Genomic DNA, 144,179 nt, shown 5'->3' on the forward strand with positions numbered 1-144,179 from the left:
AAGTGAATTTTGATTATACTGGATTCTTTCTCTCGTTGATACCTTCTATAGAAAAGGCTTCCAGTTCAGAAGACTCAAAGCTCCATTCTAGGGAATAAGCCTGGCTGTTGCATGTAAACTTTGTCTTCTGGTCTTTGTATTACTGGCATTTTTAGTATTTGGAACTGTCATATGGAACTATAATGCTTTGTCCTTTAAGCAGAGATGACAGTATATTCACATTATTAATACTTTCTCTTCCTAATTTTATGTTATCGCTTCTTTCCATCTGGAAGCTTTTACTGTCCTTCTATTAAGGCAAAAGGCAAATGAGAGCTTGAAGTCTTTCCTGCCTCCTATTACCAGTCTAAGCATTTATAGAACTTGGATATTGCCTACTGTTAAACCAAGTTGCACGCAGATCAAGTACACTATTCTTTCCATCCCCAAAATAGAACCCCGTGCTAGTTTATTGCATCTGGCTCACAAATAGACATAGCCAATTGAAATGAGATATCTAGTTGTTAAATGCAGTGTTCTTAAAACAAGGAATAGTAATGGCCAAACCTGATGCTACCAAATATGCCCATACCTTGCATGATGCCGTGACATTATACAGATCTCTCATTCTCCTTTTCCTGTTTTTAAGCCAAGAGAAATAAACATTTTGTTTAAGTGAATTATATTTTCCAGAAATAGAATACATTTCTCAATTAAATTACTTGAATAGGAGAAGGGTTTATTCTAGGTCTTAAGGAGAGAGAGACTACATGAAGTTTTGGAACAGAAGAACCAAAGAGCCCTAACAATTGTATGTAGAGTGTTTAAGACATGACTGATGGATTTTGCCCTCACAAGGAATACTTTTTCCTTTGTAGTATGTAATGAGCTTAAGAACAGAGTAAGGCATCTTTCAGGTATTTAGTACCTTCGCTTACGTAGTTTGTAATGTTCTAGCATCTATCTTCCAATAGTCAATATTTAGCATCCCAGGAAACGATAGAAGAGAAATAATAAAATTAATCAATTCTTAGATAGATTTTTCTCTTCTATTATGTTTAACTTTGTAGATTAGCTTATAGTAGAAAGAAGAAATATTTTTATTTTTCTAATATTTAATTAGAGATAGTTTGTCTATGTAGATTTTTTGGGTCATTCCTGTTTTAGTCCCATTATCATTTTTGTTGCTTTAATAATCATATCTGAAAACAATGTAGGGAGCATAATACAACAACAGAATAAAAAGCACCATGATAATAGCAGAATGGTAAAGTCTGGCTACAGCAAATGAGAACAAACATAAACATAGCAACTATAGACACAGAAATGAAGGAAAAGAGCTACTTACCTTTGAAAGGCCTCATGTAGACAGGGATATCCAGTAAGAGATACCCTCACTTCCATTGCTAGCCCTTAAATGAGGTCTGGGAAGGCGTGGATCCTGGCTCCACCCCTTCTACTTACTTAGGTACATTGCTTGCACCTGAGCTCCCTAGGGTTGGCCCTGGACCTTGGTGGTCAAGAGGGCTAATGCCATCCTGGCCTGCATTTATAACGTGGTCAGCAGGAGCAGGGAGGCAATTATCTCTCCTGTACTCAGCTCTGATGAGGCCACACCTTAAGTATCATGTTCAGTTTTGGGTCCTTCTCACAAGAAGATATTGAGGTCCTGGAATGTGCCTAGAGAAGGGCAGCAAAATTGGCAAAGTATCTGGGCCATTAGTCTTATGAGGAGTAGCCGAGGGAGCTAGGATTGTTTAGTCTGGAGAAGAGGAGGCTCAAGGGAGACCTCATCACGCACTACAGCTTCCTGAAGAGAGGTTTTGCTGAGGAGGGGGTCAGTCTCTTTTCCCAGGCAACACACAGGACCTGAGGAAATAGCCGTAAGTTGTGCTAAGGGAGATTTAGATTACATATAAGGAAAAACTTTTTCTATTGAAGGGTGGTCAGAACATACAAGGAAAAACTTTTCTTTTGTGCTTGTCCTTTCGTTATGATGCCTTTGTTGTAATGCCTTTCCCGTTGTATTGATCTGTCCCATAGCTACACCAAGGAACTGTAGTTGTCATGTTGAGAACATACCATTAAATTCATAATATCTGGTAATATTCCTATTGCTGTCTTATTTAGCCTTTACTACTTTTTTTTTGTATTAAAACTAATTACATGAAAGATGACTTTATTCTTCCATAGAATCATAATTCAGAATGAAATGCCCATACTTTAGTAGGATGGAAGCTCAAAAATTCATATGCTTGTGAATGATTACTTTCCTCTAGTAATATTGGATCAAAAGAAGTTCATACAATTTTTAATTTGTTATATCTGCCTGTTGGTCTCTAGATCTATGCATGTAGGCGAGATGGTGCTGAAAGAACAGTCAAAATATTGAATTCAAAGTGTTCATGATGTGTTTAATATAGCCACTTTAAAAAGCAGGTTAACTAAGTTTACATTGCGTAGGCAGGAACTACTTATAGTGAAATCCTGCAAACGTGATGTGTAATGCTCAAACAATATATCCCAAATGCTTTGCTGTCACTTAATGAGTAGGAATAGATGATTACAGTTACAAAAAGTGGCTTTCAAGTTACAAAAAGTGGCTTTTTACTTACAAAAAGTGAAGTCTGCTTTCTCCTTGATGTAATGGGAGCGAGTTGGTGCCCTGAATTACTGCTTCATTATTCTGATACTATTCCAGGAAGTGTTTCCCCAAGCTGTTCACTAATGCTCCTGCGTTACAGATTTCTCCATTTTCTACTTTCTTGCTTTAATAAGCACTGCAGTACTTTTGCTATAATCAGCTGTTAAATGAAATAATCAAGTTGAAAAATGTTTTTCATGTTCCTAATGTCACAGTTTTTATGTATTTTTTCAGGGAGGTATGGGGGCAGCACTTCTATCTGACCCTGACAAAATAGAGTCTGTAAGTATTATCAGTGTTTATCATTTGTTTTACAAGCAGCATTGGGTCTTTTGTCTATCAGATAAAATGATAGACTCCATTAGTGATTGTGTTCCTTAAGTATGTAAGATTCTCTATAGAGATAAACCAAATGTTAAACTGTTCTAATTTAATTGCATCTTGAAGTAAAGAAAGTTTTGTTCAGGTCACTTCTGTAATCACATTTCTTGTCTTTTTCCATCTCCAGATACTGACTACTCTTGTTAAAGGAATTTGTAAGCCAGTAACCTGCAAAATCCGCATTTTGCCCTCAGTAAGAACATGAATTGTTATACTTGTTTATTTTAGTTTAATCCTGTGATTTAAAATCAGTTCTAGTACATGGAGTTCTTATAAATTGACATTTTAGACCTGCTTTTGTGAAATAGCATTTGGAATTGTAATTTGTTGGGAGTGCCGAACTCTTCTCCTTGTAATGCAAAAACTCAAAGTACTAAACATAAGATGTTTTCACATGGCCTTATTCTATTGAATTCTGAATGTGGATATTTCCATAATCATGGCTTGCAGTCTTGTTTATTGTAACCCGCTGAGTTAATCTTAAAGGCTTTGCTGATGGGTACACGCTGACTGAAAAATAAGAAGGGGCGGTTATTGTTGAAGGCTGCTGCATATGGAACTGATAGAGAGTAATGCGTGTGTGTAGGCACAGAGTGTTGGCCTTTGAATGCAGTGGCAGTCTGCATGAGACTTAAATGAAAGGCGAAGCTGAAGAGGTGGTGTTACTTCTCCATCTCCCAACATTTGTGTTAGCAGTGAAGATTTCACTACTGAAATTGTATTTACAGTTGTAATTGCTTGTGCTCTAGAAACTACTCATATTCTGTGCAGCAAGGAGCTTTGTGTTTCTCCTGATTAAATGTATGTACAAAGGCAGCAATAATTACAGATGATACAAAAGGCTGCAGAAATTGTTTGATAGATTGAACACTAAAATTGCTAGCTTATATGAGGAGATTCATAATCTTTTGCAGAAGCAGAACTTCTGTCACGTCTTTAGAATGACTTCTTATAGATAGATTCTTGGGTAAAGTCATTCATTTCAATGGAATTGTGACAGGAGTTATTTTGATAGAACTGCTGCATTTTATTTGTTAGTGTCTTTTCTAAAGTATAACTACTAAGAATATTGTGAAAATACATATTTTTAAATCTCCAGATGATGTGCCTGCTCCTCTAGTGAGTGATGTTGAAAATCTGTTTGATTACGTGTTTAGTTGCTGTGATTGCAAATAACTGGGTAGGCACTTCTGTAGGTGGTTGAATTGTAACTAAGCTAGCTGTTGTTCACATGTCATTTGCACGTGCACTTAAATGATTATACAAACAGATGAAGTCTCTGATAAGAATCACTACTCTGTTTCAGGAGTGCTATCTTATATTGTTTAACAATAACAAAAGCTGGCACTTCTGCTTTGATTTCTATGACTATCTTAGAGCCTCTTCCAATTTTTTCAAGCTGGTTTTACATAGCATGTCCACTGTCAGAGTAGCAGGTGGGCTTCTATCTCTGTGTTTGTGCTACCTGGTAGGTGTTGCATTTTTTGGAGACTGTGCTATTTAGTGACAAGCCATTGATTGCCTTCCAGCTTTCAAAAAGAAAACTGGCATGTAAAAAAAATCTCCTTGGCCCTGAAGCTGCAGAGCTGTATAAGGCAGGATAGCTAGCACCATACCAAATTTCTTTCTGCCTTTTAACAGCATCTTTCCTTTTTAAATAAATATTGGCAGCTTCTTGTTCTTCACTGCTTCTTTGATTCACTAGTCATGTGTGAATGCCATTTGTATTTTAGTTACTAGGTAACTCTGAGACATTTCTGATAGGAATATTTATGAACATGATTGCATTTTAGATTGATTTCAGAAGGCTTTCTCTTAATCATCCATCTAATGTGTGTTTTAGTTACAGCTCACAGAGTGAGCTATGGTTAAATAGGTTAAATGGTTAGAGAGAACTTGCTGTTTGGTATTTCAAATGAGCCCACAAAGTACTGATGGAAAATACTCTTCAGGAGGGCATTGTGTTATCTGGCTCAAGAAAGTTTGCAATCCATGGTTTTGAGGAACTATTGAAAATGGATTCTTGTTCTTTCAATGAAGTATATGTTAAGTAGGTACATGCTGTTGGATTATGGGCGTCATGTTTCTTATGTCTCTTACTGAAAGACAAGAGGTCTGGCATTTGTTTTGTATCTTTGAACTAAGGTTGTCATTCTCTCCTACCACTCAGGTTGAGGATACTGTGAATTTGGTAAAGAGAATAGAAAAAACTGGTATTGCTGCCATTGCAGTCCATGGAAGGTAAATCTGTTCCAGACAAGAGTTTTACATCCTTGCTACGCTTTGCTGGCAAATGTTGCACAGTAAGATATGATTAGAATATATTCTGCATATAATATGTAATTCTCATTTCAACTGCTAGCTAAATAAGTATTCTTAAAAATCAAGCTAGTCATTAGGGAATTTGGTCTTTTTAGTGCTAATGAAACATTTACTGCTATTTTTCTAGATTTAGGCTCAACAAAAACCAAATAAAACTATCTTGCATGTGGTGTCTAAAAATCCCTGCTAATCTGGATATGGAGTTATAGTAGCAACAACTTTAAATGTATTTGATTTTAAAGATTCACGCTTGAAAAAAATGAAGTATATAAACAAAATCAACAAAAACAAGTATTTAAAATTTATGAGGTTCTGCTGTGATCTAAGTATGTAAAAGTTTCTTAGGAATTTTGGTCTTTTTCCTTTGTTGGAAAGGAAGAAGGAGGAGAGGCCTCAGCACCCTGTCCACTGTGATGTGATCAAAGCCATATCTGAAGCAGTCTCCATTCCAGTAATAGCAAAGTAGGTTGGAGTAATCAGCTGGTTATTGTGATATACCTGTACCTAGCTTAAGATGTGCTAGTGCAGAAGAAAGGAGATTTTTCATGTGGGGGCAAATCTTATAAGACAGGATGGGCAATAATTACAAAGTATCATTTTCAAACAATGTCAGTGTGGTTTTTTGTGTGCCCTGTCCATTGAAGATTTTTGGAAGTATGCAGTTTGTTTAAAACAAACTGTCTTCATTCTGTTTAAAAAAAAAAAAAAAAGAAAATTAAAAGAAAATGTGCAGATAATGGAAAAAAGTGAAATGTAATCAACATTTCAATGGTCTATTGCTAACATAACTCAGACCCATTTTTCCTCTTAGTTTTGAGATAATATCCTGAACCCAGTATCATCATTAATAATGTAATAATATCACATTTGAAAATACAAGGCTGTATTAAAGCTTATAGAAGAGCAAATAAAACTTCCTGGATCATAACAGTGATGTTAATCTGTAGTGGAGGATCTCACGACTTCATCAAAGAGTATACAGACATTGAGACCTTCCAGAAAGCAACAGCTGCCTCATCTGTAATGATAGCTCGTGCTGCTATGTGGAACCCATCTATCTTCAGAAAAGAAGGTCCTTTCCCCTTGAAAGAAGTCATGCAAGATTACATCAAATATGTATGTATTTTTTGGAAGATTTTCCTTGTGATTAACATTATTTAGAATTTAGTCCAAATCTTAATACAGTGTCTTAGTTCCTGTTACTTTCAGAGACTTAAACTCTGGTGATATTTTAAAATACAGCATATTATGAGAGTCTTGTGAGTAAATCATCCCTGCTTCTGTTTTATATTGTGTGCAGTAAATAATTTGTAGAAATCATTCAGGAAATGACTTTTCTTCCGATGATTCTTTTCTTATATGCTGTTTCTTTAGTCCTGGTTTCTTGGCGACATTTGTGAGGCTTACAAGGCTATCCGAAAGGCTTTCCATCCAAGGCTATCCATCTAGGAATTTGGAAAGTCTGTGATGAGTAGGGCAATTCTCTTGATGTTGTTAGTGCAATTAATGTTGAACAGGTAAGTGAAGGAATATTGATTACTCGGTTGCTGTCAGCTTTGTTGTTAGAAGTTAACTGCCTATCACAAACACTGAGGTTTCTAGCAGCCAGGAAGCCAAGGTTAGGTGAGTAATCTTGAATATATTGAGAAAACTGTACACTGTATTTTGCATCTCAAAAATGATTCTGAAATTCATCAAGAGACATGCAGATTACCTAATAAAAACTGACATGATATGTTTTTATATGCTTTGTCTTTCTCAGGCAGTAAGATATGATAATCACTATACCAACACAAAATATTGTTTGTGTCAGATGTTAAGAGAGCAGTTGGAAACTGCTCAGGGTAAGAAGCTGCATGCAGCGCAGTCCACACAGGAGATCTGGTAAGTGTGAGCTTCAGAAACAGAAACTGTGTTCTGTATCAGACTTGCAAACCAGTTCTTTCTGTAGCACTGCCTGGCACTTCCAGCGTTCAGAAATTGGAAGAAAAAGAACGTGTACTTGCTGAGATATGCAATGCACTGACCTTTTTCAAGCTTCCTCCATGTTCATAAGTTAAAAGGGTTTAACCTTAAAGATATTTATATAGCCTTCAGCTAATTTGAGAGGTGCTCAGACAGGAGTTTATCCACTATTTGCATTAACTTATTCAATTAAAAAATACCTTTATTATTCTATGAAGGTAATCTAGATGCTTGTCTTTCAGAGCTGTGGGTTGTTGTGGGGCTTTTGTTTTTTTTTGTTTTTTAAAGGAAAGCTTTCCATGTGCCTGTGGGTTCTTCATGTTGCTGGGATTTTTATGACATAATGCTTGTTTTAAATGAGCATGTAGAGATGAACTCAAAACAATGTATGAAGATAGTCTGATACAAAAACAATGTATGAAGATAGTATGATACTTGCATGCACTTCTCTTGTGCCACTTTTCATATCTAAACATTTGTGACAACTTTTTTGAGGACATTGCAGGTTAGTACTTGAAGTGCTGCACTTAACAAACAAACAAACCAACAAGGAAGTTGCATAGGCAGATGATAGGTGAAGTATTTTAAAACTAAAAGATGGGAGATCTGGATTAGTTGTTTGGAGGGAGTTTTCTACTTAAAGGGTGGTGGGGCACTGGCACAGGTTGCCCAGAGAAGTTGTGGGTGCCCCATCCCTGAGGAAATTCAAGGCCAGACTGGATGGGGCTTTGGGCAGCCTGAGCGGGTGGGTTGAAACCCTGCCCACGGTTGGGTTGGAACTAGATGATCTTAAGGTGCCTTCCCACCCAAGGCATTGTATGGTTCATGAGCCATAGTAGCATTGCTGTCTCTTATTCCCAGACCTCTAAAATGAGGTAAGTTCTTGGAAGGAAAAACTTCAGTTTGCAATCTGAAACAGTTTGTTTATATGAAAATAAAAGAAATGTTAAACTTGAAATATTCTGCAAATGAAATTACTGCTTTCTGGCAGCACTTGATCAACATTCTGTTCATATTTGAAAACGAATGTAAGTGCCTGCAATTCTTTTATCTGTTCACTGTGACTTACCAACACTTTCTCTCTGTAAATACCACCACCCACTATTATGTTACAACAGCCAGAGAGGGGACTTGTATTTTATGTATAAAAGGAGCCAGACTCCATTAATCGTAGGGAGCAGTGGAACTTGTAAAATATATTTGCATTTTGCAAGTTAGTTTCATTTCTGCAGTGTTGAACAAATTTTTACTGTAGTAACTTGCTCTTTTTTTGTGTATAGTTTTCTAATTTGGTTAGAAGATCTGCAGTGTAGGCCAAAATTGAAACAGTCTTTTACAACTTCAAATAAATATAGCCAAGTGGATGGTGGTGTTCTCTAGTGAATTAATAGTAAGGTATATTATGCAAAGGAAAGGAACTGTTAAGTAAGGTTCAAGCCTTTAAAGAGGCCATTGGGGGGGTGCAGTGTATGCACATCTGTACTGGGTGAAGGTCTGGGGTAAAACTATGATACTTATGTGCTGTGTAGTGATTCTTTAGGGCCTTTTTGCATTGAACACCAGTGGGTTTTATGTTTGTGATGCAATAACAATTGCAAAATTAGCTTAAGCACTGTGCGTGCATAGGGGAGGTGCAGAGGAGAGAGCCTCTTAGAAATTCATTTTATCAGTTTTCATCAGCAAATGCAAAGCCTTCTAACCATTTTTCTGAACTGGCTGGTTAATATCCAGATGAAGAAATAACTTAGAGTTATGTAAGATGAGCCTATAGTCAGACAAAAATGTTAATGCTGCTGCCTTGTGGTGATGATGGTGTGTTGCAGCCCTGGGGGATTTTAGCCTCAGTACTGAGTGCAAGGCTGCTGCATTTCAGATGGAAGAATTTATGTAACAGCACATTCAGCTTCAACACTTTTTCACTTACTGCGTTGGAGATAATGTTGTGGCTAGAGTGCATTTTATTGTTGAACAGCCTGGTATCATTGAGTATTCTGATCTTATTCAGCAAGTAAGTTTTCCAGTGCTACAGGCTTTACTGTTACCTATAGAAAATTAGTAGTCTCAATATTTCAGAGCAGATGCAGTGGAAAGGTCTGGAATTTAAAATGATTTGAAGCACTTGACAGTGATCCAAATCTTAGTTTCCTCCTGTGTACTGGAGCTTGCAGATAATGCTCAAATTGAGCTAATAACTTGAATGAACACTGCAAGATGTGTATTTCTGATTCTGCCTGGAGTTTCATATTGCAATTTAAACATATAGTGATGGAAATAAGAACTTCTACTTGCATTTCAAGTGTGTCTGAGAAGTGAAGGCGAAACAATATAATGTCACCTATAGAATATAGCTGTACTTTCATGTGATTCTCTGCACATATATACTCTATCTCAAAACAATTGGTTACTATATTTATTTTATCATAATTGGTTACAAAAACCACAATCTGATCTCTAATCCAAAGAAATTCCATTTGAATAGTGAAGCTTTTGAAATGTCTGAGTTCTACAAAGAAACAACAGCTGTTTTTGAAGCTAAGAAAACATCTTTGGAAACTAAGCAGCAAGATGAAGATGACCAGATGGAAGATCCAGATATAATAAAAATGGCTGTTAGATTTGACAAGTAAGCATGCAAATTGATTTTATTTCAGTGGCTTGCATTTGTAAAATGAATTTAACAATATTTTATAGTTTTTAGAGTAATGATTTGCATAGCAGCATGTGCAGAGTGATTTTTCTTTCTATGAAGCAATTTGTGCATGTAATTAAGTAATCACTAGTGTCACTTTTCCTGTGCTGTTTAGATGTTATGGTATTTACATCTTCAGTTTCAGGCATTCGGAGACTCAGTAATCTATTAAAAGTGCTAAGCAATTAAAAAAATCAAGTATCTGTAGATAAACAAATACAAATATACAAAAGGTATTGAGTTTTTAGGTGTTAGTTGAATTGTCCAATAAGAAAGTGGCATTTTTCTCAATTTGAGCTGTAAAAGCCAACCACAAAGAGTAACAGGTAGCAGAGATCGAATGAGCAGCACTTATTTTATTGAGTTATTGACCTGATTTGAAGTAGTTCTGCTTATTAAGTAAACTCTAAGCACAGTTATTGACCACAAATGTTTTTGTCTAGGCGAGAATATCCACCACAGATTACTCCAAAAATGTATCTTCTGGAATGGTGTAGGAAAGAAAAGCATCCTCAGCCCGTTTATGAAACTGTGAGTCAATCAAAAAACCTTTTCAAACCTCTTCCTGTTGTAAAATTGCCATTCTGAGGCTTGGTGTAGTGAGTTCAGTTTCCCAGTGCAGTATTGCTCTGCAGTAACATGGTTCAGAAATTATTTTATATATATGTGCGTGTAAATATATAAAATGGCAGCTTATTTTATTATGTGAAAGTGAGGTCTTCAGTTTCTGTGAAGATGAAAGAAGTAGCTGCAATTACAGGTCATTACACAGAAGTCCATGACTGAGTGACTTCTGTGATGTTAGAGTTTGGTTTCAGAATGTTTTCTTCTGTTGCTGGACACTGTTGAAAGTATGAACTAAACTGGACAGGAGCAACTGCTTGTTTGGGTTGAGGTTGTTACTGTTGTGGGTTCATTCTTGTAATGCAGAAGTATTTGTAGTTTGGAGAAATCTTCTCTTCTAATCCTGATTATGCGACGTTAAAGCTTTAGAATTAATTACAGTAGTTTTAAGGGTATTATTTAATGGGGAGTAAAGACAAGAATAATAAGGAACCTTGACAGTCTTTGCTATTTTTGACCCGTCTACCTCTTTAATTCTTTTTTTTTCTCTCCAGATTCAAAGACCACTAGATAGACTATTCTGTTCAGTGGTAACAGTAGCTGACCAAAAATACAGATCAGCTCTGTGGTAAGTTAATGCTTTTGTAGATGTACTGTAGTTATTTCTGATGTGTTGCTTAAAAGTTGTGTGACTTTAATAAAAAGATACCTCCTAAAGCTACCTCTGGGAGAAAGAAAGGATTAAAACTTTCTGAGAATTGAATGTGACAAGAGATTAAGTACAAGTGGACTATTATTCTATATCTGAATTCACCTAATGTGATGGTCCACAATTTTAGTGGGAGGGGAGCACATAGGTGACCTGGTTCACTTGTGCCTGCAAAGAGTCCAGTAACAAACCAGGAGAGACAGAGGAGACATTTTGGAGGGGGTAATGTCTTCAGCCACTATAGCAGATCTCAGTACCAAGTTGGGATTAGGTGACAATAGTGAAGTAGAAGACACAGTTCAGTGGCTAGTCAGACTTCACAGTTGATCAACAGTTACATCTGGTGCTGCTGTACAGTTTCGTGACAGTTTTTTTTTTTATCATCTGTTAATACTGGGATTGGCTTCAGGCATTTGCACCTAAGTTGAGCCTGATATAACTGCAGAGTTAAACCTCAGTATTGGACACTTTAAAGTGGATAAACGCAGACAACAGTTACTGGTATTTCTGGGACTACTGCTCAGAGACTTCAGGAAGCAAAACTCAGCTGGTATGAAATTTTAAGAAAACATTTTCAAATATTGAATTTCACAAACATTTAATCTGAAATCCCCCTTGGAATTGACAGAATTTTTATTACTATGGAACAGCTCCTGCTTATGTCAGTGAACGTGTACACCTACAAGAGATCATATTTGGGCCTGAGGTATTTTTTCAGACAGTGATAATTTAAAACTCAATGTTGTTTAATGATCATATTTGCAAAAGTCAGCTTATATGAGGATTGCAGCTTCTTGTCCCAAACATACACTGACCTTTGAAATGAAGAGTTTGAGATGCAACTGTTCCTATCAGCGGAGGCAAATCCACATTGACGCCTAGTAAGATTCAAATCACTTTGGAACTGCTGTTTTCTACTGTGCAATGACTACTGATGCTGTTTATTTCACTGTGTTGCGTCAGAGACAGGAAAGTAATTGTTTTGGCAGTGTAGAGACCTCAGTTTCTACTTTTACCTATGCTCTGTCTGTTTGCTCTTCAGGGACAAGTCAAAGAAACTAGCAGAACAGGCTGCAGCTATTGTCTGTCTGAGAACACTGGGTGTCCCAGAGGGAAAGCTGTGTGAGGGAGAAAACCACCTGATTAACAAACGCAAGAGGGAAGACCAGGAGTGCTTGAACAACAGAGATCATGGAAAAGAACTTGCTGAGCCTTCCCATAAAAAAGCTAATTTTGCTGAAGAAAGTTCTGATGGGAATGTGCCTAAGATGCAACGGTAGCATGGAGGTCAGAGGCTTCATACAACTACACAGAAGCTAGAAATTAGCTCCTTTGGTATATCTTGCTGTTCACACTTTGGCTGGATTCTGAGATGGCTAAATTCCCTAGCTGTGGAAAAATGCCACTAAGATCTACTGTTTACCACTTGCTATCCCCATGGTGCCTTTCAGACAGGGTGAATTAGCAATCTGATTTTAGAAAACATCGAGAATATTATCTCAAAAAATAAATTCTTTTAATATCAGATTCTCTAGGCTACTTTGTCATTGACTTTATTGTTCCTTTTAAGGTATTTATGATATGCTGGTAAGAGATCTGAATAGTAGCAGTAAGCAGATGGAGTCATTATGGAACTAACGTACAAAAATTTTAGTTGCAAGTAGACATGGTTTTATCAAATGAGTTTCATGTATGACTTGAGGCTTTATTTCTTCCATCATATTGACAGAAAGGATTTTGCAGAGAGGAGAACTTGAAAATAATAATGCTAAGCATGAAAATAACACTTCTTGATTAACTTCTACATTCTACTCTCCAGAAACGTGACAACAGAATTAATCACGCTTTCCTGGTTTTATTGGAAATTATCTGGTGTAATACCTAAGGAATTGGAGCTGGGCTTGGTAGCTGTGTATAATTTGAACAAATTAAGCTTTGAGCTGTTTTGTACTTTTAAGCTTGGAAATACTAGTAAATGTCTACATGTATATTACTAGCAATGTGGGCATTAAAGTATGGCAGGCACATCCAACCTGCAGCCCATGGGCTGCATGCAGCCTGTCTCAGCTTGCAGTGCAGCTGCCCTCTGCCCCGTGCCATCGTGGTTCATTGTTCAGCATCAACCAAATATATCAGTGCACTGTTAACCCTACATGGGCTGAAGCCAGGACAAGGGAAGGGAACAGTGCAGTTTCAACACGAGTTAGGAACTTTGTTTTGCTGCATTGGATAAACAGTCCTCTGAACAGCAAAAAAAAATATACAGTTATTCTTTCAAATTCCTTAATCACAGTGGAGAAAAAGTTTCAGGTTTTTTTTGTGTATTTGCAACTCCATTTTCAGTCAGCATAAATACATGACCTGCACATTTCAAATGGAGCGGATAGAGTTATCAGACATTCAACTGAGAAATCTGATCGCGTCTCTTTACTGGACTCACAAGCCCTCTGTTAACAGAGAAATGTCCCTTACCTCACAGTCGTGCCTTATGTGATTGGTTTTGGTAGTATGTATATTTGTGAATAACTGTTTTCAAGGATGCAGTATGGGAAAAATGAAATTTCATCAGAAATCTGACCAACACCTTGAGACCTCACAAAGAGTTGAAACCGCTGCCATTGAACCAGATTGAGGCTTCACAAAAACAAGGTCAAATATCCCACCGGTTGTTTGGTTTTGTTGATATCCTTTGTTTTAACAAACTATTAAACATTAAAATGTTTTGTTATTCATGTTAACTATATTACATATTTTGTGAGGGCAGCTCCAAAAACTGTCTCATGAAGTCAGAGGTGAAGGTTGGTGGTGTGGTAGTAGAGGTTGAATCTTCCTGCCAGTATTCCCTTAATGTTTTGTTGCTGTCTGACAGATGGCAGCAGAGGGTCGGTTTGATGGAATGGCATCTGACATGGAAGTGTGTATGAAACAAAGGTGTGTTCTGAATTTTTCTGTGCAGAAAAAATGGCATCCATTCAGATTCATCAATGCTTGCTGAATATTTATGTAGACCAACAAGTGGGTGTGAGTGCAGTGAGGCAGTGAATGCGATGTTTCAGCAGTAGCAACAGTGGGTCACTTCTGCTGATATAGGCTTTTATGGGAATGGTGTGCAGGGTCCTGTTCTCACTGATGATAATGCAGAGCTAATAGTGGTGACTGTGTCGAAAAACTGTGTTTTGTAGCTGAGAATTTATTCTATCAAACAGTGTTACTTGCTCATTGTATCTGTTGTAGTTCCCATGGAAATCAACAGGTGGCATTATTTTTGGAGCAACCTGTATACATGCAGCCCCAGACAGTTGTTCTTCACCCAGAGTGACCCAGGTAAGTCAGAGGGTTGGACGCCCATGAAGTATGGCTGTGTGAGTTCTTGAAACTTGACTTGATTTGCCTCACTTGGCGGTGCTGCTGGTCTTAAAATCAACTTATCATCATCTTCAAATCATCAATTCTGGTCTGAAAGCAAAATTACAGGGATACCATGCCATGATTTCTGGAGTACTGCGTAAGCATGCAAAATACAGTGTGCTTGGATGTTCAGGATATTCATCAAGTCATCCTATTTAAAATTTACCATCTTTTTCTTAACTGATGGTGCCAGTATGAAGCCATTCTTCTGTAATGGAAGAACAATATCTCACCAGAGGTATTAAATATAGATATACATTCATTTTTAAAATGTCTGCTCTTCAGATCACAGAGTAATTCCTAGCAAATCTATCCAGTCATTCACTTTGTATGCTGCTCTAAACACAGTTCAGCATACTTGAAATTGATACAACTTTTGTATTAGAATTTTATTCCAAAGCTGCAAAATAATTTGCAATATTAAGCAGAAATAAAAGAAGTAGCCATTTTCCTACTGAATGTTGTCTGGTGGCCTGTGTTTATTTATAGTTTGGTGCCATCATAGAATAACTGAAGAAAAAGTAAATTCTTAGGTCGTGCTAGCACTGTGGTGGCTTGCAAGTTCTCAGTATCATAGATCAGATGTCCTTTCCAAGATCAAACGTTACATGATTCTAACTCCCCCCTGCTCAAAGCAGGGTCAATAGGAGCAGGTTGCTCAGGACTGTGCATAGCTGGGTTTTGAGCATCTCCAATGTCGGTGAGTCTGCAGCCTTTCTTGGCAACCTGTTCAATCAACCCTATAGTGGGGAAAAAGTCTTGTTTCTCATATTTTTCTTTTCTAATAAGAACATGTATTCAAATTGTTATTTAAATTATTACGTGGTCACCAAGGCTTACAATTTATTTGTCTTAATTTGTTGTAATACACTGATGAAATGGTCTGTGCTGTTGTTTTGGATGGGCACAACTAGGCCAAATGGTTGGAGCATGTGAAAACGAGAGTGAGAGTCACTCTGTTGGAATGAGTATTCAGTGCTAAATATAGAAGTGCTGTATATTCTGGCAAATGGTGAGAAAGCAGAACATATGTTGGATACCCTTGACCAGTGTCAAAAGGGGAAGCTGCAGTTGTTTGTGTGTACCTGCGTATGAAAGTATTTCTGCTTAATGTTTGTTTTCTGTCACATGCCTTCATTTCTCTTAATTATTTTACAGCTAATGTGTGGCTTCCTGCCCCACGTCCATCATTCATCTTAATCAGTTCCACAGTTAGGACAATTTGTATTTACTATAAATATTCCTTCCCAAATACTGGTTTTAAAGTAATTCTGTTAGCACGGTGCTTTCCTTCTAGGACTTGCTCTGTTCAAAGGCAAACTGCATTAGTGAGTTGTTTGTAGGACAGCTTCTGTTTTCTGCTGTACCTTTTATAAACAGAAGGTGGCAGATATTTCATTTTTGTTCTGGAAAATACGCTGACTTCTGCAGTGTTTAATGATTCAGCCATTGTGCTTTGGCATTCTTACATAGAATGGCAATGGAGACTGCAGTTGGGTTGGAGGGTATTTAGCCTTACTCTTCAGAATTTTTTTTCAATATTTAGTTTGAAAACAAAAACAAAAACAAAAACAAGCACCTCTTAATCATAAGGAATTCAGTCGGGCAGCCTTTCTTTCCCATCACAAGGCAAGTAAACAGGAAAGCAGTTGGGTTTGAGTCTTGGTACTGATGTTTCAGAAACTGTTCATGATACCTGCTGAGGTGTGATCCATGTGTACAGGGAGTACAGTATCTGCCCTCCCTGAGGCCTATATGTACACTGCTTATTAGAAGCATGAGTGGGAACGCAAAGACACTTTTACTAGCCTTTTAACATGGATGTGCTTGCTGGGCTACCTCTGGGGCCTTGCTGGTTGGAATGCTTTTTGGAATGTCCCAGGCTCCGAGCCCAACCCCGCCCTGGAATGTGAGGTTAAATGTTGGCGGTACAAATACAGAGTTTGAATATTGAAATCCTAGAGTTCTCCAGCGCTGCAATTTCAGAAAGCTGGCAAGTGAACCACATGTCAGCTCAGCTGCTCTCTGATTCAAAGAGTAGGCATGCCTTGGGTTGCTGGGGGAAGAGGAGGAGGTAGGATGTTTTTTGTTTTGGTTTGGTTTTTGCTTACCCGTTATGACCTGCACAAGAGCATGCTTTTCAGACGTTAACTGGCAAGGTTGCAGGAGGTCCCAAACAGGTGCAAAGTTGAAAGAAGCCTTTATTCACAAAAGTGTTTTATCAACACTTCTTTAAACCCGCGTACTGTAAGCTGTTGCCTTATTAAGAAGTCTGCCTGTATTTGAAATTGTTTCTGAGATGGCCTACAAGGCTGGATTCCATCTGTACAGCAGTGCAAGAGGCCAGTGTTCAGACTTTTTTTCTGAGACTATGATGGTGAAGCTGATGAGAAGCATTAAAAGCAACATGCGAGCCCTTTGGTGAGGAGGGAGTGCCTTGTGTATTGTTAAACAGCAGTTGCCTAGGTCAATTAAGGAGAAGAACTGATGAGCTCCAGAGGGAGCCTAGTCTAGTCATCCTTACTCAAAGGAGTATTAACTTCTGTTTTTATGAGAGGAGGCTTAAAAAATACACACATTTGTGGTGTTCACTTGGCTTCCAATTGAAATTCTGTTGCAGGAGTTAATGTGAATCTGCCCATTAAATATCCATTAGGTAAATAAATAAATGCTTTTCCCTTGCTCTGGTATGGTGGGAGAGTCTGTTTTCCTTTTTTAGAAAGCTGTTGTCTGACAGATATCCTCTTGCAGGAGGATGCAAAGCACTGGAGTTAGTCTGACATTTTACCCAAACTGACTTAATTTTCCTTGATGGTCTCCATGTATTTGTTAGTACTTCAGTTTGAAATTTTGTTTGATATGTACAAATCAATTTGTACAAATGTACAAATATGGGCTTCTTGCTTAAGTGTTTGGTCAGTGATTGTGACTGAAATAGTTTTAATTTATTTACAGTTGTAAAAATAGATTTTTCGATTAGTGTTTTGTGGGATTGAGCTCACAACTGAATTTGAGTGCAGGTCTTCAATCTATCCTGTTAAACTGTTTTAATATTATTTAAACACTTTACCTTTCCTATGAAGTTTTTTGTTGGTTTGTAAAGTTATCTCTGTGATGCTGGGACGCTGCATGTGCCGCACGTCTGTGTACTCACCGCTGTGTATGCTGTGCACAGCTGTTAGTGGGAGCTGTTAGCATATTGTCATAGGTCTGTAAGTGAAACTTCTTAAACTGATACAATGTCTTCCCTCAATGACGCTGGAGAAAAGCCAGAGTTACAAAGATATTAAACTGGAAGTTAATACCTCTTCATCTTTTTCACAGTTGGAAAATAGTCCTTTTTGGAGTTAGGGAACAAAAGGACTCTGATCAAGGTTCATTAAGAAGTTTCTCAGTGACTCGCATTACGTGATTCAATGTGTGCTTATCTCTTAAGAAATTAACTGTTGTGGTTTTCAAATTTCTCATGTAGCAAAGATTGGAATACCACTTAGTACTTTACTGTCTCAGTAGCTCTCTGAATAATTATAAAATTTAAAGCAAATATCTTGGCATCTGTGTATCTGCTCTAGTTACATATTTGTGTGAGTCCCAGGCAGCAAACAAAAGTTGAAACCATAATCGTTTTCTTCTTGCTGTGCTGAAATAGAGCAAATCTTGGACGCCAGACAGAACACAAGTAAACATGTCTGGGTAGATGTACCTATACGAACCACAAAACCCATGAGATCTTAAGGGTGTTAAAAACAATGTGGGACAGTTTCACTTCAGCAGTAGCGTACACTTCTCTCCCCTGCATGGCACACAATGCTTTTTTTTGTAATTTTTCAGGGGTTAATCAAACACTAAGCATTACAATCATTAGGTGGGAGGGAAATGCAGATCAAGTCTTTTGTACTGCCGTAAGAATTGTAGGATTTCAGAAAATTCTGGAGTAAGCAAGTAAATCACTGTTAGACTGCAATGCCTACCTGTCACATCAGTGACTTGTTTAGTGTGCCCTGTGACATTATCTTATTACAGCTAACACCAGCTTGCTTATTTTGCACTGCCTGAGCATGGAAAACAATTGTAGTAGTACTTGTTTATAGTTCTTAGGCTATATAAATACTGCATTGTGAATACTAAATCAATACAGATTTAATAAACTATCTTTTCTCTTGTTAATTTTTATGAGTAGGCCAAATGTTACAATACAGACTGTAAAATTTGTTGTGGTTTGTTCACCAGTATAGGTGATGTATGAAAACTGCAGTGTGATCTGAGATGTGTTCACATCCTATAATAGCAGTGATGCTACCAGAAGTTAAGAGATGAGTAGAGCAAGTAGAAAGGGAACTAGTCATAAGCATCTCACTGCACAGTTCGCACAGCTGAATGCATTTACCTGTAGATTCTGTCTTCAAAACCATTTTCCTGTGCTCATATTCAGTGGAATGGAGCCAGAGTATACTAACATTCTCTCCATTCTTTGTTAGAAACAAAGACTGACATTTCAGATTATGTCGCTGTTCTGTGGAAGCAAATGCAGCTCCAAGTAAGATGGAGGACAGCTTGCATCTTTTGCATCTTTTTTCTTCTTGTGGAGAGCCACACTGAAGGCACATGGATTTGCTGCACCCCTACTTGGTTCTTTTTTTCATACATCTTAATTTAAGGGGAAAAAAAAAAAAAAAAAGTAATTTAGATGAAGAGGAGATTTTCCACAAAGGGTTGATGTATTTCCATGAAAGGAAGAGCTAACCTCATCCTGTTAAAAAAAATATCTTGCATTTTCACCTATCGCTGCTAGATTGCCATTATGCTTACCATTTCTCTCTCAGCTCAGCTTATGTACTCACCAGATCACCTGGTCAGAGAAAACATTTCGCCCACACAGTTCACACTGTTCTCACTTCCCCTGTGTTTTAGAACACTACACGCAAGCCGTTGTTGTAGTGATACCCTATATGGCCCAGAGAACAGATGTTTCTGTGTGAATGCATGTACAAAAAGCAAACTCTCTCCTATACAAATTTCACTTTTTTGGGTGGAGTCAAACCTGATCTTCAAGCTGTGAAATCTCTAGAGAGGTAACATAGTAGCTGTCCTGTTCTAGGGTGTTCCAATCCTTTGCTTCCTTGCAGAGCAGATACTTTGGGGACAGTGGAAAATGCTTCTTTTCTGAAGCCAGAGGTCTGTAATTTATTACTCTTGGTTGAGATGTTCTTTAATGTTTATGTGGCCTACTCTTTTTCTTCTCTCTGCAATAGTTTTCCCCAGGGCAAGTTCATGACTAAGTGTACCTGTGATCAAATAGGAGGGATATCCTTCAGCTTAGTATGAGGTGATTCTGTGCTTTTGAGCAGCGCTGTTTAGAAGGACTGGAGGATCCTGGTAGATGAAAAACTTAACATGAGCCAGCAGTGTGCATTGTCAGCCCAGGACAAGAAGATTCGGGGCTGCCTCTAAGGAGGGGTGGCCAGCAGGGAGAGGGAAGTTATTGTCCCCCTCTGCTCTGCCCTTGTGAAGCTCTGTCTGGAGTACCACATCCAGGTCTTGGACCCCAGCTCAGGAAAGCAGCTCGCTATATTTCATATTCCATTGGTAAATTTGGTTGGCTTTTCTATAACTATGACTTAAAATGATTCTGTCTAAATACAGCTCAGCCTTTAGACAAAAAGCCTTTCATACATTTTAAACAGATTTTGGGATACTGACAAAAGCTGCTCTTGGCTTACTGAAGTTATTCTTCACTCCAGTTGGTGTGGGACTGGGAAAGGGTGTCCTGGAAGGGTAATTCAGAATAGTTTCTGGTCTCAGTTGTTTTCTTAGCTTCACTGAGGTGAAGTTAGCTTTTGTAAATACCATTCTTTTTTCCATTTCAGTATTTAGAGAAGGCATGTCAAGCTCAGCAATGCTTTTATCTGAACATAAATAGTTACCATGTTAATCCCCAAATTTCCATTGCAAGCCTTTCTTACATCCCTGGGTGAATGAAAATGAATAACGCGCTCGAGTTACCAGTGCAGTACTGTGCAGGTGTTGACTTCTGTTCAAGAAGGTTTGTAGCTGGGATGAACCAATTAATCTGTTTTCTTCCTATCTTTGCTTGGCAGTGATTGTTTCGGTACTATGTATCATGGAACAGTACAAGTATCTTTGATTTTTGTCTTGTACCACCTACTGCACTCAATTGATGTTGGTACTAGTTGTCACGATGCTGTTTCTATAACACCTCCATTTATACATATGCGGACAGTAAGGAGGCTTTAATTAAAGTGGAATAAGCTGCTGGTTACAGTCCAGTTCTTAGCATGAAACATCCTGTTGACAACCTCTGCACAAAGATCAGTGTCAGAAAACAAAAAAAGCAATTAAAATAATTTTTAGTCCTTTTAGGTACAATATCTCCAGGTCAGCACTCAGGATTAGGTGATATGGGGCCCTGTGGAGTTTGTGCTGTAGCTGATCTCCTAAAAGAATTCAATAATGTTCATACTTTGACAATTTTATGTGACTTAGCGCAGACACTAGTGAGATGAGAAGGTACAGACCAACTGGATGTGCAGTTGTTTGGTAAGGTTCTGCATGATTCTTGAAATGGAACTGGGGGATAGCTTATATTTCTGCCCAGTACGCTCGTCATCTATTTACTGCTCAGTATTTTGTAGTCAAGTTCCTAACTTTAGCACAGCTGAGAAAAGCTATCAAATTCATTCTGTTAATTTCTGTAGATTTCTCCATTAAACAGCAATACATAACATTGAGCTCTGTCAGCAACTTTTGTGTTATAAACACATCCACAGTTCATACTGAACTGCTGTAGTTTTACACAAAGCTAGCACCGAGAGGATCTTCCTTGATAAGTGAGGAAGTTGCATGATCTGTCATTAGCTTCCTCCTAACGAGAAACAACTATCTTCAACCACATCTTTTAACTCCCACACCATTGTGGATATTGAGATACTAAGCTCGGTTTATTTTAAAGGTCATCAAGTGAGATCTAACACAGTTTCTAAACTATAAACAAAACATAGTTCCACAGGAGGAAAATGCAGATTATCAAAAGTGAGTGAAACTTAATACCAGTATCTAAAAATAGCTTTTCTTTATGGCTTAAAAACTTTAGCAATTATGCACAGGGTTTGTTTTTTTGCTGTTGCGAGATAAAGTTTAGGTCTGTGTGAAAGACAGTTTTATTTTCTATATAATAGCAACATCCAAAATAGGCCAAGCGCTAAGAGCGTACGGAACGTTCACTGTGAAGAATTCACTGTCTAAGAGAATGAACATGAAAGGCAGAGCAGGCAGGATATACCATAGAGGGTAGAAAGTGGGGAGGAGCAGAAAGGTGCCTGATCCGTTTTTCAAAAGGGTAGAAGAGAAGATGGAGTTCATCTGTTTGTGTTTTTGCCTTCCCTGTGAAAACAGAGATTGGATAGGGTACTGGGCAAGGAAGCTGTGACACTCAAGAATGGATTCATATCGTGTTGGAAAAAGAAAAACCTGCATAAGGCTGCTTAAAGAATGTATTGTTGGATAAAGCAGTTAGAAGAAAGTTAAAATAGTCAGGGACCTGGAAATGGGGATACATGAAACAGTATCAGTGTAATGGAGTAATGATTTACTGTTGCTCTGAATGCTTGTACTGGTGATTTAAACGTAGTTCTGAGATGTTGGTAATGTTCTGAATTCAGTTCTACCCACTATGAAGATAGCAACATCATTGCTTTTATATGATTCCTGACAGTAGATGATTTAAAATGGAGGTCAGCATTGTCTCAGGCTTTTGCTAGCTGTAAAGCTTTAGACTGAATTATTTACAAAGTCTGAAAGGCTGTATAATTAGTTGGATTAAAGTAAGATATTTTGAGGGTTGGACTCAGTGATCTCTGGAGGTCCCTTCAAACCCCTACAGTTCTGTAATTTTGGATCTAAGCTCTTACAAACTTAAGAGCTACTTAGCTTGGAATTTTGCCTTAAGCATTTATTCTGCTAGAAGTTTTAGAATTCTGTGCTTAAAAGAAAGGAACTGGTTTCCAGTACTTCGTGGAGACTGCATAGGACTGTTTATGAAACATACTTTACTGAGATTAGGGGTGGATTGAGGGATGCCAAAAAGGGCTAATGAATGACCATCATTTAAGGAAGTTGCCTTCTGTCCTCCAATCTCCTGTGTACTAGAATGACACTGTGTCTGAACTACACTGCCAGTATATTCCTAGGACTAATTATTCCAGAAAAAAACAACACACACTTTTCAAAGAAGCTTAAAGCTACAGGTGACTGTAGCATTTAATTAAAAAACACTTTTTTAGAAAGAGAAAAATGTGGAGCTATAACTAAGTCAAGGGATTGCAAAAGCTGACTTGACATCTGTTCTGAGCTCTTTCATTGAGCTATTCAGACTCACCAACTGTTTCATCCTTTTACAGTTCCATTCCTTGGTGCCAGATACACACAGTATATTTTCAATGCTCACGTGCTAGGTTATGGTTCAAGCCAAGCTATCTTATCCTTGCCTCTAATTTCTTAGTGCAACTTCTTATGGTCTTCACCACCTCCACTGTGCCAGCACAGATGCTTGCTAATAGTTGCTTTTATTTTTCAGGTGAGCCTGTCAGTCCTGTGGTCTGATTCACTTTGGGACCACACAAGTGGTGCAACAGCAAGGGTGACACTTAGGCAAGAAAGGCTGTGCAGTGGCAGACAGTCCTTTACGAGGGGAAAGAGGACTGCTGGAGTCAATAGTCATCACCTAGGAAAGGACAGGACAACCACAGCCTCATTACTTCCAGGCCGAGAAGTGTCTATCATTGGCCTAACGTTTGCATTTGTGCATCCTAGCTATGTGCAGTGTTGTGATTATTCAAACCAGAGTTATAATTTTTTGCATTGAATTATTGCTACAAATAGTGAGAATCGTGTCAACAAAAGCCCTCCCAAACAAGAACGCTGTCCATTGGGAAACAGTTTGCTCTGCAAATTCCTGAGAACAGTTATGATGAATGTTATTTCCATGTAATTGAAGTTGCATTGTTAAAATAACAGCCAGAATGATTGGCTACTGTCAGATGAGCTAGGCCAAAAGAGACTTCGGAGCCAGACTAACTTCTCAAGTTCTTTCTTCAGTTTTGTAGAACATCGTGCGCCAGTGTGGTGAAATATGTACTACAGGGATTTTGCCAGCAGCAGCTAATACAGCTGCCTTGTAGCCAGCATGGCTATGCCTGCACGAACTATAGCTCTTGAAAATGCCAGCAGTGTGTGTATGTTGTCATAGTGGAAGAAACTGGTGGGTCAGTATCTGCATTACCTAATAGCAAAATAGCTGTAATTCTGACAGAGTATCCATTTGCTTTGATGGATGTCAGTCTAAGTTTGATGGAAAACTCCATTTCTGAGGATAGATTGTGATTTTGGGGAAGACTGTGTCATTTAAAGCATTTTATTACTTCTTGTTAGCCAACAATAGGAATTACAGCAGCTGAAAAACTATCTATCTAGACAAATGTAGAATGTAAAAACAAATTATTTGTTGGATTCTTTTCCTTTCCCCATCATTTCCTGAGAAGAATATTTTGAAATTGTTATTGAATCCACAACACATTTTATGAATTTATTTAGGGATTAAGTGCTTTTGGAAAGGTTTGCATCAGTGCTTCTACAGGCTGAAGTCCTCTGTCTGTGACTGAGATACAGCACAGTCAGTTTTACTGTTGTCTTGCAGAGTCAGTTCTAGATAGGTAAGCCTGGGCACCTCTTCCGGCCTCCACATTACCCTCTCAGTTCTGCAAGTGCATCTGTGCACAGCTGTTTGACTGCCTAGACTGGGGGGCTGCTGCAGGCTGAAAACAAACCAGCAACGTAGAGTGTTCTTGTTGGGTGGATTTTTGTGATAACCAAGGGCCACTGCTGCCAGAAGTGCTCTTACTCTCATCCAGGGTGACTTTGAGTCAGGCTGTCTAGTTCCAGGGCTATCCAGGGCCCCACAGTTCACATTACCAGATACTTTGGACAGTGTCTCACTCCCAAATGAAAAGATGAAAATAGATACTTTTTCAACACAGAAGTGGCAGCTGTAAGTATTTAAAGGGTAGATATTGGCAACTATAAATGAGCTGTAATGGGAGCTAAGTGGATACTTGCATGGCTAAGAGACAAATAGCATTCTTGCATAAAGTGAGTTTTCTTTCCCGGTAGTAAGGCAGTCAGAGTTGCTTCTTGACTGTAACAGATGCTGTGCTATTCTACATACACATGAGGTAGCAGCATATAATATTGTTGCAGGGTTAGTCTGTAACAAACAAAATCTGTAGCAATTCAAAATTTGGATAGGAGATGAGGTTTGTTTCTTCTTGCAGCAGTTTCTGAGTTAACTGGTTTTAATTGTAAAAGATTATTTTAAAAACAGAATTGCCGGAGGCAGAACTTTACAGATCATTAAAATATGAAGTCTTTTTTTCCAAATGGTCATCAGTTTTTCTCTTTAAAGAGACTGCTATACAGTTGCTTACACCTATGGTATTCCTTGGGTTTCCTAAGTGAGATTCTGATCCTTTCTCCTTTAGCTAAACCGTGGCATTCATTCACTCTGTTTTGGGGAATTAATAGCCATGGTAACTGTCAGTGAGCACTCTGTCCAGTCTCTGGAGTAACAGGAGCCAACGAAAAGGAACACTTCTCTTTCATTCCTTTCCAATGGTTCTCTGATCATTTGCCATGAAAAGCAGATTATTTTGACAGAACCAGGTTAGGGAGTGGCTGCATGTGTAGTCAGACTAGCAGATCTGAGAGGACTGGCAATTACTGGGTGTGTGAAGGACTTTTCGTCCTAATACAGATCAGCCATACAAGTCTGACCATGACACTGAGTTCAGCAACGCTCCTTATCTGTTCCCTCTCAAATCTTGAGATCTGATCTCAAGATAACTTGTGATATCAGTTCTTCTTTCAAAAAAGGAGGCCAAATAAATATTCTGTTTATGGTCCATATGATTTCTGAATGATGAACATGAAGTTCTGATTGCTTTAGACAGGCAAACAAGCTGGATCCTTTGCTTTATTTGGCTCCGCGCTGAATTGGTCCCAAAGAGTACAAAGGATGGAAAAATGTAAGGAGAAGGCGAAGGTTCAGTGAGAAGGATTGAAAGAAAACTTGTGCCAGGATCCACAGTAACCACTTTTCAACCGTTTCTGATGTTCCACATGAGGATCTATTATTTTCTGAACTAAAGCGGTGACATCTTCCACAGTATCTTCTCAATGAATCCAGGTACTTTTTAGAGCTGATGAGATAGGTGATAGATAAACTAGATGTTATTTGTGGGTCATTTAACATATATCTGAGAAAGCATATAAGCTTTATGACATTATTTAGTCTAAAGCTCTTGTTTGGCAGATTGGCAAAAAAAAAAAAAAAAAAAAAAAAACCAAAACCAAACAAACTCTACAGTTGGCTCCAGTTTCCATGTTCCTACCACATCAAAATAAGCATAGATAAGATAGATGTTCCTTTAAAAGGGTTTATGTGTTTTAGTTTTCATTTCTCTCCTGGCTCCATATTTTTGTCTGGAGAATTAAAAAAAAAAAAAAAAAAAAAAAAACCCACAAAAAAATAAACATGCAGAATTGCCAAGATTTGGGTGGGGAGGAGCAAAACAAAAGTGCCCCTCTGTTTCCTAAAACAAAAACATATTCTTTGGAGTCTCTTTGACAGCTTGTAAGTTGATCATTATGTGAAAGGTACTCAGTCTAGTCCCACTGCCCTTCACAAAATTTACCAGGGTCTGGCAGTATCACTGGGGAAGCAAATATGACCTGTAGACTGATCAAGAGTTGGGGATTACCTCCTCCCTTATTCCAAAACAAGTACTGTATTATATGGAGTAATAACCCAGCCCAGTATTCATAAAAGCTGGGAGTAAGCAGCTGCTTAACAGTCCTTTTCTGAGCCTTTAAAAATCTGCCTATGATTTTTTCCCTACAAATGCCTCTATTGTGTAATCTGGTTTGGGGATAGGCAAACATACTGGATCTTGCAAGTCTGGAAATTTATGTGCGGTTATAAAATAGTCTGCATATTTTAATATCTAATTTTCCAATAAACTGCGAGAGTCAGTAACAATAAGCTTGTTCATAAAACTGCTGTACGCAACTGCAATACCATCTAGGTGGGAGGGAGAAGGGGAGACCCCCTTAAAGAAAGAACTTACTACATTGTGAGTTCAGCTGTGTGTGAGTCTTTTCAAGTGGGTATCTCTTTGGTACTCATAACAGGAGTCTGAATTATAGGTAGATGGGGTTGTGGTTTTTTTGGAAGAGAAGGGCAACATTATGTAGTTCGTGCACAGAAAAACAGCAGATTTCACTGGGAGTCTTGAATGTTGGGCACTGAGATATCTGTCAACACTGCTGACAAGAGGTATTTGTCAAATAATGTCCTGTAGATATTTAGCAGCCAGTTGACTTGGATGTCTGACATTGGGCTTCTCTTGAGGACTGCTAGTCCAAGGAAGTATTAACCATACCTGTATGTATGGTGGAGCACATTCTCAGCTATAAAACACTTCCTCAACACTGTCACTGCCACTAGCTGTGTGTTTCTGCCAGCGATGAAGAAGAGCCTGCATGCTGAGCTCGTAAGAAATCTGTACCAGCAGAGGTGACCACTGTTTCACAGCTGCTATGATGGTGTTGTTGCTAGGAAAATGTTGACCACACAGTCCTACTTTTACTGTGCTCACATCCGTTGTTTGGTCTCCATTAAAGTTCAGCATGCATCAATGAATGTCAATGGGGAATAGCAATCTTTAGGCATGGAGTATTCGATTCCTCACTTTTGCTTCATACACGTTTCCACAAAGCTTCATTTGAAGACGTTATATGAACGTGGTTGTTTGTGGAACCTGAGTTATTTTTCAGGTTATTTAAATGGAGCAATTTGGGTTAGTACTTTGTACCTAAAAATCAGACGTTGATTTGCATGTTGACTATAAAATGGAAACAGTGATTTCTTTAGCTGCTTCCTGCCAATTTTGCCATATCCAAAAAGGAAACATTATAGAATTAGTGACTCAGCTGTAATTTAAGTCGTACTGTTTTAAAATAAATTCCTTCTGCTTTGTTAACTAATAACAGTAACAATTCCTGGTAAAGGTTCTGAACTGCATGCAGCTTTTCAGCTTTCACCAAAATTTTACTTTACTGTGCCATTGTCTTTTTCAGTAACAGGAGACAAAGTCAGTTTACATAGGATAAGTCTCACTGTGATCTTCTATTTTTAGACCAGATTTTTTCCCTTACAACTTCTGAAGACAAAACAGTATGTAAGAAGTTGACTGCTCTGATTGTATTCCAGCTGAGAACAGAAATAAAAGTGCCAGCAGCATCACAAATAAGCTTCTTTCTCACGAGACTTACAGCACTTTTTTTTTTTTTTTTTAACTGAGAGCATTCAGATGAATATTCAAACTCCTAGATGTTTATCTGAACTATACCCACATTTTTTAACCTTCTGTAGCATTTACTTCTATCTGAGACCAAAAAATACATCTATCAGAGCCATGGCTTAAAACAACAATTATCCCTAGAGGACACATTGTTTGTTTTCAGTTACTGGTATGAATTGTGGGGAGGGGGTTCATTTCTGAATTTTTGTCCAAGTGGTTTAAAGACCCTCCAAAAGGGAATACAAACCTTAAGTTTCAATCTGTTTTTCCTCATGATTCACAATTGCTTATCTCTTATTTCTAATGGTGATCCTTTGAAGTGATTATCTCTCTCTTTGCTGAATGCAAACCTCTGTAACTAAGGCTAACGTGAGAAAATCCAGTACCACAATTCAATTGCCCTGGCTTTGTCACTTGCAATAAGCCTCAGTACTTGCTTTTCAGACTTACTTTCTCCTAGTTCGATCAACCTCATCACCTTTCTTTCTGAATTCACTCTGTAGGAGTGTATTCACAGCATTTACCTTGAGATAGCACCAATTCATTTGTAAGCTTGTTCATAGAGTCTTTTACTGGCACTGGTGAAGAGCGTGGATGCATCAGCAGTGGATTGGAGCATTTCTCTTGAGCTATTGTCCCTTGAGGGCATCGCGCAGTTCCTGGTCCTGTTTCATTGCACGAGGTGTTTGGCAGCAGTAGTAACTGGAGATGTCCTTGGTCTGCCTTTCTTATTGCAGGCGCTGCACCACCCCTGGACAGCTGTGCTGATGCAGCTCATTGTGGGGCCGCACTTTGGATCAGATCATGGAACTTATCCAACCTTAACAACCTCTCTCTACCAAAATAAAGAATGAAGCTGGGCCTGTTCCTCAATCTGGCTCACAGGTGGTCTCGCAAATGGCTGTGCCAAAACAGTTGAGCAGATAGCATGATCCCATGGGAGAAGAAACCATTAAACTGCAATTGCCTAACACCGTATCACCATATTCTGATTAGTCTCAAAGTACAAACAGGTATAATTATTAAAATTATTTCCTAGTACTTGTAGTTGCAGTTGACCCTAATGGCTAGGTTGATGATTTTAAGTGATTAGAGGAGGTTTTGAGACTTAGATGCTGTACTTTATCGTGTAGCCTAAATTCATTTATTCATTCAAATTGATTGAAATGTTGCTAGAAAATCTATACCAAATATACTCAGTTGGCACTAGTGGCAGCCTGATTAACTGGTGTGGATCAAAGCATTGCCTCTTTTGCTAATTATCATTTAATTGCTAAGTTAATATCATTTTTGGTTTCTGATCAGGTGCAGTAAAGATACATGCTTAAAACAGCAACAAAGGTCCTGCACATTGGGTCAGGTCTGGCTCTGTTCTGTAGATTAGAGTATGCTCTGGCATTCAGTCAAATTGAACAGATTCCAGTGATTTGTGCACTGAGTATGACCTGTGCTGGCTTTTCTTCTAAGACGTGTGGATCAGAAACCTGTGATTGTGTGTTTGCTGTCTTGCATTCGTTCTCCCTGGTTTGTTCTTTGATCCATCTTGCTGATGCCCCAGTGTTTTAAAACCTTTTTCTTTTCCCTCTGTCTATGCTGAGGAGCAAGGCAAGCAATAGAAAACGGTATTGAAACAGCATATTCCTCCTCATTAGTACTTTTTTTTTTTTTTTAAGAAGGTATGTTAATTTGGAACAAATTACTCTTTTAACGGAGGTGCGCAGAAGGCACAGAAAGGTAGAGGAACAGAAAGGAGCTATGTGCAAAGTCTTCCACGCAGCTGTTGTGGCATCATTGAAAAACAGGAGGAAAGCTCCAGCACACACCCAAAAGCCACCACCGAGAGCTGGCTCTGGGGCATAGGCAAGTGAGTTGTTGATGAGGACAACTGAAGTGACAAGTTATAACCACGATACAGGTTCCATCCTGATTTTCAGTGTAGATATGCGTCCAGAGGTAGCTAACAAAGATCTGCTGATTAAGCTGTCTGGGCTATCATGGCAGATTTTAGCTGCAAAGGCAGTGTTGCAAGCTGTGTAGGTGGCTGTGAGAGGCACCCTGCTCACCCAGCCAGTGGGACACGTACCCAGAGCCCCAGAGGCGAAGGCGGCAGGCTGAGCTGAGCTGAAAAAACCTGCTGCTTCCAAGGGAAAGCATTCCCACCCTGTACTGCCTCAAACAGAAAATTAACATAGCAAAAGTGAGTGAGACCTTTTCATCTGGTTCAGTGAGTGAAGTCAGTTGTCCGATGGCCACTGTGGGGAAAGTGAGCAGAAATCATCCGTCCTGTGGCAGAGAAGTGTAGGGCCACTGCAGCGAACTTACTGCCCCTTTACTTAGTCTGTTTTTACCAACAGCTTGTAACAGGTTATGCTGGGTGATTTGTGACTTGCAGCTGAAAGATGTTACTGTTCCCTTCTCAGAGGTATCAGATTCAGTGAAGTTTTATCCGTTTACTTTACTAGCTGCCATATTAGTGGTCTCTAAAGCTAATTATAGTTGAAGTCACTATTTAGACTGCGAACTGTGGTGCTCATATAAGATGGTTACCAGTGACTGTTGGACAGCTGGTGGTCCCGGGGCTTTGTAGCCCCTTGCATCAAACTTGTGTGAAACTGAGCTCACTGAGGTTCGTCCCCTGTGCCATTCACGCTACCAAATAATGAGCCAGTTCAGAGAACCGACACAAAAAGTTGCTTTCTTTGGAGAGCTGCTTTTAACTGGCTCAGATCCCTGAGCTGATTTCCTGCACAGTGCTCACATCAGCACAAACCTCTGAGCAGCTACAGGGAGGATGGATAGTCAGACTGTGGCAATTGTGCATTAGATTGGCTGAAGGTGTAGGAATACATCCTAAGCTCAAGTGGGAGAAGTAGAAAATCTTTTCTCTAAAAATAGTGTTTGGGCCACTACTGAGAACTGCAAAGATGTTCAGTACAAATAAATTTAAATCCTGTGTGATTTTACTTTAACTTTTGAGTCATATTTTGACCAGTTATATTGAAATAGATTTCCCAAAAATAAATTCTTCCCACCCTTCCATTTAAAGACTGGCCATTCTGGTGATGTTAGGGGTTAATTAGTTCATTTTCTCAAATGTATTTCTGGGATATATTCCCTTTAACTACTTCGACCCATAACCTCATGTTCTGAGAGTTACTTAACCTTTGGTCTTGTACCATTTACTGGCAGTCATTCCTTTCCTTTTAGGATCTTTCTTATTTGTGATTCTTTTAGCAGTATTAACCACATATAGCTACTGTTTCCTACCATGAAGCCCCAGTGAATTGATGCTATGCTTTATTGACAGAAGAACGTATCTCACAATGTTACTGACACCAGGAACACTCTGTTAATTCTAAATGTTGACAAGATTTATTGTAATATATCTTGTAAGCCCAGATTAAATTCCTATTAAAATATTCACGAAATTTATTCTCCAACTGAAGGATTGCTAAAGAGTTAACTTTGCCTGCGCATACTGTATGAGGTTCTATGCCTTAACAAGCTTGGATTTCTTTCAAGTTTTACTCTAACAGTAACGTTTCTTGGCTTGCAATTGTTCTCTACTCTAAGTCATTTTAAAGCTTAATTTTAAACTTTTACCATCAATTTTATAACAAGCTCAGTATAATTTGTCAGGGCATTCCCAGTGGCAAAAAGAATTAAAAAACAACACAAAGAAATCCAGTAAGACTGTTCTTAATACTCTGAAGGTATATAAATATAAACTTTGAAACTATTTTTAGTTTGATCTTTTGTCTGATTCACTGGTACGTACCACTTGTTTTCTACCAAGCACAGTCAGAGCCTGGTAGCCAGTTGAACTGGGTTTACAACTTTGGAAGCTGCTAGACAAATAATTTTCATGTGCTGTCTTGACTGGAAAATATTCGTTTCCAGTTTATGGCTATACTGTAGCAGACACACCCCTCCTTTTGTGATAATAAATATGGAACACTATTCTGTGAAATGCATGTTTAAATATTGAGTTTTTGGAAGGTTCTACTGTAAAAAAAAAAATGACGAGCATAAATTACACTTTTTCTTAATATAGGTAAAACTCGGTGCAAACAGTTTCCCATTTGGTGCCTCTGGTGTTTCAGAAGGCTTTTCCTTTTAATGGTTCTTGAACAACTGTATAAACCCAGAGGATTAGAGTCTGCCTGCAGGAGAGCACCAAGAAGGGCAGCTGTTGCTCTCTTCAGCATTTTTTTGCTGAGCAAAAGCATGTCAAAGCCATCAGAACAGCTTAATGCTACTGCATGCTAAAAAAGCCATGCATTATAGTGATTGTGGGTGCATACAATGCTGCTGACTGCTTCCTGCTGAATCCCTGCCCAGCAGAAACCACTTCACGGCCGATTGATTTTTTCTTGTTTTTCAATTGAGCAAAACTGGAGAAGATGTATATGTTTAAATTCAAATGGAAAACTCACTAGCAGATTCCTGAGACTTTGCCTTTTCTTGTCTGCGGGTACATTTAGTTCAGCAGAAGGGTTTAGTAAGTTAATGAAGAGACTTTCAAGAGGAACTAACACCTCCCTGTATTTTATTCTTTTATATGTTAGTTTATAAATACTAAAATAATTTTTCCAAAAATAACTTGGCCCCATCCTTTTGTTTAGAAACTTGTCATTTTGGGTGGGTTTATGGTCTAATTAGTTTCTATTTTTAACTGTATTTATGGGATATTTTCACTTAAGCTGCTTCAGCCCACTGCCTCCTCCTCTAAGAGGAACTTAACCAAAAGCACGCTATTGCTTTGCTCACTGTTGCTAATGAACACATTATTCCTCATGATCCTCCCCTTGATTGAAACCCTTCTCTTTGCAGAAAACATTTTAGACTCTTCAGCACTGCAGACTGAACAAGACTTGGAAAAGATATGCTTGGTTTTATTTCAATACGAAATAGGCTGAATCAGTCCTGATGCTTATTATGGTGGGCTGTATCTACCCAGTTACAATGACCAAATTGTAGTCATTACTGCATTACATCTTATAAAAGCGTGTCCTTTTTTGGCCTACCTTAGATTTCAGGCTGAATTTCAGATTTTGCTTTAATTCCAGCTGTCTCAATGGCTGACCAGATAAAAGCCCTTATATGTGGCACCTATTTTCTTTCGTTCATTTGCTGTGGTTCTGAGGTGGGCACATTGCTCACACACAGATGTATTTACTCATCTCTTTACATCACTCTTCCCTTTTACCGTCTTCCTCTTCTATAATCTTTATTCACAACTTTCCATCTTTGCATTAAAACCCTTATATTTACTGCCTATTTTCTGTTTACAATAGGATAAAGGATAGATTCTATATTAACAGTAGATATTTCAGCTGGAAAAATCATCCATCTTTTTAATAATGTCTTGTTTGGCTTTTATTCCGTACAAATTCAAAGGCTGAAGGGAGAAAAAATCAGCAGAGCATTGATCTTCAAGCTTTTTTTTTTTTTTTTCCCATTGTAATTCGATGAATTCCCAACTGGACTACCTTCCTTGCTGTTTTCTTGACTTCTTTTCCTTTTCCTTTTCCTTTTCCTTTTCCTTTTCTCCTTTTTCCTGATTTCTACCCTACTGTATTAAGTTTATTAAAAAAATGTAGCTTTTAAACCTTATTATGTCCCTATCAGAGAACACTTTACTCTTTGCCATGGAATAGTTCTGGGCTTTTTTTAGATCTTCACCAGTGTTGCATTCTTTTTCCTCCAGATATATGCTTTATAGCAGCTGTGGCTAAAACTCTGGTTTGTGATAGTCCTCCATCTGTAGAAAAGGCTTTGAAGATCATTTGCAGAGTACATGGCATCTTTTCATCTTCAGGTTAATGGTTGAAGCTTTATCAAATCCATTCTGACCAGCATCTCTTTCCAACTACTAGTTTAGCACTTAGCAAGTGTGAACAGAACAGAAATATCTCTGGTACCATCATTGCAAATCAGTCTCCCCACTATAGAGTATCACTGGAGTTCATGGAGGTTCATCCCAGGTTCATCCATTAGTTTATGCCTGAACTGGGGAGTTCTGCTTTTCTTTGGTGGTGTTGGTCTGGCATTCTTCACAAACTATTTCCCTCTAGGTTTTAAGGAACTTAATTTGTGAAGGCCAACACGTTTTGCTGTGCTGCTGTTCCCTCACGGATGTTATGTATACAGTATGTGGAGATTTTCTAATAACTTAGTTTTGCTCTTGCAGCCTACTTTCTCCTGAGGTAGCTTTGAATTTTGATATAGTGCCTTTCATTTCTGGATCTCAGACTGTTACCAATTACTTTATTTTCTCTTGGAGATGACTGGATGGGTTATCTTGTCTCCTAGTTATTACTACCATTTGAGATGCAGCTACAATATTTTTACCTAACTGAGGCAGAAATTAGATGTAACATAGAAGAATGGAGAGTAGGCTGCATTCTGAGCAATTGTTGTCTACTTTTTGCTCAATCTACACATTATGAACTTTGTTATCAGCAAGTGCTGCATAGATGAAACAAAATGAGCAAAAACAAAAATAAATGCAATGCAGTTTTGCACTGGTAACCACTGCACAGAACTCAGAATTATTTACCCATCCTATAGCATCATAATGTTGAATTCAACAAATTTAACATTTTCTCCTACCGGTTGTCTCTGAAAATATTTGTTCTGTAGCTTGCCATTAGTTACCACCTATTGGAATATTGGTTCTTAGTGTACAGGAGCACAGGCATGGCCTCCAGAGGACTTCGCAGAGGTCAAACATTAATTTTTGCATTTGCAGACAGATGATTTGTGACATGCACAGTGAACCCAGACTGCATATTCAAACATTTATGGCCTTTTTGATAAAAGCAAAAAGACTGATACATGATTTGTTTTTTTCCCTGACTAGATGACAACTTTGGGATAAAATTTCCAGTTTGAATATGTTTTAAAAATGCATTTTATTTGAGCATTCATTAAAACTCTCTCTCTTTTTTTTTTTTTCTGTTCAACAAAAGTTAGCAGCTAACCCATTCTTTATGCATGTATGAGAAATGAAAACACAGCACTGCAAATACAGCAACAATACATTTATTTTAAAAGCACGAACCTTTACTAAGTAATATTCTTCCAGACCTGACTTTGTTAATAGAATACCTTGTTGTCCAGCTTGGAAGAATACTCAGTATTTAATCAGTTCTTGCTATCTTTTTGCTTTTTCTGCTTTCTCTTCATTTTTAATATGCAGCAGTATATACTGCAGTCCAGTTTTGCACGTAAGGAGCCACAAAGCCTACCCTTGGGAAGGGGTTATGGTAGAAAGATAAGGACCAGGACTAGCAGCCTCGTATCTGATAACTGCTGCATTGAGAATTGATTCTGAAACCAAATCAAATAGTTAAACCTCCCGACCCGTGCTCGGTCAAAGAAGCATCAACCCTCTTACATGCAATCTGGTCAGCAAACCAGGCAGAAACTCAATCAACTCAAAACTGGCTGTCAGTTCTGCTTTTATTCCAATGCAAAGGAAAAGCTAAATGCGAACCACCTGGCTGCCTGTCTGACTTCATACTGGCATGGATCACAGAAAAAAAGACACGCAAGCACCTGCCACAGCTGGGACATGGCAATCCTGTTCAGCACCTGTTGCCTCTCATCTGAAAGCTGTTGTATCCAAATTAAGATTCTGGGTCAGAAAGCTCATTAGGCACAGACCAAGCAAGTGGTGTGTGCATGTGACCTGACGACTGCAAAATGAATCCACTTCACAAAGCTGAAAGATAGCAGTCCAAAAGCCAAACTGCCAGCAAGCCTTTAGAGCATTCTGTGCATTACAGCCTATTGTTTTCTGTTGGCTTAGTCTGACCCAAGTCAAGGACAAAAGTAATTTGCTCAAGGTTGACAGGGCCTTTCACTGAAGAATGAGCCCTGCAGGCTTCATGCAGGCAGTACACTTAGACAAAACAGAGCCATGTCATAGGATTATCGTATTATGTATAGATCCTATAGAGCTAGCTAGAGGCTCAGAGACTGGGGTAATTTTGCTATGACAGTTGTGTGATTGCCCAGTTTGGCTGCCTGGCTGTTCAAGCAGCATTTAAGAGCTATTTCAGACTTCAAAGTTCTTATGCAGAGGCGTGTGCAATCTAAGTAAAGGAGAGACTACAAAAGTTGTGTTGTCCTCACCTTAGAGGGGAAATAAGGCAGCATTTGTAGTAAATATACAGAGAGCAAATTACTTATGTCCATTGGGAAAGTCTGAAAATTAGCCTACGAGAAATTGGAAGGCTGGAACAGAACCCATATTTTCTAAGTCCCAGTGCTGTACCTCAGCAAGAGAACTGTCTGCTGGCTGACAAACATTCAAAGATCAAAGTTGAAATAAAAGCAAGTAAAATGCCCCCCTAGTCTTTGTATCAAGCCTAAGAGCTCTTATGAAACCTCATTAGAGTTTCCACAAATATTTATCTTATGCAATCATCACTGTGCATTAAAGGATTTTGTTCTTTTTCTGGTAGCAATTGACAATCTCAATTGTCATCTGATTTCACTCCCAAACCACTTTAGGTTTTGTAGTAAGACTCTAAGGTACCTGTGAAAGCAATCACATCAGGAGCAAATACCTGTGCCTGGAAGAATGACCTTATGTTTTAATTCCAGTAATAATGCTGCTGTAATTTTATTTTGCTTTCACTGGATGAGCTGAAAGCAAAATACTGTGAACAGGAATTCTGTGAGGAGAGCCATGCAGCTGAGTGCCAGACTTCCAAACCCTCTGCTCTTTCTAATGTGTGTGTGATGGTAACTGCCAAATGAGACTCCAACACGCTCTGTAAAACTATAGAAATATAAAGCAGCAGAAAACTTTATGAAGTAATGTGTGCAGAATGTTAAACAAACAATAAAGCAAAGCAATGATTATTTAATGTGAAATATATATAGAAGAAAAATATACCGCAGGGTACTACTGTGACTGCAGGAAGTTTAGGGGAGCGATGAAGCTTCCTGGGGTAAACTGTAAAATGGGTAAATGAGACTCTATGACCTCATTAAATTTTTATGTAGGTGTGCTTTTGTCAACACACACCTTGTAGGCAATCCTTTCTTTCTTCCCTTCTTTCTTGCTTTCCACTTTGAAATCTTGTTATTACAAATACCCCATTGATTCAGTGCTGAGCATGAGAGGGAGGTAGGAGTACTGCAATCAGACAATCAAGGCATAGTGAGTCTTAAAAGGATGACTGCAAATTTTCCCTGAAAACTTAAATTTATCCAAGTTCAGTCACACTACTCCCTTTTACTCTATTTTCTCCTACTGTGTATCTGATGCCTGAATTAGGACAACTCCTAATTTTCCTACAAAACTTTCCAGTGCTCTGCAATATACTTTTGTTTTTGTTTTCCTTTTAATTCCCCAATGGCAGAAGTTTCACATTTCACCCAGGCACTGGTAATTAGCCAAGGAAATTATTCAAAATGCCAGATGTCACATATTAAATATAAATAACCTATGACCTTGTGTGCAGAATGCAAGACCCTTTTCTATATGGCTGCTGAATTTAACTGTCCTGAACATTGCCTCCTTACTGAAATAGTATCTTTCTCCTACATAACACTCTTCTGCATGCTTAAAAAATGGATTTGCTTTGCTAGCTGTGAGTGAAATAAAAGCTATGCTATTTTGTTTGGATGCCATTTGCAAATGAATGGAAGTGTCTAAGGAGATATTTGCAGTGTTTTTTTTTAATATATATATCTCTCTCTCCTTTCCTTTACTCGTGCTTTTTCCAGTATTAGCTGTAAACAGCATGACCATAGATGCAGCCAGAGAGCATTATCTGCTGATTCCAGGAGTCCTTCTCTGTGCTTTCTCATCTGCCCTTTCCTTGCCACACTGGTGTGTGTGGCTTCTAAACAGGTCCAGATCCGACCACAGAAGGGAACGAGATCAAGCATCTGAAATACAACCTTATGCATTATATTCCTAATTCGAGGCTGTTTGGTTTATTGAATCATGCAGAACAAATGCCTGGCCATGCTTCTTCCAAAGCCTATTCTGGCTACAATTGCACAGCTGGGTTTGATTTGCTGCCCATAGGAAGGGGGAGGAATCCCTGCTACTCCAAGACAAATACAGATCTGGGATGTGGCTGCAGCTCAGAATTCCTTGCTATCCAGCATAGGATGATGCGTGGAAAATAAAACACAGCACAATGCAGCCCTCAGGTTTTTGGAGCCGAAAGTCACAACACGCCTAGCAAATAGCCCCAGTTTGGAAAGGATTCAACCACCACAGGAAGCATGCTCTTTCCTTCCCAAGGCACAGGCAGTGACTCCAGCTTCTGAGCACATCAAGGTGTATCCCCATCTGGATGCAGTAACGCAGCCTGAAAGCAGTGAGGAGAGGAACCACCTATGCATACTGAACAAAGGAGTACACAAAAGCATTGCTGTGGCACAAAACCACGGTGAAAGAAGGCCGCCCCGGTTGTGCTGCTGGCTGAGCTCAGGGCAGCATGCGTGTGCCAGGTCGGCCATTCGTGCCGCAGCCTGGAGCATCGGGCTGACCCAGGTCCCTGCAAATTGGTGCAAACCCACGTCAGTGCACTGAGGGCTGCTGCCAATGTGGTTATGCCCCAATTACTCTTTGGCTTCGTGGAAAAGTTCGCAGGTTTTTTAGGTTTGGGGGATTCAGTACAGAAAGGATATGTGGTGCAGTGGGGGAGAGTGAAATGAAAGATGTGGTGGAGAAAAGACAAAGGATTGGCAAGAAGCACAAAGAGCGGGATATATCTGACTTTGAAGTACAAAGCCTTGTGGAGATAATTGTAAATAGCCATTAATTGCTCAGAGTGCAGCCTTACTTTCTACAAAGTCTGTAAGTTGCTCCTCTTGGCTTGATGGTCATAAGATAGCAGATTGCTCCACTGTATTTCAGGGTATAAAGTCCATGTGGCCTTTTTTTCCCTTTCACTGACAGCACTCCCTGAGGACCTGCAGCTACCACTGGTTGCTGGATACCTGCCTCAAGCAGGACACAAAAGATATGTTTTGCATCTAAAGGAACAAGGCAGTATTTTACATATTCAGCATGCTGATTAAACTTCATGATGAACATCTTATCAAGGAACCTGGATTGCATTCACGTGGCCCCTTACAGAGAGAACAAATTTGGTTGTATTTTTCTCCAGAGACATGCATAATGAATAATCTCCTGGTACAGCAGAACAGGAAACAGCTACAGTTACTCCATGTGCTGTAATCTGACACAGCCATTATTTAACAATAAGATGAATTCTGATATATCTGCTTTGAAACTGTGAAAGGTTGCACAAAAATTTTCAAAGAAAAAATAGCCAAGAACTATTTATATATACCACATCATCCCAAAGTGTTCATTGTAGACCTCTTTTCATTCAGGACTGCACAAAGGCTTTTTTAAACCCTTGGTCAATCCAATTACACATTCTTTTCCAGCTTGCCTTGCTGCGTGACCTTGGCCTTAGAAGTAAGAGGAGGCTGCAGCCAGGGCTGAGCTCATGGTGTGGGGCTGAGCTTCCCAGGGGGGGACCCAGGTACACCGAGAGCATCACCCACAGCCTCAGCACTGAGTGAACAGCAGCTGCAGCCCCACATGCATTTCATAGCAAGGAACAACCACTGTGTGGGGAGCAGCAACAGAAAGGATGCCACATTAGGACAATAAGGGGGAAGAAAAATGTGTGTTCTTTAGCACAGATCACTGAGCTTCCTTCTCTCCACATCAGCTTTCTTGTTTGGCTTCTACTCAGCCTATGAAGAGAATATCCAGTGATAACACAGGAGTGGGGCTGGCATAAGTCCGTTTGGATCCACCTCAACAGTAACAAAACAGACGGGACTGCTGGAGAGCCCAGTGCAGAGCTTCAAAGATGATGGGGGGCCTGGAACATCTCCCATATGAGGAAAGGCAGAGAGCTTTGGGGCTGTTCTGCCTGGGGAGGAGGAAGCTGAGGGGGGAATCTCATCAATGCTTACCCATATCTAAAGGGCAGAGAAGTCAAATGGATGGGGCCAGGCTTTTTACAGTGGTGCCCAGCGACAGAACAAGGGGTGACAGGCACAAACTAGAACACAGAAGTCCCAGATAAGCACAAGGATTAATTTCTTTACTGTGAGGGTGACAGGGCACTGGCACAGGCTGCCCAGAGGGGTGATGGACTCTCATTCTCTGGAGATACTCAAACCCACCTGGATGCTTTCCTGTGCAGCCTGCTGCAGGAACCGCTCCAGCAGTGGGGCTGGGCTGGGGGAGCTCCAGAGGTCCCTTCCAGCCCTTACAATTCTGAGATTACAGTCTCAAGAAGCTCCTGTGCACCGAAACACGTTCAGTTTGTCATTTGTGACCAAGACGGCATGATTAACGAGGTGATAACACACACAGACCTTCGGTTTCACATGGCCATCACAGGAGTGGTTCTAGTTAACTGATTTTAGAACTTGGCAGCACAGCCTGGTTCCTAGTGCCTGAAAGGCACAGCAGGGCTAATTCCGGAAGTTTATCAGTTTCAATCACAAATAAAACTGTGAACACCCCATAACTGACCTTCAAGACCACACGGCTAGGTACGAGCAGGACTTGAGCTCCCATCCGTACCGACAGCACAGAGCTCGATAGAACCTTCCTGCTTTCCCCATTTGAGGAGCAACACAGCTGCACAGCACGGGCTACACGGAGTTTCACCCTACCAGCTCAGCACACCCCGGGCCTGCAGCGGGAGGGTCGGCACCGCCCGGGCCGGCTGCAACAACAGCCGCAGCTCCGCACGTGCTTTCAGCCTTTTCCTTCCTTCAGCACGAGATGCGGGACAACGCACGACGATGCTCTGGCGTTCCCACGCTCTACTCCGGGACCGCGGGGCCGTTCCTTCGCACGGCGCGCCGTCGGTCCACCCCGCAGCCCCCAGGCGCTGCCCGGCCGCGGAGCCGTTGCGGCGCGAGCGGAGCGACACGTGGCACCCCGCCCCTCGGCACGGCCGGCCCGCTCCCGCTGGGCGGCGCCTCCGCGCCCGACGACCGACTACATCCCCCGGCGGTCCCCGCGGCGCCACGGCGCCGCGTGACGTCCCTCCGTCCTTCACCGCCCGCTCGGCGGCGCGGATCACGAGGCGCCCTCGGTGCGGCCGACGTCACGGGCGAGCGCCGCGCGAGAGGGCGCGGGTGTGGGAATCGCCGGGTGGGGGCGGGGCCGGCGGGCGCGCGCGGGGCGGGGGCGGGGCCGGCGTCGGCCCGTAGCGGGCGCCCTTCCCCCGTGAGTGACAGAAGGCGCCCGGGCACGGCCGCTCGCGCCGAGGTCGGAGCAGCCGCTCGCGCCGCCGCCTGCCGCGCGCCCCCCCCCGCCTCGCGCCCCCTCCCCTCGGTCGCGCGCGGTGCCATGAGGCGGCCCTGAGGGGCGGCGGCCACAGCGCAGCCCGGCGCGGAGCCCGGCGCGGCCCGGCAGGGCGACGGCGTCCCGCTTCGCCTCGCCGGCCAAACCCATGACTACGGCAAACTGCGGAGCCAACGACGAGTTCGACTTCAGGCTGATCTTCGGGGAGGACGGGCAGCCCGGGCCCGGGCCGCCGTTGGGCCCTGCAGGTGCGGTGCCGGCCGGGCCGTTGGGGGGGCGGGGGGGCGGCTTCCTGTTTTCCTCACGACGCGGCGGGGGGGCGGGGAGCGGCCGTACCGCTCTCAGCGCTCGGGCCGGGCCCGGCGGGGCGATGAGACGACGGGCGATCAGAGGAGGGGCGGCCCGGCCCCGCCGTCGTTGGGAGGGGAAAAACTGAAGGGAGAAAAAAAAAAAGAAAAGAAAAAAAAAAAAAAACAAAACAAACGACCGAAAAACTCGGGTTGCCCGGGAGACGGGGAGGGACGGGGCCGGGAGGAGCGGGGCGGAAAGTTGCGTCCGCAGGGCGTTGTTGCCGCGGCCGCGCCGTGCGGGGCTGTACGGCGATCGCGCGGAGCTGCGGGACGGCTGTGGGTGCGGAGCTGCGCGCAGCCATGTTGGGCCGCCTGCGGGCCGCGCCGCTTGGGTGGGAGAGGTGCTCCGCGTTCCGTGCGGCTTGTGCCAGAAGTGAACTCCGGCTTTCTTAGTGTTAAGTTTTAGCTTACAGATTCCTTGGAGGAAAAAAAAAAAAAAAAGGGAAAAAAAAAAAGATTTTCCTTCCTTGTTTTCCAACTTAACGGGACGGGAATGTTAAAAAGCAGATGGTGCTTTTGGGAAGGAGACCTGAGTTTTGCTAGCCAAAATAAATGCATTATGGACCAGATGGACAGGATGCGTGCAGGTCGAACGGGAAACAGTGGGGATGATTCTTGATTACAAAAAAAATTGATGGCGTTCCAATTTCTATGCACTTTCCACATAATACTGTGTTACTCAGTGAGGGATTGATGAAAATGAGAAAACATTGGTTGGAAGACAGGGCAGTGTAGTGGACACAGAGGTGATGGGTCAGGAGTTAGACTTGATCCTGGAGTTCTTTTCCAACCTTAGCAATTCTATAATATTTGTATTTTGGTAGTATTCCATAACAAATGGTTCAGATGCTGCCTTACATAGACAGAAATTTCCATGTTTGATATGTTAAAGACTATTTTTAAGGCAGGTTTGAAAACGTGACAGTTGGACCATGAAGCAGTCAGTTGCTGTAGCACTCAGTAAGAGCTCGTGTGCCTGCATCCTGTCTGCATCCCTGGCTGAGGAGCTCCTGGTTGGTGGTGTGCAGACGTGGGCTGGAGGTGGAAGGGTTGGGATCAGTCAATGGAAGCACTGCTAGAGTTCAGCTGTTAATGCTGCCCGTGTGTTGACGACTGGAATCTGTAAAAGCAAAGATCCAAATTGCAAATCTTTTTATCTTTCATTTTTCCCCTCATCTGAGTACAATTGTAGAGAAACTTTTTTGTACAATTGAAGAGAAACTTTTAGATCTCCATAAGGAGAGTATTTAAACCATATGTTTCATAGCCCTACATCTCTAGCTTCAGTGATGATGGCAGTTGTGTGGCAGAATAAGCATAAGGGTATTTTCTTTGCTAATGGAAGGTCATGTTAAAACATGTAGGTCACAGGGAAAGGTGCTTAATTTGAAATAAATAATATTCAAATTGCCAAGTCTCTTGGGATCACTTGAAGACAAGTTCTTGTGCTTCATGCTGTATCTCTGGATGTTTGGGATCGCATCCCTGTGAAAGAGGTGTTGGGCACAAAGTTCTTCCACAAATAGCACAGAAATCTACGTTAATGCTTTCGTTTGTGCTGAGACTGCTGTAGTGATAGCATTTAATTATTCTGGATATATAGACGTATTTGTAAGTTTTTTTATTTTCAATTTTTGACTTTTTAATCAAAAATAAGAAAATATGAGATTTCTTTCATGTAATGTACTTCTGATTCCTGAACTACCACGCAGATGTTGATCTCAGGCTGGAGATTACCTATTTGTACGACTTTGAAAGGATAGTAGGAGGAATTAAAGCAGCCTGTTTTCAAGTTAATACATAGAGCAATTTCAGTGGTTTTCAGGACACTTGAACCAGAGTACTTAGTTTTGTGCTGAGTGGCAGAAAATGAGATCAGTGTTCTGCAGCAGTGCTTGCACATCTTGTCTGAAAGTGGCAGTTCATATGATGGGGGGGAATGCATGAAGGATGGTTCAAAAGTGCTTAGAAGTCTGTTGTCTGCAGTCTGCAGCATACTTCATTTAAATTCAGAGGGATTGCTCATTTCACATACCTCGTGAGCTGGCGTGCAAATTTGGTTCAGAAGCATCTCAGGTAGTTGTAAATGGTGATCAGGCACTGAGCGCCTTCTGTAGTGCCTTCCTCTTCTCTTTGGTAGTTCAGTGTCCGTGTCCCAAGGAAGCAGCAAGGGATTGCTTTCATCTGGCAGTGTTTAGCAGCCAGTACAGCTGGTGGAGTTCTGGGGATTGATGGGCTTCATCTTTCTGACAGAATAATCCAGGCCTTCAGTGATAGAGCACTCTGAAGTGAACCAAATCCCTTTGCTGCAGAACTGTTCTGTTGCAGGAGCATCTGATTGCATCTTGCCACGTTCTGTCAGCTGCATTGAGGTCCTGTAAGTGGCTTTGCCAAATGTATTTGAGGTGTCTCCACCTTTTTGCTAAAAGGAGACTTTTGACATTTCTGCATTTGATACTTGAATATTGAAAAAATGTATATATACTTTTTTTCTGATGCCCCTACCCTGCTTGCCCCCAGTACTTCAATGCAATTCAGTGTAATTTTGAGAAGTTTGAATTTTGAATTTATTAGGCGTTAAGCAAATCAGCATTGTGGTGTCCATGCTGCTGTTAAAGCTCATCTGTTGAGGATGAAGTTCACTGCTGAAATACTGAGCTGTGCAAAAGGGAGCAAGGATGAGTTGCTGTGATGTTTCTTTAGCTGAATTTTTATTTTCAGCGTTTATCTTCTGTTTCAAAAACTGTGCTTTTTACGAGGGAAGGGCTCTTTAAAGAACTCAGAGTATGTAGTACTGAGCTGGGAATTCAGGATCTTGTAAAGTTCTGAACCATCCAGAATTGTTTCTTGTTGGTATGTGAAATGTGGGGTGGTTTAAAATCAGAGGCTGCAAGCAGTTCAATATCCAGAAAAGGAATTATTTAATTAGGAAATACAGGCAGTTGTGTGGTTGGTAGTGCAGTTCAGAACCCTGCAGAAGCTCTGTAAGAGCGAGAGGCCGGCGGAGGCCTTGTTACCCAGAATGGCTGCCCTGACCCCCAGCCTTTTGTTCTGCAGTTACAGAGGAGAAGAAATTCCTGTTACCTGCTCGCTTTCAGTGTTGGTTGTCATCCTGTGTCACTTTTTGTTTGCTTCCACCAGATTTGATTGCTTTACTGCAAAAAGCCAAAATTATTCTCCTTGGAGTTTTTGTTCATAATATCTGTTTTATTTTCTTGGAAACTGTGAAGAAAAGTAAAAAAAAAACAAACAAAAAAAACAAAAATCTGCATATTTTCCGTGACTTGAAATTTGGTTAAGTAATACTGTTTAGTAATCTTGTTACTGGTACATTATTTCTCACAGTCCTCCTTACCTCCTGAGAAGAAAACAGACGGAGTTGTGGGTTGTTTGATTTATTTTGTTTGTTTGTTCTGTTTTTGTGTCCCAGTTTGGTGATGAATTTAGTGACAATTCAGAATGCCTTTGTTAGCTGGAGCTGTGCTCCACTGAAGGACACTATAACTGGACTTGGCTCTGAGTTTATTTGAAAGCTTCCATAATTCAGTGGCACTTCAAGTTTTTTTCTTCTAGCTTAGAGCCGTTAGCTTACTGGTTCAAGGCCATTTCCAAATACCGATACACGATGCCATCGTGAATATCAAAGTAATACCATATTTTCTCTTTCAGGCTTCTGTATTTATTCTTCTTTCCCTGTGAGCACTTTGGAGCTCCTTGGGCTGCTCTGCATGTCCTGCTGCCTGTGTGCTGAGCGCTCCAAAGTGATGTCTGCCACTGCATTGGCCTCAGCAACTCAGCTGTTCTCTGCAGCAGAAGCGGGCATTGCATGAGAGTCTTTTAATTTAGGAATGTAGTAGAAAAATATTAGAACTGATGACTTGTACTGAAACAATACTGTTATACTAGTCTTTACAGCTTTGCTTTGATCACTGATATCTAAAGTAACCTCCACTTCTTCAACATGCATTTGTGACATTGCTGTCAGAGGCTGTTGGTAGAGAGTAGGAGACAGGCTAAAATGTTTATAGAAGTTTGTAGTGTGCTTGAACTTCTTGTTCTTTTCCCTAAGATGGTGATTAAGGTAGGCAAAGCTAAGAAAGTCAAGTTGTGCTAGGAAAGAAAATAGTCTCATAACTAGACAGGGTGAAAATTGAAGACTGAACGCTGGCAGTCGTTGTGCGCTCAAGGTGTGAGCAGAGCAGGGCTGCTGTGCTGACATCCTTTCTGTGACTGCGTACTTCTGGCCCTGAACTGCCACAGAGTCTGCTTTCCTTCACCAGGAGCAGCTCGTGGGATGTGATCTGCTGGAGTCTTTTTCAGAGTCCATCTTTGTACCCACCTGTTAAGCCCTTTTAGTCCATTTAGGTTTGGTTGGCTGTGGGTAGGGGAGAAATTCTTTGCACAGGATGGTAACTGAGGTTAATGGGTATAATTTGAGCCATTCGTGTAAGTACAGCAGTATGTGTAGGTCTGTAAATGTTTGCTTTGCTGTACTAAAGAGAGCTCCTCAGTTAATGCCAACATCAGCTGGTGCAACAAAGAAACAAATGAGCAAGTTGCTTGAGTCTCTTTTTTTTTCTTTTTCCCTCTAGAGGTAAACCAAAATATTTGTTTATTAGATATTGAGCACTAAATGTATTTCAGGAGGAACCACCACTTGAGGGGAAATTGAACTACTGCCACAGTTTTATTTCACAAGGTGGTGGTTTCTGTGCGTGCACGTGAAGGCCGATGCGCAGGGCACGATGCAAATGATGCATGGGCTGCGGTTATATAATGGGCTGGTGGAGGGCAGGGGGCCAAGCAGCTGCAGCTGGCTGAGAACAGAGGGTCTGTGACATGGACCTTGTGATGTGGAGATAATAGAGAGGTACTGAGGAAGTACCGAAGAAAAAATTGTATTAAAATGAAATCTGGTATCAATTAAGTCAGAGTTGCTTGGGCTGCGCTAAAACAGAAATCATGGGAGGCTGACACATTCAGATGTGTTGCTTCTTTCCATACTGTGCTCACTACATGAGGTCTCCATTGTTTGAATGAAGCTTGACCAGAACGAGACCATTTGGCAAAGTACCCAATTCTCATGTGTGCTGTTGCAAGGCAGTTGTAGTTGCACGTGATCTCATGTCATAACTTTCATGGTTTGGCTCTCTGCATTGCGCATCGAGGCACACTGATGCACAAGTTTCAGGAAGATCACTAGCTTGGCCAAGCGTCACCTATTTCATGTGAGCATTCAGCCTCACATGCTGCTCTCTGTTCCCCTTCCTCCCACCTGGATGTTGGGCACAGTGCAAGCCAGAACAAATGCTGAGGCTGGAAATAAACTTTCTTTAAAGAGAAAGTAGCTCTCTGCTTAAAATGTGACTGTCTTTGTTCCTTTTGTTTGTTTCCTATAGCTGCAAGCAGTTGATTATATCCCACTAGAGGACTAGTTAAGTAATGTTGCTGTTGAACGAGTGAGAAATAAGAGTAGATTGGGCCCTGCTCAATAGTAAGCAGCAGTTTGGCTGTTCACAGCAATAACGTAAATACTGGAGTTGTTGCCTGAAGCTGCCCTAGCGGGCCAGGGAAGTACGTGGAGCAGCGCTGGCAGTCAGCCCAGCCTGTAAAGCAGCATCCAGGTCCGTGCGCTTGTCCAGGCGTGCCGTATGGGGCTCAGATGACAGTGGAATTTAAGATGAGTGAAGTGATCGGTAGGGCTAGGTGAAATGGCAAAGCAGGAGCAAGCTTATTCCTGAGTCAGAGTTCTGTTCTGCCTTCAGAACACCCATCCGTACGGGTTTTTGTCAAACGCTGGTGGCGCAGGTCGTCAGCAAACCTTGTGAAGCTGTTCAGCCTGAGGAGCTGCCAGCTGTCTGTAAGCTGGCTGGGTGCGGGCTGCGCATCTCGGCAGTTCGCTGCACGGCTGAACTTCATCATTTACTGCTCCTCTGGCTGAATATCGTCGCGTGCTGTGGATTCTTGTCAAGGAAAGGATGATGGGGTGATGGAAATTGTTTTCCTTAGGTTTTTGAGGAGGTCTAGTTTTTGTTTTTAGGTACTTGGGGAAATGGGAGGAAAAAAGTCTTGTTTGGTTTGGTGGTTTTGTTTGTTTTTTAACTGCCTAAAAAACAGTTGTAGGTGAACACATGGGCAGGTACCTACAGTTGATTCACCACCCCTAGAAATGTAGAATGTCGTTATTAGCATTTGTTTAAAAAATTGCTTCTTAGATTGTTCATCACTTCAAAAAAGGAGAAATAGTTCTAACAGAATATTGCTATCAACAGAATAGTTGAGGTGGGATTTTCTGAATGTTTAACACGTTTGTTGAGGGAAATAATCAGAATATTCATTTACTTTTAGGTCCTTTCAAATCTAGGTTTTTGTTTTTTAGATATGAGCCCATTGGGACTGCGGGAGGCGAAAACCTTGAATTCATTATTTAACGAGAATCTGTATTCTGTGACTGTTAACTTTAGTTTTTAGAAGCCAGTGCTGTGAGAGAGTTTCTTCCATTCTGTCTTTTAAATTGCTTTATATTGTTATGAGCAAATAGAGAAATGGGAAGATCGCTTAAAGATAAACTCGGCGATTAGCAGCCGTTGTGCTGCACCGCGGAGGGAATTCGTGTTGTGAGTGGAGGTAGCTGGGACAGCAACACCCAGTGTTACCTTCTGACTAAATTGATTTACAAAGTCCTTGCATCACCCGAAATGAAACCCACACCAAAAACAGAATTTCAAGCTGATGGTGAGTTCAGGATGCTTTTACTAACTGTGACAGTGGTTTGCTGCTTTGGCTGACTGATAAAGTGCTGTAATAATGTCTGCAGTAACTTATAAGCACGCATACGTACTTTAAGTAAAACATAACAGTTGCCTGAGTCACAGACACAGAGGAGCAGCAGAGATGGACTAACAACACAATTACAGGTTTTAGCAGGGTCATTTGGGACAGCCGCACTCAGGTGACAGTGTGAGATGAGAATCTGTAGTTTAATACAAGGAACCACTAAAAAAATCTGCCAACATTTTGTATTGTGTACAGCTTCTTTAAATTAGATCAGAGTTCCTGTGTTTCATCGGTGTAAATTATCAGGTCTAAGTGTTCAAGCAGCAGCTGCTAGTATCTTTTGTATTGCTTGGCACTGCTGCTGGCAGGGGAGGATTTGTTTTTGAACTGATTGCGTCTGTATCTGGTGAAGCCTTCACTCCTGCTGGAATAAACACGAGTTATTTAGGACTCTACAAAGAAATATATAAGTTCCAGAGTTTGCATGTGGCACAGTCATGTTCTTTCTATTTTGGGGGATTATTCTGAAAGCTGCTGAAGAATTGGCGTTCTTTCTCTGACTCAGTGTTCACTTGGCTGTTGGGTTGGCTTCCCCTTGGCTGTTTCCCCAAGCACCTGCCTGGCTGTTAGATTCTCATTTCTGCTCATTATACCATGTCAGTCAGTTAACAGAGTGAATTCAGGGGGTTGCTAATTCTTCACTGATGCGAACACTTCTCATTCTGGCTCATTTCAGTCTCTCTTTGAGATTTGTGTATGTAAAGTTTACATACTGATGAGTTGAAGCACTGAGTTATCTGTAGGGTAGGCTTGCCTGCAGTGGAATGGAAGAGTTTGCCCTGGTCGTGCTGCAGGACAGCTGCAGAAGTACAGTGTGGCTTTGATGAAGTGTGAGATGTTCCCAAACTAATTTGCTCAGATCCCATTAACACCAATCTCAGCATCTGTGTCACACTCTGTTTGATCAGAAAGAGACGTGCCTCCAGTTCTGCCTCCCCTTCTCGTACTGTATAACTTAGCTTTTCCCTGCTGAAACTTTTTGCCTTCACCACTTGTGTTCTTTTTCAGCATACTTTCTCAGAGGCCACAACCTATGTCATCATGCTTTCCTATAAACCAAGATACTCATTTTCTTGCACACTTCTGTGCAAGATGTGTTGTTTTTATTTTGCTGTGGCCTTACTTAAGTGCTCTGGTCATGGAAAGTCAGCTTCTCTGCAGTGCTTGCTCTGGAACTGAAGCAGACAATACATTGGTTGTCTCAATATAGATCAGGCTGCTGTCAATAAGCTCGTGGGTGTTAGGAGCTGATCAGTGGCCATTGCAGTCATGTAGGTGTAGTTAGGTGACAATTTCAGTTTCTAGATAGAGCAGTAACCAAGGAGAACCCTTTATGAAGTCTTTTAGGTTTGCCCCCAGAAGTGAGATGGGTTGTGAGTGATTATTCAGTTTACAGTACCAACAATCCAGACAAACGTTTGGCCAGCACGCAATTCCCTTTTTCTCCTCAGTCACTTACTGTCATTTTGTTTCTATCACCACTCATCTTACTGTGGTCAGGCACAGCACAACAGTTTGAGTACTTGGTCTTCTGTTGGTCCCTGCATCCACACATACCAGATGCTAAGTTCTTTTACAGCATCTGGTTAACTGAACAGGTAAAATATTGTACTCTATCTGGAAAAGAGCAGTAACAACTACATGTTATTAAATGCTATGTGGAGGCATTGCACCATGTAAAGAGCTGTCTTTCAGTCTTACACTGAACGGTGGATGAGACTTCAGGCTGGAGGGCAGCAGCTTGCCTTTAGCTGTGAGGGTCTGGTGCCCTGAAGTAGGATGTCCTCTGGAGTGACAAACCCACAGGGGGAGAAGGGAAGCAAAGAGCAGCCTTGGAACTTGCAGATTTTTAAAGCAAGAAGCAAATATTTTTCTTTCACCTGTTATGAATATTAATGGATAATCCTTAAATACCGAATCACAAGATTTAAAAAGCTTTCACTTAAAAGCTTGCTTCATACTAAGCAGAAATACAGAGAAAGGCTGAGAGGGCGCAGGTCTGAACAGTGCCTTGCACTTCTGGTTGCTGTTTTCTGTTCTTGTAACTGAGCATGGCAGTCCTGCTGAACCTTACTGCTACAAGCTGGACTCTTCTGCTGCTTTTTACATTGGTCTAATCAGCATATCTCAAAGCACTTTGCAGTGAAGGATTAGGAAAACTTGTATTTTAAAAACATGGAAGAAAGTGGCAAACTGCATTAATCTCAGTTGAGAAACAAGCACGTAATTTTTTGGAACATGCCTATGGCTTATTTGATTTTCATGTTTATTTAGTCTTTCTTATGTGCCAAATAAAATTTAATGACTGTTATTTCCCTATTTGGAACTGAAGTCTGTTACATTAGGGTGAGGCTTGATGTGTGTTACTCCACGGCCAGCCATTCCACTTTAAGTGTTGTACCAGGCTGTGGCCTGAGGCTTTGACGGCATGTTATGTTTTTGTTTGGTAGTGCAGCCACCTGCGGTTCCTGTCCTGGTTGCTCGTTTCTCCATATATCCTAGGGCTTATGTTACTGCACTGTAAATCAGATTGCCAAAATCATCTGGGTTAAAAATACGTCTCTTCTCATTGCCCTTCCCCCTTTGTGTGGGTGGGTGGGCAGTTACTGCTGAAAAAACCTAAGGTGGAGCTCCATCCTGCCAGCTTGCCTGTTCCTTTTTCAATGCAGTGTCAGTTGTAAACATTTGATATGCTGTATGATTCTCTTGCTTCAACTACTGCAGTTCGTTACTGTTCTGCGGTTCTACTGAGGACAGCTCATTCTCATCAGACTAGAATTTGGAAGCTTCCCCTGTAGAAAAGATTCTTTTTCTTGCACATTTCCATTGTCCTTGCTTAACACAAGAAGATGAGTAATATTGGCAAGTGAAATGCTGATGGCCTTTTGCGTATGTGACTGACAGAAGTACATTTATTTCTGTCCTTTTTGAGTAATCAGATACGCATGAAACAGAGCACAGAATCATCGAACAGGGAGAAGTCCTTCACAAAATGAGGTTGATGTAAATAATCTCTTTCCTGAAAGCTTTGCACTACTGCTCTACAGAGCTTGGAGTCCAAAGAGGTGTTTTCCGTCTGCTCCACGTTGTCACTCCAATTGTTTTACCAATTCATGCTTTTTTATTACCATATTAGGTGGCTTACTAGTCAGTTCTACTCCTTTATAAACAAACATGTGGCTGTGTTTCTCAAGCTTTTTTGAGTTGGTCGTTATTAAGCTGCCTGCTAGCACTGATTAAGCTTGTCAGAAGACAGGAATTGTCTCTGGAGAACTAACAGGTTGCAGTGGAAAGCTGGAATGAAATATCCGACTGTAGAGCTTTAACATGGTGGTGTACCCACGAGAACTGATCAGTTGTGGTTTTAAGTGCATAGTGGGAAAACAGTGGCTCTTGAGTATTTTTTTTTTTTTTGTGAAGATTAAGACTCTTCTTTCACCCCAAGAAAGAAGGCTGCAACTTAGCAGGATACTGACATTTTAGAAATGGAGCTTCATACACTTTTTGTTCACGTTAACAGATACTTTTGTGGCATTCCTGTAATACCATCAAGTTTGGAAAGAGATGATGGTGGCTGACTTTGGCAGACCTGAAAAACAGAGCAGGTTGTCTTTTTTTTTTTTTTTTTTTTTTTTTAAGTTTTTGGAATGGAGAGGGAGATTATGTGACTTGTGTTAGAACACAGATGATGTCTGTGGCGGTGCTCAAGTCTTTCCTGATGCTATTTAAAGGACTTGATTACTGATCCTGTTTTCACAGTAGTATTTTTGTAAGACCTGGGTCGTGTTGCACTTGCTTAGTACCTTATGGCAACTCCTATTGTCTGAGCCTGTTTGTTTATGGGCTTACAAACCTAGGATAATAAAGTGGTTTGAATGTATTTGGCATGGGGCTCGTGTTCAGACATTTGATAGTAATTGACCTTCCTTCTGTGGAGAAATCTGGCACATTGCACAGCTGCACATAAGTGTGTGCCAGTGCGTGGCTGAGCAGCGAGCAACTGGTGGGCAGCATGACTAGATCTGAATGTGCAGTCTGATGCAGCAAGTAGCGAGCAAAGTGCACTTCAGAAACAGTTGTTCTGGGTATTATTTCATTATATGCCCTGGCTACATTGAAGAGTAGTTAACAGCTTTGTCAGAAATGAGCCAGTGCTGTTGTAACGTTGAATGGGAGCTGCTGTACACCAGCCTGCTTCCAGACTGTTGCAAATGTGTGCTCAGAATGACGGCCTGCCCGGCTCCTGTTGTTAAGGGGAGGCACAGACACCTGATGTCGGATTGCATTGCAGGTCTGCAGCTTTTTATAGCTGTTACACACTTCATGGATGTGGGAGATACGCTGCCTTTTATGTTCTCTGTGGTAAATGAGTTCTCAGCAGGGTGTGGAAAAGGGCTTTGCTGTGCTGCTAAAGACTCACCGGCTTCTGTGTGCTGGCAGCATTAAACGCCTCAGTAAGTTAAAGCAAAGCTGAGCTGCTTTCTGCATTGGCTACCAGAAAGACCTTCCTTCGTAAAACAAAATTAGTTTGACGTGCTTTTGTTCGTAACCCACGTGGACTTCTTGTTTTGTTTCCCTTTCTTCTTTTTAAATGCTAACTGGAACAAATTACTCCTATAACTGAAGTTAAACTGATTGGTCTGTAGTTCTTCAGTACTCCTTAACCTTTTGTTCAGTCCTGTTTCTTTACTCTGCATTACTATTAATTTCGTTAATTTACTTAATTGACTTCATGAAGAGAAGACATTTAACCATCTGCCCTTTCAAGGTCGTGGCAGACTTCTGATACAGATGGCAGTGCTTTTGTTTAAATCCTTGTGTGTTGCTGTATCTGTCTACCTGGCATCTTGCCTCCATGTGTTTGTGGTATTTTTTCATGCTTCACTTTACTAATCTGATTTATTTTCTGTTTCTTGAATGGTTCTTTCATATATTTTAAGGTTGAAGGCCTCACGGCTAGGCCAACTTTCATCTTGTCCCCGTAGTGTTACTGGGATGCAGTAGGTCTCCTGTTAAGATTCCAGATGCCCATGACTCCATTTTTTGCTTTGGGCTGCTTTGTAACTCCATTTCGCCTTCTACTGCCTTTTGTGAGACTTCTGAGAGTTTATTTATTCTCTGCTTTCCCGAAGCCCTGCATTGGATTTTTTTTTTCTGAGCTATTGTCTCCATTTTATGGATTGTCAGTCTTTCTCTCCTCACCCCCTTCCCCCTCCCCCCCCACTGGTTTCTTTTGCCCAAGCTGTATTTGTCTTTGTAGGCTGACTTGTTCCTTCCATTTAGTTCGGGGGCCCATCCAGATCAAATTCTCCCTACAGTTAATATGACAGAAGAAAATTACTGGTAACTCATTCAGTAGAATTGATGAGACACACTGTAAAAGTCCCAGCGTTGTTGTTTGTATAAGCAGCTAACAGATTATTTTAACACATGGCTATGAGGGGGGAGTCAGAGGATGGTCCCAAACTGAGATAAAGCTGCCTGTTTATTGATGTTGTCCGAGAGCTGTTGATTGTAGACTTCAAAATACATTATCTCCACAGCCATAAGCGTGCTGCTGGGGGAGTGTTTGTTAGATTCATAGGCCTTACTCCTGGTTCCTGTCTTCCTGTTTGTGGAGTGTGCACATGGGATAACGGCAGCAGCTGTGCCAGGATCCTTGGAGGCAGTTTGTCACCGAGCAGGAGCTGCAAAGCTGGGCGCAGGAACGCGCCTGCTTTTCTCCTGCAGGCCTTCCCAGCCTGCACTGATGTTCCTGTGCTCTTCCACCTCAGCTCTTTGAAACGTGAATTCTGAGTGTACCTGTGTGTTTTGTAAACCCCGTGGCGCTGAAAGAGAAGCTGTCTTTAATATAGTAAGATTTCTTGATTATTGCTGCAAGATAAATAAATAAGGCTCTTTGCATTGCTGAGAGTTTTAACCCAGCAATGTACTGCTGCTGTTCCTAAAGCTGTTCATGACAGTAAATGGTTGCTCACAGGACTGTTGATTTTCTATAGCATTTTTAACGTTATTTCAGAATGTCTTTAACTGTGTGTTTCGTTTGTAACTTTCAAGTAGCTGGATAAATGCTTAGTAATTTAAGTCATCCTTTTGTCAGGATTGCCTTTTTTCTTTCTTGACCAGCTGTCCTAATACTAAATAAGGGAACAAAGACATCTGTGACCCTGCATATGAATATACCAGTAAATGTGGAAAATCTGTAACTAATTACTGCTTGCAATTCATATTTTGTGATGGGAAACAGCACAAGATTATTTTTTTCCCCCCAAATTTAAAAAAAAATCTTCAGAGAAGATAGAGAAATGTAGTTCTGACAGTGTTGCTAATTATGTGTGTGACAGGCGCGATAGTCCCTTAGCAGTGTCGTGATGCTGTTAGTAAATGCTTATTTATAAAGCAGCACGTAATAGTTTTTGGTGCTCTTAAAACATGTAGTAATAGTAATGCTGGTCTACCTAGACTTCAGCAAAGCCTTTGACACTGTCTCCCACAGCATTTTCCTGCAGAAGCTGGCAGCCAGAGGCTTGGATGGGTACACTTTTGGCTGGGTAAGGAGCTGGCTGGAGGGCCGGGCACAGAGAGTGGTGGTGAATGGAGTTAAATCCAGCTGGCGACCGGTCGTGAGTGGTGTTCCGCAGGGGTCGGTGCTGGGGCCTGTCCTCTTCAATATCTTTATTGATGAGCTGGATGAGGGCATCGAGTGCACCCTCAGTAAATTCGCAGATGACACTAAATTGGCTGGAAGTGTGGATCTGCCTGGGGGTAGCGAGGCCCTACAGAGGGATCTGGACAGGCTGGAGAGCTGGGCTGGAGCCAATGGGATGAGTTTCAACAAGGCCAAATGCCGGGTCCTGCACTTCGGCCACAACAACCCCAGGCGACGCTACAGGCTTGGGGCAGTGTGGCTGGAGGACTGCGTAGAGGAAATGGACCTGGGGGTATTGATTGATGCTCGGCTGAACATGAGCCGACAGTGTGCCCAGGTGGCCAAGAAGGCCAATGGCATCCTGGCTTGCATCAGAAACAGTGTTGCAAGCAGGAGCAGAGAGGTGATTGTTCCCCTATATTCAGCACTCGTGAGGCCGCACCTCGAGTACTGTGTCCAGTTTTGGGCCCCTCACTGCAAGAAAGATATTGAGGCCCTGGAACGTGTTCAAAGAAGGGCAACAAAGCTGGTGAGGGGTCTGGAACACAGGCCATATGAGGAGAGGCTGAAGGAGCTGGGAATGTTCAGCCTGGAGAAGAGGAGGCTCAGGGGAGACCTCATTGCTCTCTATAACTTCCTGAAGGGAGGTTGTAGTGAGCTGGGGGTCGGCCTCTTCTCTCGTGTCATTAGTGATAGGACCAGGGGGAATGGTTTCAAGCTACGGCAGAGGAGATTCAGGCTGGACATGAGGAAGTATTACTTTTCAGAAAGGGTGGTCAGGCACTGGAATGGATGCCCAGGGAGGTGGTGGAATCACCGACCCTGGGGGTGTTCAAGGAAAGACTGGATGTTGTGTTGAGGGACATGGTTTAGTAGGAGCTATTGGGAATAGGTGAACGGTTGGACTGGGTGATCTTTTAGGTCTTTTCCAACCTTAGTGATTCTATGATTCTATGATTCTATGATTCTATGATTCTAATGGCATAGTTATATAAAAAGTGTTATGTATGACTGTAATATTGCAGGCAACATCACGCAGTACTGAATGTTACTCTTAAATGCGTTTTTGTGCCTCTTTCAGAATACAGAGTTACAGTCTGCTTTTTGGTAGCACTGTGCTCTGTCTCCACTTGAAAATGCTTTCTTCTTGTCTCTGAGGAGATGCTTTCTTGCTTTGTTCCTGAATAATGCCTTTTAGTTAATTTTATGCTGATTGCTCTGAATGAAGCTTAGAATAGAATGACTTGATTAACATCCTACATTTTTTTTCATTATGGAGAAGGCTAAAATGCATGGCTTCCTGTCTGGGTACTTTATTTGATTGTGAGAATAAATTTATTTAAAACCATTTTCATTTCAAGTAGCAAGGCAGCAAACTGAGGGGCAGAGTTAAAACACTGGTTAGGGTAGATGTGTATCTTTTTAAATGAGCAGAAACTTCTGAGCTGTGTGAACAGAATTGGCTAGATGGATCTTTTGCTTGATGATAACTTCTAATGGATCTTGAAATCTGAAAAGATTGGGAAAGTGCTAATATCCTACTTGGGATCCCTTTCAGAAGAGAAAAGAAACAAATAGGAGTGGTCAGGAAATAAGGAAATAAGTCATTTCAAAGACAAGTATCTCATACTGGCATTTAATACTGAGAATCAAGGCAAGAGTTCCTGCTTTGGTTCTGTGAGACAAAGCTGCTGAATCCATCACGATTGCATGCTTTTCTTTGGAATGTATCCTATGTTTTGGTTCAGTTTGTGAGATCTGAGGCTGCTCTGCATTGCCTTTTTTATGCTGGATAGCTTTCGCTCAAACTTTGTGAGACTTGAAAAAGTGCTGTTGTGTGAGATGGGTGCTTACAGTTTTCTAGGAAGCCAAAAAGACCTTTGGAATGAGATTCTTTGTACTATATTTAATAATATTTCTTGCTAGGCTTCTTCTGGTTAAATATTTGCAGTTATCTGTCATCTTCATTGAAGTTTGAGTCGCTGGAAGATACTTTCTGATGTTAAAGGAGACAAATATTACTCATGTCCTATTCTAGTGCTTGTAATTGTTGACTGGTGAGATTGCAGAAAGTGTCATATTTGTTCATATTCATGTTAAGATGATCAAGCATCTGACTATGATAAAAACAATTAGGAGGTGAATAAATTGAAAATAGTTATGAAAGATGATGATTGAGTTGAGCGTTTCATATTAGACGCTGTCAAGATTTTAAACCCATGTTCTGTGTATATTACGTATTCAGCTACTGAAGATGTGGATGAACTGCAGAATCTGATTGAAAGCAAGATTTATGAAAGAAAACTTGAGCTGTAGTCATAAATACGTAAATGGGAGGGATCTAAAATAATTAGCTTTATTTTTTGTGCCTACTATAATGAGATGTGTCTAAGGTGTTGAAAAGGTGTCTGGGAAACAAAAGGGTTTTGTGACATTTTTCAAGTAATTTACTCTGATTCAGTTCCTCTTCTTTTTCAGATATTGAATCTGATGACTGTGCATCCATATACATCTTCAATGTAGACCAGCCATCATCTTCTGTAAATCAGCCAATTTGTATTCCTCGCCATGGACTGCAGTCTCACTCCTCTCCTCTGTCACCACCTACAAGACTTCAGAGTCATAAGAACTATGAAGGAACCGGTGAGATACCAGAATCCAAATACAGTCCACTAGGTGGACCCAAACCCTTTGAGTGCCCCAGTATTCAGATTACTTCTATTTCGCCTAACTGTCATCAAGGGATTGAAGCCAATGAAGATGAATTGCACACAAATGGCACAGAAAATGAGTATATGGAAAGGCCTTCACGGGACCATCTCTATCTTCCTCTTGAGCCATCATATAGGGAATCATCCCTTAGTCCAAGCCCTGCCAGCAGCATTTCCTCCAGAAGTTGGTTTTCAGATGCTTCCTCTTGTGAGTCCATTTCCCATGTTTATGATGATGTAGACTCAGAGCTAAATGAGGCAGCTGCTCGATTTACCCTTGGCTCCCCTCTGGCCTCTCCCGGTGGTTCTCCAAGAGGTCCTAATGATGAATCTTGGCAACAGCCTTATGGATTTGGGCATGCCTTGTCACCTAGACAATCTCCCTGTCATTCTCCTAGAACTAGCATTACGGATGAGAATTGGCTAAGCCCTAGACCAACATCAAGGCCCTCCTCAAGACCTACATCCCCCTGTGGGAAACGGCGACACTCCAGTGCTGAGATTTGCTATGCTGGTTCTCTCTCTCCTCACCATTCTCCTACTCCATCACCTGGTCATTCTCCCAGAGGAAGCATAACAGAAGACACATGGCTAAACACTTCCATCCATAACGTGCAAGGTCTTAATTCCGGCCTTTCACCATTTCAGTGTTGTACAGAGACTGATATTCCTCTTAAAACAAGAAAGACCTCAGAGGATCAGACTGCTACTTTGTCTGGAAAAATAGATATCTGCCCTGAAGAACAGGGTAACTTATCATCTTCCCTTGAAAATGCAGTAGATGACTGCTCTGGTTCTCAACATGCCTTGAAAAAAGATTTGCCCGGAGACCAATTTCTGTCTGTTCCTTCGCACTTTACTTGGAACAAACCAAAGCCTGGTCATACTCCTATATTTCGGTAAGTTGTAAGAAAATATGCAAGTCCTTCAGAAGGTTTCCTTCCAATGCATCCTATGTAGGCATGCTAATGTGCTTATATTTCTATGCTATACTGAGACCTCTAAAAGAAAACTTCTTTTTTAAATGAAATGTCTGCAGCTTTTGTGCATGCTTAGATTGTAAGCAGTTGCATCCATTCTGAACAGTTAGCATTTTAATACAAGTGAGGTGCATGGAAAAAGAGCATGGCCAGCAGGTTCAGGGATGCCATCCTCCTCCCTGCCCTGCCATGGTGGGACCACGTCTGGAGCACTGGGTCCAGTTGTGGTCTCCCCATTTCAAGAAAGACAGAGAAGTGCTGGAGAGGCTCCAGCTGAGGGCCACAAAGGTGATGGGGGCCTGGAGCATCTCCCTCATAAGGAAAGGTTTCATTTTTCCTGTGACTGTTCATCCTCCAGAAATGAGGGCTGAGAGCAGATCTTACCAAAGCTAATAAGTATCTAAAGGGCGGTAGTCAAATGGATGTGACTAGGCTTCTTTTGGTGGTGCTCTGTGACAGAATAAGGGGCAGTGGGCACAAGCTGGAGCATAGGAAGTTCCATACAAGCATGGGGAGAGACTTCTTTACTGTGAGAGTGACAGAGTGCTGGGTGACAGAGGCTGCCTGGGGAGGTGATGGTCTCCTTCTTTGGAGATATTCAAACCTGCCTGGACACTTTCCTGTGTAACCTGCTGTAGGAAACCTGCTTTAGCAGCAGGGTTGGACTACAAGACCTCCAGAGGTCCCTTCCAGCCCCTACTATTCTGTGATTCTGAAAAGAAACCTGAATGCTCATGTTATAAAACTGTGACAACACAAAAGAGGTGGAGGTTTCATTTCCTTATATTTTCACTTGCTTCTTTTGGGTTGATAGACTTCTACAAATTGGGGTAGAGAAAATAGATCTGCGTGTCATGCTGAAGGCCATCTAGAATTCTTTTAATAAAAGGAATTCCTTTTTGAGCTTTGGCTCCAAGGGTATTTTCTAACTGTGTGGTGCTGAGTTAATTGGGTTTTGTCCTTCTGTAGTTGTATGCTTGCAGGATAATTTGTGGAGACTCAGTAGAAGGAACTAGTTCAGCTGGAGGAAGAATTCACTCTCCCTCCTTCCCATTCTGTTATTTTTTTAGATGAAGCAGGTCTGTGATCTCTGGGACCACAGAACTTCTGGGACCACTTGGCCACAGTGCAGTAGGTAGAGTAGAAATGAGAACTGAAGTCGCATTGCTGCTGACTGGGTAGCTATTGCAGTTACTCAGCTAAAAATTATCTGCTTCCTTCCTGAACCTTTTTGTTGCTCTGCTAGGTTTGAAACGCAAGGGGTAGAAGGGGCTGGGAGGTGAAGCTATCCTTCTGGTTTTGTGTAGATGTTTTCTAATAATGTTAGGTTAGTGTATGTAAAAGTTATCCATATAAAAACATGCTGTAGGCTTAAATGCTGGTGTTCCCATATTGCTGTGTACTGATTTGAAAATAAGGGATTGAAATAATGTCATTCTGTAGTGGCAGTGCTTGAGATTAGTTCTTCAGGGATGTGGTAGATGGAGAGATGAATGTAGTGAATGAAGCAATTTCTTAGCAGGGGGTAGGGGGAAAGCAAAAGCAAGAGCTAATGATTGACTTAACACAGAATGTCAGAATTTATTTAAAAGCTGGTACTTTTCAAAAATATAAAATGGGTGTACGTGCAGAAGAAGGTAAAGACCAAATCTATTGACAAGTAAACTGAACAAAGCAAGCTGTGTACCTCTGCTGCCCAAAATACACCCTGATTATTGAATTTGTGGAAATGGTTACGTTAGCAGCTGTATCCCCAGTGAAATGTTGAGCTATTTAGCATTTGTAGCCTGTTCCACTGGTGCAGTGAGCCTGCACGACTTCAGGATATTCAGGTGTTTCATTGTAAACTGTTTTGATTTTGATGCTCACGAAGTAGGGAAGCTCATTTAACTTCTGTTTTAGGAATAAAAATGAACAGAGGGAAATCTCATTGAAGTAGTCTATGACAGCAAACAAAAGCAGGCACCTCAGTAGTCATAGGTTAGATACTAATTGCAATTCATGTGTTTATTATATATTACATGTAGGTAGCTCTGAACGTAATGTTTCCTGTTTATTTCCATGGAACCTGCATCAGATAGAAAGAGCGCAATAATACGATTGGATAGAGCAGATTCTCAGCTACAAAACATTATTTTTCAGCACAGTCACCACTATTAGCTGTGCGTTGTCACCAGTGATGAACAAGAGCCTGCATGTCACACTCATAAAAATGCACAGAATGTTGGTGGGAAGGTTCTATTGCCATATCACCAACATCCACCCCTGCTCTTGTGGGCCAGCATATAAAATAGATGTCATTACTTTCAGAGCAGTCCTTACGTGCACTGTATTGCATGATATTAATGGTAATATATCTTGCAAAATATTTAATTATAGATTGAAAAATTGCAAATAGACAGTTCGTAGGATATTAATGAGTCGTGCATTATTTTATTTAACCCCTGCAACTAATTGTGCTTTTGTGTCCTGGAAGTAGGTATTAACAAGCAAAATCTTTGAAATACAATGTTAGTTTATTCTGCTGTGCCTCTCCTTGTGCAGTTGTTAGATTTGTAAATTGATTAAGAACAACTTCATGAACTGACAGTTGTCTTCAGAATACTGTATCAAAATTTAATCCGAAGTGCTGTGAATTGAAGGGCTGCCGCACAGCTTCTTTGTCCCAGTGGCAATGAACAGAAGGGCTTTGATGCATCTATTGGCAGTTCAGGACAGTTCTCTTTGGTGGTAGGTACTTCTCAGCGACTTGAGAGTATTTTACCCGCAATTATCTAGCAGTTACAGCTGAACACTAGGATTGCTGACAATGTTACCTACTTTTTCAGGAAAAGAATCTGTAACCGTAGTGGCAGATGGTGAAATACTTGCAGCAGGCAGTTCTGTCGTCTAAATATTTCTGTTGTTAGTCTGGAGAAGAGAGAGCAGTGGATTTATGTTGTATTTTTAGCATGACTATTGGGATGTGCATGTTTAATTACTTTAGAAGAATAAATCTTTCAATGTGAGCAGACTGTAGGCGAACTTAGTCTGTGTGTAGTTATCCATCAGTTCGTTGTTACATGAGATAACGCCAGTTGTGCTGCGATAACAAAGCTTTAAAGTGAAACTGTTTGCAAATCACAGACTTTCAGGGTAGATGCTCATTTAAGTGAGACGAGCAAGAGGAATTCAAACCTCTTGGATTTGTAATAAGGGAGGCTGTTGCTTTAGTGTTTACACACCGTTAATGAATCCAAAGAATTCACATAGAGTTTAATATATGACCTCTGTGCGATGCAGATGCTTCAGTTCTCTACTTTGTTCTGACGTGACAGAATATGGATTTTACTTGATGGCATGCTGTATCAATACTCTAAAGCATATTTAACTCTTGGTCTGCTAGTAATAGAACAATTGAGATCCCAGGGTGTGTCTTTAAAATTTATTACTAGAATTTGTGATTACTGAGAAGCAGGAATATATATTCATACTGAGTTGCTAAAATGAGCTTTCATTCCACCTGTATTCAGCAACATTCTAGGCATGGATGCCAACAGAGCATCAGGCTATACCTGAGCTAGTCGCACGTGTTTCAGCTGAGGGAGCAAGGTTAGCAGTTGCTGTCTGCCCAATGAATTTCCCAGGAAGACTGCTCCAAATGAAAGTTAAACATTTTAAGGTTTGAACAGAATCATGTTCTATGGCTGTAACTGGCTCCAGAACACTGCATGTAGGATAGAAGGAAAAATAAAGGGTAAGTCAAGTGCAAGTAGTCTTGTTTCTAGAGTTTGTTTCTTCCTGTGTGAGAGGGGCACAGCCCATGCTGAGCCCTGACTTCTCTGGGTTTGGAACATGAAATGTGGAAGTCGTGTGGTTGTCCTTTGGATGAACAAGAGGTGTTTGTTCAATACATGCAGCCAGAAGCAGTTTTGCATTAGAAATTGTGACTGCAGGTTAAGAAGGTGTTGACTCAATTAGTATTTGAACACTGAAGTGATTGTTTCAAATGCAGTGGCTTCTGCTGCTGATGCTTCTAAAGGGTTCCTTCTTCTGAGTTTCCTTTAAATAGCAGCTGTTCCCTAAAGCCTTTAATCTTGATGTGATAGGAGTATGAGCTTTTGAAGACTAGCATTAATCAGATTATGAAATTCTCTTGGTATTACTGGTAGAACGTGTGCAGGTTTGCAAAGTGGTGCTCCCTCAACAACATGCTGGGATTTGGTTTGAAGCAAATTCTGTATTCTGCTGCATGTAGAAGATTGATGTGACACAGCCTCTAAATCTTAATGCTGTGTCATTGGGCAACTTTTTGAGGGTTTCCAGTCTTTGTTGTTTGCTTGTTTGAGTTATATTTTTGGGATCTGCATATGCACGTGTGCTTGCTCCCTCCCTCCCTTTGATATTTTGTCTGCTTTCAAAGAATGACAAAATCTAGACACTTGGTTATTTTCCTGTGTCCATGTTTGTTCTAGTATTCCAAATATTTTTTTCAGGAGATAATGGGACTCTGAGGCAGCTTGCACTATAATTTTACTAGTTAATTGCAGAATTAACTTCTTTGAGATGTGTGGAGTTGTCAATAGCAATGAATACATTTTCTTGAGAGAGTTTAACACAGAATTCTCAGTATAATGTCTCTCAGTAGTTGGTATGTTGTCTGTGGTGTGCATAGTATACCAAGCTCTCTTAGGGACTGTATCTGCTCACTATGCATACCAGCTATTTTGGCATAGGGTATTTGTTTATAGGAGAGAAAAATAGTTTTGAAAATAGTAAAGAAAAAATTCTTGCCTGCTAAAAAGAGTTTTTAAAGAAGTTTAGTGTCTTCTAATCTTGACATTTTCTTTCCTTTTTCAGACTGAAGACTTGAGTCCAGTTCTTCAATAGCTATAAAAGTGAATGGCAAGGTCTAGTTGATAGCCAGTAATAGCATTTAGGCAGTACACGTTGGCCTATGGTAAGTAACTGGAAGGACTGGGCTTATACTGCATTCCTCTGTTTCCTCTTTTATTGCTGACATCACCGGTCTTCTTCCTACCCAGTAAATACTATTGCTGTGGAAGGACCAGTCCTCAGAGCTGCATGCTGGGAGAAGAAGAGTCTTTGCTATACACTGAGTGCTCATGGACGTGATTTACTGCTCACGTTTCTTCCTTTCAGTAAGAAGAAAGGGAAGTACTCCTGCTCCCCTTGACTCCCGAATGGGACTTCAGGAGATGAGGTTTAATTTACCAGGTGAGCTCTCTCCTGAAGTGCATTAGAAGTACTGCATGAAGCAGCAGGTCAACAGGCTTGTAGGTTGTCCTGCCATGGGAGGATGACAGCAAGTGGTGCCTTTTCTTCTCCCCCTTTTTCGTGCCTAGTGACAGTGATGTTTGCAGTAAAAGGTGGATGTATGCTGCTGCAGGCTGAGCCCAAGTCCATCCAGGTACTTACTGGACAGAATTTTTTTTCCTCCCCTTCAATCTAAACGTTATCTCCTTTTCCAACTGTGGGTATGTTTATGAGTTGTAGCTGAATTCTGCAGAAGGTAACATTTGTCTGTTATGCATCTGCAGCTATTTGTGTTTGTGAAAATGTGCATGGTTTTGGATAGGTGGGGAGGCTTTTCCTGTCTCACTGTGAAGGAGAAATGAAAATGAGCTTCCTCAGGCAGTGATACAAAGCAGTATCTGTCCGTCTCTTTAGAACCTACTTTGCTTTCCCTATTGGTCAAAGCATTGTAATAAGAACTATTCTATTTTTCTTGTGTATGTTCTTATGTGATACACAGCACTATAAATGTTCACTTGTAAATGTTTATGAATTAATCTGCTCTCCCAGGTAATTACTGACTTGAATCTGGCTGTTCTTATCAGAATAAGCATGTGAATTCATAAAGGTAAATGATAGGTATGAAAAAACTGACAGTGTTACATGCCTTGTTTTCCTTTGAGGTTCTTCCATGTTACTTTGCTGCAATTTTTTTAATTTTATTTTTTCTCCTTCCCTGGAGCAACATTGCTACTGGATGTAAGGGTACAAACTGTGGACAAATAAAGCAGGCACTTCAAGGTGGCCATTGCAGTAAGTCTTTATGCTTAGATAGGACTACTGGTCTTGAAAAATTGAACCATCATATAGTGTTTGTTTTCATGATAGTTAGCAAGGTGCTGTGCTTACCAATCTTAACAAAGCAAAAAATATTTGAAGAGAATAATGAAGAGAGATGAAAATGAGTTACAGGTTGTTTCCTCTCACACCACTTGAACTTGCTTGTTGGTACCCATGAGGATAAAAATTAATAGCATTAAGGAACAGCACTGGTAATGTGAGGCAGGGGTCATACAGTATCTTTCTTCTAATCAGGTGTTGGAAGAAAGAAATACAGCACTAACAATCCCAAAATGTTTAACTGAAGATTTTAATGCTTCAGTAAATTTGGGGAATTTTCACGTAATAGCGTTAGGCTAATAGCTGTTGTTGTTTGGTAACCATTTGTTAGGAAAGTGAATCATGATATTTTATACACACGTTGTTTTGATACCATGCTGGCCAAATGTCATGCTTCATTTAACCGTAGTGTTCATCTCTTGACTGCAGCACATCTTCGTTGCCACCTCTTGACTGGCCTTTACCAAGTCATTATGGGCAGTGTGAACTGAAAATAGAAGTCCAGCCTAAAACTCATCACAGAGCTCACTATGAAACAGAAGGAAGCAGAGGAGCTGTAAAAGCGTCTACTGGAGGACACCCTGTAGTGAAGGTAGGATGTCTGGCTTTCTTGAATCCAAGATAACTTTTTCTGTTAAGTACAGTTACTGGCATTTATGATGCTGTGGATTGTTGCCTTCTGTGAAGCTCGTATTCCTTCCTGGGTAAGATTCTCCTCTAGCTGTAACCTGTGCAGTGTAAGAGTTAGCTTAGATTTGGGCTGTTTATCTGTAACAGCAAGACTTGTTCCCCTCCTCCCCCGCCTTCTGTTTTGTCATTGTTTCCATTGTCTTAACTGAATCGAGCAAGTTTTATTGTCCCTTAGAACAGTTTGTTTTTTTCAGTAGTGAAACTCATGTAGATACAGCAATGCAGACAGCAGTTCTCTGACTGAGAGGGTGGTGATGCACTACCTGTTTTGATACCCAGTACTGGCCATTAACAGCTGTTGATGAGCTGTTTTGACTGGCTTCATCCTTACTGCTAAATGTTCCAAATGCTGAAGACATCTGAAGCATAGTACTTGTATGCTTCACAAACGCCAACCAAATGTTGCTGAGATCAGAGTTAGATGTAAGGTCCTGATAAATTTGGCTTGGGTTTCATATGAAAGTTCTGGCATAGTGATCTTTGAAGGGCAAAATGCATGGGTGTTTGATGTTGCGACTATAAGTAGGTACGGTGCTCAAGCTGAGATGTCTCCCTGTGAGGTGACGTGTGTACATGTCTCGGTGCTGAGCAGACTTCAGGATTAGTTTACCAGTACTTGATTCTCTCAAGCTCTGAAGCTATGCAATATGAACAAAGGTGTACCAGCAGAAATTAAATCTGTTGGACTGACTGTTTTCTTGCAGTCTCCAAGCCCTTTGTCTAATGCAGTTCTTGAAGACTGACACTTAGTCATGTTCTTTGGGCTACATTCCCAACTTTGTTTCTTATGAGAGCTTACCTTGATTTTTTTTAAATTTAATTTTATTTTTAAATTTTTCCTCTTTTCTTCTTCATCTTCCTGTAGACTTTTTCATCTGTACCTTTCCTTGCTCTTTCTCTCCAAAAAAAGACCGGATCTTGTCGTCACATCTTTGGAGTGTCTTTCATCACTCTTATCTTCTGCCATTCCTTCATTTCCATTCTTACTGTGAGCTTTTCAGCCAGCTTTCGTTTTCCCTGTGGAGTTCCTCAGTGTTTTCCTCCTAGTGATGACACCATGACCCAACCAGCTCAAACCTCCTGTTGGCAGGCATGCTCGATTTCATAGTGCAGTAGAGACAACAGTCAGGTGCTCAGCAGGGATGTCTGTTCTGTGTGCTAGAGAAAAGAGAGGATGCCTGAGCTAGGCTGGAATCTGAAAGAGGTTAACTGGGGACATTTCTTTTTGTGGAGCATCGCGTTGTTTTAGTCAGTGGAGGACAAGTAGACACAACTTTCACATGCCAAGGTAGCTGGCACTGGCGTTCAATACATTGTTAGTAAGAACAGAATCTTGGGAGATTGCAATTGACAAAATAAGTCTCTGCTGAGCTTTTGGAAGCTATTTATTTATTTCTTTCTTCTCCCCTGGTGCTCGTGTCCTGCGCTTCTATTTGTGTTAAGGGAACCAGTTTTGCTGATGTTTTCCAGACTTGACAGATACCCATGGGGTTTCTTTTGTTCACAGTACTACTGGATGCTTCTGTAGCAGTGCTTAGACCTAAGTCAGAAAACAACAACTCTGTAACCTATGTGATTTATTATTGTCAAAGGTATTTATTCATGTAAGGATTGTGAAATACCTTGCCATGACAAGAATGCTGTCTTAAAAAAGGGCATAGTATTTATAGTTGTTTCACAGTGTTGTGCTTAAACATGTGCATTGTGCTGTGCTGCTCTAAAGTAAAATGAACACAAATTCAGATCAATACTCAGTTTTGCAGTTTGGTCTCTTCCGGCTGGATTAGAAATTGTTGTTCTTGATGGGAAAGAGGAAATTGTTATGAAACAAAAGAAGGATTTGAATTAACTTTTCACTCACTGCTGGTAAAAAAAACGGTATGCTAAGGGCCAAGTTTGGTGAAAAGTAAATACTATTGTGTGCAGACACAAATGCAAAGATGCAGTCTTTGCTTGCACTTACGGAAGTTTACTGCACAACTTCAGTTCAAGATGTGTGTTACAATTTGACTTTTTTTGTGCTCTTGGCCTTACACCATGTAGATCCATATGTGTGATCACTGCAACAACGTACTGGGCATTTTCTTGTGTTACGTGTCTATAAGTGAAGCAGGTCAGAGATGAGGAAGGATATGGGTGCTTGAAGGCTCTTTCTTGCTTCAAACTTTTTGTTGCTTTTGAATTAAGAGCATATGCAAAGAGCACTTAATTTCCTAACTATGAAGCCTCTAGTTCTGCATGTACAGTTGATAGGTTATTTAAAATAAAGATTTTAAGATGTTGCGTAGCTTCAAGCCATTAATCTATTAGCACATGTCATTAATCTATTACTAATACTGTACTATACCAGTTGCTAGGAAACTAAGCTTCTGACAAATTTGGCATCATCTGTTGTGAGTACATTTAATCAGCTTATTTCCAAATGTGAGGAAATGAAATGAGTTGAGCTTCGTGCTTTGTTGTGTAAGTTCATTGACTTTAAGGAAGTAATTCTGTAATGCAGTTGTCTTATATTCAGCTTTTTAGTGGCAAAAGTTCCTAAATAGCAGATAACTGTTGCTTTAATCTCTGCTTGCCTGAGGGTATGTTTCAGCTAGTCCATGTAATTTGGCATTACTTACTTTACCTGAGTAGAAAAATCCGTGAGATTTTTCTCCCTGCCAGTTTTCACAGGGAGGAAATAAATATCTTGGCAGCAGGGCTAGCAAGGGGAAAGGTGACATTTTGAAATTGTCATGCAAATTGTGTGACGATTTTGTAATGCATAATCAGGAGACAAAAGCAGCCGTTGAGAGCCTCTGCCTTCACCTAACTCAGTGGATTAGTGTTTTACATATCTAAGAAGCCTTCTGAACAAATAGCTGCTGCGTTTTGTCTGAATCTTGTATGAATGATCATAAATGCCTTCTCACTCTTGCCCCAGATCATACGTACATAATAACGCGTTTGTTCTACAGTTTGCTAGAATGACATTTTCCTGTTATCTAAAGCAGTTCAGGCTTTTCACGAGTCCTCATGTGCGTGATTTAGAGCATTTCAGGATGGACAGAAACACATCTCAGGATCTCTCAGGAATAGTTTCTCTTTCTTTAGCTTCCTGTTCTAAAATTATTTATTAAACAAAACAAAACAAACAAACAAACAAAAAAACAACACCACACACAAAAAACTCACTTTCTGTTGTGCACAACAAATATTCTCATGTTTTGTTCTGTTCCTCTTGAGGAAGGTGATCTCTGACCTTACCGTCAGTGTAGAAGGGGCTTTTGAGCTCCTTGTTCTCTATGCAAGTAGTGTGTCCTGTGGCAAGGTGCTCCAACAGTGGGGATGAGTTGTAGGTGTGAGCAATGCTAAGAGGAACTTTCATCTCAAGTGATGGCATATCTGCAACAGGTGTTGTGTAGGTTCCACTCATGGGTTGTGTCTCGTATATGCAATGTAAATTTGGGGCAGTGGTAGCTATTAGGAAATTGCTTGAACCATATGTGTCTTTTTTAGCCGTAACACTTAAGGGGTAGAATCTTTCATTAGTTACTCTGCCATGTGCAGAGCTCTTACAATAGTTGTATCTGCCAGAACAGAGGAGGGGGAGCATCATGTGAAATTTGTATGTACTCAGCAGTGTTACAGTTGAGGAAAGATGTTGGATTAAAAATTAAAGTATTGAAGAAAAAGTGGTGTATGCAGTTGTAGTCGCAGAAACTTCTTACCTGAGGCCTGTGAAGGAGGGACTGAATGTCAGCTCTGTTTAATATGGTCACAGAGCTTGAGAGGCATGACTGAGGAGTTGCAAGAGGAGAAAAAATATACTGATTTTTGAATGACATGAAAAGTTCTGAACCAGAAGGGTGTCCTCTGAAAGCCTGTCGAACTCTGCCTGAATGCATGTATGCTGTAACTGTAACCTACATGGAAGGATCTAACTGAGAAATGTCAGAGATGGTCCAAGAAGTTAATGAAAGATCACATAAATGAGCGTTTGCTTCCTGGCCTGTAATTCTGTGCTGTCACTTTTTTTCAAGTGTGCTTTGCAACCAGTTCATGTAACTTCTTGAGTAACAGGCGTTATATCAGGATTCTCCCTGTTGTTCTCACAGCCCAATAAACAGCATGGTTTTTCTGTGTGTCTCATGACCTTTCCCATTCCTTCTGTCTTCATTTTTTTCAATTCTAATGCTTTTTTATTTGTCCTGAATTCTTCCCCTTACTTGTACATCACCAGAAGACAGGTTGCAGCCCAGCTCTAATTGTTCAGTATTGTTTGGTAACAGTAACCTGCAAATATATGTAGAAGGGAGAAGGTAAGTAAGTGTCAACCTGTGTGAATCATGTAACTGGCTGTATTGGACAAAGCAGTGACCTTTGGATGAGATTCTAGACATGAATATATTTCTAAGAACAGATATACATGACTATATAAACATCTGCTCTAGAATCCCCCAGATAGATAGCAAAATTACACTGATGCATCTAATGTATGTTTGAATACTCAATCTAGAAAATGCTTGAATATGAAAGAAAAAAAAAAAAAGTAATGTGGCATACTGGATCAGTAATGGCAGTTGTCTGGTTTTTGTGTGGTGTGGTTACTAAGATGTAGAAAAGTAACCATCATTTTTTCCCAAAGCCAGGTCATGCTTTTTCTGTAAGTTACAAAGGCTTTCCCTGAAAGGCTCATCTGGAAAACTGTCCATCGCATAATTTGGCACTGGAATTTGGAAGATCAGAAGTAATGCTATTTTTTGGGTAGCATAGAGCAAACTGAACACGGCATGTATTGTGATGGCTGGTTTGATGTAGCTAGCAGTTCTGCAATGTGTGAAGTTGAGTGTCCATTGGAAGGCCGCAAAGATGATAAGGGACCTGGAGCATTTCCCCTGTGAGGAAAGGCTGAGTGAGCTGGGTCTGTTCAGCCTTGAGAAAAGACCGAGAGGTGATCTTATTAATGTTTATAAATATCTTAAGTGTGGGAGTCAAAAGGACATGGCCAACCTCTTTTCTGCGGGCTGTGGGGACAGGGCAAGGGGAAGTGGCCATAAAATTGAGCATAGGAAGTTCTGCACCAATATGCAAAGGAACTTCAGAGTGAAGGTGATGGAGCACTGGCACAGGCTGCCCAGGGGGGTTGTGGATTTTCCTCTGGAAATACTCAAGACTTTCCTGGACTCCTACCTGTGCGTCCTGCTGTAGGAGGCCTGCTTTGCAGGGGGTTGGATTTCGATGATTTATAGGGGTCACTTCCAGCCCCTACAATTCTGTGATTCTACTGCTATTTTAACTATGAGTTGCTTTCCTTTCTTTAGTAGCATAGAATGGCACAAGAGTCAGAGCTGAAAAATACCCTTCAAAACATGCTTGAAATTCGTATTAAAATAGTTTCAAATTATCTGCAAGCAGCGAGTGTGTGTGAAATTTCAGAAACAGAAAATCTAGCTTTTTAAACTGGAAGGATGTTCAGTACATTGTATGATTATATGGTAATATGCCAGTAATGCACTGGCAGTTTTGTTTTGGTCCTTTGCAGGACTCATTCGTCTTTGTGATGACCTTCAGAATGCTTTTAATCTGGACTTGTGCCACAGTCTAGTAGTTTATTAACTTTTGCTCTTTCATACTTCATTATTTCTAATTTATCTATTCTGAATCCCAGAGGTCTGTATTATTATAACATCTTTAAGTTAGTCTACTCAACAAATTTGTTAGCAGACGAGGAAGGAGGACTCTTTTCTGATGTGCATGCTATTCCTTCCTACATCAAATAATCAGCTGATTGATAATAGTACCACAATTCAGGAAGAGGAAGTAGATGTTTTCTTCTAACATTTAATTTTAAAATCAGGAATTTAACTTCTTGTAACATTAAAAGCTTTGTGGACTCAGAATGAAATTTAAAAAATAACCTATTCCCATGCACTAAGTCTTTCTGAGCTGGTGCTTGGGGTATTGTCAGAGAAATCTGAATGGAGTTCCCTTGCAATGAATGCCTCCCATTTCATGTGAACAGTCCACAGGAGATCATAGGTGAGCCCTTTCTGCACCTCTGCAAGGCCAACGAGGTGATGATTGTAGTCACTGATATTTTTTTTCAGTAGTTTCCCTGAACTAATTTCTTGGTTTTGTACATATAGGTCAGTTCAAGCTTTTCAAAATGCCACTGTTGATAAATGTCTGGAAATTGCACCACCAGTGTTAGTCGTTCTGTTGCTTCAGTGCTTCTTGGGTAATGTTAGCCAGAGTATGCCAAGCTTGTTGGTCCCATCTCCATTGTCTCCAAGGACAAAATATCTCAGAGGCTTTTTTTTTCCTTATGATATTATTGTGGGGAGCTCTGGCAGGTTTTGTTTGGTAAACAGCTGTTTGAAAGTAAAGTAAAACTTGCGTAGTAAAAGTTCCTTTCTTCTCGGGTTGTTTAGATATGGTGAATTATTCCATGTCTTTATTTATACAGTTGTAGAAAGTAAAAATACCTAATACAAGAAAACAGCTTTGTTTTTCCTTTCCCTCTTGCCTTCATATAATTGGACCTTTTCTCCTCTGTTGACCTTACTGTGTAACTTTGGGGTTGCTCTAAGGAATTAGACACCTCTGCAATGCATCCAGCTGTCATGAGACCATTAAGGAAGAAATAACTAGTTATTTTGATCTTGATGATTGAAAATGTCTCATTAACATATTCTCTTTTTACTTGGTAAAAATTGCAAACTATTGACCTGCATGAGTTTACTGTGTGCAGCGTAGTTAATGAGGCTGGAACTGCTTTGGCGTGAGGCTCTTCTGGCTTATCCTGTTGTGACCTTCAGTCTTTAGCCTTCCAGCTTTAGTTTAACTTACGCATGCACTGACCTTTGCTATGGAAACGATATAGAAACACAAAAGCAACTTGGCTGAGTTTCCTCTGCAAAGCAGTGGGTGGTGTATCAGTATTCTGTTACAAAGGAGGGTTTCTAGAGGTCAGTAGTGACAGTACACAGTAACTTATTAGCTGGCTGCAGCACACTGCTGGCTGCTCCTGGGAAAGTGGTATATTTTTTTAAAAATAATGTTTTTTTGTAGCACACAGCTGTAGGATTGTGTGCGTTCCAACATTTATTCCATTGATGTGCATGGGGAGAAAAACAAACAAAAAGTTTGGTTTTGTTAGTCCTTCTGTGAATGACCCGTGACTGAAGCTCACGTAGGCTGATATCGTAGCAATTTATTGTAGTGGATCTTCATCATAGCAGTTCTGCAGCACTGACCAGAAGTTTGTAAAACAGGTTAGTTTTGATACCTATAATCTCTACAGAAACATTATGTTCTTGCTGTACAAATCATGGGTTATCTACTACAGTAAGCTCAAATAACAGGTACCAGAGTTTCACTAGACACTTGAACAGAACATTATATGTGTTTTCTTAAGTTACGTAGGTATTTTCATTGAAGAAAAAATGGCATGTTTTTTGTTGAACTTAAATGTTTGGGCTGCTTACCACACAGTATTGTGCCTAAGATGAGCTAGGAAGGAAGTGTAACTAACTCCACTGTCACCAAGTCAACATTTCTAAGAGTCAACATTTTTTGAATGAAAACCAAGCTGTAGTTTAATGTGTTTTAAATTTCCAAGTACGTCATTTCTCATAATGTGAATTTGATTGTGGATAGCAAACCTGTATTATTGCATCAACAATGGTGATTCGGGATCCAGATGCCACCTTTCCTTTGGGGAGAGCTTGTCATGTTGCTGGTCTGTTCAGATTCCTTGGTAATCCAGTCTCCAGTGGGGACCAAGGATGGTGGGTGTAAAGGTACAGAGGTTCTATCACAATATCTTAGGCTTGCTGTCACCAGGCTTATTCTTGTACTGATGTTACATTCATGCTCTTCTGCGTACTGCTGAATACAACTACAGTGAAATGAAGTAGGAGTATTTCAAGATAAATTAACCAAGTAATCCAGCATTGTTCTGTGTTCTCAGGAATGATATGAAATAGGCTGTCTTTAATTGCACGTTCATGTTGTGCTAGGCACAGAATGTGGCTCAGGAGGAGGGTCATGAATGATTCTCTAAAAGAAATAATCTTCATGCTCACAGAATTCTGTTGTTAGTGTGATACTGTATTGGGACTTACGTTAGACCTTAGCTCCATCATTTAGTTTCAGAAGCAGTAGCAATTAGCATTAATTCCACTGGACTGTCCTTAGTATTGACCATAAACCAAAGCAGCGTAAAAAGAGTAGCTAATCCACAGTATGTATGGATTGTACGTCTTTGGAAGTGATCTGCAGGCCTAAAAATAAGGGAGATTAATATCATATTTAGTGAATAAAAGGGAACTTGTGCTTTAAATGCAAAACGGCTCTCAACCAGAATTAGAGATCTGTAGCTGTTCCTGTCACAACGTGAATGTGAATCACAGTCATAGATACTGCAGGAATGTAATTGGGAGACAACTATTGCTGTTTCTGACTAACCCATCCTGCTTTAATATTACCTTGGCCTTTTTGAAGGACCAAAAAAATGCTACAAAGATAGATACGATGGGAAACTTCCTCAGAAAGACATTATGCAAGAGAAGTGTGCCATTGAGCAGGCTGAGCAGGCTCTGGAGATTGCCACCACTGTAAAACAGTTCATTTTATGCCCCAGTAGTCTCCAGCTTCCTTCTTACTAATGAGGTGCAGGCATCTTTTCCACAAGATCTCATCTCATTTTTTACTAACGCTTTGACTCACTGTCCCCCAACAACATCTTCTCTTTGATTAACAATGCTGTGTAAATTGACTGGTGTACTCTTGTGGAATCCTTGTAATGCATACCTAGACAAGAGAAGGGAAAGTGCTAAAATCTAAAGCAGCTCTCTCCAGCTGCCAAAAGTTTCAGCTCCACGTGTACAGCTTCCATAGGCAATTAAGGTTTGCCATCTTTTTTGCTGTTGGAAACATGATGTTTAAATATGAAAACACTTAAGCTGCTCATTGCTTACTTAGAAAAAAATATTTCCTTGGTTCTTTGTAGCTCCTGTTTCTGTGATCAGGCCCAGAATTACACTGCAGTGTAGGAGACAAGGTTATTCTTTTACTTTGCCACTGCTTGCTTACTTGTCACACTCACTTGTAGACATTATTTATATTTGTAGTTTAATTTTGTTTACTTTTCACGTTCTCTTTTAATTTTAAACATGAAATAAACACAGTAAATCACTTTATGGAAAAGTAAAATTTTATGAAGGCTCTTCTAGTTTTCCAGCATGTTATTACTCTGCCTAACCATATATATTCCAGTGCCTTTAACAGCCTTCACCACAGGTGCTTTACAGCAGTGCATGAGGAGGCCGTAATGTAAGTGTCTGATTAACACAGCTCAGTGGTGGTGGAGGGAAGCTTGTTTGCTTTTCTTTTGAGATTGGTTTAAGCTTTTATTGCTTTTCAGTGTGTATGAAATTCTTAGGGGTTATGTTAATGTTATTATAGAACACTTTAAATCATGAGAAGCCTGATTTATATGTTTCTGATTCGTAACGTGCATAGGTTTTCTCTAAATTATTGTATGAGTGCATTCTGTTTCGTTATAACATTCTTCCTTGCAATGTTGTTGGAGCATTCAGTTTCACATTCATCTGTTGGTTAATCTGGTATATATGAACCAGGAGTACAGCACATGCATAAAAAAGTTTGTATTACAAGATCATCATTCAGAAAGTGCTCTTGATAACTTGCTGATATGTAACTAATCTGTTGGTGGGATGGGGATATTTTTTTTTTTTTTTGTCTTTTCTGCCTCTTTCCCTTCCTCCAGAACACTTTGCAGAATAACATTTGGAAACTCAGCCCCCTGTGTCTTCCATAGCATATGTGAGCCAAGCATAGAGGGCGAACTCAGGAATAATGGAAGTAGTGTTAGAAACAGATTTGAGCAGTGCTCATGTGGAGCAGCCATGCTGCCTGGGAGGCTGTACCCCTGCAGCACCAGATGTACTTTGCTTCACTGAATTTAGCTCCTGCTCTGTGCAGGCTTCTGTACGGTCTCTGCTGGCAGGCTGGCACGGTGTTACAAGTCTGAGTGTCACTGCTGTTATCTCTAGAACTGTTGTGTATGTATCTGTGTGTATGTTATGTGTGTATCCATTGTTAAAGAAGGTGGAGATAGCTTTAATTGGAAGTCAGCTTTGTCACAGTGACCCTGCTTGGAAGTTATTCAAGTTTTTGAATAGGTCTGGCTTGTAATTTTTATAGTGCCTAGTATTAAGAGTGAATACGTTCCACAGTGCTCACGTTCAGCCTGTGTTTCATCATGTTAAGACTGAATTTTAGCTGAGGAAAAAGGATGGTGGAGTCACAGCGTTGAGAATTTTGGAAAAGGTGGCTGCTGTAAATGCTAAATTAATATATGTACTTAGAGTGAATAACGTGTAAAGAATACTTAAGTGTTCTAAAAGAGTGGAGATTTGTTCAAAGAGTGTTTTGGTATTACAGCAAAATATTTTGTAAAGATGGAGTCTTGCATCAAGTATTAAAAGGAAATTATCCTTAATTAATATGAGTCCCTCTGTCCCACTTTCAGTGGGATGATAAGAGAAGGATGTTGCAAGCTGTTTGTGTTGCTGTAGTTTATGGGTGACTTAACAAATGCATGGCAAGAAACCTGTCAGAACACTGACGGTCACAGCAGCTTTGTCTGTACTTTGACATCAGTAAATGCTTCAATATTGCATTTATTTACATGGATATCAACTCTGGTAGCCTAGACTTTTGTTGGTGACTGAGGTTTTAGGTTTCTTTTTCTGAATTTAGCTTTTCATACTCTAGTCAGAGCAAAAAGATTTTACATATTTGAAAGAATATAAGCCTATCAGCAGTAGAAATACGTATATAAATGCAAATAAATGCAATCCTTTAAGAAACCTGATGGAAATTAGTCAATTATAGGACAGAATATTGCATTTAATAAAAGTTGCTGTGACTTTAAGCTTTGTGTACCTTTAGTGACAGGTACTTTTCCTTCACTGTAACAAGGATCCCAAGAGGTAAGGATTGATCAAGCTATAAGAAGATGTGACTTTTTGATTTAACATTATTACATCTGTTTTTCTGCTTGCCTGCAAACAGGTGAGTTGCTGACGGTAGCTGGAATCAAGGAGGAAGCAGAATTTGAGTTTCAGAGCTGAAGTCAGTGTAGTTCAGTTATGGATGTTTTGTGGTAGAAGTTGGACTGGGCTGGCCTTTCAAAGGTACAGGGAGATCTGGGGACAGCAGAATCCAGAATTCTTTGCCTTCCAATAGTTCCCTTGCTGTAGTAATGGTCCAGAAGTTGCTCAGCCCAGAACAATAGAAACAGAAATTCCAAACAGCTTCCTTTCTCTTTCTTCTCACACTCCCACTCTTAACAAAAACAAACAAAAAAACCAAACAAAAAACCCCAAACACAGGAGACTGAATAAGTATGCAAACTAAGTACTGCTCTTTCACACAAATGCAGAAAAATGAACTAATGTTTAAATGCACCTTTTTTTCATCAGCTCCTGGGCTACAGCGAAAAGCCTGTAAACCTGCAGATGTTCATCGGAACTGCAGATGATCGCTACTTAAGGCCTCATGCATTTTACCAGGTGCACCGAATCACTGGAAAAACTGTTGCTACAGCAAGTCAGGAGATAATCATTGCCAGCACAAAAGTTTTGGAAATACCACTTCTTCCTGAAAATAATATGTCAGCCAGGTACTTTGCAGCTCTTGAGCTGATATGTCTTTTTTTTCTTTCCCATTTGTGCTAAAGGAACATTTGGTAAAACAGCATATTTATGATTCGTGATAAATGTGTCAGCGCTCAGAAATAAGTCTGCAGGTAATGTTAGAAGTAATGAAGCAGGGAAACAAGGAAGCTCATGTGATTGATGGGAAGATGAACGACTTGGGGGTTTATACTTTCCATCTAATCTGTACATATGTATGACCCCACATTTGTAGAATTGCATGTGAACTATAACTGGCTGGTAGAGTTCAGCTGCTTGTTTTTCAGTAACGTGGTTGTCTGACTCCTCATGTCCTGACAGACATTTTCTCTTAAATTTTTTTTTTTAACAGAGCTTGACAGATTTTTTTTAAACAGTCTTGACAGATAGAATGTGCCAAATAATAGTTTAATACTGCTTAGTTTCAGCAACAGTTATACTGCTCTGTTCTGCCTGGAGTCCATGAAGTGAGCGAAGCAGCTATTTGTTAATGTAGCTTGTTGTCTATTTCTAATGAGACTCCTAAGGCCAGCTTAGATTTCCTAAAGTTACAGATCTCAGGCTTCTTCCACTGAATGCTCTGGAATCACAGTAACAGTCTTCAGAAGCTTCTGCGTTATTTGATTGAAGTATTGTGTGGCTTATGTGAATAATCAATAACCATAGGGAACGGAAGCTGGGACGTGACAGCTGCAGTTCTGTCATTCTCTCTTCCTAAGCTGAACTAAATATCATCCTTGTAAATGTTTACTGTGTTACACAGCTTGCTTTGAATAACACCAGAGGTTGAAAAAAGCAGCAGCTAGGTGTTTGTAAGGCAGAATATATAAAATTTGCTGACATTTGACACTAACATCTGTTAATGGAAACATTTAAAACAGCCTAACATTTGGAAAATTTGCATCATCTTCATTCTTTAACAGAAAGGCTTGCAGAGTATACGTAAGCAAAAGTTTGACTTGTTTTCTTCCATTTCTCTTCTAATCCATCCTTCCTCACCTCCCTCCAGTATCGATTGTGCGGGTATCTTGAAACTTCGCAATTCAGATATTGAGCTCCGCAAGGGAGAGACAGATATTGGAAGAAAGAACACCAGAGTCCGACTCGTGTTTCGTGTTCACATCCCACAGCCTAGTGGAAAAGTCTTATCTCTGCAGACTGCTTCCATACCTGTTGAATGCTGTAAGATTGCTTTAACTATATGTAATTCATACTCATGTTTCCTGCACGTGTCTGTAATAATGTCATTCTGATGACATTTACTGTCAGAATATCTGTAATGATTGTGTGTGAAAAGTATTGTGTGTAAGGAGCTTAATTAAGAAAAAATGATACCTGTTTATTTGAGGATGGTACTTAGCAGTGGGTAACCTGGAGGTTCTGAGGAGCAGTGTTTTAAGCTTTAAACCTAATACTGCAGTCACACAATATCAGCTTAAGAAGCTCCTGTATGCAGAAGGAGGCAGTGGTGAAAGTATTTGTTTTAGGAAGAAATGATACCTTTCATTTACAACAGTCTGTATGCCATTACTTGTTGTTTTACAGCAATACCTAATGAGCAGCTGAACTTGTAGGAAGTTCATGTCTTTAAATGCTGGCAGTAAGGAAACGTATCAAATAAGAAAGTAGCTTTTAAAGTACTTTTTAACTTACTGTTCCTAACTTGAAAATTGCATTTGCTGTAACAGTAGAATCTGTTGGGTTTAATGGCTTATTGTTTGTTAAAATAATTATGTTGAAATTAGGTAAATAGAACAAACAAGTTAAATTATGCACAATTTATATACTTACATATAATGTATAATTTAATATATACAAGTATATACTTATAGGTGACTTTTAGTTTCTACTGCAGTGCTTTAGTTTAGGGCCATAGGAGAATTGCTGCTATGGTGATAACTGTGAGTAATGTTTTTCTTCTTCCTTTTGTTTTAAAGCTCAGCGATCTGCTCAAGAACTTCCTCAGATTGAGAAGTACAGCATCAATAGTTGCTCAGTCAATGGAGGCCATGAAATGGTGGTAACAGGATCTAATTTCCTTCCAGAATCAAAAATCATATTTTTTGAAAAAGGACAAGGTAAATGCTTCCCTCCTTTTATTCCTTAACAACAAAACAAACAAACAGCACCTGAGCTTAATTTTAGGAAGAAAGGATGTTTTTAAAAATAACAAAATGAAGTCTGAAGTAGGAATTTGAAACTTGAGTTTGAGCAGTGATCTATAGGTGGTTGGCAGTGATTGCTGACAACAGAGCTTGTGATTCGGGAAGACAGCTGCAGCAGAACTGGCTTTGAGAAAGGATGCAGTTAATAGATCATATCATTTATTTTCTTCTTGATATAACAAGAAAAGGTGAGAAACGAAAATGGGAACTAATGGAAATGTACTGGTTTTCACTGGTATTTTTGGTGTTACTTCATGTTTTATCATTACGTGGAACTTAATTATTTATTCTGCTTCGAGGCTTTGGTTGCAATCAGAGCTTTTTCAAAGGCACTAGCTTACTCTCCTGTTATTTTAGGTTAAAATTTTAAAATATATCTCAATAAATGTATTAAAAATACATGACTAAATATGTATATCACAAAACCTAATATTAAAATTGAATTTTTTACCCAGTCTCTGATTCTTCAGAGTTGCAGTCTAAGGGCTCATTTAGTTTTGGTGGTTGCCTCAGAAACATACAGGCTCAGTTCCTGCAAGTCTCAAATATAGGTAGAAAATTCACTGAGAAGTTACATTTGTGATGTAAGAACTGTCTGTAACAGATGTTAATGTGGAAAATTAGTAGAAGAATTTTGCTTTTTAGCTGGAGTTAAGCCTTTTTTTTTTTCCATAGTTTTGTCATTTTCCAGAAATACCTACTATTTGCATAACAAATTTTGTTTAATAATGCAACTACATCAACTGGGGAATTCGACACTCAAAAATGCTATAAAAATATCTTTGCTACTCTTTCCTGAAAAATTGAAACCGGTATTCCAGTTCCAGCAGTGATAATTTCACTTGTTCAAATGTTGGATAATTCAGCATCTTGGAGCAGTGTGTATATGTAACGTGTGCACCTGTGTTATCACTAAACAAAGTAAATTAAGGGGTTGCAGCTAAGTCCAATTCTGCCACATCCTTGTTTTCCTTAAATATTTAAGTAGAAGTGTGGTGATTTTTTTTAATTGGCAAATGTAGCATGAATTGCTCTTTTAATGTATGGTATATGTTGATATCCATTTTTTCAGGTTGTACTTTTAAGCCCTTTTGAGGAAACACTGCTGCTGGACTGTAGATTAAGGGTGGCAGGTTGTGCTAGGTCAGAACCAGGAGGATGTTCGCCAAGGTGCGGTGACTTCCCTCACAGCACAGACAGCTTGCCCAAAGTTGAACTACAGGGCCTTTTGGTTCTGCAGCACGTATTTGTCTTCATTTTATAACCTTTGGATATGTACAGGCAGCTATGGTATATATTGTTTCTCACATGGTGACTGAACCTGTAAATCTTCAGCATGTTTGTTTGAATAATCCTAAGCAGTATTAGTTATTTACCTTCATTTTTAAAAATCAGTTGGGAAAAAGAAAATCCCTCCAACCACACTGCCTCCTTTAGAGCCAGATCCAGCTGTTTGTAATCAGGTTCTATTAAATGCAGAATCTTACACAACATTCAGCTTCAGTGACTGCAGCACTTAAACTCCAAAGAATCCCTATGCAGTGCAATCTGTTTAAAATGTATCTCACAGAATTGCTGTTTTATGACTGACAGTAAATGCACTTCTCAAGTATTTAACATTAAGTATTTAAGGATTGTAGAAGATGCTTTTTGCTTCAATTTTTTGTTAATTTCTCCCAACAGATGGACGACCTCAGTGGGAGGTAGAAGGGAAAATAATTAGGGAAAAGTGTCAAGGGGTGAGAAACTTTCTTTTTCTTTCTTTAGAAATTATGTTTTAAAGTGAGGATCTACTCCTCTTCATTGTTCTGAAATTTAGACTTTGTTTAGCAAAAGCAGATATTGTCTGATTCAGACAGACAACTGGAGACTTCTAAATTGCCTTGATTCTTTAAAGTAGCCATTAAGATGATGTGCTGAAAGAACTGGAAGTAGCGTGCTTGAGAAAGCATTGCAAAAAGAAATTCAAATTGGACAGAAAGAAAACTGAAAATAAGTTCTGTAAGATGACAAGTAATTTCCAGCGCATTAGAATCTTTCTTTCAAGCTTGAGTGAGCCCAAGTGCAATTCTTTTTGACTCCTGGTGTATTTTATGCACTGGCAGCCAAATGAAGCATCATTTACAAGTGTCTCTTTAATTACCAGTGCTACCTTCAGAACGCTTCGGTTTAGGAAAGAAAAGAAGTCTCTGGTTTACAGTTTGCTAATAGTGCTGCTTTGATATGTAATATTGGCATAAATTTGAAGTTCATCTGTTGAGGAATATCAGTTTGCTTTAGTTTTACTGTTAAACTGTTTCGGTTCTTCTGTGATAATAGCAGTTTCATTTGCATTTAATATGTAAAACTTTTTCTTCAAAACTTTCTTGCAGGCAAACATCATACTTGAAATCCCACCATACCACAACAAAACTATTACAGCTGCAGTTCAGGTGCAGTTTTATCTCTGCAATGGCAAGAGGAAAAAAAGCCAATCTCAGCGTTTTACTTACACACCAGGTACTAAATGTAAAAAAAGTAAAAAGCTGCATTTTATATATATTTTTTAAGGTAAACATTTGAAAGTAGTTTGGACAGTCTTTGTACCTTTGACAGGTAGATGCGACTAGCTTTAACAGTCTGAAATTTAGAGTAATAAGCCACAGTGCTACAACTACAGCCAATTACTTCTTTGTTACACATTTTACAGAATAATTTGCATTTTACCATTTTTTGAGAATGACTATAAGTCTCAGAATTTGCTTCTCATTAACCAGTGATGACAGAGAGGGCAGTGAGGTCACAGAATATCAGGTTCTGTGCATATGGTTCTGTGTTTTTTTTCCCTCCCAAATATCCACAAAAACAGTTTCTTTCTTTTCCTTATATCTGAAATTTTTTTTTTTCCCCCCAGACATATTGCAGCCCTTTCTGAGATAATATTTTTGAATTTGAACAGAAGTGAAAACCATGTTTCAGTTAAAAAAAACAAAACAAGTCTTAATCCTTTATGTTTGGCACGAGACAATACTAGATATACAGCGCCTCCTGCTTTGCCTGCCACTACCTTGCTATTAAGAAATTTGTGCCCACTGAGAGTGGTCATAGTTTACAGGGGACAAACGATGAGTCCCGATCCTTTACTGCTGTTTGGAGGACCTAAGGTCAGATACCTAACGGAGTCTTTTTTATGAATATTGAAACAATCTTCTTGAAGATAACTTGTATGCTGGCAAAGAAAGCTTCCATTAATTTACACCATTTAAATAAGCTCTGCTTGCTGCTTGTTCTGTAAAAATACAGACTTTGTGCATAATTTGAGCAACATTACCTAAGTAAGTTGTGCATTAGGTGTACATTTCTTGTGTTATCAAATATAGCTGTTGCTATTCTTAAGAATATCAGCTCCTAAGATAATTACAAAAATATCATCTAAGATGCATCCTGTGATGCATATTCAAAGTGGAATGAAGTAATGAAACCTACTGCTTCAATAAGAAGCTATTCTACTTATAACTGCAGCTGTAATTGCACAAGCATTTAAACACCCATTTATTAATATGTTTAACACTTCAGCATTAATGTAAAATGTAGAACAGCAACCAAGCCTTAAAAAAGCCAGTATTTTTCTACTGTTTGTTCTTAAAATCTGTATCTTTTCCTGAGCCTACCTCTGGCTTCAAAAAAAAAAAAAAAAAGAGACAAGTAAAAGTGGTATCTGTTTTAAAAAAAAAAAGCATTTGCTTTTTCCTTGTGCCTCACTCTGAACTCTTATCTGACTAAAACAGTCAGATAAGACTGCAGAGCTTAGTAGCAGCCCCTGCACACACACCCTTGGTAAGCTGTATCATTTGAAGGTACTACTGGCTGGGTTGCAATAAGAGCCATGCACTGCATACAGGGTAGTTCAGAAAGGAGAAAACTGCCTTTGAATAAATGCTAGGAGGATTCTTCTCTCTTTATGCCCGTAGTGCTAATTCTTGAAGTCAAAGAAAATAAAAGCATAGCAAAAGGATAAAGGAAATTAGAACAAGGATATTAACAGTACTGTCATGGTTGTTAAATGACAGTGCGTATGCGTTTATCGCAGGATGAAAATGAATTGGAACTGTAATACACAATTTTACTTTTTCTAGTTATAATGAAGCAAGAGCACAGAGATGAGGTGGATTTGTCTACTGTTCCATCCTTGGCACTGCCTCACACGAGCAACGTCCAAGGCCTACATTCTATTCGAACTCAGTTGCCTTCACCAGAGCAAGGCCATCCTCATGACAATTTACTGTCTACATCACCCAGGAGCCTTGTGTGTCCAGTTCAACCACCATATACAGCAATGGTGACCTCAGCGGTATCCCACCTGTCGCATATGCAAGGTAGAAACCTTAGTCCAAGTGAAGAGTGTCACGTTTTGTCCCCTGCTGTGGTTCAGTCTTTTCAGGTAACATCACCACCTCCTGTGAGGCCTTCCTATCAGCCTATGCAGTCCAGTGATGTGTACAACGAACAGTCTGGTCTTCCTATGAACTCTGCCTCCAGCCAAGGATTTGATGCTATTTCATTTCAGCAAGACACAGCTGTACCTCATCTGATAAATCTTAGCTGCCAAGCTCTACCACCAATGCCGTTCCATTCTTCAAATCCAGGTTCTGTGTCAACATCGAGTGCAGCAGGGCACCCGCTAGCACGCTCAGCACATTCAGGACAGTCATCTTCGCACCTGCCGTCGATGGGATACCACTGCCCAAGCGCCGGGCAGGCCTCCGTCCCTTCTGCAATGAGTCGCTCCCTAGGGCAGTCTTCTCCCCAGCTGCAGCAAGTCCCATACCATTCTACAAACCCAGCGTCCACTTCCCCATCCCCAACAGCTTCCCATCCTTTGGTCCATTCACCGCTGTCCGGACCATCGTCGCCCCAGCTACAACCTATGCCTTACCAATCTCCTAGTTCAGGACCTGCCTCATCTCCCCCACCAGCCACTGTAAGTCAGTCGGGACAGCACTCCCCTCAAGCACATAGTCCTGCACTGGGAGGTCTTAATGCAGCTTCATCTTTAGTGCACCATCCCGTGTGCGATTCATCTCCATTTTCACCAGATGGGGCAGCTATTAACATTAAACCAGAACCTGAAGATCGAGAATTGAATTTTCAGATAGGACTACAAGACATCACACTGGATGACGGTAAGTGGATTTAATAGTTTAATACTAGGGTATAATTACAAATTACACTAAACCAAAACTCATTGAAGGAAAGGGTTATTTTGTTTAGATCACACTCCTCTTCACAGAAGTATATTTGTACTATAAAAATGCAGTCATATTTTTGCATCCAAAGCAATGACTTATTTAAAACTAATAGTAGTCATACTGTTGAACTAGCTTAGCATACAGTCTGCCTGCAGCCTTTGTTTTTAGTCATAAAACAAGGCCAGAGAATTAATTCCTGCATATTTACACATTATCTACGGGGAATTAATTTGAAGCCTCTTCTAATTGTCTTTCCAGCATATTTCAGTGAAACTCATCAAAATATCTGAGATACATAACTGTAGTTCAGATCATGATTTCATGGAGCTATCCCAGTTTCGAGAGGCAGGCTGTTTTGCTGAAAGTACCGCATGTGCATTTTGGCACCATCTTAGTCTCTTCCTAGACTGCAGAAAAGCTGCCGTCATTCAGCACCTCTGCTCACTGTAGCTGTTAGCTTTCTCCTTACCGCTTTGGCTACATTTTTGAGAAATTCACCAGCTTCCTGTAAACAAGGACCATGATGGGAGGCATTCTGATGCTAAGGCCAGACCATAAAATCCTTAACTTCTAATACCTGGACAGTGTTCATTTAGAAAACCAAGTGGAAAGTAGCAGTTACCAGATGCTGAGTGTTGGGAGTATTTTAGGCATGCGTGAGAAGGAATTCAAAGAAAGTGGCAGATTGAAGTGACTGAAAGAGCAGAAGGCCTGGCCTTAACAGGTATGTAGAAGGTATTTGATATTAATGATGGGTACCTTACTAGTATCTGTTTTCTCCAGTAGGTTTAACTGTAGTTTTTTAGTTATTCCTTGCAAGCGTAGGCTATCTGTTAAATATCCACATCAGTCAGCTTTCCTTGAATTAGAAAGGAAAAAAAAGAGACCAGCTCTTTCCAGGACATGCTGAGAGAAGGGGAAGACTTTAGGAAACAGAATATTTAAAATTTCTACGTCCATGCTAGAGGAGTGAGAATGAAATCTAATGTTTCCAAGAAGTGTCACATTAGAACCTGTCTCTTAGCCTGCTTCCCTTCACACCCACAAAAAAGATACAGAAATTGGAAAATAAAAAACAAACCACCTAAATACTGTAGTTGAACTCTTCACACTGTAAGCAGAGGCATTTAGCATTTATGAGCAGCTCAGTTTGGAAGTTCCTGCCTGGAAGTCAGAATAAATGCACAGTAGAGAAAAGAAAGCAAACTTTTTACCCCTATGGCACAAGTTGGAATTTCTTCTAGAAACTGTTTTTTCTGCTTAACAATGAAATTATTGAGTTGTTTCTATGCTGACAAACATATTCTTTCAATAGCAAGAAAACCTGAAAGAGCCATGCTTAAAGTGTACCCATTTGCTAATATGTTAGAGAAATAAAACCAGTGTGCAGAAGATACAAATGACCACAGTTTCAATAATTATTCTTTAAAATAATGCTGGCTGTGGAAGTTAGTCTCATAACCTGTGGCTGCACTGTTTGCTTCCTACATGGAAAACAACGTATTTTTAAATGCTGAACAACCCCCTGGCATAAGCTGTACGTTTACAAGTGCTTAAGTGATGTTCATTGCAGTTCAATATTACTGCCATTCAGTGATTGAATTGTTCAGACGTAGAATTCTGAGAAATGGAAAACTGGTGGGTTTTATTCTTATTCAGTCTGCCAGTTCAGGTTGGATGTCGAGCCTGAAACTTGCTGTTCCAAAAGTCTTAAAGAGCACAGTGACATGAAACAAGTCACTCATGTTCTCACCATAAATACACCCTGTCTTTAACCAGTTTGTAGTTTAAAAAATAAGAAAATGTTTAGACAGGACCTTTTTAAAATCTATCTAATGTTTTACTGTGGTTTATGAAATAATTAGAAAAACTTACTTTTGTTTATTATTGAATCTTAGTTTCCATTCAGATAGAGCTAGACACAAGTTGCAGATTAATTGCTCTAATGTTATAAAACCTAAAAAAAAATCTAAACATAAGTGGACTTAAAAATAAATATTAATAGGGTGTGTTCTCCCAAGTAACGTATCAAACATGAAAGCTACATTTAACTAGAAAATGGGCTTTTAAATAGGTTACCAATTAAGACAAGTAAACTGCCCCCAAAATTATTTTAAGGCCAATTAAAGTTTTTGTTTGAATGATATCTTGATTACTGCACTCAGTAGCTTAAGACAAACAAACAAAATCTGACAACATAAATAATCTTCTTTCAGAAAGGTTCAGTATTTTAAAATCAGCATAGATAGTTTCTTTGTCAAGAAAATAAAGTACTGGAATAGAATTTGAGTGGTGTACAAAATGCTACTTCTAGTTACTAAGCTGTTTAGCTTGCCAGAGTATAATTTGAATTTATTATTTAAAAAAAAAAAAAAAAAAAAAGAAGGTAATTATGCAAATCCCCTTAAGCGAGACTTCCTAAAGTGTGCTTCAGTGTGCTTCCCTTCAGCCAACATCCTGGCTGCTTCTTCAGGACGAAGCCAAAACTTAATATGGAACTACAGAGCTACTACTTCAGTCTTGATCCAGCGTCTCTTGGAAGCTGCAGTATCTGGATTCACACTTTTCGGTTCTTTTGCAACATCAGAAACACTTGGCAATGACAGAACAGAGCATCATTTTAGTTTAGTTCTATTCCTTTGCCTGTAACACAAGTAGGGCCCTCTTCAGACTGAGTGAAAAAGGCTTTCAGAATTGGAAAGCAGATCCTTTACCTGAATTACACTTACAGGAAAAAAAAAAAAAAAAAAAAAGTTAAGCCAGTGTAGCTTTTTGTTTTCCAACAGGATCTGACTGATATTTGAGGCCTTTCCAGTTGATGCCTTGAATTTGCCCTTATTCCCCAGTCCTTGCTTCCCACACTTTATAATTCACTTAAAGACTCTAAGGACAGTAGAAGATTAAAGAAAATGTTTGATACATAAGACAAATTCAAAGTAATTTGTATTTTAGGCTGCTACTTAAAGGACATCATGAAAACCAGTGCTATTTTCTCCTGCTTAGGACTTTCCAGTAGTCCATCTGCACAAGCCGATATTGCACTGCAATAAGAGCAGCTTCCTATGCTTTATTTGTCCCATTCCCTTCTCCATCTCCTCCCCTCCTTCCTTTAACAGCTTTCACTAAGTCCTTCCTCTGCCTGTCTTCCCAGGCTGACATTTCCCTGTATAGACAGCAGAATACTTAGGGATGCAAGTATAAACAAGAAAGCTACAACAGTTGGTCATTTCAGTCCTTTCCTGTATACGTGGTCCATTCTTTGTTCTGTTGTGTAGTCATCTAATAAGGGTCCCATTTCTCTTTACAACTAGAAAAAAATTTGTCAGAGTTGCCTCCAATCCAATTCTCTTATGAGGCCCTGTTAATTTTTCACTTTTTTTTTTTTTTAAAAAAAAAAAAAAGCTTCCAGTGTGGTAGTTTGCCTATCCTGCTGTCAAGTTCTAGATTTAAAGCTTTAATTCTAATACTGTTGATCTTACAAGAGCCTAGGTTTATTTTACGGTTTAGGAGCAAGTTTACCTTGTATTTCATGGCTTTCTACAATGACGAGATTTCTAGCATGTATTTCTAACAACTGTATTTAACCATTTTAAAGTATTACATTAGTCTGTATTCAGCAACTCAGGATGACCTTCTGCTAATCCTCTAACATTCTGTTACTCATTACATCTCCGCTACCTCAAGCAGGAGATTAGAAAATCTAGTACATGGATTTATTATAAATCATAACCAGAAATCCTCCAACAGCTTTGTGTACATCAAGCAATAATTCGGCTTTGTCAGATGCACTCTAACCACTTGCCTTCATTCATTATAATAGTTCTGTTTGATATCTCTCCAGTCAGTAAGCTCTCTTGCTTGGAAGCTCAAACTACAGATTTTCTAGTGAAGGCAGAACAGATCAATCCAGGTAGCTTTTTACTTTACCTCCAGCTTAACTTCTGTACAAGCTGTAGTTGAACCTTAATAGCAGTAACTAGCAAGGAAGTTCTGAAGAATGACTAAGTGGTATTTCTCTATATCTAATTAAAACGTATGAATTAACAGTTACTAGTTAAGCAGCTTCCTGCACAGCAAAGCAATCAAGGTCTACAGAAACAGGAATACCGAATGCCAGAACAACCTGTTGCCACACGTGTCCAGGTCAAGGCATGCAACAGAATGCAAAAGCTGCAGCCTGCATTGTATGCAGGACCTGCAGAATACTTGCAATTCTAAAAGCCATTCAGAAAATCAGACTAGTGTAAGCCATTCATCAAGGTTGCATTTAAATACCATCTCTCTTTGTATTCTGTATATTAGATACCATCAAGCAGTGCAGGAATTGCAATAAAACAGTTTTACATAGGCCGCTCTGAAAGTAATGCCTCTTGTAGTTTTCATGGAAACTACAGCAGAAACTACAACAGATACAAATAACAGTATTTGACAGAGCAGATTCTCAGCTGCATAACACTGTTTCTCAACAGTCACAACCATTAGCTATGCATTTCTGCCAGCAATGAGCAAGAGCCTGCATACCATGCTCATCAAAATATGCACCAGTGGAAGGGAACCACTACTGCTGCTGCCACTGCTGAAACGCACCGCCTGTCTCACTGTGCTCACAGCCACTGCCTGGTGTCTGTAAGTGTCCAGTGAGCACCAGTGAATGTCATTGGGTGCCATTCTTTTCCTGAATGGAGTCGGAATTCAGTGACACACCTTTTCTTCCTTTACACTTTCAGTCAGACACCATTTTGTCAGACTGCCCCTCTGCTGCCGTCTGTCACACAGCAACAAAACGTAACTCAATTTTGATGGAAAGGTTCAGTCTTGACTGCCACACCACTCACATCCACCTCTGAGATTGAGGGCCAATAATAGGATGCATTACTTTTGGAGCAGCCCTCAATTCTCCTCGTAAGTTTATGGACTGCTTCAATACATCCTAAGGTTGAACAAGATGGCAAGAAAAAACTTGATATGGATGGAAATGTGCTAGTTTTAATTAAGAGTGGAAGGAAGAAAGATCCAGACACTGAGTACTAGATTGAAGGGAAAAGGTTGGAATGATGACAAGTGAAAGGATGTTATCCATCTGTGGTTGTCAGCAGTTAAAAGATATTATGATCATATATCCTAGTGAAGTCATTCACTACGTTCATAAAACCGATGCCAGAGCAGTATCTTTTTAGATGATCAGTTGTAGATTGCTACTGCATTAAGTTGTCTGGATAAATCATCAGGAAGTTACAGCCAGCTAATGTCTGAATCCTGCTGTGTGTCTCGGATGGCTGCACGATGCCTCATAACTACTGTAAGAACACCTCATTGGACCGCCCCCAAAAGGTTCCCATTTAAGAATTAGAAGAGGTTGGAAACTTCTTTTGGGAATGCAAAGGCTATGTGTACACCATGGTGCAGATACTACCAAGAGTAGCAAAACTGGAGGGAGTTAGACATGTCATTGCAACACTGTAAAAACACACCCAGACACTTCCGCGCTGCTTTCCACAGCCCAGCTCTAAGGCTCACGCATAATGCTTACTGTATTAAACTCATTTTCTTGCTTGAAACAAAGAGGCAGTTGTGTGACATATATCATAGTAAAACCAATTCATTTAAATGCAGAGTGTGACATAACCGTGGCATGCACAGAGATTCTTGTTACTGCACAAAGTAACTTTACAACTTGTACTGCAACTCTACAGGCCAAAGGTGCGTGCACACCTGTCTGTACAGCTGCAAATGTTATGTGCCTGTGAAGACTGTACTCTTAACACTTCTTACATCCTGATTAAATAAGTTAAAAAAAAAAATAATAAAAATCAGTGAAGCTGAAATTTCTAAAGTAAGCTCATTCTATCACTTGAAGTAGTAAGATGGTGAGCAAGGCAGCTCACCATGCCCTTAGTGGTTTGCCATTCCAAATGTGTGCTTCCATATGCCTGTCTTTGATCACAAACCAACAGTCAGAGCTGGCTGCTCCACAGCAGGGAGGACTGAGGGTTAAGTATAGCCCTGCAGCTGCTTTTTTTTTTTTTTTTTTGGAGGGAAAGCTGACACCATATTACTTGGTGGTTGTGGGAAATCTAAATGAGGTTTAATACCCAGCACTAACTAGTGTGATGTAACAGCTGATCATAAATGCAGCTGATCTAACTATCTGGAGAAGACAAAAGGCAGCTTATATTCAAGGAAACTTGTGCTGGGGTCTGCCCATAATGTTCTTTGAGGTTTACTGACACTCTTTCCATCTGCAAGTACACCAATTCACTGACCTGTCTTCTCAAATACAAGCTCCTAGGTAGATGCAGCAATGCTACCAGGCCTAGGCAGTTTATACAGTCTGCTACAGACAAACTTCCTTTGCAAAGAATATAAAGAAACCCAATCTGTGCTACTTACTGCAGCAGCACTAGAAACAGTCATGCATTTCATAGCTTTTGAGATCTGCTGTTCTAGAAACAGCACATCTGGTTTAAGTCTGGCTGCCCACACCTTCTTTTCAGTTCATAGCAGTAAAACATATAGGAGCTTCTGCGTAGTGCTACAAAAATACTAAGCTGCTTGACTCCTGTAGGAAGAGATCCTGAAAACCAAATGGTGGAACTCCATGAACTTCTTGGTCTGCCTGGTTCCACTCAAAAAGGGGTACAACTACAGTGCATCAGATTTCTTGATTTCATTTAAATTGAGAAGCCTTAAGTTCAGTGTTACATTCTTTGCATACAAAATACATTCTAACATTACTTAAATACAGAAAACCCTCCTGGAATGTTTGCAGAATGATGAGATAGAAAGATACTTTTAATGTATGTTTGTCTGGTACATTAAGTTCTGTCCAACTTCATTGAAAAAAATCCATATAGCGCTATATTGTGCACTTTAAAAGGGCCTTGCTTTATGTACCACATTTCACAAGTAGCAAGCATTGTGTGCCTGAGGCAAAGCATGCTTCACTCCAAGTGGTGCTGGCAGGAAAAGACTTGTTACATGTGTGACACCTGCAACACATCTTGTCAGGAATTTCTTAGAGTCAGAATTCAATACTGTCAATTTTGTCGGAGCACTTAAATGACTTGAAACCTTTCCATGCATTGAAATAATTAAGAAAAATTTACTCGGTCATCTTTCTCTGCTAGAGTGACAGATAATCTCTATTGTATAAACTATGACAACTTCACAGTGCAGATGCTATTGCTTAAAAGGCCTAATTAATTCCACTGTTACCCGTGGAGGCTCTGTGTGTTTATTGTCTGCTCCTTTTAAAGCCTGAGCTTGAGAAGATTCCCCGTAAAAGTTAATTTGTTTCATCCACAGGCAGTTTACTGCTCATCTCCCTGGATTCACTAGATCCCACCAGAGCCAATGGGAAAATGCTTAATATCCTGTCCTTCAAAATGGCAGTAGACATTTCTTCAAAACGCAGATCAGGCTTTCCACTTCCCCTTTAAATATGTGTAACTTTATGCTTTAAACAATTGAGCAAAAGCAGCACCAAATATGTAATCTAAACTGCTTGAATTTCAGGAGGGAGTGGGAATAAAGTTCTTCCCAGTAGTCATTCCTACACAGTGCTCAGAAACTACACTGGCAGAGCAGATGTGTGGCTCTGTCCAGAAGGCACCATTTAGTCAGCTTTCAGAGTAGTTTTTCAGATTGTATTAAAGTCCAGTTTACTAAAGTGTACACCACCATCTTGGACAGAACAAAAAAGTATCCTAGTGCCATTTTTGCTGATCAGAACAGCATAATAAACACAGTCTTGTTGCTTACATTAATAAATACATTATCCTACATTAATTTCTCCTCCAGGATCTACTTCAGTGAAGTACAGTTCTCTGCTTCCTCCCTAGTTTCTCACATTGCCTCTATCTGCTAGAGCCACCTACACAGAGATAACACTTTGTTTTCCTGCACTTCTTCTACACTTTGTGACCCAGCTGACTGAAGAGCAATACCTTGAGCAAAACACTCAGTCTGACAAGTAAGGGGAAGCTAACAGCTGTTCACAGCAACAAATTCCTTTGTTTAAGAGATAAGAGAAATAAAAATGAAGGTTTTATTGACTAGCACTGTTTTGCCTGCCATGTTCAGCAGAGGTGCTGTCAGGAGGCGTAAGCACTACTAACTTTACCGCGCTATGTAAAGCAAGTTGAGAAAACTGCAAGAGGAATACTCTAATGCAAATACTGAAAGAAGTTCATCTGGTATAAAATTAGGTAGACGTTGAAAAATATCAACATTACCTTTATGGCTCTGGCTACAAATTGAAAAACAATACAATTGACAATTTATAAATAGTTATTTATGTCAACGTATGTAGAAGTTGTGGATGAAACTGGGTATTTGAAGTTAGTACTATTAAAAGAAAACTGAACGTCACTTCCTGGTTGAGTGAACTGTAACTTCTTGGTTTAGTCCAGTCAGTAGTTATGTCTGTCTTCTTCTCTGACACAGACAGTTTTATCTCTGACCTGGAATACCAGCCATCAGGTTCAACAGAGAAATGGACTCAACATTCAGCACTCATGTCCAACTCCTATGTGGAAAATCTAGAGGGTGAGTCTGCTTATGAAAATGCTTCAATGTTTAAAATTGGAGCACAAAGGAGAGGGGAAGGTGTTTTAATAGTCCTAACATATACAAGTGAAAAGCACAACGTAGTACTTCAGTATTGCTATAACTGGACACGTGCATTCTGAAATAGTTGGAAATATCAGAAGTTGTGAACCAGGTGTACGCTTAATGGAGTAAAAGCCTCCACCTGAAGTATATCTAGCTGCCACAGAACTTCCTGAGTGCTGTAGAATCTAGTAGGGTAACAGAAGGATGTGAGATTTTTAAGTCTAATAAAGCCAAGGTGGTAGAATGGCCAGATCAGTTAACTGAGAAACTTGGAATGTTTCTCCTTTTTTATAGATACAAAGTGATGTCAGTTTAACTACCAGTCTAAGTACCAGAAATACAGATTGTATGGAAAGAATTCTAGTTGAATGTGCACTATAATTGAGAATGATCATCTGAATTTGCTTTAAGATGTTATCATCTTCTTTATTTCACATATAAACGAAATAATTATGCACTGTGACTCTTAGTAGTGATAGTGGAAATTGATAAGTAGCTTATTGGTCACATTCATGTTTATAGTCATTTTTAAGTGTTTTTCACCTTATTACAAACATGTCTGCGGTGCCGAAGAACTGTCTTAACCCTTTAAATAAATAATGCACATGTATGTATGCATATACACACATATGTATGAACACATTTTACTTTTACCCAAATATTTTAAAGGGTGATACCTGTAAGTGCACATTCAATTGAGGACTGCTAACACTTAATGAACCTAGGTAGTCTTAATAAAACTCTTACACAATTAGTGTGTGAGCTTAAATTTACTCTCAGAACTAACTTAGTTCTGCTTTACCTGTTTGCTTGTCAGAATGTAATCAGTAAGGTAAGTAGCTACAACTCAGAGTGCCAAAGCTAGAGAATGGACTGCTGACATTTCTGGATTTTGAAACTACCTGTTGATTAGTACAGTACTACTTAGGGCTACTCTAGACTGCAACCAGCACAACTCAGAATCTAGTAGGATCTGTTGAAAGAGTTCTTGGCTGACAGAGTCATTGTAATCATAATAAAGCAAACCAAAGAACCGACGCATGCCAGCAAATCTTAAGACCGAGATTGGCGAAGCCTGCCTGTACGTTGACATTCAGGTCCCTTTTTACAAAGACACATACACAGAAAACCACATGCAGAGAGAAACATGCTTATGCACACATGCTAGCATCTGAGAAACATGGTTGGGAAAAATGGCATTTTTAAAGTTGAATAATTGATACTTCAGGTACTCGGTCTAAGAAGGAAAAATCACTGAAATACTAATGCTGTAATGGAAACTAATATTTACACATGAATGTTAGAATGTTAGGTTCTGTATCTTAAGGAATGCCTAGCATCAGATAAGTGAGCTGTCAGTCAGTGGGATGGATGCTTATGGATCCTGCTTCCAGCTTTAAATCTGAGAGAGTATAGCTTCAGAATTATACTACTGAACCCTGAACTGCTAAAAGGAATTATAGCAGCGAGAGTGGGAAGAGGTGAAAAAGCAGAACTGCCCTGATTCCATACAGACAGAGGTCTTGTCACCAAGCTATTTTCAAATAAAGCAGTCTTAAATTCAATGGGGAAACTTCTGTGAAAAGATTCACAGTTCTATTATAAGGATGATAAATGCTAAGAATGAGCATGAAATGAGCAGAGAAAAACACACTACTACATCAGTTGTGTGTCTGCATCTTGTCCCCATCTGTCCTCCCTGATGCCAGAAAAGAATTAGATGCATACAGTTGTTGGGAGCGTTTCAGCAAAGATCAGCTAACCCACTCAGAAGTTGCATTGAATCAGCCTGGCTCTGTGGCCAGCAGAATGAATGAATGAATGAATGAATGAGGAAAAAGCATGGAAAAATGACAAAATGAATGGGTGCCATGGAAAGGGTAACACATAACATCATCTTGGGAAAGTAAATGCATTCATACTAAGTAGAAAAATCACATAGCAAGTCCAGTGCTAATAATTACAGTCCTTATGGCTACTTGTAGTTAAGCTTCAGAAGGGAGATGTTTCAGTACATTGTGCATGTCAGAATTTTGCACAGACCCAAAAGACCATAGAGAAAAATGTAGACAGAATTGTTAAGCGCATAAAAGTACACTGCCTCTGGAATCCCCTAGGACAGCCACATGTTGGAGCCTGGTGAACACTGTGGGGACACAGCACTATGTGTTTTTTCCTGCTTTTCCCTTGGTCTTTACTACTGCCCTTACATTAATAGTTCTTAATCTGAACTGGTTTCCTGATAGTCCTCCACAGAAGTATTTTTGGCCTATGAAAACCTGAAAGGCTTGGCAACTGCTTGTTACAGAGACTGTCTTGTTCTACAGAAAGCATGGACATTGATCCCAGATTACCAGCTTCCTGCAAGGGAAAGGAGGCTGCTTGCATTATTAGCAGGAAGGCCTTCAGGGTGTAGGAATCATTTGCTGCATTCCTGTAGGAAATGTTTGTCTCTCAGCACTCACAGAGATGGGGAACTGTGGTTAAAACAATTTAGGCAGATGTCAGTTTTTGGTTGACATTGTAGCTAAAAAGAGGATGATTACCCTTCTGATCATTGCACTGAAGACACCTGTCTCAGGGTTTACATCTAACTGTGTCTCAATAAGAAATATTTAGTAAGATGGTAAGGTGTGCAAGATGACTGACAGGTTATGGGTCTGGAACATAAAGTGATGTTGTAGAACTGATAAAAGAAATGGGGGGGAAGATAGACCTTGCAAATATGTAAAAGCACTGGTTTGTCTCTTTTAAGAGCTTGTTACTGCAATTTCCTCAAGACTGTTCTAAAAATTCATCCAAAACCACAACCTGTTCTTAGAAAGCACTTTCTCTTATGATATTCTTGTGTTTCATAACAAAAGAGCTCCATTCTGCTCAAATCAGCTAATGCAGATAATTTTCAAAAGGTGAGAATTTCTTTTAAGAAGTTTATCAGTACAGCACACAGGACACATCTGTATGGGAACAGCTGTAAGGATTACTCCCCCTAGCTTTGTGTCATTGCACAAATGGTGAGCAGCACAACCTAATTTTAGTTTATTTAAAAACTCTGGATTGCAAATTGCAACAGTTCAGCACATCTTCATGAATGGCCTGGCTGTTCATGCAGCTAGCAGCTGGAGCAATAGCTTTTATCAGCTGTCCCAGTGCAGGGACCAAAATGCAGTGCATTTTGAGCCATGCTGTATTTGACAATGGAGTTATTAGAACACAGTTGTTACGTTGGTAGTGGGAGAATCTGCCGCATTTCAATGTGAATTACAATGTGTGCCACTGCTCTGTTTGTTTGGTTTAAATTTGATCCAAGATCAGCAACGTAGATTGTTAGCACACACAAGAGTATTAAATATTACCTGGATTTCTGTAATTATTTGTATATAAAATATTTCTAATTCGTCATCTCTAGTGAGTAGAGTTTTGGGACTAGCAGTCAGATCACCAGGCATGAAACGTACAGGGGAAGCTTTATTAGGAAAAAGGTAGTTAAACTGAGAGCCAAGGTGCTATTCCCCATCTTAACTCTCATGAGATTGGGCTTCCTCAAAAGGACAACACAGCTGTAAGCTGCACACCATTCTTGAACCTGGCAGACAGGCCACAGAACTTGAGAACATACTTAAGAGCACTGCTGCTGAATCCTGAGAGCTTAGCAGCCTTCCCCAGGAAACTTTTGTTGAAGGAAGAGAAGAAATGTTGCTAAAAATAAGTGCAGGTTTAAAATAAACAAACAAACCGTCGTCAGCTCTGGCCTCTCTCTGGACTGACAAAACAGACTTCCTATCCCAATTCGTCACATAAGAACTTCAGTTTTGCTAGCCAGCCTTATAAGAAATCTGCATTTACACTCATGAATTTAAATGTTTTAATCACGGACAAATAAATGTTCTGGAGTAATATTGATTCTCTGTGGAGGAAGGCAACGTGTCGTGCATTTTAATACTAACTTCCGGAATACTAATTTAGTCTTAAGTATTTTCTCAAAAATTAACACAGAAGGCAAACCGTGTGATTTTTACCTCCAGTTCTGGACGTTTCTACACAGACTTCAGCTCTTCTTATTAATTACATTATTTACCTTTTAAGCTGTCTTAACTTATACTACTGCACAGTTAGACAATTGTGATTGCCTACAGGAAAGCTAGGGAGGAACTTTCTATAAGCGATAACAGAAATGGCTTTAAACTGGGAGAGTGTAGATTTAGACAAGGTATCAGGAAAAAGTTCTGTACAGTGAGGGTGGTGAGACACTGGACCACGTTGCCCAGAGAAGTTGTGAACGCCCCCCTCCACGAAGGCTTTCAAGGCCAGGCTGGAAGGGCCTTTGATCAACCTGGTCTATGGGAGGTGTCCCTGCCTATAGCAAGGAGGTTGGAATTAGATGATCTTAAAGGTTTCTTCCAACCCGATCCATTCTATGATAATGCCATGTAGATATAGCTGAGTATCTCATATGTACTGCCCTGAGTTGGACATATCTTCAGTGAGCTGTTACAAAGGACTTCCAAGCTACCTAATTCAGCATGACTTCCATGCAGTGATAGGGTTTTGTTATTGTCATTTTTTGTTGGTTTAGGAAAAAAAAAAAAAAAAAAAAAAAAAAAAGCTTCTGAAAATCAGCCTCCTCTGGGAAATCTGCTTTCCTGATTTAAATGCCCACTCTTCCATCTGATAGCCAGCATGCTGCACAGGGACTCCCCACTGTCCCCATTCAACCCCTCCACTACTTAAAAGCATGCTGGGCACAGCAGCACAGCAGCAGCCATGTTCCTCAGCCCACGGCACGTGACTCCCAGAACAGCCTCACCTGGTTGCCTCAAACCTGGCAGCCAGGCTGCTGTGCTGCAGAAGGTCAGCATGCTTTGACCCCTGCTGCTGCCTTCTGCAGTCTGAGCTGTCTCTGAAGCAGTTTTACCATCATATGTACATAATTGATATCACCCTAAAGACTTTGGAGTTTGCAGGCTTCCCCTTACCCTTTTGTTCCTTACAGACAAACCTGTCTTAACATCAAGCTAAAAACTGCCAAAAAAGTTCTCTAGTACCAAGATACAAAGCATGACAGAGCTATAACTCATAGATTTAAAAAGCAAAGTTGTGTAGAAGTCGATTGTTTAAAACAAACTAACTGATAACTGTAATACTCTACATAATAATAAAAAGTGCAGAAACTTGGCAAATAACACACCACATGACCAGCTCTTGTTCTCATGACATAAAGTCATTTCCAGGAAGTTTAATGCCATTTGGCCACACATTATTTGGTTTGTAAACACCGTGGGAGCTACAAGGCATAGGCAGCATAGACCACTTTGTGCTGATGCTGCCTACCATATATGCACATACACACTGCATATAAGATAGACTGAAACCTGAAGTAACTTGAAGTCTAATAATTTCAAAAGATAAGGATTTAGCTCCATTGCTTCTTGTTGTACCACTCATCAACATTTTAACTGAATTTTTGCAGTATTTGATTTGTGCAGCAACATCCTGTTCAACAGCATGCAGGAAATAATAGCTGTTGGGGCCCCTTAAAGCAAGCCAGCAAGTGCCCTGACAGAAACTGATGGAGCATAATACTTTTAGGTGCAAAAATCATGTCCTCTTGCACTAGGAATGATCATTAGTCAACAAAAGGATCATATTATATGTATGCTTAGAGAAGATCCAAACAAATTCATAGCAGAGGCATTCCTAATATTACTATAATTTGGTGTACTCTATGTCTTGCAGAGTGACAGATTCTACACCTGCTGTGGCACCCAAACTGAATTGACATGCCAGTCAATATTAGTCAGTATTTATCCTCCACTGTAGAAAAACTGACTGTTTTTGTTACTGCAGCATTAGAAACATAAACATTCAGAAAACTGGCCAATTAAATAAGTATGTAGTTTTAAAAAAATAGTAATAACACATTAACAGCATCCAAGTTCTGAGGAAGTTCTGTAAGTAGCTTTAGAGAGCCTGGGGTTGGTTATTGTGCCAGTAACTCTCCTGAACACAATGTTCTAAGAAACCTGTATTAAACTGACCTGTACTGTGCCTTTTATTGACCTGGCTTTCATGAATATGCATTTGCTTGTTTTCTGCAAGTGTTATAGACATGCTGTGACATAGATTGCACTCCTGTTTAACTGTTACTGAAGTTAGTGTCCTAATTCATCCTATTAACTTGCTGCATCACGGCTTAGCACCGCAGTACTCCTTTTTAAAAGGGATGGGTTGTGTTTTGAAAAGCATAAAAACAGCCTTTTTTCTTTTCTTTTTTTAGTAAATGAGATCATAGGAAGAGATATGTCACAGATCTCAGTGTCACATGGAACAACAGTGGCCACCCAGTCTCCATGTACGTGCCCTGGATCTTTGGAGACAAGAATATCTGATGGAATCCAGTAACAGATAAGCTTACAGCTAAACATACATGAAAACTTCACGGTCTCTCTGAATACTCTTCGTCCTCTTCCTCTTTAGACTTCCTGTGCTTCCAACTCTGTGGCCTTTATGAACTGGAACAGTGGATCCTTGCAAAGCCCTTTTAGTGGGTTACATTTTTGATGTAGAGACAGAGCATTTATAATTATAGTTCATCGGATGCTGTAAAGAGACTTAAAATGGACACACAATCTGCGCCAGATACTTCTAACTGTTTTGGAGATACAAATAAGCTTTGCTTTTTGCATTGAAATAGAATACTTTTATATGATAAGTGCTTCAAATGTGTGGAGATGTTAGTTTGCTCTTACAATATTCACAGAACTGAATGTGGAAAAAGATTTAATACACATCTTCAGTGTGCTGCTTTCCCTTAGAGATAGCGCAGTTTGTAACTGATGATTTGTTAACACCTTTTGGTCATTTTGGAAAGCCTTTAAGCTTATATTGTTTAATTTTATTTTTATTATGATCTTCCAGTGGCAGATCATACCTGTCATCTGAAGCCAATGCCATGGAAGCCATTGTGTATACAAATACTGTAGTGTTTTCTTTCTTAGAATCATAGGAAGCAAAGCCAAATGTAGATCTGCACTTGTTTATAAACTGAAAATGTTACTTGATAGGCTGCAAAAAGACCATTCCATCATGAAAGTGTTGGGATAGAAATGACATTCCAAAATTTAACTTTTATAACTTTGTGGATAATTTTCCTGTACTTTATTAGCACAGGTTCCTTGAAATAGGTTTTTCTTAGAAAGTTACATTTGTAATCAAATTTGAGAAGTAGGATTTTAGATTAAAGAACAGCAACATCAAAGCCATGTTAGATAACAGGAGAAATTTTAATATTTGCTGAGGATCCAAGTGTTCCTGGTAACCCTGCAGAATGCATTTTTCAAGTCACCAATTCAGTGGCATTCAAGTTTTCCATGCAATAAATCCTTTGACCACGTCTGTATCTTTTATGTGCTGTATGCCTCACCATGCCACTTTGAAGTCCTAAGGAGATAATGCAGCTCCTTAAGCTGTTTATAAACTCAGTCTGCAAAAAAGTAATTTACTGTGAGCTAGTGAGTAGGTAGCATAACTTGCCCGCGTTGAATTGTAGATGTGTAAAGCATAAGCTACCAAAGAAATGCACCAGACTCATGGCAGCAGTACATGGTGCTGCGCCCCAAGGATATGTTTCCCTCACCAACATTATGTGATACATCTGAGACAGTCTGTTTACATAATTACTAAAAATCTCGGGCCTCTATGATTAGGCACCTAGGAGAGGATCTAAAACTGCCTGCTTAGGCCACAAACGTTCCCTCCCCCTCAAGAAATGGTCGTTTACAGAGCTTTCTGATATGGAAAATACAGGGTACAACAATCACAGCCAAATAAGATGAGAAATATACTGAATCTCAGATGCTCAGCGGACATTTTATCAGCTAATCACACGTGGAGGATGCATCTCTGTTCTCTAGATTATCATAGGCTCATAAAAAATTACAGTAAAATTTAAGTCAACTCCATTACCAAATTGTAACATCCATACCCATAAGAGTGAATTCACATTCCTAGTGTTGCATTTTGCTGGAAAACTATAGAAAAGACTTCATTCACCCTTTTGCAGGCAAAGCATTACATCTACATTTAAGTCAGCAAGTTCTAGCGTTAAAGTAGCTATAATCACATCTTATTAATAGCTGAATCATGTGCCTTTTTAAAAGGCCATTCACTAAGGAGGTGAAGCTGTAACTCTTGTCAGTTCCCTCCTCTTAGAGTCCAGCCTAAAGCTACTGTGGTGGTGTTTCATAGTTACTTCAGACAACTGAACGCAGGGGCATGGCACGTATGCTGGGAATCTAAGCATCCTCCTAGTGAATGTACTGTTCAGTGGTGCAAATCTGAAGAACTGAAGTAAAAGATTGGCAGGGCTGTAATCTGAAAGGTGTGATATTACACTTGTCCCTTAGTGATGGTGCTTTACTCTGTCCTCTACTCATTCGTGATCATAGATAAGGGTGACATGCTCAGAAGTACATGTGCTTACGTTTTTGACATTAAAAAGACACCAAAAAGCCCCCACGGTAAGCTATGCAATTGTCTTCAGACTGTGTGCTGGTGGCAAGGCATGTTCCAGTTTTCAATCATTTATTGGGTCTTTTGCATTAAGCATTGTTTGTAGGAAAATTCTAACTTAAAAGCTTTTCATACCGTATGGGATTTATACTCCTTTATCCTACTGGTACAGATTCTCCTTGCAAGTTCTCCAAGTAAGTAGCTGGAATTCATACTGTACCTAAAATATAGGAGCCCATACAATACAGAGTTGCTATGCACTAAATTTTCTGATGCCTTTAAATACCTTGATGCCTGTAGACATAGATGCTTTCCTATTTAAAAATGAAATGAAAAAAATATATATATAGCTTTGGATACTAAAGCAGTTTTGTATTTGCCTTGTAAAAGCTTCAATACAAGGGTCTTAATTTTATTTTAGCTTGTGTGATAACGTAGGTAAAGACTGTTTATCTTGTATAATTTTAGTGATATAAAAAGCACACAATCTCTATTGGACTATGCAAATTTAATTAAACAGCAGAACCTGACAACTATTGATGTTTTGTTGGCATCCACTTTCTTGCCCTGAAGTCTTTTCTCCTTCCTCTTCCAAAACTTCTAATTTCATTTAACCTGAAGGAAAGCCTTAAAGATGAGGTAGCTTTTCTATAAGAAGGGCCAAAAGAGATCAACATAAAAAAAAAAAAGGGATAATATTTTAATCAAAGGGGCAGGGAGTTTTTTGGAATTACCATAAACATGCCATCTCTGTTTCTGTAGTGAAACTTTCAGCTTGTCAGTGGAACTGCCATCCTTTTTAAACCAAAGAATGAAAAGAACATGACTGTTTTGTCCTGATACAAACAGAGCTTTGAAACTCTATTTTTGATACTCAGAATGGATGTCATTCCTTGAGGTTCGGAAATCATTCAAATTGAAGTTTTATATTTAAAAATATGGGACAATAAAGAATAAGTTCTAGATGTTTACAGAGCCTTGTATTGTAATTTCATGTACATTTTGTATTTTAAACATTTTTGTAAGTTATGATTGCAGTGCTACTTGCTGAAATAAAAGGGAAGAACTTGCATTTAGGCTCCTAAATCATAGTGTTGAAATAAATAAAAGAATGCAGATGTGGTGTCACTTATTCAAAATGCAGCCCTGACTGCAGAGTGGGGCTCTGCTCCCTCCTTGCACTGCAGTGCTAACATTGTGCTCAGACACGACAGATGAAGTGAAGAACATTTCGTACTTCCCTGTGAAGAGTGGTGATTCTGAACCAGTGCACGTGGGGCTCAGCTTAGGCCCAACAGCAGCAAACCTATACGTATTCAGCAGGTGACCAGCAGCCCTGACAGTAGCAGTTTCTACAATAACCAGTGACTTCCTATTTGCAAAGTTGGTGGTTTCCACTCTGCTGATGTAAGATGATTTTCAGAGATTACTCCAGAAACTGCTGCTCAGGCATCGTAAAATGATCATAAAATCTTCATTCTTGAAAAAAGGGGGTAATCACAGGTGAGATGAATTGTTTCAGAAATAGATGTAAATTCCTACAGACTGTCTTGTTTTATATATTTTCTATTAATCAGAGGTTGGCTAAATAAAGCAGTACTGATGGAAATGCCTTAAAATCTACATCCCACCTCAGTGATATTAGTGCCACTGAAAAGGTTTAGTTATTTAGTACCCTTGCAGTTTGGCTGCAGGGTCTTACATTCATCTGTGAAATCCCTCGTGTACCTCAGTGTACTGAAGTATGCAAGCGCTCCAGTTCCAACTCTGAAGCAAAAGCTGTGGCCTTTGGTTACAATGCACACCTGCCCAGGAGAGATGAGGAACAGAGGTCACGCAGCCATTGCTCACATTGCACAGTGAGAACACAGACCAGTGTAGGATTAGCCTCTTATTTACAGTGCATATCCTAACTGATCATGTTTGCCAATGGATTTTAATCTGCAAGTAGAACAGAGAGAGGTGGCCACTGTGTCAATTGCTGAAGGCAGAGTAATTATATCCGAGTTTTGCTAAATATAGGACATGGTTTTTGAAAGCTGCTCCACATGGTTTTAGTATGATTGCTCAGCATATAATTAGCATATACCAACACTAGCAGTAACCCATGGATTGATTGTATATACTTTCCTGCCAGTTCAGATCTTCTTCCAGATGCTAATAAGCTGAAGACTGATTCACTATGATTGATAGCATCTGAAAGACGATAGGAAATGCATTCAAGCCAGGGCATGTAAAACCAAGCATGGCTAACCTGGAGTATTTGTGTTGACACCATATCAGCTGTATTTCAGAGCAGAGATAGTGGGACATTATTCCAGGTGTCGTGAAAACATCACTAATAACATGCCAAACATTACTCTGTCATATCAAACAAGCAGAGAGAAGAAGCGCCCTGTTAAGGTCAGTCCTTTTAGAAGAGCAATCAGAATGTTTGAGACCCAAACACAAGATGAAGCGATGGCAGAAATCTCAATTATTTTAATGTAGCTCCTTTACAGCATTCCACAGCATGTTTTACCTGCTTCCGTCTACTTGTTTCCAGGCTTCTGACCCTATCTGTGCTGTCTCTCCCTGCCCAATTCACACTCAAAGCATACAGTGGTATTTAACTCCACTGTAATGAGTTAGGTGAGGGTTGAAATCAGAATTTTTCTTATCACAAAGAAATCCATAGCACATAGGGAATCTTAAGCAGAAGCCACACCAAGCTGCCTGCGCCTGTTAGCAAGCCACGTTAACTACTGGTCTTTTCAGCTCTCACTGAAGACGTGTCCTGAAGGAGCAGTACAACAGAAGCATTTATATAAATATGTACTAAAAAAAATAAAAATCAAAAAGCAAAATCTCATTTAAGTAAACCATATCTTTCTTCTGTTGCTGTCCTTCTTTATGGAGAAAGGAGAGGCCTTTCTCCATAAGCTGTTTCTTAGAACATCTCTCAGAACTCACTTGCATACACATAGGTTGCTCTGAAATCAATGCCTGCTGTTTATTTCCATGGAAACTACAGCAGATAACAAAGAGCACAATAAAGCTACTTGATAGAGCAAGTTCTCTGTTTCTCGACTTAGTCACCACTACTAGCTGTGCAGTTTTGCCAGCATGAACAAGAGCCTGCATGCTGCAATCATGAGATCCTACACCAGCAGAGGTGACTCACTGTCACTGCTGCATCTGCACCACCCATCACCTTGCTGTGCTCACATCCACTGCTTGGTCTGCACAAATGTTCAGCAATCAATGAATGTCAGCGGGTGCAGTTTCCCCTACTTCAAGATATTCAGTTCTGCACTTTTGCTCTGTTGCACTTTCACGTCAAACACTATTTTGTCAGAATGCCCCTCTGCTGCCATCTGTCACACAGCAACATGTAATGGAATATTGGCAGGAAGCCTCAACCTGTACTGCAGTACCACCAACATCTGCCTCTGACACCATGGGCCAAAATAACAGGTTAGTCTGAAAGCATTGCCTCCTTTGTATATGGGAATCACAAAACAAGCATTTAAGAGAGGCAGAATTTGGGCTGGGCAAATAAGGGGAAAACAACAACAAAATATAATCTTAAAGTAATTGTCTGGTTTGTTTTTTAAGTCAATGTCTTGGAGCAAGATCATTAATTAGCCAGTATGATCTTCTTAAATGTTGCTTTCGTAACGCAGGCAAATCTTTCTCAAATCAGTGATTTGAAGCCTGAGGCTACAGGCCTCAAACATTTATTTCAAAAGACGCTCCTGACATTACACTCATCTTACAGAAATACTCATTGTGATGCAGCAAATAAAAACGCCTTGCTGCTAACCATTTCTGCATGTGAGAGCTGCAGTATCCATGAAGGTAGAAGGGAATCAATAGGATAAAATCAAAAAGATGCGCAACAGGGAAATTCGTGAAGGCTGGACAGACTGATTTGCTTGGTAAGAGGGCGGGGAGTATGAGCTAAAGGGCCTGGAAAGGGTATAGGCAAGATGGTCTGAAAATGAGCAATTCTGACCAGAGAGATCTTGGCCCTTTGTATCAGGAAATTGAGTGCCAGCAGGTTATTTTCTGACATTGGTTTCTATTACATCTAACTGACAGTGAGTATTTGTACCCTAGATGCTGCTTACTGTAGGGCATTTTTCACCATTATTCCAGTTTTGTTTCCATTATCAAGGCAGTTCCACCATCACACCCCATTCAAGACTCCTTCCTCTAACATGAAAAAAGCTACTACCAGCTTGTCCTCTTCTGTGGTTTGTGATCAACATCACAACTTCTGAAATGATAGACTGCAATCTTCTGCACCTAAAGAGGACTCAGATAATCAAGAAAATAATGTATGGACATGTGGTGCTGTGTATTCAAGTATCACCTGAAATAAGCAGGATGGAAAAAGGAATAATGTTCTCTCGAAAGTCCTTCTGTCAGTTCAGTGACCTGCACTAAGAGGATCTGTTCATACGTGTTCTGTCAGCCTTTAGGTGTGTTCACCAGCCAAGTCTTTTTGACACTACTTTTAGAAGTCACTTCAAGTAGGAAATTCTGTGAGTATGACACATAAGAACAGAATTTTCCTGTCTTTTGACACTTGAATAAGTGCCCTCAAAGCCACTGTGCAGCCTGCTCCAGAATACTGGTTTTCTGTGATTCAGTTATGTTTTAGAGTTTGACATTAAAAAAAAAAAACCATCATAAAGGCACAAGCATTTACAAATCTGAAGCACTTTTAGCTCACAGCAGATCTGCAGATTTCCAGTTTACTGCCATTATTTCAACATGTTCTCAACATGCTTTACAGCAGCGTCTCTGGCACACTGGTTGCTCACCCTGTACCATTTGCTTGGCTGTGTCACAGTAGCTGGATAAGGAGTGTGACTCATCAAACCAATAGGACAAATAAGGCAACTCTGAAACTGAATTAAGTGCTACTATGCGATATTTTTTTCTAAGTAAGGGGGGGTAGGAGGGGAAAGTTATGCCAAGAATGTCATCATTGCCATCTGACTTCACCACTGACAGCGGTTATAATGGAAAAGTTGCACAAACAATGAAGGTAATGAACAATCTAACACCAGCCAAGAATCGGGCTGAATGCCATGGGGGTTTGGAGACACGGACGTGCATTTGGTGGCTGGGAGCACGGTTTCACTGGGACTCTAAAATGCTGACTGACTGAGCCTAGCCCCTTTGGAAATAATCCAGCTGCTAAAATGATACTGGAGACCAATGGTGTTTCCTTAGCTAGAAAGAATACAGAGCACACATACAAAAAAGATTTTGGTTACTGAGCAGGTCTGTCTTCAATTGCAGTCTTCCACTGCTACAAAAGGTAACCTCAACTTCTGCCTAACATCAGAGAACAGAAAAACCCTTCACAAATATCTTTGTGATACTTATATTGAAGTTGTACAAAATATCCCTTAGATAAGCAAGAGTTAAATGTATCGCTGGCCAAGCATAGCATGCTCTAATATTTATTGTTCAATTTTTGTGTCATTTTTACCCTTTCTTTTTGATTCCCTCTGCAGACACTGTGCCTTCACTGTTATCTATCACTTGCAATGTATTGCAGTACATGAACCCTTAGCAATTTGAATAGCTTTCAGGCTAGTTCGATTAAATGGGATTCTATCATTTGCAACAGAAAGATTGCTTTTGGTTGGAGGACCACGGTCTGAATACAGTACAATACCGGATAACATTAAATATTTAAACAGGGACTAAGTCTTTCATAAACAAAGAAGTGAAAATGAGAAAGGAGATTACACATCTTCCCACTCAGCTTGTAAGGTACATTGTAACTTCGCCACCTTTGCCTTTACCCAAAATCTACACCAAAAGCTCACTCAGCACAGAATGCCATTTTGCAGACATCAAGAATCTGCTGCAGATGGGCTCAAGTGATCAGATCAAACTGGTGGTTGGGCGCCTCAAAAATGCTCAGAAGTGAAGTTGAAAGAAACACACTGCTGAGATGCACAGAGCTTGTTTGTTGAGCTGTTCTAAAAGCGTATCTCAAACACCTTTGTTTTAAACAGGCAGGTACCTCCAGATCTTTGGTGCTGCTGGCACTCAGATGGATAAAACCAATATGACTTATTTCTGACTTCTTTGATTATTTTTGTTGCTGTTGCCTTTTCTCTTTTGGTAATAAAGACAAAATGCAGATGGGGTGTAGAGAGGATGGTAAAACATTCAATCAACTTAGAGATCCCCTCTTTTTGCCACGTGTTTTAATCACCCCTAAGAAAAGTCAGGGGCAAGAAACAAAAGTTCACGGTGACATACAGCTCTCCTCCCTTCTCCCTCCAGAAGCTCACAACATTTAACTGAAGTCCCTTTTGCGTAGGGAAGGTGGTGTGAATGCTCAAGAAGCACACGTCTGAATCATGTTTTGTGAGATTTCTCAAGGCACAGACAGCATAAGGCAGCATAAGTAGTTTATAGCACACTGGGCTTTAGCCAAGAGGTAAATCTAGGATCACGTGGAGTTGGAATGATTTCTCACCTCTTGTATATTTTGAGTCACTCCATTCTCAGTATGACCCCCCACCACATAAGATAAGCGAGAACAGAAGACGAAGTCGCACATGTAGAGAGGACATGGGAAAAGAGCTTTGGTCTGCCTGCACTGAACTGATCAGGAGGTTTGCAGTTTGTTTAGCACCCCTCTGTACCAAGCTCTAGTAAAGTCATTACTGCACTACTACTTAACTGGAAGTAAACCAAACTACCTTTGTTTACTTCAGTTAACCAAGGACTGGCCTGTCTTTTACCTTTTCCTGAAGAAAGACAAAACAAAACCAAAAAACCACTGTGATAGAAAATAACCTTTTAGCCTTTCCCAGAAGATACTAATGAAACAATGTCATCAAAACGTGTCGTTTCCAACAGAAACAAAGGGAAGTCTGGACTTCTGGTGCTGCTGCTAATACAGAAATCACCTATGCTTAATCATAGAACAAAACAAAAAAAAATGAAGTAGCTTGGTGGAAATTTGTTTTTACAAGAAAGAAAATGCTGTGAAGTATATAAACATGAAAAGGTTGGAAATCTGCTACTGCAAAGGGGTGGGCAGTGTGTGGTCTGTATCAAGAGTCAGTAATGAGCTGCATCAGATGGTAGCTTGCTGTTTTCCACTGTGCAGACAAACTGAGTACAGGCCTCAATAAAACTGCGCTCTGTGCTATCCATCAGAGAACGAGGAGAGAGTTTAATACTTCAGAGAAGAAAAGGAACGGTTTAGTAAAAGAACTGATACTTAATATGTGCAGGTATATTCAAACCAGCAGGATGGTCAGACTGCCTCCTCAAGAAAAGCACAGTGTGTGGAAGCAGGGGGATGGCAAGAGAGATTTAACTGATACAAACCCTCAAAGACTTGGAAAGAGAATACTGGCTGTAAAACCTAAAGGTACTCGATGAAAAAGGAAGAAAAGAAAGGCTAAACTCTTCAGCAGCTCTTACCAGAAGGGGAAGGAGCCAAGTGCACAGAAGAAGAGCTAACTTCCATAGTAGACTAAACCTGAACTTATTTACTTCCTTCTATACTTTAAAAAAGTGCTTTGCTTTTGAGCATTATTATTAAGCTCTATGTTGACAGTCTAAATCCCACTTAGCTCAGGATAGTTAAAGCAACCTGTATATAGCTGCCAGACAGTCCTTGCCCTGGCACAAGCTGTGTCTGTCAACTGAGACTTCAGAACACTTCAGTGAGTAACGTAGGTCCCCATTTCTGTTAGTTTCAACCAAGCGTGTGGAAAAAGATGCTTCCCATCCAGTCAGTGCTGCTCAGGGAAGAGCTGACAATCTGGGCCAGAGAGCAAAAATAACCACTAGTCATACTGGAGGCTCTATGGGGGCAGTCAGTTACTGGGTACATACTTGAACCCCAAGGCTCACATGGCAGAGCATTGGAATATTGAATAAACTTTGGTAAAATGGACAGATATGTCTTAGGACAAATCCATATTTTCAGTACTGCTGTATCTTAGACTGTTTGTCCTATAATTCCGAATTTAAATCACTTTTCATTACAATTTTTTTTCAAATATATGGAAAAAAAAAAATCATGCAAGTCATAGTGGTTGTCAGAAGACAACCACCACTAAGACAGAAAGCAGTATTTAATAGTAACCATAGGAAGTCAGACATTACAAAATATCATAGCTGGCTGAAATACCGAACAGTTTCAAGTAGGTGTGACATCATTACCTGAATTGTGTAGAACACTAAGGCAAATTGTTCTCTGAAGTAGTATCAAGCAATCATCGTCTGAATTCCATCAGGCTATTTTCCACTGTATCCCACAGAGATAACATAAAATCTCTGAAGTACTGTAATGCTCAATTCCAAGAACTCAACGGTTGGCATTTCAGGTCACGTATATAAAGCATTTTAGAGCCTTATCAGTTATGACATGCACTTCAACAGCCTCAGTATTTGTCAGCGTACCACATATCCCTCATGAGTTGTTTCATCACCTATCTTTCCTGTAACTCAAACTTTTAACTGCTCACAGCTTCATGAAAGACCTCTCTCCCATTCCAGATAGATTCAGCATTTAAAGTCAGTCTAAAACCCAAGGAAATTTAAGGCTTGAATGAAAAGATAATCACTTTTTTTCCCCCTTTCCCTTATGCTACCTAGTAATCCATATCAGATTCCATTTAGGAGAGGAAAAGGACCAGAGACACAGACCCTCCCTGTTACAAACCCTAATTCAAGAACCAGCATTACACATATTCAAATGATGCACTGGCCACGAGTCCCCAGCTCTCCCTGCACCCACCAAGCAAGTTATTGGGCAGCAAATGTGTGGGGATGAACTGAGCTGGGGGAAAAACACGGCTACTCAAGCACTTACATTATCTGTATCATAGATCTACAGTGACAGTAATGACTCCTGCCTGCAGGTAGAGCTGTTTGTATTCTCTCACTCCATTCTGTTGCTGTTATTTTGGATCTACAGTCTTCTTTCTCAGCTCTTTTTTTTTTTTTTTTTTTCTGTCACTGAAAGATACTCAGGTTTAGCTATTGCCTTATTCACATCCCATCAGCACATTCACTTCAGTAACAGATGGTGACTGGTGAACCCTAGAAACTTTTAACATGTGCTTCTCTTGTCAGTTCCATTCATTTAAAATTAATCAATAATTTATACATAAACAATTCAATGTTCCTGGTATTGTTCCTCCATCAGCACAGAACCATCCAAAACACAGGAAAAAAGTGCCTCAAACACGGGGCACAAGTAACTGCCCCATCTCCCCACCAGAACAGCCACTACCTGAAAGGCTGCATTACACAAACGGTTGTTTTGATAGGACAAAAAACACAACCAGGGAAAGGACCACATGAAGGTGCATTTCTGAAAGGCAGCATTACCATTTTCAGAGCAGATCCCTGGTATCCCAAAATTTACCACATGCAGGTCCCATAAGGTGAGAAAAAAGAACACCCACAGCATAGCACTGCAGAGTTTCGCATGGAGTAAATCTCCCTTATGAAGAAACAAGAAACTAAAGGGCCTGGATTCAGAGGCACAGCCAGGTACAGCTGAGGATTCAGTGAGGATTTTTAAGAAGAAAAGCCATTCTGAAAGAGAAACACAGAAAAACAGCCTTGTCCTTCCGGATCAGGGTTTCCTGCTATCACGGGGTTAAGAGGAAATCTTTGCTTGCTCAGTGTTGGGACTGCTTAAATTATTTTCTCTAAAGCCTGCATAATTAAGGCTGGCCTCGGTTGGCCCTCCAGCAACTCCTGTAGCCACTCCACTGGTTTCACACAGCTGGAGCAGTGTTTACAACATTTGAAAAGCTGAGCTCTTCTCAGAACATGGTGGGTGGGCTGGAACAGTAGGCACAGAGTGTGCTCACACTGCACAGCAGCAAGCTGCGGACTCACCAGCACTGACACCATCTCTGCTCTGAGCTGGTTACAAATATCTAAAAGCCAAACTACGTGCCTCAGTTTGTCAGACATCCCTTGATACTCTCTATAAATATCTTCCCATCAGCAGTCCTCCCAGAAATGTCCATTAGATCACTCTTACAACAGCACAGAAAGGATTAATTATAAAGCTCCACATTAGTAATCTTTCAGCGAATGCTACAGTAAGATAAATGCAAATGCATTTTTTGAAAAGGAGGAACATTTTCCCATCATGAAGAATTATCAAGAGAACATTATCTTCAATATTTTAATACATATGAGTCAAAAGATTACGTGTGTGGTTTGACATTTGGCCAGAAATTGACTGCATTTGCCTAGAAAGCATGTTTTAGGAATAGCTGTGCGTGCCTGTAAATGAGAGCCTGAACAATTAATGCAGGGGAAAAACCTCAAGAAATCGAGGGAAAAAATAACAAGTTTGTATTCAAGATGATGTTCAGTGAGATACTGCATGACAAAACTCTTGATGACCGTGCAAACCAAGGTAATCCTGAACTAAATGTGATGCTTCAAACATACCCAACTTCTAAAACAAAAACAAGCTGAGCTCATTTTACAAATGAAGCTTAGATTGGGGGAATGTCATAGGAAACTCAGGCCATAATGCCTCTTGCTTTGAGCAGAAAGCTGGTCTAGCCTGCTTGTGCAATCCATTTGGAGAAAGGTTGAAGAAAATCATGCAACAGTTAATGATAGTAACCTCTGCATAGCAAGCAGGTTTATAAGAGCCCACTGTACAGAAGCAGGATATACAAAGAACAGGTCAGAAAAAGGCAAGATCCTTATATCTGAAGCAGCCCGGGGCTGTGCCACAAAGAAGTTCTGCAAACACAGTTTGAGGAGCAACTTGTAGGCATCAAAGCTAGGACAAAAGCTTTCCCTTCACAGCAGTTTTAGTATAGCATCCTTGGTATAAGTTGCCACTTCAATTTTCGTGTCTAAACAAACAAACCAATAACCTGTTTACTCCTTTTAGTACTGAAAAGCTACCTCAGTGACAGAGCAGTTCAGGCTGTCTTCCACATCCTTCACGGTCAGCTATTTGCAAGCCAATTGTGAGGAATCCATTGCAATCCACTGGTGAGGAATAGAACACATTAAGTTCTAGATCTTAGATTTCATTTGTCATTTCTGAAAGACACCTTCTAAACCTATGAAATTTGATAGAAGTGATTGAAGAGTAGCAAGTATGAAGCATTATGTAATTCCTAAAAGGATGCCAGCAGAATCTGTTTGAGAGAAAAGAATGAGTGACTGGTGTTCTAACATTGCATCTTCCAGAGCAGCAGATTCTCATAGCAGTTACTCTTCTGCACAGCTACTCACTCACATTGCACACTGAACAACACGCATCTGCAAAGCACCATTTGTTGCTTATGTCAAGAAAATTACTGAAAAGCTCATCTCTTCACTATCATTGCTCACCAGTTGATTTGGAGCACTAAGAACAGAGTGTTTTTAATAAAGCTTAAAAACAGCCTATGTTTTATGTGGGCAAAAAACAAAAATGAATGATAAACCACAGTCTTATTTTTCCTGGGTACTCTGAACAATAGAGAAAAACATTCAAGTGTGGGGGGGAGGGCAGTGGTTTAGAGCATTCAGGGAAAAATGCAAGTCCTCTTACACAAAGAGTTCATAGAGTTCAAGTTTTAGTGGCACAGTCTGTTAAACAGCAACCATATCCATGTATTTTGTACGAGTTTTATACCTATAGCTGATGTGAGACAGCACTTCTGGAGTTTAGTAACAATAGACAGGAATAAGAAGAATTTCTGCTGAGACCTACTGTGCTTGCCAAATAGAATTCAGAAGTTACTTATTAATTGTAACAGCTTTTGTAAAGAATTTCTGACTCAAATAGCACAGTTATAAATTTAAGGCTGCTCAGATCCAAGGCTGTCTGGTTCTTTACCAGCTCCATAATTATACCTCAAGCAAACAGTGCTTTTACAGTGACCTCAATACAAATACTACATGTTCCCTCTTGCTAAATAAGCTTTGTTATGCAGCTATGAAAACTGCAGAGCTGGCACAAGAAAAGTGATTCCTTGGCCCTTTCTTTGTACTCCAAATACAATTTCCCATTCTGTATCTAAAGTCTAAACTTTCTTTTATGCTCAATGACAGACACACAACCAAAAAGTCATAATCATATTCCCAGCAATCTTTCCCCAACTTGGTTTATCTGGACTGCCTCAAAACATCTAGAGCCCATTATTTTGTAATCACTTGTCATTGCAGCTCACGAGACCACCAACATGAGCAGAACCACCTCTGTCCTGTAACCACATCTCTGTCTGCCCAGCTTCTTGACTGAACACCACGCAGTGCTGCTGAGGCTGTGGTGCTAACCATTCCAGAGCTACCTGCTCAGAGACAGGCAGCTGAATCTATTCACTTTGCTGCACTTTTCTCCTCACCTTCACTGCTTCGGTTATCCCCAAAAGAGTCTCTTAGCAGTAGTGCCCTCAGCCTCCACCACATCCCATTCTACCCAGAGTATTTGCTAAGGCTGCAGACGGCATCCTCAGCATATTCCTAACCTGCTTTTCCTGTTCAAAACAGGTCAGGAAAAAAATCACAGCACTTTCTAAATCCTTAGAAGGCAGATGTTAATCTCTGTATCATTAGTCAAACTAGTCCAGTTATTACAGAGCTTCAAAAGACACAGCATACAGAACTGAACTTCCCCTTGACCGAAAGGCCTGAGGTCCACTTTAATTGCAAGTTGCTACACTGTAACGTCACCATTCTCATTCCTCAGACTTGCCGTATTTAAAAACAGAACAGCTGCGAGATCTCCTGGTGCCAGTGACCAGAATAGGAAGAAAACCCTCAATATTGTTGCCACTGCATGCCAAGTTTCCCCTCAGTGTTAGCATACTGACACCGTGTGATGCCATCAGCAGCACCTAGGCCCTCTCATGAAGACACTGCCACACTGTAATCTCTCACTCCCCAATCTCTTTTGGCTGAACAAAGAGATTAAGCTCAGAGATAAGCAGAAGTTGCATTTCCTTGAACACGTGGAAGCTGCCATTACTGTAAGTTTTTCCCTCTTTATAAGCAAGAGAAGTGGCCAATTATTCAGAGGACTGTGAGCAGGTATAACTAACTACTTACTGCTTGCTCAGGATGTCTGCAGATCATCATCTGGCCTGCTTTTCAGGTTGCATTACCAATATGATGCCCATGAATTGATTAGTCATTTTAGGAGGATTTAAGAGGTAAATACTACACAATTGTAAGTGGAAAGTGTAAATACTACAGCATTACAAGCGATCTTGCAACTTTATACTCAAGCACAGATAACATCACTTAGAAAAAGCTAAGCAAAATTGTCAAAAACAGATATTTAAAAATTAATGCTTTTGTTACAACTAATATTAAATGTGATTTGTGTGGATTTTCTCAGTAAAATTATGGTGGTAGAAGGATGCATTTCATTAAACAGAAGACAGACCCACCAAGCCCAATGAGAATAAGACCCATGCTTCAGAGCACATTTAAGAACTCACTGGATTAAGTTACAGCAAAATACGTTAGACTTCAGATGAGACCCAGTCTGTCCCTTCCTCACTTCACCCCTCATGCCCTGACTGCAGACCAGGAAGCACCTGCAGCCAGCTCACCTCTTCCTTCAGCTCAGTTACACCTTGCTTATGCTGTTCTCCTACAGCCAGTCTGTATCTGCCATCCACAAAGATGGATTTAAGAAGACACGGCCCTAACAGCAAATAGTGCAGAAAATGTTCAGAAAAGCATTCATGTAAGGAAAAGTAAGACCTAAGCACTAGCTTTTGATGTAACAAAAAGAGGTAAGTTCTCTTGCTACTCCATAGCATGGAAATATGCTCTCTTCATCCTGTTCTCACATACTTTTACACACTTTTCTTTTAAAAACACTCAGAGTAAAGCTTTTGAAGCTCTATACACACAAGCATTTTCTAAAAGCTACATTTACATCCATTTGAAGTGTTCCAAGTTGTTTTTCAAGTGAAGATATGCATAAAAAAAAAAAACAAAAAAATAAAAAACAAAACACATTAACTTTCCTCCCCACCAAGCAGAAAATTTAGTGCTAATGACAAGTGACCGTTAAAAGCAAAAGTCTCGAGATACGGGAAGCACGAGAGCAACACTAAAAACCTCTCCTGTTTTTTATGACCATCACCATCACCTACAAACAGGAAGGGAGTCAACTCTTTGAAAGGGTGGATAACAGCAGGACAAGGGGAAATGGTTTTTAAGTTCAGGGAGGGAAAATTTAGGTTGGATGTCAGGGGGAAGTTCTGTACTGTGTGAACTGTGAGGTGCTGGAACAGCTGCCCAGAGAGGCTGTGATGCCCCGTCCATCCCTGGAGGTGTTCAAGGCCAGGTTGGATGGGGCCCTGGGCAGCCTGGGCTGCTGTGAAATGTGGAGGTTGGTGGCCCTGCATGTGGCAGGGGAGCTTCATGATCCTAGAAGTCCCTTCCACCCCTGGCCATTCTGTGATTCTGTGACCTTTCTTTCTACGTGATGTACATACTGTCCTCTGAGTGATTAGTGTACACAAGATCCTCAACAAAAAGAATTTATGAATAGTGTCAGTTCATAGCAGTTATTCCCTCTGGTTGAGCAGTTTTGTACATTTTTAAACACCTCTGTCAAACCACTGTAGGCAGAAAACATTTAAAATAATTAAGAAACTAAGAACAACAAAAAACAGGTACAAACTGAAAAAAAATAAAAAATCTGGTTTTGTGAACTTAATGACCTCGGACTGTAGGAGCAGCAGACACGGATGGCACATCGCCATTTGCACGTCGCTCCCGCTGCAGCCGCTATCGACGCTCTCGCACGTTACGCGCGCCGCTCGCACAGCCGGTTGGAGGGCGCCCTCTAGCGGCAATACGGCTCAGTGCAGGCAGCGAACAAAGGAACGGGCCGGCTTAACGAAGCGCCCAGCTAAAACCCACTGAAGCAGCTGAGAAATCTCGAGGCTCCTGTCGCTAGGCAGACCTCGACACAGATGAGGAGAGATTTCTGCTTTAGGCTTTTCCACCATTAGGTACAGCCAACTCCTAGGAGATGCTGTATCAGCCCCAAAAGTTATTACCATGGACTTTGCCAAACACACATCTCTACAGAACGGGATGCAAGCAGCTAAACAGCAACAGTTCTGATTTATTTTAATGGGCCAAAAAGATACAAAGAGCGCTTCAAAAAATAAGGAGTGGGTTTTCACCAGCTAACGTTCACTGAAACTATCTTCATTAACATAAACAAGCAAAACTTATCATAGGGCAAGAGTTTGCTCTGCAGATGAAGCAATTCCAGCACAGAACACCTGAGCCAGAAGCACAGCTGCAGCCATAAGCACAGGGAGCTGCCTTTCAAAGCTCTTCAGTCCCAACTCACCTCAATCTCAGCTAATAAGCACGCAGCACCTTCTCCCAAAACTGGGAGCAACACACGAAAGGACAAACGTATCAGTAATTCCTATGTACAACCACCAGCGTCAAGCAAACAGGAACACGCAAATAAACTCCTCAATGCACTCTCTGCGATGTGGCAGGTCAAAAAATTCAATTGCAAAGAATAAACGCGCACACCAAAGACAAAAAAAAAAGTGAATTTCGACCTTACCGTGAATTCTCCAGCGCTGCAAGTCGTCATCTGGAAGCACGCGAGGGAAGCCGCGATCCGTTCGCACAGAGCTGTCGGCGTGAAGGCGGCCGCACCACGCAGCAGCAGCACGCGGCCCTCAGCAGCACGAGTCGCACCTGCTCCCGCGGCCTTTTTTTGCCCGCCCCGCACCGCCCCTCCCCTCGGCAGCACACAGCTGTGCCACGGCGCCTCGGGCCGCCAGCCGGGCCTCGGCTATCCGGGTTCACGTGCACGTGGAGCGCTGCTGGGCGAGGGAGGAAACCCGGAGCGGAGGGGACACACCACGGGGAGGCTGAGGCGGGTCAGCGCAGCCCGCTGCGGCTCCTCGAGGCTTCTCTCCCAACCCCGGCCTTACAGCCGACCGTCCTGGGGCAACCGACGAGGAAAAGAGGTCCGGAGGCTCGCAAGCCTCGTTTGCTTTTGATTTCGTGGGGCTTTGGCCACGTAGCCGGGGCCGAGCGGCCGCCGGGAGCAGCGGAGCACCGCCGCAGCCGGCGCTGAGGGGAGCAACGGCCGCAGCCTCCCTCAGCACTGAGGGTGTGGAGGAAGGCTCGCCTAGGAACAGGGAAGGGGCCGTAAGAAAGGAGATGCTCCCGGGTAAACGGAGCATCACTTCAGATAGCAGACAATCACGGATTTAATGCAGGGTACTAAGAGAAGAACAAGTCTTTTCAACTGCTGGCAAAGCCGCGAGATGTGGTCAACGGTGGTGTGGCACAATATAGCAGTGCAATAAACTGTCTGCTAAATAAGTTTCTACCTTCTGTACTCAGAAACACGAGAAGAGCAGTAATTATAATGGCGTGGTTCTACCTTCTGTGAAAGTTCCTCTCAGATTTGTTTCTGGTTGCAGGATTTGCCTGAAGCGAGCCTGCTGCTAACAGCCTCCGTAGAGCACCAAACAGCATCATCCATCACAGCTGTGAGCAGCAAGGCTTCACCTGGAGGTGGTAACGTTGACAGCAGCTGTGGCATGAGATAATTGGGTATGTTTGATTTGAACCATCTTAATCAGATGTTTCCCTCTTCATTTTTTTTTCTGCAGAAATTATATCGAGCTCTGTCACAACAAAAAGCAGCACTTGGATTACACAGAAAAGGGAATGACTCATCAGCAGTGGAAACTGTGTGCACTTTTGGATTTCAGGTTCCATACTAAATTTCTTCTGGCACCAGAATGAGAAGTGAGCATATGAAATGTTACAACACTCTCTGAGAAGAGTTCCACTGAAAAATAAGTGTTTACCACACACATTTCTGGCTTACCAGAACATTTGAAAAACAACAGACACCCCTACGCACTCCCTCACAAAATACATACACTCTTCTGAAGTCAAGGGGTGAACAGAGTAGATAAAAGGTTACTATGAGAAAATGATGCCCCGTGACATTACGTTAAAGCATAAGTTACTTTCAGAAACCAACACACATCGTAAGCATCTCTTTTATTCGTTGTAATATAAAGAAGCATACATCATTCAGTTCCTTTAAGTACAACGCATTGTACGCTAACAAAACAAACAAAAAAAAAATCAATCCAGACATCCATGAACATGTCACAAAAGGACTCATGTTTTGCTCTGCTGGTATTGCACTTGGAATAGTTTTGAAGTAAGGCACGGTAAAAACAAAGTCATTTAGTGCTTCTACAGCAGATGTCTTTTTTTTTTTTTTAAACACATGCTACATGACAAAGTACTTCTAGCTTATGTATATACACACAAAGAAAAAAGCATGCACTAGAGAATTTAGATTTCAACATATCTTGTTGTTTCATAATATACAAATAAAGTAGTTCAAAGATGTAAACAAATCGCATGCACATAAACTAGAGCAAAATCTTTAATACAGTATTTGAAAGCTATTATGCTTAAATAAAAAAATATAACTTATTAGTACTCAGGTTTATGTGCCATTTTTGTCCTGTAGAGATTAAAAATTTGGGGTTGGGTAGGGAATTCTGGTTGGGCACAGAGGATTCTTCCGTTTTTGCCATTGTTTTTATTTTTTGCTTTACACATTTGGCAGCAGTACATTGGTAGGAAAGACAAATATGGCTTTTGCAAAACAACATAACGAAAACATGAGAAAGCACAACTGTATTTGGGGTCCAGCATCCTGGTATTTTCCAATCAAGAACAACCATGAAAAAAAAAAAATCAATGAGCTATATGCTTTGAGTTGGGAATGCTACACATTCCAAAAGCCCTTTATAAAGACATTTCAATTCTACAAAAAACAGACACTTTGCCGAGTGTAAACTCTTAAAAACTAAACACAGAAGAATCTGAATGACTCAAGCTTCACTTTCCACTTCAAATGCTACTGAACAGGCAATAGGTTCCTCCCATGGCTGCGACAGCTGAAGTGCTATTAGACTGTCTTCAGAATTAACAAGTTGCCAATAAGGGGTTTGCTTATTTTCAAACAAGTACATAAGAGAATAAGTAAATTAACTGCATATATTTTCCTGTTGCTTTATCTTTGGCATACAATACACCCTTTTTCAAATTAAATACAGGACATGTACCATTCTACATTCCAACACAGCATGTTGAAAAGGCACATTTGACGCTGCAGGGGTGGCAAGGGAAGACTCCTTATTTTGTAAAAGGCACAGTGTTCAGCACGACATTCCTTCCCCATGCCCCAGAGTGTGTTTAGTTAGACCAGCAACAGTTCTACACAGCAGCCTCCCAGGAGCTGTCCATTTTTCTCAGCCACTGCTTTCTTAGCTAGATCCAGGCTTGGAAAAGTCACCAATGCCTCTCCACTGGGCTGGCCACTAAAGTTGTAAAGCATGAGGATGGAATCTGTGTGGAGCTGCAATGGTACAAAAAGACAAAAGGAAAATGTGCTATTAAAACCAGAGATGACATCTGGAACAGCAGTTTTTTCATTCTCTGTATCAGGTTCATTCCAGTCCTGTGTTTGCAGTGAAGAGCTTCTGGATGCAAGAATGAGAAAAAAAGAGAAGAGACCACAGATTAACAGAAATATGCTTTCAGCAGCAGCTCCTACTCTGCTGGTGTACTGAACAGAATGATGTAGACATAATTCCATGCAGAGTTTTTGCTAGAGAAGTAATTCAGCTTAAAGGTTGATCAAAAAGACTTAGACATTAATAAAGGATTAAAGGAGCAAGAAAATGTAAGCATTCAGAAGGTAATTCTTGTAATATGTGGACTACTGGCCAACTGACAAAGGCAGTAACAGCATGTGACTTGCATGCGAAGATTACAAAAAGAGACAGACGTATTACAGCTCTGTGTTGTGAAGATCCACTGATCTTAACCCAGGTTTACAAAGCAAGAAAGACTTCTCAGTGAAAGAAAGCTGAAGTACTGCACCAAATCTTACTGAACCAAGGAAAACTTTTTAATCATTTTAAGGAAGCTAAGAAAAAGACAGGATAGCAAATTAAATTAGTTATTTACTGCAGAGTGCACCTGCAGTGCCTGATATGGAAGACAGTTTCAAAATGCTGAGTTTAAAGCAGATGTGTCTGCTCCCCTGTGGTACCCAGCCATCTCTTACAGCACTGGAAACCTGTACAGGTTAAGTTCAGAAGTCCCACTTGTACACTGGACAGAAATGGATCTGAGTGAAATTTCTAAACAAAAGACTGAAGGATTAAAAAAAAAAAAAGCCCAGCATACAAGATTAGTCTGTTGCAGAATTCAGTGCCAAACAAAACACACAAGCTATGCTGCAAGGCCAACCATTTTAGGAGTATTTTCCTGACTTGAGTTCATGTGACATATGCCCTCCTGAGCTTATGAAGGATCAAAATACTGAAGTTGAATAGAATTCATGTATGCCTCACTGTCTGAAATGAATACTAGACTTCTCAGTTATTATCAGAAGAAGTTTTTGATCAGCTTTACATTCAAACATAGAAAAATAAAGCAACACATGCCGGAGCTTCACAAACCCAAATATTTGGCAGGCAATAAAATCATTCTTAAAGATAGAAGCAACAACATATTTTAGAAACTAAAAGCATGGACATAGCATAAGGACAGCTAGCACAGACTTCACATCCATTTCATTTTATAAAGTTAGTTAAGAAATAGCATGCAGGAAGAAATTCAAAGACAAAACATCATGTCTGAAGCCCAGTTCAGATTTAGAAATAAACTGAGTTTTATTTCAGAATGACACTGTGCTCAAAGAGAAAAATTGCACAAATCTGAGATAGTCTGCTCTAAAATAGCTCTTTAGTGCTGATCCTTGTAACAGCAAGTCATTTTCTGCTGGTCCTCTATTTAAGCTAAACCATGCTGTTAAAAATCAGTTGAAAACATACATGGAGCATAGTTAGACTGCTGAGCACAGAAGACAGCAGGAATGGTATCTATAATCTTTGAAGTATGTAGAATTCACATTGAGCTACTCTACAACTTCTTTTCTAGTCAAAGACCATTTCCATCTAATACACAGTAGAACCCTATTGCTGGTTGGATTTCCAGAAAATCTGGGTAAAAGAAGAGAGACAAATGGATTGTCCCAGTCTGCATAAACACAAAAATGCTCCAAGTAGTAGCAGGTATTCTGCATACCACAGAAAATGCAGCCTCTGCTCCGTCTTCTCCTTAGCAGATCTAATAGTAACATTATAAAGCAAGTAATTCAAAAACAACTGAGCAAATGCTGATTATATGAGAGTAGTTACGTTGATTACGGAGGGCATGAACATACTGCTATTAAGGCAAAGTATTTGATTACCCTTTTGTTGCACTGAAACTTTTTTTAAACCCTCCAAAAGGGGGAAAAAATCCCACAGCAACTAATCAGTAGCATTTTGAATGGAATACAATAGAAATGATTAATTGCACCTAAGTATCAATGGCATTTCTCTTCAAAGTATATGGTAGTACTGAAAAGTATGCCATTAGTTTGTGGTATTAGAAAACCACTATACCAAAAAATCTCTCCTAAAAACAAAACAAAACAAAAAAAGTAGTTCACATTTCTGCAGTGAGATCAAGAGGCAGAGAAAAGATCCAGAGGTTTGGGAATTTTGTGCACACATTCTATAGTCACATCAAGAAAAAAAAAAAAAAAGACCATCTGCCTGTATGTTAGATACTGGACTGAAAGCTTTACATGAAAACAAACATTTTTGGAAGGCTAACACACTATCTGAGCAAAACCAGGCAATCTCACCACAGCTACTCCACCAATTACAGATCATGATTGGCCTTTTTGCTTAGGTTAGTAGATTATTTTTTTTTTAATAGGACAAAAGCAAAAGATTAAAGCAAGGATCCTGACGCAAGCTAAGAAGGGGGGAAAGAAAACAAAAACTGCATCAAGAAACCCTGCTTTAGCTTCCCATACACCATTGGAGATCCAGTTGCTTCGAGTTGCATCTTACCTTCTTTGGAAGTTACAAAGAGTTACAAACAGACCCACTCTTTCGGTGCTTGTAACACACTCCTTGCTTGTTCGCTCAGCTGAATAAGGCCATTGTAGTCATCAGGTGCATACTACAGTACAAGTGTGACATATGATAATCAGCAAGAGAAGGAACAGTTCTGGTACAGCAAGCCACACAGGCTATCATTTGCAACCACAATTAAGAGCATTAGCTATAACAACTGGCAGGAGACAGTGAATTTGACAGATGCTATTTTTAAGCAAGATTGAAAAACAACCATCAACTGAATTACTGGTTGTAAAAATGCAATTGAAGTATAAGCACGTGGGGAATATTCTGAACTGTGTATTTGAGCTGCTCCTAATTAACAAAAGGAAACAGTTTAGACCATGAAGTATTCCTTTTCAACTTGTACTCATGAGACAGCATTAGTTAACAAATATTTTAAGTCTGCACAATCACGCTCCAGAAATGACTCTCACTGGGACAGCTAAGCATCTTTCAGCATGCATACTGGGATTAGAAGTGTACAGATCTCATTCAGATCTTCTATGCAGTCATGGAAATAATCTGCAGCTTCTCTAGTGCAGAGTACTAAACACACTTCAGCTGTATAAAATACTTGCATTATACAGACTTGACATCAACATAGCCAAACAAAAATGATGTCCCAGCATGAATGTACTTAATAGATTTTTTCAAAGGCATTTATACTAATATAGCTTATTTCCACATAAAAAAAGAAAAGCTACTCAGATTAACTGCATCACAACAGACTTGTAGAATATTTCAAATAAAAACACTGGCTGCACAGTACAGTCACACCAAGGAATAGAAGATAAAACCCCCACATATGTGGGTTTTATTTAAGAAATACTTGAGATCTTGAATCTGAACAGTTATCATGCACACTGCCGGGGAGCCTGGTACAAATATGAGATCTATGATCAGAAGGATTATCTTGGGAAACATGGAACATTGTTTTGCATGTCTCTCATTGTCTCTCCAAACTGACATATCCTGGAAAAGGACTGAGCATACCTGCACATGCTACAAACGCTACTGGAGTGGTTCCTGTAACCCAGATGACAATGTCTACCACAACTCAAGTTACAGAACAACCTTTCAGTGGCAAGGAGAGTTTTCTATGTCCCCGAAAATGGTTTTGCATTAATATTTTTTAGAAGATTGCCAAATGCACACAAAGTACACATACTGCTTTCTTTGATATTTTTATAACACAAGAAGTCTCCTGCCAGCTTAGGGAGGAAATGATACTATACTTGGGTGTACAATACACATTGTATTCATCCAAAGCGAAGCTGAAGAAAAAAAACAAAACCAAATCAACCATCACAATATACACCTTCCACAGAGAACAAAAACCAAGAGCCCAGAGAACAAAAAAGAAAAGAGACTCTCAGAATTTTTACTACTATTTCTAGCCACCTCTTACATCTAGAACCATGCCAGTAAGTAAAAGACAAATATAAGAAGTATTTTCCAGATAGTCTCTGCCAGGGCAACCAGAACGTGCAAATATTAGATTTATCAGTTCCCAGACCTGCCCTTGAAACAAATCTACAAAATGTAAGTTTACTCTTTGGAAAGAATGTCTCAAGATAGTACATACTTTAGATTATCAGTAGATGTATAGTAAGTAAAGGTCTACAATTTCTACTGAGGGCAAGTGTTCAAAACACAAGCAATGAGGAAAACATGAAAGTAGGAAAATTACCCAGCAAAGAAACATGGAAGTTGTAGCTTAGGCCTAGCCATAGGCCTGAAAAAGAAAATGGAAATAAAAATACCTAATGATAGAAGTAGCTTTCAATCACAGCAAGTGAAAGTGAGATTGCATTTAATTAAAGCATAAGTTATGGAATAGTAAATTATTCAAATTTACAGGTTACACAAAAAGAACTATTGCAAACGAAGACAGGAAAAAGAAGTGGGGAACAAAAACATGTGAATGAAATAGAAACTACCTTAGTTTGCCTGATTAAAAACACAATCGTGAATACTTCTGATTCTGTTCACAATTCAGAAACCCATGCAAAATAAAAACATCAAACAACTCAGGATGGACAGTGTAAAATCCAGGCTGAATCTATAATCCCAGTGCTCCAAATGAAAATACTGTTCTGCTGGTGGCCAAATTCTGCTTCCATTTAGATCTGAGAAATTCCACCCAGCGATTTAAACGCCTCGTACGACCAGTTGCAACTTCACTGAGCTAGGTTCTAGAGCTTGCTTGCCATAAGTATTACTGAGACAATATGAAACTTCATACTGTATTTTTGAACTCTACCCTTAACAGACAAACAATCAATAAGAAATACTGCAATAGTTGCCTTTAAATGCAATAAAATTATAAGCATATCTCATTGTTCCAGTCTCCAGTATCCTCCTTATCATCTCAGTCCCACCTTCTTTGCTTCTCTGAACTGAAACACAGCTTCTTTCCTCAGACTGCTGCCTTTTCACCTGCTGAGCCCATGGCTCTTCAAGGGCTGGGCTGAAGTTGATGCGAAGAGTTCCCCTCCATCCTAAATGATCCTGTGATTCAGAAGCAAGCAGTTTCTCCCCCACATCCACTCAGCGGGGACAGGGGGATGCATGATGACAGAAGGAATATGCATACATACTGAACAAAGGGGACTGAAAAACAGGGACATTGACAGACATTGTCAAAAGTAAAGCAAAACAATGCTTGCTGAAGAATGTGTTGTTTCTTAATAGAGCCAGTGAATTATTGTACAAGTGTATCTACCCTTCTAGGTATTAACATTTGAATTGGCAGAGGCATTTCAACTCATGTATATTAAATAACACTATAATATTAAATAGTATGTATTATAATAATCTTTAATAATATTAAGTGGCAGATGTATATTAAAAAAAACAACAACAAACACCTCTGTCCTAAAAGAGATGACGAAAATCACAGCTTGGAGTACTGCCTTACTTTGCTGCATCAAACGCAGGAGGCAACTGACAGAAACTGTAACCACTAATTTACTAATCCCATGCTCACAGAGGCTTTACCTACAAGAACAAAGTTTCAGAAAGAAGATAAATTTAGGAACAAAGCAACAGTAAGTGGGATTTCTCCATCGTATCCCCTTATTCCCTTCCCTGGACCGAAGGTGCTGCGCCAAGAACAGGCACACAGACAGTGGCTATCCCTCTCTGACTATGGAGCATCAGATTTCAAAAGGAACCCAATGGAAAGAGAGAATAGTTCTTTGTTCAAACATGCATTTCGGAGAAAAAGAACTAGTCCTTAAGAAGTCTGTAACAATGAAGCCTGCTGTCCTGATACAAGGGAGAAAGGTTGTTAATGTTCTTGGAATTTAGCCATCCATCCTTCCCCCTCTACCTCCTTATTACGGTTTTAAGTACAACTTCCCACTCCAGCAAGTCTTGAATTTTGGGTCCCTGAAGAGTTGGAGGATTAACACACTGCAAGTTCTATACAGCTGCAGATAAAAGGCATGTAAGCCCACTACATTTTTAAAGAACCGCTGTCCACTTTGAATTATAAACACTTTTTTTTTGTTGTTAATGATCTTCCCCTCTTCAAGCATCTTTTAGCTACAAATCCTGTACATGACTGGAGTGAAATCACCGGCCCAGCTACAACAGAACACAACTTAGAAAAAACAAACAACAGTTTAACAGAGTAATTACTAAATCAGAAAGTTTTAATACTGGCTATTTTAAATGTTACAGTGCACTACAACATCATACAGAAAGGTGATTGGGAAAGTTACTATCTCCAAGATTCGCTATTAAGATTATTCACAAGCTTTCTAAGATTGTTTAATGCAAAATGCATTAAACACATGCAAGCTGGGAGGAATTTTCAATGGTAAAAACAACAAAAAAAGCATAACTATAGGAAGAAATTGAGCTATGTGAACCACTCAACAAGAGAACTGTGCTGATAAAATAATTGAAAATGGAAATAAGTGATAAAATGCTGATCTGCAGATGTTTACGTTATTTACTATTAGAAGCATGTACTGATGTTGAGACCAGCTTGTTAAAGCCCATTATACACAAAGACTGTCTTTTATGAGGCAGGTCTGGTACAGAAGGTGTTTTCACTTCAATAGCAACGTGTGCATACATGCAATATATGGAGCCCATGAAGACTGAAGGAAGAAAACAGAGCGTAAAGCAGGAACTCAAAAACTTGTTCCTTTCAGACAAGGAGAAAAAAAATCACCCTTCAATTTCAGCTTCTCCAATCTGTTTCCCAAGCCCATTGAATACCAACATCAATTAGTTATGCAGAGATTAAAACCATGCCCAGAACACTGACAATTATTAAGGGCTCACTTTATAAGTGACCAGAAGCATCGAGCAATACATCCTTGGGCAGCAGCAGTAAGTGAAATACATAACATGAGGAGGAGGAGAAGGGAAAAAAAAAAAAAAAGAAAATTAGTATTTCCTCCAGAGACTCAATATTGTCCCAGTAAAGCAAGTCACCACCTCAGTTTTCCCCTAAAGGAATGAGGGATTATAAAACTAGCATTACCACATGTGGGATCCAAGAACAATTCAAAATAACTCCTTGGCTCCTTTAAGATATTGAACCCGAGCTCATTTGGACAACATCTTCTAAAGAAATCAAAGAGGTGACCAATTTAATAAAGTAACTGATGACGACACAAGGTTGCAGCAGAAGAATATAAATTGCTTTCACATTGTGGTAAAATTTCTATTAATTTCAAACATTTAACTGTGCAATCAAATGCTACAAGCTAATCTCTAAATGCAGAAAAAAGTACAAGGTCAAATGCAGTACCAGACCCAAAGTCCAGCTTCACTAAACTGAAGATGTAGTGGATGAAGATATTGGAAGTCACCGACTTGCTCCAATCCCAGGATAGGACCATGTCCTTTTTCAACAGCACACTTACACTTCTGGCTGAATTTCAGTTTAGAAAACTCAGTCCTCACTTAAGGTTTTAATTCAGCCACTGTCTATCCATCAAAAAAACCCAGTCAGGTGAAAAAGAGTGAAGTATCAACAGATAAGAAACAAATTATTATCGCTCTGTTGGGGAGGAGGTGTAAGAAGGGGGAGAGAAAAGGGAATAAATCCATAAACACCTGATTTAGTTTTAACTCTGTAGATGCTCTGTTGAAGAAAAATCCTTAAAGATACAACTAAGTTCAGCATGTTCTTAGCGTGTCAAAAATTCAGCACACCTGTTACAAATTGACCCTCACATTTTTCCACTGAAAAAAACATGTATGCAAAATTATTTGTGAACATAACTGTAACATTTTAAGAGATGCCTCAAGAGGCACGTATCTTCCAAATACTTAAAACTGAGGACGTATATATTTAAGTACCTGTTCATATTCTGCATACATTTGCATAGCAAATACCTGGTTCTACAAACTAATGCCTACTGTCCTTCAGGATGAAAAAAAATATATCATGCCTGAATGTTTCATGTTAACTGCTAAACAAATATGCTCAACAAAACAAAACAATTCCAGCCTTTAACAATACCACTGTTCACCAACCTACTGAATTTTCTAAGACAAACTCATGCAAAAATTGCATTCTTTTTATGAATACCACTTAACAGGTGCTCGAGACACTCCAAGCAGATTCTAAGTCAGGTCTTCTGAGTAGTACCAAAGGAAAGCTCTGGCATTTGTGCAAATGTTGTCACCCAAACAAGATAAATACTCATCAGAATACACACCACACTCAATTATCTTCCATTTTAGTAAATATCTGATGACAAAACATAGATATATGTAGATACAATATCCTCCAAGATCAAAAGAAGATGACATGGAAAGACCCATTCCACAAATTCAAATATAGACTGCTGAAAAAAAAAGTCTTTGCACATGGTAGTTTTTTTGTTTTGTTTTGTTTTGTTTTTATTTTACTCTAGGAGATGAATTTCTATGCTTTCCTACTGATACAGTATTGAAGCAGCAGGTACTGACTGAAGTTACCTATAGCAGCACTTAGCATACTTGCTATCAGTACAACCCGCGTTGGAGAACACTGTTCTCTTCAGGTTGCAGTGTAATGCAGTTGGAATAGCTGTAATGCAAATGTGTTTATTTTGCTTATAGGCATGTGTTGCTGCCTACAAGCAAAACAAATGGCCCAAGCAAGAGTTTGACACTGGCACCTCTCCTCTTTTGTAACCTGGGTGTGGCGACTTGCATCGCAGCCTGTTAACTAGAACTCTGTTCTGAGCAGTCTTTAACAAGTCTTTCATGTGAGCACTAGATCGTTGCCTTCAAATTCAGTTGTGTTTATTACATAAAAAATAGAGCAAATTTTACTACTACTGTCTGTCAATTAAATAACGCTGAAATTGTATACTTGTTGATCAATTTCCAAAAGCAGTCTTGCTTGGTTTGATCATTACTTAAAGGTATAAATAAAACATCAGGGAGGGAGAGTGACTTCACACTAACCTGGTATCCCTGGAAGAAACTTAGAATCTCCTTCATTCCTGTGTTATATGGCAAACCCTGCATTCGGACTAATGCTCCAGGCTGGGGTAGAAGTGGAGTGTGGGTGGCAGTGGCAGCAGCAGCTACAGCTCCTGGAGGAGCTGTAAGATATCCCACTGTGGTAGGGGATACTGGAGGACTATAAGAGAGAAGAGGCAAAATTGTTATCAAAAGAAATAACTGATTTTAGCACGCAGAGAAAAACTGAGAGTTCAAATATAAGAATAAGGTTAAAAAAAAAAAAAAAGGTAACAAGCAGCTTTGATATAGAAACTTTGTCAATTTTTCCAACTTCTCTTCAGCATTTAATGACTTGCAGAAGGGACATAGAGGAAAACAGCCAGCATTTGTAGTTGATAAGGTAAAAAAAGCAGATGTTCCACTGGGGAGGAGAAAAACGAGCTGCAGATGACTTCTTCTAAGATCATTAACAAAACCATGAAGAAAGCATGGGAGAAAAATTGTAGAACGAAGATCAAGGGAAAAAAATCTGGTGCTTTTAAGCCACAAAAAGTGAGTAAAGCAGTATCTCCATTCAAGGCCCATCTGACAAGTTACCATGTACTCAGGCTATTGTCATGAGCCTAGGAAGAGCCAATAAACTATTTCCCCACAGATCCAACCACCAGGCTACAGTGAACCATCTTGATAACATCAGTGAGGGAAGAAAGGCGGAGATAATTTGCTCTGTATACAAAGTATTTTTTTGGTCTCATTGATATAAGACATTTAAGTTAGTATGTATCTATTATAAGCCTTTCAGTATGAAAACAGTATTGTAAGTACAACATCAAGCTAAGAGAAGACAGTAGAGGCATGGCTTCGTATTTAGCCAAGAAATAGAACTGCCTTGATGACATCACATCAATGCCAAAAATGCTGCTAAACATTAGAATTACATTATTGCGAGGTTCAACCAGATCCTATGGAGAAGGGTGAGCATCATTAAAAGGCCACAGAGTAGTTAAAATGTCTCCACTGATCAACAATTTCTCAGCATTTATCTACAATTTAAATAGCTATTGAAAGGTAATTACACAGCTGCCTAATCTATCGCAATAAAATGACAAGAGAAGCAGCCGAGTCTAGGGGATACCTGGGATAGTAAGCTGTGTAGTTCATATAAAGCTGAGCAGCCTGAGCTGGGTAGTAGGTAACAGCTGGAGGAGCAGCAGCTGAGGCCTGGGGAGTCCTTGCTGTTGGCAAGAGGGCTTGTGGCTGGTAAAGCGCTGCTTCTGCTGGGATCACAGCTGCTGTTTGAAAAGCAGCATAAGCTGGTGGAGAAAGACCTAAAAACAAACCAGGATATGAGAACAAAAAGCAGTCAGAACGCAGATCCCTGGCTTTAAGAAAGGACTTGCTCATCCCAGTGAGCTTAACATCCAGGTATGATTTATGAACACATACAAATATTGTTCTCTAGCCTCTCCCTGAGCCGCATTTCCGCGAAAGAAAACTGTAGCATTTGAAGCGAGTTCTTCCTAAGAGTTCACAACTCCTACAGTTGAGCACCCCTGTCTATATGTAAATGGTAAGTAGGGAACTTCAGAGTTATTCAAAGAAAGCATAAAGCCATGTGCATAGAGAAAGCAGGCGTGCACACCAACACACCCTTTCTTCTTTCTAACAGAAGTCGTTCTCTGTGAGACAAGAGAACCATAATTAGCTATACCCAAAGAGTACCTTCTTAATGCTCTAAAGCAAGACAGAAAGAGCACTCATTGACAGCTAGAGTACAGAATTATTCCCTTTTTAAAAATCCCTCTAATTCCAAGTAGATTTCACAACAAGCAAGTCCACTGCAGAGCTCAGAAGAACAGTACACCCACAAAAAGCAAAGTGTGCAACTATTTCACTGGCAAGGCCTTGCTGCCCTCTATGCACCACCGAAAATTCAATAAAAAAAAATGCCTCCAATCAGTCCCATTATTGCCCAGAGGGAACAATTCCAATCTCAGCATGTATACAGATGAATGATTATTGATCATGGCAAAACCCAAGTCAAAAGGCGAAAGGCCACAAAGCTTCAGCACCTACCACATATCAGCCTTTAGCAGCAGAGAGCAGAAGAAATGCAGACTTACATGGTAACTTACATGGCGGTGGGGATAAGCCACTACGATTTAAAGTGCCACCCATTAAAACAAAGTTCATCTCCTCTCCTGAACACTGGAATACTTCCACATAACGGTCCTTCATCATTTTTTTGTGACATTTTTGAGCCACCATAAAGGCTTTGTCAGCAGATTTCATTTGGATAAAAGCATCACCTGATGGTCGTCCCTTTGGAAAAGAAAAAGCAATAAGCTAATGTGTAATTTAACCATTCAGAACACAAGAAATGCAAAAAGTCCCAAGATAAATACCTACTTACATATTGTTCTTCTGTATCTAGTACTAATAAGTCAATCATTACTTTTAGAAGCAAAAAGGCAAGACTTAGGTATCCATCACCCAGTTAACTTAATACTACCTCCTTCTGCAGAAAAAAGACTAGAGCTAACATTCACATTACATCAGGCCACACTTGATCTTTTCCGTTTGAATTTCCAACATCTCCAGGAGATGAAGATGCTGTAGATCTCTCTCATTTATTTACACAAAGAGTAGCATCTCAATGCTTCTGTGGTCAATGGTGCTTATTCTTGACTCAGGAAGACAAGTTAAAAAATATCCTTATAGCTGCACCAATAAAATATACCCAAAACATAAGTTAAATAAGCAGCTTCCTTTAAACTCCAGTAAGTCTTTAGTCATGTTAGAAAAAGAAGTCCAAAAATGCCACTCAAACAATGCAGCTACCACTGAATTAAAAAAAAAAAAAAAAAAGCCATTTCTATTCTGTGTATTTCCAGAACTTGTCTGAAACACAAAGGACTATTTCAAGGCAGCCTCCAAGACAAAGCTATTGTAACAAGTCCTGCCACAAGCATCGTCCTCCCCTACCTTAAGCCTACACGTACAGAAAGGAAAACAGATACGTATGTAGAAGGGAGGGCACAATGTGGGAGAAGAAAAGACATATATTGAAGTATTTTCTCAAAATTATAGAAGACCTAAGGCATAGCAAATAATAGGTAGGGTACCATGACTTCTAACCATCTCCAATAACTGGAAATAACATCTTCAATAACTTAGCTTTCATGCAGTGCTGTTACCTGTTGATTAAGGACCATGTGAACTCCATGAGGCTTTATATCAGCTGTGGCATCTCCCATGAAGTCCAGGATATCATCAATGCCAGCAGTGTAAGGAAGGCCTCTAAGCCGGACACAGTCCCGTATGCTACCCGTGGCAATTGTATATGGTGGGGGTATAACAGGAATGATGGGAGTTGGGAGGGTGGGAATAAGAGGTGTTGACATGTATCGATTAAGTACCTGTAAGGAAAAAAACACTTGGATAGAGATTTACACAGCATCTAGTTAAGCACAAATCAGTTTCCACAACGCTATTTCATACAGTTCAATAAATCCACGTCCAACATCAGAGAAAAACATTTTCTTAAAACAAATTTCTGTGGGCAGCTTTCTGTTGGGCGTTTCAAATTCATAACTCAGAAGGAAGACAATACAGATCTGACATATTTAACCTGCTAGACTCTACTAACAGACTTTTGTAAGTTCATTACATTAAAAGATAACAGTTCATTTCTGACCATCCCAAAAAGAAGCATTTGGGAACAACATTTTCACTAATATATCAGTACTGCCACTTACAGTTTTTTCTTAGATTAGGATAAATTAAAGCCAGCCAATTTAAAAGAACTGAGACCTGAAATAAATGACAAGTAAAAAGCCCAGCTCTAATTCATTCATAAAGCTAACAGGTTAATAAACAAAGACCCTTGTTTAACCAGAAAAACTATCTTGAGGCACAGGGTTTCTGAAATGAAGGTAAGAGCTATAGGAGGCCTTGATCTCAACATTTTATTTTCTCTTGACTCATCCCACGTGACAAAGGGAACAACTTACGATTGGGATCTATTGCTGAAAGATGTATTTAACAGTGATTATCAGAAACACCTTCCACTGAAAGAGGCACCAAATGAAGAGATTACAAATCTTTAGCTTTGTCAGTAACGATTCAGCAAAAGGAATTCCTCTCAATAGGAGTCTCTTTCTCAAGAATCTATTCTCAAAACACATTTCAGGCCAGAAATATATTATATACTTATATATTTTTAAAATATATTATATATATAAAAGGCTATATAAATACAGCCACTGTTTTCTCAAAGGCCAGATGCAATCTTATAATAGCGCTTTTTGGCATTATTAGTCTAGAAATACTCTGTCAGGCAGAGAAATTTAGTATGTGATTCAGTACAAAGTTGGTGGTGCCAAAATAAACTGGTGCTTTACTGGTTTAAGAAGATGGTAATAGGAACTGGTGAAAGAAAAGAGGAAAAATATTGGAATTGATTGAGAAACATCTCACTTCCTTTCGCCAGACATGAGATACCTGCAGCTAATTCTTAGCATCCAACAAAACAACTGTAGCAAAAGCTATTTTAATGTAGCTAGATTTAAATTTTGCATTCAATTCTGTGCACTGGAGATGAGTTTAAAGACAATATTGCAGCGTTTCAAGTATTACTACCACGTAATTACTACAATCTTGAACTTTTCTAGTATAATTTTTCAGGTTCCAGATTAATTAATTTCTTTTAATTAATTAATTGATTTAATTATTTAAAATAATCCAATAATTACTTTATGGTCTGAGAAATGTGACAGTAAAAAAAAAAAAAGAAAAAAAAATTTACACAATTTTCCTTGCCAATCAGTAAGCATATTTCCCTTCCCAGAAGTAAACACCTTTAGTATATCAGACTCCCACACTTGTCCACAGGATATTTGTGTGCAAGTACTGAAAGGAGTCTTTAACTGTTAAGTTTTGAGTTTCACAGCCAATAGTTACAACCTGCTGAACTTCTGCTGCTGTGCTCCTGAAGAGTTCAATGTAACGCTTCCCAAGTATTTCTTTGTGCTTTTTAAGTGCATTCTGTGCATATTCTTCACAGGAAAACAACACAAATGCATCTCCTGTGGGCCTGCCATCTGGGTACTTGACAAAGAGAAGTCCTTCTTTCCCTCCTGTGACTGGACACTCTGGCCCCAGGAATCCTAAAACATCCTCCTGAGTAGCAGTGAATGGAAGACCTCTCATCCGGATGATAACTTGATTCTCTTTAGATAAGAACTGAGCCACTTCATTGGAGGTACCTAGTACAAAGAGAATAGTGCATGGACAGCCAATTCCATAGGACACAGGAGCAGATGCACATTAAGGAGCAACACAGCAGTAAGTAGCTAGCAAGAAACCCACAGAAGACCAGAAGCACTACTTACTCCCAAACTGATTTATCTTAAAGTGGACCCTCTTACCCCTAAAGTTGTTCATATTTTAATGAAATTGAAACAAATAAGAGATTAATGTCAGGTACAAAGATAATTCTGCTGCAAAGGCTCCTCTTCCTCTCAGCAAACTGAGCCTGCTAAGATCACAGTCCAAACGCTCACAGCTTTAAGTCAACCAAATGAAAGCAAAGTTTCACAGGGTCAAGGAATCTTAGACAGCAAAGCAGGAAAAGCTACCTCAGGAATTACTTATGCCCTCAGCCAACAGAGAAATCAGAACTATAACAATTTAATGAAAGTAACACTGAGCTCCATGATCACTTACCTCCTGCAATTTTTAAGAATTCTTCCCCAGTTGCTTTGTAAACCTTAAAGAAAAAAAAAACCATGAAAATTACAACATTCAACTCTTTCGTGTGTGAGGCAGTGTATTTTGCTTACTTTGAGCAACTTAGGAGCACACCTTGTTCTTCTTTAAAATCATACTCTAAAATAGTCAGATTGCTTTTCAAATATTTGTTTCAAGTTGCTACTTCTTACCTCAATGTATCTGCTACCCATGTGATGCTTATGTCTTTCCAGTGCCAGATCTCTCTGTTCAGAATTGACAAATCGAACTAATGCTTCACCATTTCTTCTTCCTTGAGCATTCAGACAAAGGGCCACGCCACCTCTGGAACGTAAAGCCAACAAATTAAGCAGTGTGATGTTGGATCTCACGCCGTTTGTCACTTTCTCAGCTTCTGCGCAGGGGAAACATTAGCATGGACTTCTGAGAGAGAACGCGCTAAATATTAAACACACACGATGTTAAAGAAAGTGATAAAGGCAAAACAAGTTCTTATCTTCTTACTTGGCAATATTGAGCCCTTTGAAGAATCGGGCAATATCTTGGTCTGAAGACTGCCACGGCAAACCTCTAGCACGTATTACCGTCTCGCTATCCACTGTTTCTGATTTGCTGCTGCACAGAAAGAAAAATAAATTTGTAAAATTAAACTTTTGTCTAGGTTTCCCATTATCTTATCAAATTTCCATTTAAATTGAAAATCTAGAGTATATTCATCGTTGAGATTCTTCAATTCTGCTCATTTTAGTAAAGAAAACAAAGATAACTGGGATAATCCCTTCAGATACACAATGCCCAAGGTGTGTTGTCATCACATCCAGTTCTTTAAGAAAAATAAGAAATGTCTCAAACTGAAGTAATAAGGAGCTTCCACATTTCATTCAGAAGTTCTAACAATCTTCAGATTTTATCCTAAATCCTGAAATCATTGTATATGATTATGAAGCAGTCCTAAATGTGAATTTATATTATTTATGCTTAGTATATTTGATTCTACAGTTCATGAAGTATATTTGAAAACTGAGAACTGCTCTGCTTGTTGTCGGCCTAAGCCAAATTCAATTTAAATCGGAAAAAAAAAAGGAGGAAAAAAGATTGCAGAAAAGCAGAGCTGTCTGTCTAGAAAACGAGCCCACAACAAGAGATCTGCATACAGTCAAAATGCCTCCAAAGTTGTAATTCAAATCAAAATATGGTACAGGGAAATGCCCATTTTGATGAGCCTCTGAAGAGGCAGAACAGAAAAAACACCCAAAGCTGGGTAAGGAACATTTCTTTTAGTCAATAGCTTCCATTTTGACATTCGAACAAAGAACAAACTGAAAATACAAAAATACATCCAGGTACTCTTTGGCTAGACATCAAGGCTTTCACAAAAGCGTAAGTTACGCTTCTGTCAGACAGAAAAACCCCTTAAGCAGTCTCTCGAAATGATTTTCTTCTCATTTGCTTCAGCTACAGCTTCACAGATAATTCTTCAAAAGTATCACATAGCTCAGCTCCATACAGAGTGCACAAACCCCTGTTGACACAGGGAGCGTTCACAAATATTTTTTCACGATTGGTTAGGATAAGTCAACCTCATTCCCATTCAAAACAGAAACCAGTGAACAGCGTTTCACCTGCTGTGACTTTAAAGGCAGAGTAAAACACAGAATTCAGTATACTAGCTATGGTCTGTGCACCAGATTACTGAACACACCGTTACTTTTCTCAGGATCCAACCTACTTCCATAGTGACAGCAGGGAAACACTTGCTAGCTTTCTCTGCTGCAGATGAGACTCAGCTTTGGTTGTAATGAACTGTGACAAAGGCACTTACCAAGGACCTGTTTCGTACTTGTATTTCACAGTTTCAGGGTCAGTAAATATGTGATCTGCAACAAAGCGGGAAGTTTAAACATAACCAGGGTCAGAGGTTACTTAAGAATGACAGTTCCACTGGCCATTCATCAAGAGAGAAAAAATTTCAGTATTCTGTGTAAATAGATCACTTACCACAATTTTCAGAGAGCATGCTGAAAATGATAGCCACCATTGTTTTTACTTGCCACACGCCAAAGTCCTCCTCTGCTTCATCTGTCCCTAAGCCTAGATCTGAACAGGCAATTAGAGAAAATAACAGACTTGAACAAATAGTCGTAAACAAGCCACAGGCTTTCCTGTTATTAACAAAAAATTGATAATCAAGTGATACCAGCCTTCACAGGGACACATGGCCATCAGGCATTTGTGACTATGCTCACAAACTGGTTAATATTCACTTTCACAGTCAACATTCTGAGAACTACTGATAGTGTTAACAGCTCAAAAAAAGTAGAATAAATTCCTATCACTTCAAACATAACTGAACTTTAACCACATTCTTCTGGAGCCACAGAATTACTCCTAAAATTTAGATACAGAAGTGGTTTATTTTGTCCATTTTTTCAATTAGTTTTTTGTTTTACACAAAACAGAATCAAAGAATAATAATTGTCTGCAAACATTGGAAATTTGCAGGCCATCTAGCTCTGAAAAGGCCCACCGATAGCTAAACCTTTCTCCATTAAGATCAAATACACATGCAAGGGATGGTTTTATTTTAGTGTTGGTGTGCACCTTAGTAATTTACTAAATATGGTCTAGATTCCATTACTAGAGACAAAGAAAAACCATTACAAACAGACCCTTGCGTGCACACACACACTTCAGCAAACGTTAATTTGATTTTGCAGGCATGAGATTTTTTAAAACCCATCTTAATTTAGGAGAATAAAACCCATAACAATCACAAGGATAAAACCTAAAAAAGAGAAATCAATTCTGTTGCAAAAACTGCAGCAAAAGGATACATTCTGCCATGGTCTTGATAGTCTGGTCTTTCACGGCGGCTGAACTAGGGTAGCACGTGTGAAATTCTTTGCGCAGATCATAAAAGGAATAGAAGCATTCTGACAGCAGGAAATTCTACAAGGAAAGCAAAAAAAGCATTGTACACATTCCTTCACACTCTGATCAGTATTTCTGGACTGAACGATGCCATCTCAAGAGCTACATAGTTGCATGTCATCAGCCTGTCTAAGATAGACCAGGTTGGATTTTTTCCTCCTTTGGAACAGTTCAGACACTGCAGTCTTACAGAATTCTCTCTCTACATGAGCACACCCAAGTAACTGCTGAGAGGTAGGCCTATGCAAAACAACTCCACATCTAGGAAAAGTTACAAAACCCTCCAAAATTGTTTTTCCTGCTATATATATTCTTCCCATTAGGACACTGTTATTTCCTCTTTTGCGGCAACATTTAAAAGCAATATGGTACTGAGACATGGTAACAGTACGTATCAATATTGTCAGAACCTACAAAATATCTTCACAAACTTAAAGACACTCCTTCACTATTACATATTTGATAACAACTTCAGTTATATAACATTATTACACAAATATTTAAGCATTCTTTCATTTGAACGTTGGCTCCTGTCCCCATGTTATAGCCCAGAACTAGTTCTGCTAATAATTTCTCTTTTACTCTCCCCAACTGTTTCACTATATGGAAGTTTGCCTTTGCTCTGAAAATAATTGAGAAAAATCACAAAGCAGCCCTTGTTAGCAATTGCAAGAACCAGCTTCTGAGGCTTAATAATACTTAGTGTTCAGGAAAAATTAAACTGCAGCAAATGAAAATGTATTGAAGAAAAAGAAAAAAAAAGAGAGAGAGAAAAGAAAGAAATGCAGTACTGGAAGATTAAGAATGTCATCAAGTCCATTGCTTGATCAGGTATGGGCAGTTCCAGTTCCAGGATACTTTTTTGTTTGTCTTGCTTTAGTTCATTTGTGTCAAGACAGAAATATAAAGAATTACCCACAATCCATACAGCAGGATGGCATATTAAAAGAGAAACAAACAATGCTAACACATTTGAACACTAAATATCATTGTTTCCGTGTTTCTTTCCCACAAAAGCATGTGTTTTTATGAAAAGTCACAATGTTATGATTTATAATACAACACAAATGCCAAACAAGTATTTGTAAAAACTCAGCATGACCAGTACACCTATACAGAGAAGGAAATAACACAGCTGATCAACTCCAATGTCAGCTGCTCCCATTCCTGTGGGGTTTCTTCAGTCCCTGTCAAGCAGGTTAACTCGGCAGCCACCACCCCAAACAACGGCAAGCTTCTTCCTCTGCAAATCAGGCTTCATTGGGAACTGCTGCTTTGTGTGGGAGTAGCAAATAAGCTGTAGTACTGCATTCTGCTGAATAAATACAGATGGGAAACAATTGCCATTCTCCAGGCCAAGTCACTGCCTGCACATTTTCTTTCTACAGGACACTGACATATGGTCCTACCAACTTCAGGTTTGGTACAAACACATAACCCTGCTCGCGACCAGTGACTTAATTCAAACCTAAACAGAGGAATACTTCTCTTCTATCACGTCCACTGAGGTCAGACCTTTGTAATCATGCCCTACAACACAGAATACAGGCAACTTGTAGTTCTTCTTCTAACTTGTCTTTCCTTATTTTCTCCTTCATAATGCTTGCCTGGGTGTCCTCTAGTGCTCTAGCTGATTTTCCAGAATAAGTGTTGAAGCACAGTAATAGTCTACAAGGTGAGGATCATCAGAAGTATTCCTGGAGCACTACAGTTCCCAGGGTGGAACTGTGTTGCTCATCTCAAACTCAGATGAAGGACGTCAGAGAATATAGTTAAACACAGTAGTGCTCTTCTATGTCAGTTCTGATCTCATACCTTCTTAGATGTTTCTGGGTGGAGGACTTGTCGAATGAGTAACTGGCCATCACTGCAAAGGGTGTAAGAGTTCCTTCCAAATACTTTCAAATCACTGGATACCAGCTGAATAAACTGAAAAAGAGGTAACTTGCATTTACTGACTGACACACGAAATGCAATAAAACAAACAGTAACTATAAAAACTCTTCTTTTAGAAAGGTAAAAAGTTCAATAATTCATAACTTTTGAAAAAAAATGATATAGAACAGACATGAGCTCCTAAGTAAAATGCAGACAAAAAACATTTTATATTCTGCAAACCCATCAAGAACACCAGCAATAAGACAAAAAGGACAACTAGGAAGAATTTAGTGATCATATAAAGGAAGTGGTATTGTAATAGTAAGCTTCAAAATCCAAACTAATAATTAAAAATTGCTGTGCCGTGTTTTAAAGGAAAAAATCCCTCCAAGATCAATCAGAATACTAACTGTATGACAATCTTTCTTAACCTACGACACCTTTGACAACAGTTATATCCTCCATATTTTGCTTTAAATTAAACTTCAAAACAAAACAAAATCCAACCCATCACAATTTACTGTTTCAAAAGTTATATGCTAGGAAAAACAAACAAACTTTGGTCTGATGCCTTAAGAACTGAAATTATGAGCTAAAATCAAGTTACTCCTTGCATGTAGAATGGATTATCCCCAAAAAGGTCAATCCTCAAGAGGAAAGGGCTGCATCTGTCTCACTCAGTACTATTTTCCATCCTTGGACAACAGCTTCTGGCCTTTTATTAGCCCATATCAGGATTAAATTCCCTGTTCCTAATTGGTAACTAACACAGTATAGTTTCTACATATATGAAATCAGTACAAAGGAGCTCGTTAACTAACATTCAAGGCCACAAATATAATTATTCTAAGCTTCCCTCTTGATGCTACTCACTCCCAGGAAAGCATCACATCACAAACAAAGAAATAACTAATCGTGATGCAGTAGCAGCCACCCACTGCTCTCAGCTATAACCTACAGCAGAAAAATACCTCCCCTTTAAATAAGAACAAATCTGCAACTGCAAAGATATAAATATATTGTCTTTTAATCTGTGTATGTGGAAAATAACAGCTGGTTTGTTTTATTATCAACACATGCAACACTGTACATAGTTACAGTCTCTGCTTTCTAAAGACAACAGCCTAATGATCTGCTCTCACAGCTACACAATAACTTTGAACAAACATAGCAATTATGTCCCAAAGGTAAGTCTCACAAGGGAGAAATCTTACATTAGACACAGTGGTAGCAGCAAAGACAAGATTACCCAGGCTTTAATTTGAAGTAACTGCTTAAACCCAACATGGGTCCACTTAGAATCATAGAACCATAGAATCACTTTTTAGGCTTGGACAGCTAGCTCGTGTTCTTCTGCCAGTCTGAGTTCAGAAACACTGTAGTGACAGCTATTGCACGTCCCCAGACAGAGAACTGGGGACAGAAGTGAGTAAGGAGAGCTATTTACATCAGCATCTTGCACAGCTTGCCTAATTTAAAGATAATAAAGATATAATTTGAAGATGTATCTACATATCTCTGTATGTAGGTCACACTGAAAGTAATGCCTCCTATTTATTCCCATGGAAACTACAACAGATAAAAAGAGGGCAATAACAGTACTTGGTAGAGCAAACTGTCAGCTACAAAACACTGTTTATCAACGTAGTCACCACCATTAGCATTCTCACCAGCAATGACCAGGAGCCTGCTTACCACACTCAAAATCCTACAGTAGCAGAGGTGACCCACTGTTACTGTCAACACTGCTGAAACATCACCCACTGCCTCCCTTTGCTCACATCCACTGTTTGGTCTCCACACGTGTTCAGCAAGTATCAGTGAATGTCAGTGGGTGCCATTTATTTTCCATCTGGAGGAGGAATTCAGCAACACACCTTTGGTTTCTTCACACTTCCCATGTCAGAAACCATTCCATCAGACTGCCCCTCTGCTGCCATCTGTCGCACAGCAACACAATGTAACAGAATATCAGTGGAAAGGTTCAAGCCAACATGATAAAATAGGAGGCATTACTTTCAGAGCAGCCCCGGTAAGTATATATATATGTGATATTAAATAACTTCATTTTATATAAAAACAGAAGATAATTGAAACTTTTTAAAGGGTGAAATATCTCCTCTAAACCTTTCCAAAGCAATTCTTTGCACACTATCAAAGCAAACAAACAAACCACAAGACATTCTTGCAGACCAGAATGCCAGTTTCCTCCCGACTGGTAGCCCAGGTTCCCACCACGAGCTGAAGGCTTGGAGAACCTGAGGCTGTAAAGCAAGTCATTGTTTAGGAATGATTTAAAGTCAGAAAACTGAGCTCCAAGAGTGCTCTAAATACCTCAACTGATGTGTAAACACCAGAAAAAGAAGAAAATGCCAGAGCTCAAAAAGAACCACTTCAGAAATGCTGTTATGGGGCAGCAACAAATATTCTCACTGTAACAAATACAATGAGAATTGCCTTCTTACTAAATGCAACATCTTTCTCCTGTTTTAACTTCTAGGCACAGTAAAAAGCAAATATTTGTAAGAAAGGATTGGAAATGGAAGTAGGCATTAGCCTCCAGAAGATGTACAGGAGCTCTTGCCAAAGCAAAGCAGAGCCTTACTGTAGAGCAATTACAAAACACTCCTAGATCTCCAACTTTGCACCCTATGCTTCTGAAGGTGCACAGAAGGCCATATAACTCAAGTGCAATTTTAGAGCTGCTCTGATCAGAATCAAGAAGTGAAGCAGGAAATGCAGGAGTGGAAACTCCTATTTATTTGTAAAGCAAATTGCTCTCAAAAAGTCTTCAAGTTAGAAAATAAAAAGGAAAAAATGTTTGGATAAGAGAGGAAGCACTCAGACCAAACAGTATCAAATACATTGGTAAAAATAAACAAATCAAGACTGTTGCACTGAAATATTAATCTTTTTTCTTTTGTGTTTCCCATACAACTGAGAAGACAGATAAAGTCTATCACACACGTTCAGGAGTTAAAGCAACTAGAGCACATACATTTTAATGCAGCTTTATAAATACAAGTTCAGTGATTACAAGTTTCAGCTGAAAGGCCACTTGAGCCTCCTTTTTCACACTATAAATTTCAGGCAGCACCTCAGAACACAGCCTGCAACGTTCATACGCCAAATACAGCAAGATAAAAACACGTTAAGACCAGTGCCAGATTTACATTGCAATTTTCTCTCACACCTTCAACAACTTGTCCACAGTTCAACCATTTTGTAAACTCCACCCACATTCCCTTAACTCCACTCAGAAAAACCATCTCAGCTATTTACCTCCTGTCATCCCCCTTCGTCCTGCTCTCCACAGCGCTGCCCCACATTCAGGTTTCCCCCAAGCTCACACACCCTCTTGTCTTCCCTGTTCACCTAGTCATTTTGTAGTAACTGAGTTAAAGAGCGCTAATTATCGCTGTTTGCATCTTGCAACCAGTCCTCACTGCAGGAAGCACAGTGTACAGGCATCATCCTCCACCCCTTATGGTTCCGCCGCTCAGTCTGTGCTAGAGTTCTGATGAATCACTCTATATTTAAAGGAACATGTTCAATAATTCGATACACAGATTAAAAATCAAGCAGAGAAAAGAGAAAAAATTAAACAAGCTGTTCTACACATTTACCTCCACGAAACACAAAACATTTCTCAGGGAAAATGTGCTGAGAGGGAAGTAGGGAGTCAGAAGACTACTTTGAAAAACTGGCTAAACAGGCTTTTGGTCATGGAGCCGAGAGTACAAAGAGAGTGCAGAGACATGTTTTGCCAGCAGCAAAGCTGGATGAAAGCCAGCACAAGCTGCTGTGTTTCCACAAATGAATCCCAAGTGGCTGAAATGACACAGCCCCCTTCGTGGAGCCTTAACTGAACAAAGCTGTAGATCTTAGAGAAACACGAAGATTCCTCAGAGCTCTTTCAATAGTTACAGTGCACTAAAATAAACCTCTGGCTATTTGGATATTCCCATTTCCCTAACTAAAAATAGCTCCCATCCTTGAGAAAGGCCACTGCATCTGAGCTGTGTCTGTGGCTGGGATGGTAATGAAACAGATGTAATTCAGTTGCAGAAGCCATCCATCTGACAAGCGAACTGTATCTGAACTACAGACCTGCAAGCCTCACCTCTGTGCCAGACAAATTCATGGAACAAATCCTGCTGGACACTACGGCAGAGGGT

General features: G+C 39.9%; 3 protein-coding genes and 1 long non-coding RNA gene across 14 annotated transcripts in view; 3 read left to right on the plus strand and 1 right to left on the minus strand.

Annotated features, from left to right (window-relative positions):
* DUS2 (dihydrouridine synthase 2) overlaps positions 1-12,783 on the plus strand; it is a 17,620-nt gene extending 4,837 nt beyond the window's left edge. For all 3 annotated transcript variants that reach the window (XM_042877152.1, XM_042877149.1, XM_042877151.1), the window contains exons 7-16: positions 2,858-2,905; positions 3,132-3,197; positions 5,175-5,245; positions 5,702-5,788; positions 6,274-6,442; positions 7,089-7,210; positions 9,771-9,914; positions 10,424-10,511; positions 11,099-11,172; positions 12,296-12,783. In XM_042877152.1, coding sequence (XP_042733086.1) covers positions 2,858-2,905; positions 3,132-3,197; positions 5,175-5,245; positions 5,702-5,788; positions 6,274-6,442; positions 7,089-7,210; positions 9,771-9,914; positions 10,424-10,511; positions 11,099-11,172; positions 12,296-12,533 — 1,107 coding nt within the window. In that variant the 3' untranslated portion in view covers positions 12,534-12,783. The remainder of the gene's footprint in view (positions 1-2,857; positions 2,906-3,131; positions 3,198-5,174; positions 5,246-5,701; positions 5,789-6,273; positions 6,443-7,088; positions 7,211-9,770; positions 9,915-10,423; positions 10,512-11,098; positions 11,173-12,295) is intronic.
* A 28,735-nt stretch (positions 12,784-41,518) lies between these two features.
* NFATC3 (nuclear factor of activated T cells 3) lies at positions 41,519-103,067 on the plus strand. 2 transcript variants are annotated; one of them, XM_042876922.1, is made up of 11 exons: positions 41,519-41,666; positions 57,733-58,864; positions 65,510-65,672; positions 77,266-77,465; positions 78,488-78,660; positions 79,416-79,556; positions 81,327-81,382; positions 82,016-82,142; positions 83,759-84,805; positions 93,317-93,418; positions 99,762-103,067. In XM_042876922.1, the coding sequence occupies exons 1-11, from the start codon at positions 41,567-41,569 to the stop codon at positions 99,884-99,886; spliced, it is 3,366 nt and encodes a 1,121-aa protein (XP_042732856.1). In that variant the 5' UTR covers positions 41,519-41,566; the 3' UTR covers positions 99,887-103,067. The 2 variants fall into 2 exon arrangements, with proteins under 2 accessions (XP_042732856.1, XP_042732857.1); XM_042876923.1 differs by lacking the exon at positions 93,317-93,418.
* A 14,780-nt stretch (positions 103,068-117,847) lies between these two features.
* Positions 117,848-118,899, plus strand: LOC122183244. The gene is made up of 3 exons (XR_006180168.1): positions 117,848-117,978; positions 118,441-118,534; positions 118,633-118,899. It is a non-coding gene; the product is annotated as an uncharacterized LOC122183244 (long non-coding RNA).
* Positions 118,900-119,017: 118 nt separating this feature from the next.
* The window catches only part of ESRP2 (epithelial splicing regulatory protein 2), a 44,003-nt gene continuing 18,841 nt past the window's right edge, over positions 119,018-144,179 (minus strand). For 3 of the 8 annotated variants that reach the window (XM_042877077.1, XM_042877078.1, XM_042877076.1), the window contains exons 4-16: positions 139,939-140,052; positions 138,027-138,141; positions 137,191-137,289; positions 137,015-137,069; positions 135,697-135,807; positions 135,384-135,516; positions 135,169-135,211; positions 134,407-134,708; positions 132,639-132,860; positions 131,565-131,763; positions 130,577-130,769; positions 129,442-129,619; positions 119,018-120,410 (exon numbers count right to left, since the gene is read on the minus strand). In XM_042877077.1, the coding sequence (XP_042733011.1) occupies positions 120,252-120,410; positions 129,442-129,619; positions 130,577-130,769; positions 131,565-131,763; positions 132,639-132,860; positions 134,407-134,708; positions 135,169-135,211; positions 135,384-135,516; positions 135,697-135,807; positions 137,015-137,069; positions 137,191-137,289; positions 138,027-138,141; positions 139,939-140,052 (1,923 nt within the window). In that variant the 3' untranslated portion in view covers positions 119,018-120,251. Of the gene's footprint in view, positions 120,535-122,967; positions 123,080-129,441; positions 129,620-130,576; positions 130,770-131,564; positions 131,764-132,638; positions 132,861-134,406; positions 134,709-135,168; positions 135,212-135,383; positions 135,517-135,696; positions 135,808-137,014; positions 137,070-137,190; positions 137,290-138,026; positions 138,142-139,938; positions 140,053-144,179 lie in introns of all 8 variants that reach the window. The other 5 variants (XM_042877083.1, XM_042877084.1, XM_042877082.1 and 2 more) reach the window with 5 other exon arrangements.

The sequence above is a fragment of the Lagopus leucura genome, unplaced genomic scaffold (genome assembly GCF_019238085.1).
Source record: "Lagopus leucura isolate 7727_CA_CO unplaced genomic scaffold, USGS_WTPT01 Super-Scaffold_100017, whole genome shotgun sequence".
In the NCBI taxonomy this organism is placed as follows: Eukaryota; Metazoa; Chordata; class Aves; order Galliformes; family Phasianidae; genus Lagopus; species Lagopus leucura.

Coding starts and splice junctions, on each gene's coding strand:
- NFATC3 (XM_042876922.1), top strand. CDS start 41,567: ATGACTACGGCAAACTGCGGAGCCAACGACGAGTTCGACTTCAGGCTG. Junction 79,557..81,326: donor ATTTTTTGAAAAAGGACAAG/GTAAATGCTTCC, acceptor TTCTCCCAACAG/ATGGACGACCTCAGTGGGAG. Junction 82,143..83,758: donor GCGTTTTACTTACACACCAG/GTACTAAATGTA, acceptor TACTTTTTCTAG/TTATAATGAAGCAAGAGCAC.